Source organism: Sinohyriopsis cumingii, chromosome 19 (assembly GCF_028554795.1).
Source record: "Sinohyriopsis cumingii isolate HCF-2022 chromosome 19, ASM2855479v2, whole genome shotgun sequence".
NCBI classification, from domain to species: Eukaryota; Metazoa; Mollusca; class Bivalvia; order Unionida; family Unionidae; genus Sinohyriopsis; species Sinohyriopsis cumingii.
Genome location: NC_142979.1, coordinates 2,023,652 through 2,167,830, shown reverse-complemented (window position 1 = coordinate 2,167,830; position 144,179 = coordinate 2,023,652). Strand labels below are relative to the sequence as shown.

Below are 144,179 nucleotides of genomic sequence, written 5' to 3'. Positions count from 1 at the left end.
TAGGTATCAGTTCTCAACAAAAAAATGAACGTCCAATGTGTTTACCTCTATATCCAAGTAAAAAGGTCATGATCTCAACCACTCAAACCAGTCAGTTGTGCCTTTAAATTAATTTACCCAGGGAAAGAAAACAGTGCCAACCAATGTCAAATCATGCTTACCATTGTCCCAATTACTGTGTAAGTGTGTTGTGACCAATAATAAGGGTAGCGTGAATTCTAAATTGTTAGTAGTTGGCTTTGGCATCTTGATACAGTGTTATATCAGTATGGTCATGTAATTGCATTTACTCTTGTTACAACTCTGTGGTCTTAAACTAAGTAACGGAAAAGAATAAAAACCAAGAAGTTTTGTCAAAAAAACTTATAGTATTATGAATTAAATCCCTAATAGTTATACAAATTCTATCACAGTTTTGAGATGTATGAAGTTCCAGTTAAATTCCACTGGCATTCTAAATGAATTCTGATACAGGATGTTAACATGCATGTTGTCTTGAATGTGCCAGTGGCCAGGATTGTGGTGATGTGTTAACAGACATTTGATGTATCGCATTAATAAAATCCAAAATATTCTTGTCTAAATTCACTATAATTCCAAATTAATATGTCCATCAAAGAATATTATTGAGCACTTTGTAGTTCCAGTGAATAATGATTTGAATAAATAAATATACCCAGACTAAAGACTGAACACAGCAATATGACTAATTCTACTTAAGATGTTTAGGCAAGGATGAATAATTTTTCAAGTCAGCAACAATGATGTCAAAAGCTATGACACTGTAATAGAGCAAGGATGTAGGTCAGTCTCCTTTCTAAAACATTAAAAGTTGTCAACCAGTTTAAGAATTTCCAAGTCTGGAAAACTGATGTCTAGACTCAGATTCAAATAAATGTGTTTACCTCCATTAATAATGATCCGAATATTCAATCTATGATCTTAGAGAAATATAAGCTATGTATTATGTTGTTTACAAAATAAATGTCACTGGTCAGGTACACCATTAACTTGCTTTTAGAGAATGTTAGGTACAAAATACAGATGTACATAACATATAATCATTAAGAAAAGGCAACATACAATACAAATTAAATATACATAACACTCTAATGAAACTAAATAGTATTGTTCTAAATTTTTGTACTAATATAGTTTATTCAAAGTCTGTTTAGTACTGACTGTTGTAAAGTATATCAACTTAAATGGCATCATTAAATATACAGATGAAAATTATTGAATCCTATGGACTTTTACAGTGGTGCTCAGGTACTAAACTTTGTCAAGAAAAGAGGGGTCTATCATAACAAATTTCATTATGGTATCAATCATTTTCAGCTTGTGAAGCTTTCATTGTGACATCAGAGCATGCAACATTCAATCCAGTTTGTACTGGATCACACCTTTAAGTTGATCTCATCCAAAAATGTCCATTTACTTTAGCATTGATTTTTCCTTACGTATTTCTTGAGGTTTATAAATAACAAATTTCTCAATGTACATGGATGTATGAGGATCCAAATAAAGTTAATAATCGCCATTTAAAGGCATATGTAGTCAAATTCCAAAAATGACACTCATTACTAAAATAGTGCTATCACTTGTTTAAGTTTTCTGGAAAATGCAGTAATGAGTGGCATTGGACTTCTACATTTCTAACCATGGATGTACGGGACTTCTAAAAATGAAAAATAATGAAAACTCCTGGCAAAGCAAGCACATTATTTGCATTGCTATCAAACTTAAAAAGTTTATGGTTCTAGTATTACATAACAGATCAGTGTATTATATAACAGATCAATATTTTATATAACAGATCATAGTATTATTTGTCAGATCCTGGCATTATATAACAGGTCCTGGTATTATATAACAGATACTGGTATTAAATAATAGAACATGTTATTATGTCAGATCCTAGTATTCTATAATAGATCCTGGTATTTTATAACAGATTGTAGTTTTATATGTCAGATCCTGGTATTATATAACAGATCCTGGTATTACATAACAGATCCTGGTATTTTATAACAGATTGCAGTTTCACTTGTCAGATCCTGGTATTATATGTTAGATCCTAGTAATATATGTTAGATCCTAGTATTGTGTAACTGATAATGGTATTATATAACAAATCCTATATTATATGTCAGATCCTGGTATTATATAACATATCCTAGTATCATATGTCAGATCCTAGTATAATATAACAGATCCTGATATTATATAACTGATTGTAGTATTATATGTCAGATCAAAGTATTATATAATAGATCCTGGTATTATGTAACAGATCCTGGTGCTATATAACAGATCCAGGTGTTATATAACAGATTGTGGTATTATATGTCAGATCCTAGTTTTATATAAAAGATTATAGTATTATATAAAAGATCATGGTATTATTTGTGCTTTTAGAGCAAGCTGCAGAGCAGAAAAATATCTGAGCTAGAAAACAGCATTAACCAAGTACATCACAACAGAAACGACAACCGACCAAAAACTGCTGGCTTTAGGGGTCTTATCCCACCGAACAGAGCAGAAGCAATCCTTGGTGTTTCTTTTGACCCAGAAAATCTCCACAAGTACAGTGCTAGTCTTGCCAAAGATGAATACAACAAGTCATGTCAGACAAACGATACAGTTTTTACACCATGTGAATCATGTAGTTATGTTCAAAAATGTTTCCGACAGACTGGGGATACAGTCATCAGTATCTGTCAGTCACAGCAGCTGCCATCTTGCCTACAAAAGTTCCGTCCACTGGTTGCAGACCATGACTGGCTGACAGCAAATGATATTGCTCGATGGTCAACAGAACAACAAAAAGACATGACTCGAATTAGTAAGCATATGGAAAATTTGACTCTTACTGTTAAATCTCTCAAAGAATATGAGGAAAAATGTAAAAAGCTGGAAAAGCGAGTGTCAACTTTTGACAGAGAAATGCAACGAGAAAAAGATGAGAGATCAGAAATGCATCATAATTATGAAAGAAAAATTAGGGACATGGAGTCTAACCATGAAAAGAATTTGGAACTTGAAAGACATGAGAAAGAGATGTTGAAACTGAGTAAAAGTGATCTTGAGAAATTGCTGGAAAAACACAAATTTGAATTAGAAGAGAAGCTTCACATCCTGAAAGAACTTGGTAAGTTTTTCAGGCCTTGATTATCTTTATTTAATTTTCAGTGTAAATTAATATTTTGCTGAACTTTGAAAAAATTAGTCAAAATCTGTTTTAAAGATAAATTCTGTGAAACAATTACTGACCATAAACAGGCTTCTTATTAAAATTCTAAAGCCAGATTATGTAACAAATAAACCTCAACTGAGCATCCACCTGTTTTTTAAGAAGTAATGTTTTTTACTTCCCAGGAGTGGCTGCTCAAGACAAGTTTGATTGTTTCCTTGAGACAAGTTTGACAGTTTCTTTAAGACAGGTTTGACTGTTTCCTTAAGACAGTGCTGATTGTTTCCTTAAGGCAGTGTTAACAGTTTCCATGAGACAATGTTGACTGTTTCTTTAAGAGAGGTTGACTGTTTCTTTAAGACAGGTTTGACTATTTCTTTAACACAGGATTGACTGTTTCTTTAAGACAGGGTTGACTGTTTCTTTAAGACAGGTATGACTGTTTCCTTAAGACAGGATTGACTGTTTCTTTAAGACAATGTTGACTATTTCCTTCAGATAATTTTGACTGTTTTGTTAAGACAGGCTTGACTATTTCCTTAAGACAGGGTTGACTGTTTCTTTAAGAAAGGTTTGACTGTTTCTTATAGACGGGATTGACTGTTTCTTTAAGACAGGTTTGACTGTTTCTTTAAGACAGGATTTTACTGTTTCCTTAAGACAGGATTGACTGTTTCTTTAAGACAAGTTTGTTTCTTTATGGCAGTTTTGACTGTTTCTTTAAGACAGGTATGACGTTTCTTTAAGACAGGGGTGACTGTTTCTTTAAGACAGGATTGACTGTTTCTTTAAGACAGATTTGACAGTTTAATTAAGATAGGGTTGACTTATTGTACTTGTCTTGCTTCTTCACTTTAGTGTAATGTATACTTTGATAAAAACTTACTGTGAGCTACATGCAAAAAAGATATGAATTGTTTTTTCTTTCTTCCTGTACATTTCTTTGAAAATTATGTACACTGTACAGTAAGATTGCAGTCAGAGATATGATTAAATATCAGCATTTACTATTACCACATCCAAACTTAACTTGGTTCTTTAGTCCTTTTCACATACAAATTCCATTTTCATATTTGTTTTTTTTAAAAGACCCTTTCATCATCTGAAAAAAAATCAAAACAAAGTTTCTTACTTCAATCATATTTCCTTTTAAATTGTCTTGAGGACAAATGGTATTTATATCATATAACAAGTCACATTTTTAAATGCCAGAATGTTTATAATAAGTGAAAGCATAGGTCTTGCTAGGATTTTAAAACTAGGAGTCCAGGACTCCTATTTTGGAAAAAACAGGAGTCCCACCAGCACAAGCTGCAGTCCCCTACCAGAAGCATATTAGGCATACCTAAAATGGCTAAATTTCCAGATGATTAGAACCAGTGGTTGCCAATGAGTTTAATTTTGTAACTTCTTTACAACACTGACATATAACTCTTGTTTGTCCATTAAAGTGAGAGTGAATTATGACAGCTAAGGAAATGTCTTACTCCACGCACTAAGCTAAGCATCACACGTAGTGTTCCATGTGAAACGTGAAATATCAGTTCAAGCAACTTCTAGCACTCTGTCTAATCCCATTACAATCTTCGCCAATTTGCTCCAAAATACTTATCCAAATTGCAAACATCATTCTCTCTAACTCTAAACATGTCTTGATTTCGAGGTCACATGCACAGCTTATTTGGCTACACTTGAAAACGAACACAATATAATGAAAGGTAAAGTTGTTCATTTGATGTACTCTTACACAAAAGTGGGTCTTTCTGTCTCTGTATTTAGTCATTGTAAATATCAGTACATTTTCCCACCACTCTGCAGCTTGTCAAGTCTTTGAACTTGCCGCCAAGCTATTGGGTCTTGTTCTCCAGATGTAATCTTACAATGACTACATGTACATCTGGGGGTCTTTCAGCCACTGAATTTTCTCATTGTAATTATCATCACAGCTAAAATGATCATTTGATCAACACATTTTCCCACTCAGCAGATGGTTGAAGCAGGACTGGCAAGCCCTTGACTTTACCATCCGGCAAATGTGTATGGAGGACTCCTGTATAAGTGATTTTCTGCATCCCAGGTTAAAAAAATTGCGTCCAAATGAGCGTGATTAAGCATTTCTGAGACCTTTGTGAAAGAAATTACATATGTTTTGGAAATATGACTTTTTTCTTTTGCATTTGTACTAGATGTAAAAAAGGATAATTTGTGCCATAATTTGAAACATTATGATTAGGTGTTTTATTTCTTAAAGCGTCATTATGTCCTTTATGTGTTAAGAGTGATAATAGAACTAAACATGGAAACTGAACCATTAGTATAATAGCTTGACAACTGAAATGACAACAGAAGCAGCAACAACAACTACAGTTATTACTACCATACAACAACTTAAACAACAACAACGGATAATAGTAGTAACAACAAAAACAACAAAATAATCATCATGTTCCTAACTATCATCATCATCATCATCATTATCATCATCATCATCAGAATTAGAATCAGAATCTTATTTTACTTTATTCTCCTACTTTCAGTGGTATGTGGAATTTGTATCAATTTACCAGTACATTTTATCTTAATGTTTGCTTAACTTTAGATGGAAATTACTTTCATGAAGCTACAGCACTACGGATTTTGATAGTCCCTAATTATACAAATTAAAATAAACCTTTACTTGGGCAGAATATGTAAAATATAAGATTCTTTGCAATATAAAGAAAGACATATTGTCCACTCGGTTCTTAAAGAGCTCACTGTTAGGGATCACTGCCATCTCACCTCTATCTGCTTGGGTTCGAGTCTCAGGTTTGGCCAATGTGGGTGTGTGAGAAAGCTTGCCAGTAACTTCTCATGGGTTGTTGGTTCTTTCCAGGGTTTTCCCAAGTTCTTGCTCCACCATTTATACTGGCCGCCATGTATAGCCTATCTTGTGCTGAATAATGGTGTTAAACCCTTCAACAACAACAAAATATGAAGAATTATTATACTTAAGGTTGAATATATAAAGAAAAGTCATTATACAGTGATCTGTACAATATGAATTTTTACTGCACTCATCCATGCTGTTGTAAAACCTGCATATGTCCAGCACAGGTTTATCAATACAACATACGCTCATACAATAAAAATTCATAATGTGTCAGTCACTCTATAATAACCTTCTGATATTTTATATAAAAAGTTTTATATTGTTCAAGCATTTCTATATAGTTTATTAAAAAAAATATGTCATATAATTGCTAGAGAAAACAAAGTGTAAGCTTGAAGTGGAACTGTCGGAGAACAGGACAAATGCAGAAGAAGTTCAGAGATTAGAACGTGAGATGTCAGATCTACGCATAAAGCTGGATGATATTTCTGCAAAGATGGAGAGCTCAGCGAAAGAACTTTCTCGAGAACAGGCCAAGAACAAAAGTGCATCCAAACATAGCCAGGTAAAAATCACAGCACACTAAATTCATTTTTCCATTTTCTACCATTCATATGCTGCTGGTGATTAATGCCGTTTACACTGTGTAATACACAGATGTTATATCTGTAGTATAGATAATGCTAAACTTTGCTTTGTCAATTACTTTAGGCTAATTGATTTACTACATTCTGAGTTACCACCTGGTCTCTGTTCAGTAAGAATTTGGTTCTTCTGAATGTCTGGGGGTTTTGGTTGCAAATCAAGCAAAATACAATGTTTAGTAAATCCTGTCAAACTTTAGCCCCTGTAAAAATTAGAGCACAGGACAAAATTTGGAAAATAATTGTAATTTCATGTATTAATGTAAATTTAATTTTTTTTGATAGAGGAATTTAAAAAATGTTGAGATTTTTTTTGTATCTGCATTTCACATATTTAGTACTTTTCTGTTTTCTAACATTATGACAAAAAATATGACCCAAAAATTTGTTGTATCCTTTTATTTACCCCTCTAGTGTTGGAATTCCTGGCAAGCTCTTTCCACTTAAATTTAAACTGATCAAGTCACCCTATCAAATCACTTTTGAAATTAACCCATGTACATGTTTGCTTTCCAGACAAAGACCTGCCTTTAACTTCCTCTTTTTACAGTGTCATATATTGTTATCATTAACAATCTTATATACCCCTAATCACACAAAAACACTAGCTTGATGAAAAAAAGTAGCTTTCAAATATTTTTCCTTTGTGTCGTGTGATGTTTGAATCATGCCGACCCATGAATTAGGAATTCCAAATTGATATGAAAAGTTATGTTTTTGGTAGTTATAAACAGTACTATAATTCAGCTTCGGAGAGGGAAAGAGCTTAAAAATGTACTTGTAATTCATTGATATCAATTAATATTTTAGAATCAGCATGTGTATATGTGTGCCTTATGAAATTTCATTTGGGATATGACTGACTGTGATACCATATTTTTTTTGTTGCTGATCCCAATCAGATGTCTGAAAACATCTGTACAGTTGCAGAAATGTTTCCTTCATTCCATTTGATATATGCAATATGTTTCCTCAATTGTAACTTTTGTTTTAGATTTTTCCTTACTGGGAGACATCATGATCATGCTGAAGCTTGTCTTTGTTTTTTAAGTGCATTTTAAGTAAAGTAAGTAATCAGGTCTTCCACGTATTTGCATTGCTAAAGAGCTGACATACAGGTAATGACAGAAATACAATTTGTGGTTTTAATTGCTTGAATTTAATACAAGGCCAAGGTTATCTGCTTAGGTATGTTTGGAAACAGATGTTCTAGCATAAAGTGCTAAATGACGTTTTTTGATGTCGTTTCTTTTAACGAACTAATTTATGCTTTTAATGACAATCTGTTTCATGGTTTTTATTGCGAAGGTAATATAGTTTTAAATATTGTTCAGTTATCTGGTTTGTTGACTCTGGTTGCCTTGATAAATATCCTAAACAAGATTTATATCCTTAGAACAGAACGGAATTTTAATATGATGTGGGGGCCCTGAATGGCTGAGTGGTCGAAAGTGCTCACCATTACGGATCATTGCCATCTCACCTCTATCTGTGTGCGTTTGAGTTTTGGGTTCGGCAAATATGGGGTATGTGAGAAGGCGCGCCAGTAGCTTCTCATGGGTCGGTGGTTATTTCCAGGGTTTTCCCTGGTTCTTCCTCCACCATTTATACTGGCTGCCATGTATAGCCCATCTTGTGCTGAATAATGGCATTAAACCCTACAACAACAACAACAATATACAGTGTAACATGATATGAGACTTGACAAATATACCATAATATTGAAGTACTTTTATTCCAAAACCACCTGTAACTAAGATAAATCTGCTATAATGCAGCCTAACTTTATACTATGTTAATGGGTGAATAAACAAATATATTTTGCTGGCTGCAGATCCTATGTCTTATATTTAGGACTTGTTGTTCATAAAAACCTGTTTCTATACCAGTAAAAAACAAAAAACAATCCAACGAAAGCAACAGCTTTCTCCTCTGTTACAACAAAAGGGAACTTGTTTTCAACACAAGGACAAAATTACATAGATACTTTTGGTTTACACTGTTCACTAACCCTTATAATATTAATTTCTTTTACAAGCTGTACATGGACATATGAAAATTTGCAACAAACATTGCAGGAATTATGAATGATAGAAGGTTGGAAACACCAGAGTCCTTTGTGTTCGTAAAATTCCACAAAGTACTCATTTTGTGAGAAACAAAACTCCTGCTAATATTGGGTTAAGAGGTTCAAAATTGTAATGTTGGAATTATCCTAGACTGTTGATATCTTATTGGTCCTAAATGAAAATACAACCCATCAGACATCAAGTAATGCAGATACTGCCTATCTGACATGCCCTCAGACATCCAGTAATGATAATACTGCCCATCAGACATCCAGTAATGAAAATACTGCCTATCTGACATGCCCTCAGACATCCAATAATGAAAATACTGCCTATCAAACATGCCCTCAGACATCCAGTAATGAAAATACTGCCTATCTGACATGCCATCAGACATCCAATAATGAAAATACTGCTCATCAGGCATGCCTTCAAGACATCCAGTGATGAAAATACTGCCTATCTGACATGCCCTCAGACATCCAATAATGAAAATACTGCCTATCTGACATGCCCTCAGACATCCAATAATGAAAATGTTGCCTATCTGACATGCCCTCAGACATCCAGTGATGAAAATACTGCTCATCAGACATGACCTCATACATCCAATAATGAAAATAATGGCTATCTAACATGCCCTCAGACATCCAATAATGAAAATCTTATCAATAGTTTTCCAGAATGGATGGTCACATCCACATTTGATTTTCACAGAGAGACTTCATATGAAGTCTAGTTGATCCTAAATGAAGATGGTACCAAAATGTTACACCTGATATGGCCACCATGTTATCACTTATTGTCATGGACATCTACATGAAATTTTCTAAAAGTCTTATGATGTCTATATGGTAATGAAAAGGTCAAGTGCTGAGTTAAATAAGGCAGCTGAGTGATATCAGGCATACTTGGACCTCTTGTTTCTCTTGACCTACCCACATCAGTGTGTACCATTTTAACTACTGCAATTGAAGTTTTGACTTTTTTATTCAGCTGAAAGGTCCAAATTAAATATTAGGCCCACTTGTGTCTCTTGTTATCTACTGACCTACCTACATCAGTGTGCCATGTTAGCTACAGCAATTCAAGTTTTGACCATTTTTATTCAACTGAAAATTCTAATTGAAATCTTAAATGAATTATTTTGAAAAGCTATTACTTTCATTTTTGGGGCTAGATTGCAAATAAGCAGGTGCTCCTTGCACCATGGATTTTATTTGTATTGCCCAAACAGGGTTTGCTAGCTACAGCCTCCACAAAATGTACAATATTCAAGACAGCAAACCTACAACCAATCCTTCTAAGATGGTTTATAGTCTGTACCTAACTAATTACAGTTGTACTTACTTATGAATGTGCTGTTCTTTACAAGTTTTATTCCAAGATTTTCTTATACCATTTAAAACGCAGTAAATCTATTTTTAAATTTAATTCTTCAGTTTCATTTAATATTCAGTTATAAAACTACTGTTAAGAGTTTCGTTTTGTTTTTGGCCTGTGTAATTTGGGAAAATGTATTTTTAGTTACGTCTTAAATGTTACAGAACATCAAGTCCAAACAAGAGGCACTGCTACAGAGAGTCGATACCCTTGACCAGGAAAATGTAGAGCTACGAGACCAGGTGGCAGCACTAGAGGAGGAAAAGGAAAGCATACAAGAATCTTTGGAAAAAGCAAAGAATGATGTTGAACATTGGATGAAAACCGTAAAGGAAAAAGAGGTAAAGAATTGCTTTGACTGAAAGGTAGCGTGTTCTGATTATTGGCACTTTGTTCCTAGGACCCTGGAGGTCATAAAACTCTGAGCTTAAATTTCCTTTTTCAGTCTATCAGAATAGACCTTTCAGAAATAACAGTATTTTTGATTGGTTGAAAGAAATTCTTCAGGTCAAACTCAAGCTGATGAGTTTTATAATTTCCAGGTCATTGCTGTGGCCACTTATGCTGTGTCTTTGAGAAACCACTGAACTATGATTGCTTATGGACTCACTTGTCACTGCATTAATATACTCATAAAAGCTGTTGTAATGAATATTTCTGATTTTCGAGGGAATAAAATACATTGAATTATAAAGGCTATTGCCAGTGTCATTTAAGCCTGCAAGAAATTATAATTTAGAAGCAGACAAATCTCGATATTTGTCAAAATGTGTACTACTTGCAGATTTATTCCTGAACAATATTTTTCAATTTTTTAACCATCACATTGCTTTGTCTTCATTTATAAACTGGTTCCATTAATATTGTCATGCTGGGGTTTATATATAAAAAAAAAATTAACTTTGGAATCATGCGCTAGAGTATGCCACAGCACAAGAGTAGAGTATGACACAACAAAATGGTTACAGATAACAGAGGGGAAAAGTAGAGAAGGTGTTCACCCTTAATGCTCACCTCAACATCTTTTGTTCCAAAGCTGCTGAACAAAATTAAACCATATATCACAGGTGAAATCCAGGTTAGAATCTCATTCAAATGAGTACAAAAGATGCCAGTCTGAAAATATGCCCACTGTTTCTTAAAGTATATTTTAAAAACTTGAAGAAGACAAACATTCACAGAAACCCAGTTAGCATAATTTATCCAAACTGGCTGGAAAGAATTATGATAGTAAAGCTATAATTTATAGTTTGTAGACCTGCCTATCAGATAAGGCCACCATTACTAAAAGTAGAAACAAAGTTAAATTACTTCTGAAAAACTACTCAGCGAAATAGCCTTCAGTACTGATATAATAATAATAATAATAATGAGGACGTTGTATAGCACCTAATCTATAGAAGCTTTACAAGATTAGACATCACCTATAACATAGAAAACATATATAATGATACAATTACAAAAAACAAACACCATGAAATTAGAAAACATTAAAAAAAACATGTAAATTTTATTCTTTTACTTAAAACCATTTATTTAACTTTGCAGCTGTAAAATTGAACAGTCTCAAACCCCAATTCTGACAAAACAAGCATGGAATGGCAGGTCCTCATATGAGAGCTGTCAGACTGCCTCAAGCACTGCCATGTGATCCTGTCTGCCATATATACTCATTTATAAGTTGAGTCAAACTGCAAACAACAAAAGTCCTGATCTGCTGCAGCATAATACACCTGCTGATCGGGGTCTATATTGTTCAACTGGTTACATGTGATGGTAGATCTAGATCTAGGTCTGTGCAGTTTGAAGTTGGGCTTGACTTATGAGCAAGTATATATATATATATATATATATATATATATATATATATATATATATGGTAAATTGTTACGAATACTGTCAAGCATCAGACAATATCTTATTTAACATTGTTGGCATAGCTATAACAGTAAATACAATTGAGGTTTTGTTTCAAAGTAATGATGCAGAAAATTACAAAATTCAATCAATCAGTTCATGTTTTCTTAAATGGTTTGTTTAAATAGTAACATACTGTCAAGGATCTAAGGCTGTCTCATTTAAATGTGTAAACAAAAATGTTTCTACAATAAATGAAGCACTGGAAAAATAATAAATTTGTATGGTGGTCTTCTTAAAATATAGTTGAAAATAAGCACAGTAAATATTCCTTAGTTTGAAAGTACTTCACATTTTGTTATGTTAGTGCAAACAGAAAGCTCAATATAATCTGTGCTCAACAAAGGTTTCCTTCACTGAGGGTAGCACTCTTGTCGTGACCAACCACTTGAAAGAATTATACATGTCTCTTAAAAGTGAGTATGTTGTCTCAAGGGCAAGAGTAATCAACAAATAGCCAATTGTGACAGTCACCAGTAATATGTCTAAAGTCAAGTGGAAGCGATGCTTTGAAAACCTAGGTATCATGAATGTGCATGATCTCAGAGAACTCAGTATAGCTCAAGGAGGGGCGATTAAAAAATTTTGCACCAAATTTAAGCGCTTGTACAAATTGCCAGATAAAATTTGCCAACTTCACCTAGTAGCATGACCCTTGCTGTTTCAGTTACACGCAAAATGATGTCAATCTCAGATCAATACTTGTGTATGATACGCATATTTCACATGGCCATCTCACATGGGCAAATATATCTCATATGCTTTGGAATGTCACAATCTCATCTGTCATGTGCCTGTTATTTATTTAAAAAAAGTTGAGTGTCACTGGAGGGCACATTTTATTGCAGATGAAATTGTGAATTTTTGGATCTTCTTTTGCTGGAGAACAATTTAAACAGATAATAATACAATGATCCATACAATCCAGGTACTGTTGTATTTTTTTCTTCTAAAATTCCATCTGCTTCAGTATGATTCTGAGAAAAGGTACATTTATAATATAAATCTTTTTTTCATTTCATCAGGCTCAGGTGGAACAACTTCAGTCAGAGAAAGACAGATTAGAGGAGTCTATCAGCAATCTACAGTCTACTATAAAGACTCTGCAGGAACAGCTGGAAGAGGAAAAAGAGAAAGAGAGACTTTTAGTGGAGTACCCCGATCTCAATGGTCCAGTCAATCGTGATATTGCTGGTCAGTAAAATAATATGCTGTTATGTTTAAGGCTTTCTATAACATGGCCATTAATCTTGTCTCTTATTTCCATGTTTGTGAGAAGTGCAACGTAAAGTCACTTTTATGGTGTCAGCATCATCGACAGTTGATTAAGGTTTTGGATTTATTTGCTGATATTTCCTTGCCCCATGATAAGTTTTTATCATACTTGAGCCATATGAGGCTAAATAAATTCTTTCTATGACATGTTCACTTGGCCCTGCAATCTTGGAGTCAAGGTCACAATCATATCAATTTTTTAAATAAAAGTATAATTGTTTTTGCTTATATTTCCTAAACTCCTTAACTCATTCGGTGATGAGGCTGTACCCTATTTCCAAGCTCTGCAGCATCAAGGTTTTTTAAGCTACACTAAAGTGGGTGGTATTACAAAACAGCCGACAGATATAGCTCTACAATGATACCAATAAATCTGGAAGTTCTAGTTGCACTACAAAATACAGAGGGAAAAACCAAATTTTTTGGACCCATTTTTTTCCATCCAAAATTTGTTCGTGGTCGAGATGCGATTTTGAGTCCAGATTTTAGACCTTTTGGCCTCAGATCTAAGGCAGACTGGTCTGAACTGCATACAGACAGGTGAACCTTTGCAAAAACTAGGATAAGGTGGGCATTTGGAATAAAGAGTGGTCTCCATATGAAAATGATGGGGTCCATTAAGCAACAAAAAAAACTCCAGTTTTTACCCATCTGCTCATGCACAAACAAAATAACCAACAGAAAACTATGTTTCTAATACAACTAGGCATTAGTCTCATGGAAAATCTGTTGAAAGCCGATGTATTACGATGTATTCAGAAATAGCCCCCAAAATGCCTTTCACATTGAGGCGAAAACGACAAAAACCTCTGGGACCACATGAGTTAATGTGTTTTGTTCATATTTAGAATGAATCGTTGTGAAGTTAAGAATGTTCATTTTGCAATATGGTTTCTAGCTACTTTATGCTTGTAGTCAAAAGCAGTCAGAGAAAATTTGCATTAAGGGTTTTTGAAAAACGTTTTTTAATATTATATTTCATAAGCTCTTTGATGGAATTTGCTTATACTTGTGTTGAGTTATTATGAAGGTTAGACAGCTTGTTTTGTGACATTCTTTCTTGTCCCTTTGATCTTGGGATCAAGGTCATGGTCATAGACAATTTGCAGTAAAGTTTTGGTTAAACATTGTTTGCCTTTATGCACATTTGGGTGTCAGAGAAACATGTTGGAGATATCTGATACACACATTTTGTTGCCATGAATATTTTGACACAAAAGATTTGCAAAATGCAATCAGGATTTTTTCAATATCTAATGTATAGGATGAGGGATGGCATCTTGTATACTTTGAACATAGGCATTGTTATGATGGAGTAGCTTCCATTAATCTCGTGAACTGTCATGTGATTTCCATCGAGCTCAGCAACATCTCGTCCAGACAAACTAACCTCAATGCTTGTCAGACTAGAAAATGATCTCCAGATGAAAATGGCAACCACTAATCATTAGCCACATAAGTGTAAGAAGCAGAACACAATAGAATAACTGTGGATTGTAACTTTAATAAAAAATGGAGAAAATAGATCCTTTGACTGGAATATGGCATTGGGATTACCATTGTGACTTGTGATCACATGATTAAGTTTAAGAATTTTCAAAAATCTGCTTGAAGATATCTGAAGAACCCATTATCACTCAAGGCATTCTTTCACTAAAAAGAAATAAGTAAGCTTGCAGAGACAAATGCGTCAGTTGGATTACAAACTGTGGGAGTCATTGTTGCTTTTGTTGGCTTGGAATTTTGCTGCAATAAGAGAAAGGTTTAAAAGTTTAAATGTAGCTTACTAAAAAGAAGATGAATCATTTGCCTCTTTCATTTTTGGATAAATGAATTCTAGGACAAAATACAATAAAGCCAATGATAGTACACATTTTATGACAGGTAGTAAATTAACTACCATGTGATTAAAGAGATTTATTTGGTATTTTGTACTGGCTTATATATATTATATGTAATGTTTGGTTTATAATATTGATACAGAAAGATGAAGGATACTGTTAAAAGTATGACTGTTAAGTAAAAGGAAAATGAACTAATAAAATTACTCTATGAATGGACAATGTATTTGTTAATTGTGTATGTTTGTTTGTATGTATTATTGTGGCTGAGAGAGAGAATATGTAGTGCAAGTTGCAGTTTCCTATTTCAAGCTGAAAAAAGTATACATGTCAGATGAAATTTTTTCAGTTCATTCTTGATACCCATATTTTTCACTTACCGTATCTACTCGCGTATAAGCCCGTTCACGTATAAGCCAACCCAACCCCCCAACTGAATTGGTAAAACTGTTATAAAGTGCATGACCCACGTATAAGCCGACCCATAATTTCTAGACTACCGGTACATCATAAGATGCACAAAGTGAGTTCTGAATACGTTTACTTAGGCAGATCATTTTATTAAATAAAATGAAAGTAAGAAAGCTATTTATATGTTGAAATAAAAACAATTCTAAAGTGTTAAGTCTTAATGGAAATTTAATTAATCCTCATTCTAAAATCATGAATTATAAAAGTTCTATCACTTTTAGAATCCTTCAAAATCTGGCTCTGTATCAGACTCGCCAAACAGTTCATGAAACTCGGCTTCTGTTACGGGCGTGCTTTCATCATATATGTCATCATTGTCATCATGGTCATCCGATAATGTGTCATTCTCCTTCTCGCTCTCCTCGTCATTGTCGGATTGAAATATAGCATCATCCTCTGTTCCATCCATGGCATTGCTGATACTGCACTTCCTGAATGATTTTGCAATCATTTCCGATGGAATTGAGTCCCATGCTTCTTTTACCCACTTGGAGACCAAATCGATGTCCAGCCTCATTAAATTCCCGCCTTTTGTCATTTTCACAGCCTTTGAACAAGCCCATTCTGCCCACATCTTTCGTAACTTGTCTTTAAAAGGTTTGTTAAGGCAGACATCAGGAGGTTGTAACACTGACATTAAACCTCCTGGTATCACAGCCAGTGTTGTTTTCATTTTCTTTGTGGACTTTTTTACTTCATCGGTCTTACTTCAATTGATCAAAATATGATTGGTTTCAGCATGGACATTATTCAAGTATTGTGACAGTTTATAACTTTGAGCAGAAACCATGTCCACTACCATATCTCATTAAACAATACATCTGAGAGTCGGCATGTATTAGTAATGTCATTGGCATTGTGCAAGAAAACAAACCTATTATCCCTGAGGCATTTACCACAGATTAAGCATATGGTAGCTATTGTACAACACTCTACCGCTAACAAACCACTTTGCTTTACAAACAACTAAACAACAGTAGTATATAAACTGTGGCTGCCGATTACTTCTAAAACACCTGTCTAAGAAATCCCACAAATTATATTGTTTTACAATTATTCACACTGACTTGTATATTGCCCTGTTATTTACCCTTCCTAAGCGTGCACGCAACAAACCCCTATGGAGCCTTTCGCTATTGTTCCTTTAAGACTATCGTACATGTATTTCTACTCTCGATCAAAATGTTTGTCATATATACCTTCAGTATCGTAATTCTTTTATTTTTTTTACGTAGATTCTTTTCATATTTACACTGAAATAAGCTAGCGTGCATTTCTACGATACCGAAGAGTTTAATGATTACTGATTAGCTGAGGGTTAAATACTTGACTGGAGATTACTAATATGGCGGTTCTTTTGGAAAATACACGTACCACCGTGGCTCAAATAGCATGTATGGCTGCATTTTCTGGTGGATGGACATCTGTCAAATAGATGTCAAATATGTTAAAACATGTTTTTCATTCATTATCCGACTACTTAAGTTAGAAAAAAAATATTTGTTTCACTTCACGACAGCACAAATCTTATGAACCATGTGGCATCATTAGGCATGTGATCTCATCTTCGGCGAGCGACAGAAACAATAAATACTGGAAATCGAGGGAAAAAAGCATTAAAAATTTCAGACTTGACCCTTGGCCCACAGATAAGCCAACCCCCCTTCTTCCAGGCCTTATTTTTTTCCTAAATTTTTCAGCTTATACGCAAGTATATACGGTAATCCCATGATCTGAAACAGTGCCAAGGGGTTTTTTTTAACCATAAATTTTACACTCATGGAGGATACACTGGTTTAATTTTCTTCATTTACTTATACTTCCTAAATCCATTCATGGATTCTGTTCATACATGGGAAAAGTTATTGCATTGCTAAGACAGTTAATTTTGCAACATGCTTGCTTGCCATTATGACATTATGGGTGATCGTGAAGTCATGGAAAATGTATGCTAGGCTTTAGTCAAGGTTTTCTTCACACTGCCTCAGGGTTATTTAGTAATCCTTATTACCAGCCAGCCTTCCATTCAGTTCACAATGTCATTAGTGCATCCAGTTTCCATGATTTTGATGGATTGTCATGACAATTGGTAAATACTGTTGTCATCACCTGAAGATGCTCATTTTAACAAAACACTGTCCTTCTTCAATTTATTTTTTGTTTTCATGTGTCACAGTCTGCAACTAGTCATGTAGTTTTTGATGGATTGCCATGAAGCCTGGTAATTATTATGGTCATCACCTAATAATATTGTTAATTCGTGGTGTTCCCATGAGAGGTTTTGCCTATTTTGACTTGACATCTGACATCTGCCTATTTTGACTTGATATCTGACATCTGACTATTCTGACTTGACATCTGACATCTGACTATTATGACATGACATCTGAATGTGGAGTGACAGAATCTTGTGAACACAACAAGACTTTCTCATATAAAGCAATACATAGTTAACAAAAATAATAATGGGCCATCTGAAAATTTAAGAGAGTGCCAAGAAGATTTGTTTGACTGATTATCTTTTAAAACTGTTCTTTCAGCTAAACTATTGGTCGTATAGAGGTCCCTTTTCCAAAATGAATGCATTTTAACTGTATCTGTTAAATTCTTCTTCCAATTGATAATGGCTTATACAATGAGATTTCTGCCAGAGAAATTTGTGAATGCAGCTACTTTTGTAGTTTTTAATAGATAAGATTGAAATTTAATACATATTATAGTAATTATGGGAAGATATATACATTGACCAATCATTGTACTCAACACTATTTTCATAAGAGTTCTCTCTTTCTTAAATATAGACTCATCATTATGTATATGGGTAGAATTCAGGAGAGGCAGTTGTGTATACATGTGTGCAGAAATTAACCATGATTCTTCATTCCTCTAGCTTATTTACATTTCCTACACATTTTGATGAGCTTAGTTTGTAACATGCTTGCTTAACAGCTGCAATGCTTTAATTATGGATCAACTTGCAGGTTCTGGCCTTATTATTCATTTTATCAGTTTGTCTTTTGATCCATAAGATTGTTTTTCACCCTTTAATTTTGTTTGTCTTTTGATCTATAAGATTGTTTTTCACCCTTTAATTTTGTTTGTCTTTTGATCCATAAGATTGTTTTTCACCCTTTAATTTTGTTTGTCTTTTCATCCATAAGATTGTTTTTCACCCTTTAATTTTGTTTGTCTTTTGATCTATAAGATTGTTTTTCACCCTTTAATTTTGTTTGTCTTTTGATCTATAAGATTGTTTTTCACCCTTTAATTTTGTTTGTCTTTTGATCCATAAGATTGTTTTTCACCCTTTAATTTTGTTTGTCTGAGGCATAGCTGCTCATCATTGGCATTATTGCAAGCTAATACAAATTGTTACAAGTTTGTATACTCCAGATGCTTTTCCTACATTTATATTTCTTTTCATATAATGATAGAGATAGTATGTATGACGCACCTTATTATTGTGCGACTTATTGTGCTGGTTTGGATGAGTTGTGCAGAAAAATGGTTGCCATTATGATCATGGTCTATGCAGATTATTCAGTGGTATTGATAGGTTTTTCCCCAGAATGTGATACGTGCTCACATTCTCAACAAACCCTATTAAAAGGTGCATATATTTACTTTGGATCAATTTTCCTCTTCCTGAAAAATGAATGATTACAGAGAATATCTTTAAACTGTTGACACTTTTGTTCTGATTTCTTTTGGACAGATTAACTGTAGCTTTGATAAACCTGAACTCATGTAATTTCTTTAGTTCTGGTGTAACCTATGTAGCAGAAGTTTTGCACAGTCCGAAAGACTTGATTGACATGATGTTTATTTAGTGATTGTCAGAAAATTATTGAAATGTGAGGTATACTACTGAACTGTAATTATTGTATATATACATAGTATTCAGAGAGGCTGCTAGGGCAGACACATGATTGCATAAATCATGCAAAATCTGTATGAATTCATGCACTTGAAGACCAGTGATACATGAGAACTCCAGCAAATTATTTTGAAAGTCCCACATATGAAAATGTACCATGTGCAGTATGCCATTTTTATTCAGCCATTCATCCTTAGAGTGTTTGTCACTACATAAGTTATGCCAATGAGTTATCCTAGTGCTTGTCATGACATGTCTTTTCTCGTAAGTGTCCACACATGTGTTCATCGGCTTAACATGAATGGTTGTTAACCCTAATTTTATTGGCACATTTGGTCCCAGAACAAGCATTCAGTCATAATTTGAACCTTACATCAAGTAAGTTTTACAAATGCACATTTATAATACGGGCATCCTAGAAACCCAAAAATGCCAGTTCTCAGTGTGGTTCATTTTTAGGTGATGATCTTGTTTGGCAAATACTGGCTAAGTATTGTGATTAAGGCAAATTATGTTTAAAGTTAGGAAGTATATCAGATTATTGGAGCTAAGAAATCATTAGTGGAGATACCAGTGAGTGATTTTTAACCTGAAAATGGTGCTAGATGCGAATTTGATGTACATGCTAAATGGACAAAAAAAAAGATGGCATGTGGGTCAACCTCTCATTTTAGCAGTATCTCAAAATTAAATGAAGAAAAAGGCAGTCTAACAAGCCAAATTAAAATAAAGACAATTTAAAAGTAGAGAGCAATTTTCATTTAATTTCCCATCACAATTTTGAGAAATTGAAACTTTGGCAGAGCTTATGTTAGTGACAAGTCTTATTTTGGACTAAAACATATACAAAAAGGCAATACCTGTGAGCTGTGGAAAATTGTAGATAACAAACATAAAGAACAGTTTTCAAACTTGTTCTGACTGCATAAGATAGCTATGTATGCATCCCTTCACATACCAGACTGTGAAATGGGGTTCTCAACACAGAACAATATTCATACATGGGTAAGAAATTGTTTAATCTGAAAAACAATCAACAGACTAATGCTTATACAAATAGAAACAACAGCTTTTGAAGATTTTTATTTCAGTAGAGCTCTATCAGTGTGGAGAATTCAAAAAGAGAGATGGATATTAAAGTGTTAGGTAAATAACTATGGCTGTTTACTCCTGCCCTTATACTGTGACAAAGGAGAGCTTCCCCCTTTAGATAAAATCATGGTAGCATAGTTTAGTATATATTCATCCTATGTCCTTCAAGCAGTAGTATAAGCATTTTACTGTCTTGATGTTCCTTTGGATTAAAAATGTGTGGATAAAATGAGATATGCTTGCAGGAGGAGTTCATTTTAATGGGAAAGTTTTCAACACATAATAAGAAGTAAAAATGCTCGCATTTATCTATGCTTTAAGTAGATTATTCATTCAGATGTATTATAACTGTAGGTGAATCAGAAAGCATAGAGAACTGAAAAGAATAAAATAGGCACATTTTTTCATTCAAGCACTTTCAACAGCAGTTTCACTTGAATAAAGAATCAATTTAAATAAGCATTAAATCAGATTATCTCATTTCATTCCCATGTTGTAGTTTTCAACAATACCCATGATAAAAAATACTTTACATTCTTTTTTTCTCTGTCATTACTGATCTTATATTGATTTAAGGCAGTGAGAAGAACTGGCAGTTACCAGACACTGCATACATTTATGGACATGAAAAGTTACCAGACACTGCATACATTTATGGGCATGAAAAGTTACCAGACACTGCATACATTTATGGGCATGAAAAGTTACCAGACACTGCATACATTTATGGGCATGAAAAGAAAACAAAATGCTTTATAATTATTTTTTGGCATGAAGTGTTAAAATAAACCAAATAAAATGTGAAAGACAATGTTGTATTACAGTTATGACATTGAATTATCAAAAAATGGGCATTGTTGATCAGTAAGAATGATTCAGTAAGGAAACAGTGTTTGGGAGGGAGGATTCTGACTCACGTGTGGCTCATTTTTCATTAGGTCTTTAAATTCATGGTTCAGAGCAAACACATAATCCACAAAAATTAGTACCCCAACAAAAAAATCAAAACCTTTGAATGTTGGATTATATTGCTGTCGTTGTGAGTTATAATCCATGAAGACATGTTTGCAAGACATTTATAACATGCATTGAAATGTTGGATTGACATCACCCTTGGCAGGCACTTTATATCTAGTGTTCATTCCCCTCAAACTATTTACCTTGTGTATTTTTCTTCCCAGCACCAACACCCAAATTTATGTTTTATCGTCACTCAGCATGCACAGTATTATCCTCTACAACAATTTTTTACAGGTACGGGTGACATAGTTTTTGATATGGAGAACCAGGTGAAGGCCAACAATTCAAGGATTAATTTACTTGAAGAGCAAAATGAGGGGTTAAGAAACTCCATTAGAAAAATACTGGCCATTCAACGTCAGCAGCCACAGCATCATGTAGACCCAGAACCTCAGCCCAAGCAAGCCAAATATGTTAAGGTCTACCATATCAGTTTTACTCTCATTCTTAAATTCTTATTTCCTTAGAATGAATGTATTGTCATTTGCTTACATATATTAGAAGGAATGTGTTGTTCTTTGATAACATTATTAAAATAAATGTATTTTTATTTGAGTACATCATTAGAATAAATGTATTGTCATTTGACTACATCATTAGAATAAATGTATTGTCATTTGACTACATCATTAGAATAAATGTATTTTCATTTGACTACATCGTTAGAATAAATGTATTGTCATTTGACTACATCATTAGAATAAATGTATTGTCATTTGACTACATCATTAGAATAAATGTATTGTGATTTGAGTACATCATTAGAATGAATGTATTGTCATTTGACTACATCAGTAGAACACTACATATGCACTTGTAAAAATAAAATACTAGAGAAATGGGCAGAATTATGGCTTTTTATTAAAACTTACAAGTTATTTTCAAATATATCAAAGTTGTTTTTGAAGAACAATCCACAAATTAGCTGAAGTGCACAAACTTTGGAATTTTCTGCAGGATCACATATGATATTAAAAAGATATTACTCTGACCCTTCACCTGGATGTTATCATGGTGTCAGCTTGTTTTTATATATTGCAAATCATTGGATAACTTAAATCATAAATTAGCTTGTGTTATCATACAAAATGACCATTAAGTCAGTTATATCATACCAAAGGACCATTAAGTCAGTGTTATCATACAAAATGACCATTAAGTCAATGTTATCATGCAAAAGGACCATTCAGTCAGTGTTATCATACAAAATGACCATTAAGTCAATGTTATCATGCAAAAGGACCATTCAGTCAGTGTTATCATACAAAATGACCATTAAGTCAATGTTATCATACAAAAGGACCATTAAGTCAGTGTTATCGTACAAAATAACCATTAAGTCAATGTTGTCATACAACAGGACCATTAAGTATTGTTATCATACCAGATGGCCATTAAGTCAGTGTTATCTTACCAGATGACCATTGAGTCAGTGTTATCTTACCAGATGGCCATTAAGTCAGTGTTATCTTACCAGATGGCCATTAAGTCAGTGTTATCATACCAGAGGACCATTAAGTCAGTGTTATCATACCAGATGGCCATTAAGTCAGTGTTATCTTACCATATGGCCATTGAGTCAGTGTTATCTTACCAGATGGCCATTAAGTTAGTGTTTTCATACCAGAGGACCATTAAGTCAGTGTTATCTTACCAGATGGCCATTAGGTCAGTGTTATCTTACCAGATGGCCATTAAGTCAGTGTTATCATACCAGAGGACCATTAAGTCAGTGTTATCATACCAGCTGGCCATTAAGTCAGTGTTATCTTACCATATGGCCATTAAGTCAGTGTTATCTTACCAGATGGCCATTAAGTTAGTGTTTTCATACCAGAGGACCATTAAGTCAGTGTTATCTTACCAGATGGCCATTAGGTCAGTGTTATCTTACCAGATGGCCATTAAGTCAGTGTTATCTTACCAGAAGACCATTTAGTCAGTGTTATCATACCAGAGGACCATTAAGTTAGTGTTATCTTACCAGATGGCCATTAAGTCAGTGTTATCTTACTATATGGCCATTAAGTCAGTGTTATCTTACCAGAAGACCATTAAGTCAGTGTTATCTTACCAGATGGCCATTAAATCAGTGTTATCTTACCAGATGGCCATTAAGTTAGTGTTATCTTACCAGAAGACCATTAAGTCAGTGTTATCTTACCAGAAGATCATTAGGTCAGTGTTATGTTACCAGAAAACCATTAAGTCAGTGTTATCTTACCAGAAAACCATTAGGTCAGTGTTATCTTACCAGAGGACCATTAAATCATCAACAGATGTAAAACAAAACCAGCTTAACCTTCTGCGTAAGCAGAGTTGTTACAACTGCTAATTTGATTTTTTAATCCTTTTGATCTTGCAATGTTCTTGATGATCTAGTTAGACATTATAATTCTTGATGATCTAGTTAGATACTATAACAATTAAAATATGTGAATATTGGAAGTTCAGTATGATTGGATTTTTGCAAAACAATGCTGCTGTCATCATTGTATTTATTATTTTTCCTCGAGAATTTTACAGAAAAAAATTTGATTGATATATAATATTGCATTTATGGATTATGTGATCGTAGATTAATTAAAAGGTGGATACATGATCAGCTCATTTGCTCCTATTTTGTTGTCTTATTTGTCTGCAAATATGTAAACAAAAAATGACTGATGGTAAAAGCCTTGCAAAATTTACCTTAATTAAATCTACAAAATAGATTTGTGAGTATTGATTACAAAGTTAGAGTGTAAAAGCTTTATATATCATTCATATTACTGACTCTATATATATATATATATATATATATATATATATATATATATATATATATATATATATATATATATATATATATCGTTCTTATATCTGACTAGTTGAATAGATGATATTTATTTAGAATTAATTAATCAACAGGGGTGGGGACAAAGCCCAAAGTTAAGGCCTTCAGCAATCATCTGTGCTCTCCCAGTAAAATCACATGACTGAATGCAGTTATTTTGCCTAAATCTCCCCTGCCCTTATGGATGACATGGTTACTGCAGTTAATTTCTTTCTTTCAGATTTTAAGCTCAGAGTTTCGCATTAGTAATTGACACCCATTTATACAACACACTTACATAAGCATAAACAGTAATGTCCGCATGCATTCATTATGTTTTATTTTAGTGATGTTTTGTTGTGTGAATGTGTAAGAAATGGAAACAGTATATGCAATTCAAATAAATTCATGCATTTATCTATATATATTTTCAGACAGGTCCTGTACTTCTGTGGAAAAATACAGAAGTAGAAAAACATATTTCTGACAATAGAAACAAAAACGCAAATAATTTGACACTTGAAAATGCAGGAGATCTGCCCAAAGGGAAGTCCAAGACAAAGAGCCCAGATCAACCCCCATCAAATGCAGAGGAATTTCTGGTAGGCCATTCTGTGAGGCCCAGTAGTGCCAAGAAGGATGGGTCTTCAGCTAGAAGTCGACCATCAAGTGGCAAGTCATCTGGCAAGATGGTAATGGCACCTGTCAACACAACCAGTATCAGTGCCTATATGCAAATAAAACGAGCTGGAAAATTTAATCTCAGCTCTGGAAATAGCCCACCAAATTCTACAGGTTTGTCTTATCTATATAATGAAACTGTCTATAAAGTATAATCAAAGGACCACACAAGTTTGTTCATTATTGATATGTTTTTTAGATGCTGGTGAAGTATATGTTTATTTTATTTAAGAGATTTATACAATATTTCTTTTTCATGTCATTGTCCATTAAGGTATGTTTCATAGCCTAAACTTTCTATCAGCATATTAAGTACAACCCTACTTCCAAAAAAATCATTAAAGTATTTATGTGTCTGAAGTTAACATACCTTAAAATTTTGGAAGGAAAATACAACTTTCTTTTTTTTTAGACATATTAGTGGATTTTAATTATACTCTGTACAAAATAATTAGCATTCTTTTGCCATGGCAGTATTATTAGTTGGTTTGGTTTCATTTGTCGGTTCAGTGACATCTATCAGCACATGATAGGCTATACATATACATAGCAGCAAGTACATTTCATGGAGGTTGAACCTGGGAAGACACCAGGAAGCTAAGGCTGAGTGCTCTCTGCTGTGTTAGGGCTCAGGGCTATATGCTACTGTGCTAGGGCTCAGTGCTCTTTACTATTGTGCTAGAGCTCAGTGCTGTATGCTTTTTTGCTAGGGCTCATGCTGTATGTGCTAGGGCTCAGTGCTGTATGCATATGTGCTAGGGTTCAGTGCTGTATGCTTCTGTGCTAGGGCTCAGTGATGTATGCTGCTCTTCTAGAGCTCAGTTCTGTATGCTGCTGTGCTGGGGCTCATTGATGTAATGGTGCTACTATGCTAGGGCTCAGTGTCATATGTTAATGTGCTAGGGCTCAGTGATGTATGCTACTGTGCTAGAGCTCAGTTCTGTATGATTCTGTGCTAGGGTTCATTGCTGATATTGTTTTCAGGCTTAGTGCTGTATGCTACTGTGCTAGGGCTCAGTGTTATGTGTTAATGTGCTAGGGCTCAGTGCTGTATGCTTCTGTGCTAGGGCTCAGTGATGTATGCTACTCTGCTAGAGCTCAGTTCTGCATGCTGTTTTGCTTGGGCTCATTGCTGTAATGCTACTGTGCTAGGCTTCAGTGTCATATGTTAATGTGGTAGGGTTCATTGCTGTAATGCTACTGTGCTAGGGCTCAGTATCATATGTTAATGTGCTAGGGCTCAGTGATATATGCTGCTGTGCTAGAGCTCAGTTCTGTATGATACTGTGCTAGGGCTCAATGCTGTCATGATATTGTGCAAGGGCTCATTGTTGTATGCTTCTGTACTAGAGCTCAATTATGTATGCTGCTGTGCTAGGGCTCCATGCTATAATGACACTGTGATAGGACTCAGTTATGTATAATACTGTACTAGGTATCAGTGCTGTAATTCTACTGTGCTTGGAATCAGAGCTCTATGCTACTATGCTAGAGCTAAGTGCTGTATGCTACTGTGCTAGGGCTTAGTGCTCTATACTGCTACACTAGAGCTCAATTCTGTATTCTATTGTGCTAGGGCTCAGTGCTGTATGCTACTGTGCTAGGGCTTAATCTGCTACTGTGCTAGGGCTCAGTGCTCTACACTTCTGTGCTAGGCTCACTGTTGTAATGCTACTGTGCTTGGGTTCACTAGCATAATGAAACTGTGCTTGGGATCAGTGCTGTAATTATTGTGCTAGGGCTCAATTCTGTATGCTACTATGCTAGGTCTAAGTGCATTAATACTACTATGCTAGGTCTAAGTGCTGTAATGCTACTATGCTAGGGCTCTGTGGTGTATGCTGCTGTGGTAGGGCTCAGTGTTGTATGCTACTGTGCAAGGGCTTAGTGTTGTATGCTACTGTGCTAGGGCTTAGTGTTGTATGCTACTGTGCAAGGGCTCTGTGCTGTATGCTACTGTGCTAGGGCTCATTGTTGTATGCTACTGTGCTAGGTCTAAGTGCACTAATACTACTATGCTAGCGCTCTATGCTGTATGCTACTGTGCTAGGGCTCATTGTTGTATGCTACTGTGCTAGGTCTAAGTGCACTAATACTACTATGCTAGGGCTCAGTGTTGTTTGGTACTGTGTTAGGTCTAAGTGCACTAATGCTACTATGCTAGGGCTCAGTGTTGTATGCTACTGTGCTAGGGCTCTGTGCTGTATGATACTGTGCTAGGGCTTATTGTTGTATACTACTGTGCTAGGTTTATGTGTTGTATGCTACTGTGCTAGAGCTCAGTGTTGTATGCTACTGTGCTAGGGCTACATTCTCTAATACTACTATGCTAGGGCTCAGTGTTGTATGCTACTGTGCTAGGGCTCAGTGTTGTATGCTACTGTGCTAGGTCTAAGTGCACTAATACTACTATGCTAGGGCTCAGTGTTGTATGCTACTGTGCTTGGTCTAAGTGCACTAATACTACTGTGCTAGGTTTCTGTGCTGTATGCTACTGTGCTAGGTTCTGTGCTAGAGCTCAGTGTTGTATGATACTGTGCTAGGTCTACATGCACTAATACTACTATGCTAGGGCTCAGTGTTGTATGCTACTGTACTGTATGCTTCTGTGCTAGGTCTAAGTGCACTAATACTACTATGCTAGGGCTCAGTGTTGTATGCTACTGTGCTAGATAAGTGCACTAATACTACTATGCTAGGTCTAAGTGCTGTAATGCTATTATGCTAGGGCTCTGTGCTGTATGCTACTGTGCTAGGGCTCAGTGTTGTATGCTACTGTGCTAGAGTTCAGTGTTGTCTGCTCCTGTGCTAGGTCTAAGTGCACTATTACTACTATGCTAGGGCTAAGTGCTGTAATGCTACTATGCTAGGGCTCTGTGCTGTATGCTACTGTGCTAGGGCTCAGTGTTGTATGCTGCTGTGCTAGGTCTAAGTGCACTAATACTACTATGCTAGGGCTAAGTGCTGTAATGCTATTATGCTAGGGCTCAGTGCTGTATACTACTGTGCTAGGGCTCAGTGTTGTATAATACTGTGCTAGGGCTCAGTGTTGTATGCTACTGTGCTAGGACTGTGATGTATGCTACTATGGTAGGGCTCAGTGCTGTATGCTACTGTGCTAGGGCTAAGGGGGGTTTTCAGTCACATGTCAGTTCCTAGAAAAGGTACTTCTGGGACCTAGGATTTAAGCGAAATAAGGTTATGAGTATATTGTTTGAGGGCACAACCCAGAAGCCTGTTTTCATTGGGTGTCCTCTCCAAAGTAACAAGCAATATGGAAAATACATGCATTCATAATGCGGCTTCTCAGGCCAAAGATTGGTTCTGTTTGCTTTTTCACCTACTAATTTGAACCCTCATTATCTTTGTTGTTATTAGTATTAGTAGTAGTAGTATTTGTTATTATTATTATTATTATTGTTATTTTATTATTGTTATTATTATTATTTCCTGGCAATCTTTAATTTAAATATTCTCAATTTTACTTTCTATAGCCTCAAAACCTCCAACAGGAAAGAGCCCAGTGAATGTTCCCAAGGCAGATGCAGAATATTCCCCATCTGACATGTTTGTCTGTGATCGTTGTGACAAAATGTACACCAGGGGCAGGGATCTAGAAATCCACAAGTCTTACTGTACCTCATAGTTGTCAGGCTTTGTTAATAGAACTGAATTACAGTGAAAAGAGTGTATGGACTAGTTACCTTCTATACTTTCTTATAGTTGAGGATTTAACTGTTCTGAGCACTGTGCTGTAGGATATTTCTCTGTGCTCTTCAAGAAGATTTTTGAGCTTTCTCCTACTGTGGATTCTTCACGGAGAATGTCCAGCATTCACTGTAACAGCCTTCAGTATTCTGTGTAGAAGTTCTTAGACTGGGTTCAGTGCTAGCATATAAGACTTTTTACATAACTGCTCATCTTATGTGCAGATTTGAACTAGATGGGCAAACCATACTAAGGAAAATGAAATTAAAAATACTTCTTGCATCATCACTCCTATATAAAAATATAGTAATTTATCAAAACTTATGTTAATAAGTGTGAAATATCACATTATTGGTGAAATATTTTAAATATTTTTATCATTTTATTTTCACATATGAAAACTAGATCCTTATAATATAAAATTGCACAATTTCCCATCATGCACTATGACACTATTTTGTGTGTGCTGAAAGACGTTATACTTGCAGCAAGAAAGAATAGCAGTTTATGAGCTGGAGCAGTAAATTAAAACTTCATTACCTTTCAGAAATGAACATTTTGTTTTTACTGAAGAGAATTCCTTTGCTCTTTAGAAAATTGTGTCCAGTGCTCTACCTTGTTTCCACACTATTAAAATGCCTCTTCTTGAGGCACACAATTTTGCCATTTCCTATTCCAACACTATTTGTTCAACAATATTGCTATGGCCATTTTGGATTTTTGGGGTATTTTTTTTAAAAAAAAGTGTATATTTTTATTTTGCAGATCCTAGGTTGAGTATGGTTGAGAAATATTAGGTCATATAAGTATAATTTTGATGTTGGTCTTCTTTTTTAGAAAAACGGGGAAAAATTAGTTGAGTAGTATCGCAGTTCTGAACTCTAAACTTACAGATATATAATCTCCAATGACTGTTTGCCATCTTGACATTTTGGACATTGGCCATAAGGTGTCCATGATGATAATATTTGGTCATTGTGTTTTGCCAATCATTTACACACACTGTATCCACTAAGCACAAGATAATAAATGTGTGAAACCTTGTCTTGACTTACTGTATTATATTATATTATATTATATTATATTATATTATATTATATTATATTATATTATATTATATTATATTATATTATATTATTGAACAATTGCCAAATGATCTTGCTTTAGACATTAAATCAACCCCTCATACCATGTGCTTTTATACAGTTATTTTGTGTTGTCATGTGTCAGCACATATCAGACATTCAGATCAAAACGTGATTAGCCTTCTGCCTAATTATACACAAAAAAGATCCTAGCAACAACCACTACCTCTCATGATTATCCTCCAGAACCTGGTTAAGGACCAGAGCTGATAAAACTATAGCATCGGTTGTAATTCATATCAGTTAAGTTTTAGGTGTTTTTGAGGTATGCATGTTGTTGATCTAAAAAATTAATTTATAAAAGCAGTTGAGTGGCATAAAATATGTCACTGGATGAAATTCTGTGGTATAGGTTTATGAAAGAAAAAATAATTTTTAAATAAATTAATAGTGTGATAGGAAAGTAATGAAGCCTGGAAGAATAATTTCTGAAACTGAAGCAATAGCAAAACTGGAAAAGAAAATGACACATTTTCCAATACATTTAATAACTAAGTTTATTTGTGTTTTATCTGTTTGAACCACTTATACCTTCTTTAAATGGCTTTATATTAGCTTTCTCAAACACTTGCCTACTATGTTAATTGTTGTAAAAGCAATGCACAGCAAGAGTCATCAGAATTGTGGGATCCTTAATCAAAAGATTGAACAGAAAGATGGGCCCAAGTTCCTGCAAAGCCCTTACCTTGGATGCATCTCCAAGGTTGGGGACTTAAAGGACCAACCATGTCAACAAACTGGAAGTGAAACCAGCGGCAGTAGTGTTCAAGAGGGCACAGACCACCTCTTCTCTTGTCTAGCTGCCTCTTGGCCTCAGGACAACATTTGTGTTGGCTCCATCACCATTGCTGAATGAGGGAGCAACAGAAAGTCTGACCTAAACAGTGCCCATGAGTTGTCCTGACAAAAAATGGTGCCTCTCAGGCATCAGTTATCTTGAAAATCGTGTTGTCATTATACCTCCTGAACAGATGGTTATATTGACATTGGCTTTATCAGTCAAGGATTTGTTTTGATGTTGAGTTGGTCCTAAATGAAAACTATGCCAATTGGACATCCAGTATGGCTGACACATTGAACATCTTAAAAGTCCTATTACTTCCGCTCCTCCAGATGACAACGGGTTTTCACTTGCTATGATGTCTAATTGGTCCTAAATGAAAACTATGCCAATCTGACATTCAAAATCTTGAAAATAATGTTATCACTACTCTTCCAGAGCAGATGGTCCTATTATATTCTTCTCAAGAAAAGATTTCTTGAGATGTCTGGTTGTTTCTGAATGAAAATGGTGTCATTGTGGCATCCAATTTGGCAACCATGGAAACTATCTTGAAAATTTTGATATAGCTACTGCTCGTATATAGATGGTCATGTGCTTTTCAACTTAAAGGTTTATTTTGACATGCTGTTGATCCAAAGGAAAATCTTGCTGATCATGCCACCAGCCTTTTGAAAATTTTGTCACTACTCCTCTTCAAGGTATAGTCATATTAACATGGAGTTTTCACTGCAAAATCTTCTCACTGTATGTAGATAGTTATAAATGAAAATGATGCTGATGTGACGTCCCAAAATGTGCAAAGTCTCATTTAAGATATTATAATGAATGGCCATAAAGAGGATGTGGCATAGAGTGGGGGGAGAGAGGAGACAGTTTGATGGGGTTCATTTATGAACTCGGTGACATCAAAATATGCAAATAATTTTGACTATAGTATTCACATATCCTCCCATTTCTTTGTACTCACTGCCAATTTTAAAATGAAAAGCATATATAAAAAATGCACAAAACATAGTCACTGCATTCATTGATTTAAAATTTCTAACATGATTGTCACCAATATCTGGTTGTATCATTTCTAAAACAAATTTAACAAATAAAAATAGGAGGAACTCTTATATACATGTGTTCTAAGAAATACAGATCCAGAGTTTATGGAATTAGTGAGATTTTCAAATATGGTGAACTACATCACATCTGTTGCTTAAAATCACAGACTGGCCCAAGCAAATATGATAACTGTGTTGCTAAAGTAACTCCCATTTGATTTGAAATACCAACAAGTTGACTGTTTGGGACCACCTGGCAACAGCCAGGTTAGAACTGCTAAATCAGTAAATGAAATGACTTAAGTTTTGTGCATTTTTTATATCCTTGATGCCATCTCTTTTTAAAACCAGTAGAGGGGTGCAAATGGGATGGTGAAAATAATCTATTCTTTGCACTGTATCAAATTGTATTCTAATTACCAAATTCATAGTAAGCAATTTGACATTGATTTTAAGGTCAAAGGTCTTCACTAAGTTTTTGGGCTGTACAGGCATGTGAGCAGTGTAATATAAACAAGTGTATATGAATATTTATCAACCCAGTTTGTGAATATATCAGAAGAATACCTTTAAAGATACGAGTTTAATAAGTTGAAATTCTTTCATAAAATTGTTTAGATTTAACTGAACTAAGTTATGGGTTTTTGTCACACTGAGGCAAGCTCACTGATGTTTAATCTGATATTTTGCTTAAGTTCAAATGTGATCATCAAGAATTTTGTGCTGGACTAATAGGTATTTTGTAAACATGTTAACTAAGATGTGTAATAAAATATTTTTGTTGCTAAATTTGGTGTGTTGGAGTTTTCAAGAATAGCATACTAAATTAGATGGATTCAACACTCAGCAGTTAAAGAGAATAGAAGTCTAGAACAGACAAAATGGATTTATCATGGATTCCTGGAATTTCTTTTTGAGAGGTTGAACATCAGTCCCTTTGATGAACTTGTTTTCTTGCCTTCAGATGGATTGAAATATATTAATATATTATATAGTACTTGAAAATTTGTTTGTTTCATTCAAATGATTAATTATCGCGAGGTCATATATGTTGTAGATCTTATTGCTCCTTGCTTATTTATATATCTACCTTACTTATATACCTTACTTATATATCTACCTTATATACCTTATTTATATATCTACCTTACTTATATATCTTATTTATATATCTACCTTACTTAATACCTTATTTATATATCTACCTTGTATACCTTATTTATATATCTACCTTACTTATATACCTTATTTATATATCTACCTTACTTAATACCTTATTTATATATCTACCTTACTTATATACCTTATTTATATATCTACCTTACTTATATACCTTATTTATATATCTACCTTGTATACCTTATTTATATATCTACCTTACTTAATACCTTATTTATATATCTACCTTACTTATATACCTTATTTATATATCTACCTTGTATACCTTATTTATTTATCAACCTTACTTAATACCTTATTTATATATCTACCTTACTTAATACCTTATTTATATATCTACCTTACTTAATACCTTATTTATATATCTACCTTACTTATATACCTTATTTATTTATCAACCTTACTTATATACCTTATTTATATATCTACCTTGTATACCTTATTTATATATCTACCTTACTTAATACCTTATTTATATATCTACCTTACTTATATACCTTATTTATATATCTACCTTGTATACCTTATTTATTTATCAACCTTACTTAATACCTTATTTATATATCTACCTTACTTAATACCTTATTTATATATCTACCTTACTTATATACCTTATTTATATATCTACCTTACTTATATACTTTATTTATATATCTACCTTACTTATATACTTTATTTATATATCTACCTTACTTATATACCTTATTTATATATCTACCTTGTATACCTTATTTATATATCTACCTTACTTATATACCTTATTTATATATCTACCTTGTATACCTTATTTATTTATCAACCTTACTTAATACCTTATTTATATATCTACCTTACTTAATACCTTATTTATATATCTACCTTACTTATATACTTTATTTATATATCTACCTTACTTATATACCTTATTTATATATCTACCTTACTTATATACCTTATTTATATATCTACCTTACTTAATACCTTATTTATATATCTACCTTACTTAATACCTTATTTATATATCTACCTTACTTATATACCTTATTTATATATCTACCTTGTATACCTTATTTATATATCTACCTTACTTATATACCTTATTTATATATCTACCTTGTATACCTTATTTATTTATCAACCTTACTTAATACCTTATTTATATATCTACCTTACTTAATACCTTATTTATATATCTACCTTACTTATATACTTTATTTATATATCTACCTTACTTATATACCTTATTTATATATCTACCTTACTTATATACCTTATTTATATATCTACCTTACTTAATACCTTATTTATATATCTACCTTACTTAATACCTTATTTATATATCTACCTTACTTAATACCTTATTTATATATCTACCTTACTTATATACTTTATTTATATATCTACCTTACTTATATACCTTATTTATATATCTACCTTGTATACCTTATTTATATATCTACCTTACTTATATACCTTATTTATATATATCTACCTTACTTACATACCTTATTTATATATCTACCTTACTTAATACCTTATTTATATATCTACCTTACTTATATACTTTATTTATATATCTACCTTACTTATATACCTTATTTATATATCTACCTTGTATACCTTATTTATATATCTACCTTACTTATATACCTTATTTATATATCCACCTTACTTATATACCTTATTTATATATCTACCTTACTTAATACCTTATTTATATATCTACCTTACTTAATACCTTATTTATATATCTACCTTACTTATATACCTTATTTATATATCCACCTTACTTATATACCTTATTTATATATCTACCTTACTTAATACCTTATTTATATATCTACCTTACTTATATACTTTATTTATATATCTACCTTACTTATATACCTTATTTATATATCTACCTTGTATACCTTATTTATATATCTACCTTACTTATATACCTTATTTATATATCTACCTTGTATACCTTATTTATATATCCACCTTACTTAATACCTTATTTATATATCTACCTTACTTAATACCTTATTTATATATCTACCTTACTTACATACCTTATTTATATATCCACCTTACTTATATACCTTATTTATATATCTACCTTACTTAATACCTTATTTATATATCCACCTTACTTATATACCTTATTTATATATCTACTTTACTTATATACCTTATTTATATATCTACCTTACTTATATACCTTATTTATATATCCACCTTACTTATATACCTTATTTATATATCTACCTTACTTAATACCTTATTTATATATCCACCTTACTTATATACCTTATTTATATATCTACCTTACTTATATACCTTATTTATATATCTACCTTGTATACCTTATTTATATATCTACCTTACTTATATACCTTATTTATATATCTACCTTACTTACATACCTTATTTATATATCTACCTTACTTAATACCTTATTTATATATCTACCTTACTTATATACCTTATTTATATATCTACCTTGTATACCTTATTTATATATCTACCTTACTTATATACCTTATTTATATATCTACCTTGTATACCTTATTTATTTATCAACCTTACTTAATACCTTATTTATATATCTACCTTACTTAATACCTTATTTATATATCTACCTTACTTATATACCTTATTTATATATCTACCTTACTTATATACTTTATTTATATATCTACCTTACTTATATACCTTATTTATATATATCTACCTTACTTATATACCTTACTTATATATCTACCTTACTTAATACCTTATTTATATATCAACCTTACTTATATACCTTATTTATATATCTACCTTACTTAATACCTTATTTATATATCTACCTTGTATACCTTATTTATATATCTACCTTACTTATATACCTTATTTATATATCTACCTTGTATACCTTATTTATATATCTACCTTGTATACCTTATTTATATATCTACCTTGTATACCTTATTTATATATCTACCTTACTTATATACCTTATTTATATATCTACCTTGTATACCTTATTTATTTATCAACCTTACTTAATACCTTATTTATATATCTACCTTACTTAATACCTTATTTATATATCTACCTTACTTATATACCTTATTTATATATCTACCTTACTTATATACTTTATTTATATATCTACCTTACTTAATACCTTATTTATATATCAACCTTACTTATATACCTTATTTATATATCTACCTTACTTAATACCTTATTTATATATCTACCTTGTATACCTTATTTATATATCTACCTTACTTAATACCTTATTTATATATCTACCTTGTATACCTTATTTATATATCTACCTTGTATACCTTATTTATATATCTACCTTATATACCTTATTTATATATCTACCTTACTTAATACCTTATTTATATATCTACCTTATATACTTTATTTATATATCTACCTTACTTATATACCTTATTTATATATCTACCTTGTATACCTTATTTATATATCTACCTTACTTATATACCTTATTTATATATCTACCTTGTATACCTTATTTATTTATCAACCTTACTTAATACCTTATTTATATATCTACCTTACTTAATACCTTATTTATATATCTACCTTACTTATATACCTTATTTATATATATCTACCTTACTTACATACCTTATTTATATATCCACCTTACTTATATACCTTATTTATATATCTACCTTACTTAATACCTTATTTATATATCCACCTTACTTATATACCTTATTTATATATCTACCTTACTTACATACCTTATTTATATATCTACCTTACTTATATACCTTATTTATATATCCACCTTACTTATATATCTTATTTATATATCTACCTTACAATTCATTTTGTCTTGATAGTCAGATCAGTTTCCTTCAAGTTTGTTTTTTATACAGTTTTCAGACATCTTGTAAATTAATTTATATAATGGTGCTTTCATCATGGCTCGAAGACATTCCTTTATTATCGTGCACTAAAGATATTTACCAGGTAGTAGAACATAATATAATATTTGTGTTATTGTTTAAAAATTATTTCTTTTCCACAACTGTACTGATTATTTTACTGTGTTTTACTGTGCTTCTAATTTCTTTGTATAATTGTACCTTTTACATATGTAATTTTAGTTTGGTATTATTGGGTTTCTTTAACCCCATTTTGACTGTAATAGGGTATAAGGTGTTACCCTTGTGAAGCCATCCATGCATACAGTTGTCTATAACACTCTGATTAAGTTTTGGATTTCTGTCAGTTTTCAGGCACTGTGTTGGGGTATATTTGTTCCTTTTGCACATATGATGGGGGTGTGTGTGAGTGGTACTTCATGTTTATGATAGTATTTGTAAGCTTTTCCAAGATAAAACTAACAAAGAAACAAAGAGTGGAAAATGGGTGTTATTATAAACCTTAATGTGATTTGAAGTCAAGAAAAATGGAGAAAACCACAATGAATAATCTGTATGTACGTGTGTTGTAACTTAATTGTATACTAGCACAATAATATCAACTCCAGTTTTGTTTTTGGTTTTATGCAAAATGTCTTAGCAGCAAAACATTTGTAATACTTATGATATCATTTTGTATATGTACTCGTATGTTTGTTATTATCATATGATATTGTAAGTAAAATTGTAATGTACATTTTTGTTTAGTTGTGATTCAACTACACTACAAATAGAATGGTTTACATTGGAATTTTTTTCCTCAGTTGTATGTTTGATGAAGCATTGTTGTATAATACATAGGAGTTGCATTAATTTCTTGCATTAATGTCAAGTTACCCCATCATTTGAAATTTCATTTGCATGACTATTAGAACCAGCAAAATCGAAATATTTTTAATGCATATTTTTAGAGTTAAGATTTGTCCTTGAAATAATTGCTTTTTTCAGATATTATTAAGTGTCTCCATAACACAGAATAAATGGAACAAAAATCTAATCACTGCCAATATTTAAAATCCATTAGAGATTCTGTAATGTCCTGTTATTCCAAGATATTCAGAGAAAGTAACCCTTATATGCTATGTTTCATGAAATCATTGTTTTTTCTTGTAAGACCAGTAAGATTTGTACCCAAATTGGATGCAACTGCAAAATTCAAGACCTACCATTGCATAATGCATGGGCAGATCTGACTTTTTGCAATTCTGTTAGGAGTAACCATTAGAACAAATAACATAAATCCTGATCTGCCAATACATCATTGGACAATAGATAATGGTCTGTGTTTTTTGCAGTTATAAGTGAGTACATATGGTATTTTCATGATTTTCTACCTGCAGTGACATAAACAGTGTTTATTACTTAGTATTCTTGTAATGGTAAGTGTTTTCATGGCAAAGAAAATGAGAGACAAAATGCCTGAAAACCAATTGCCATATATACTGCACAGACCCAGCTCTGCTGCTGCATAAATTACCAACAGATCTGGGTCTATTGGTTAGGACTAATCAGTAGAACAAATAGTATAGATCCTGATCTGCTGGCACATTATGTGACAGCTAATCAGGGTCTGTGTTTTTGTAAACTTGTACCCCAGTCACAAGCAAGTATACATTATAATAAATTCTTTTCATCTCACTGGTACTTCAGTAACTGGCAGCTGTCTGATCTCTGTAGGATTTCTTAAACTACAAAAAAAAATTCTTTCATCACATCTAAAATAAATGAAGTAATATTTTGTATGCTCTTTATTAACTATCATTTTATTCCCTTTTAAATTTAACTTAAATGCTTTTGTACCATTTTTAAATATATCATAATTTCTTTGTGCCATTTTAAATCATTGACAGTTTGTACCATTTTGAAACTTATCTTCTACACTTTGTGCCATTTTGGAACTTCTGCACCTTGTGTCATTTTTAAACTTCTATCCTTTGAGTCATTTTTAAACTTCTACATTTTGTGCCATTTTTAAACTTCTACACTTTGTGCCATTTTCACACTCCTACATTCTGTGCCATTTTCACACTTCTATATTTTGTGCCATTTCACACTTCTACATTGTGTGCCATTTTCACACTTCTACATTTTGTGCCATTTTAAACTTCTACATTTTGTGCCATTTTTCTACGAAATGCAGCAAGTAAACAATCATCATTACTAATATCACACAAGTGTTTGAAGGATACCGACTGGTATTAGTGTAATTCGGCCCATTCAGTTTCTAAACTGTTGTGAAACTCCTAGTGTGCAGTGATTATATAAAATTATTACATAAATTGAAGGTCATGTAACTTTACTAATATTTCAAAAATGTATTATTTCATGGTATTAGTGCAACATATACCCAATGACAAATACATACCCATTGATGAAATAATATTAGTATATTTCTTATAAAGTGTTTGATGATATTGTAAAGTGTAAAATAATCAATCCGCTGGAAACAAATATTCAACCAACGTAAGTGTGGTTTGTCTTACCATTACAAAGTATATCGGACCTGAATGGAAAATCCAGCAGAGAAATAGGTTTACAAAAGGTGTAAATATAAAATACAGCTTGGTAGAAAAGAAATTATTCTTCATTACCTAGAAATCAAGATGCTTTCATGGCAGTATTATTTTGAGTGGACCAGGGTCTATGGACAATTCCACTGGAAGATATACATGTAATATCTTGAAACTTTGGTCAAAAATTGCATTTCCTTCACAAAATGGAAACATTGAACTGCTTCAGACATAGCTGTTTTGATGGAGAATAAAAAAAATCTCAGATCTGAATTACATTTGGGTATTAGTTACTGATAGAGAATCATTCAAAAATTGGTTTGTTTACACTTGGCTGTAAAATATACAAAATGAGATATTGGAATGGCTGCTTTTCCAATTGAAAACCATCCTCATTGTAACTATTTCCAATTGACTGACATGAACAGCATTGCAATATTTCTTTAAATGGGTAAAACTATTTGGTGAATACACTTTGTACTATGACAGTTGCTCTTTGGCAAGCCAATAGAACTGGAAAAAGTTGACATGGATTGCGTGATTACTTTAAAATATCTTCTATTAATGAATTGTAACTAAATTAATGATGGTGGTTTAGAGGGAGAGCACAACAAATATAATACAAGATGAGGTTGCCTTGGTGATAAACAAACTTGACACAAATATACAGACAAGCTAATTGCAACTTAAACTATTGTTAATTATTATTTATAGGTATGATTATTTCTCTCATACCTAAGAAAGAGAAAGGTGCAACAAACTGAAATAATCATTGTCTCAACTGGAAAAAATATCATACCCCAAAATTACCGATGGCATTCCTTTAAGGATCACAAAACTCACTACAAAAAATGATGTATTTCCCTAATCAAGAACACTTATAAATGGTCACAATGGCCATTCTAATTTTCCCCTGGTACTTTTCCTTTATAAAATTCGTGTATATAATGTTCCCATTCTTTTCTGAGGTCAACCATGCAAATGAAACTTTTGTTTCATGTGGCAGGCATTGCTCGGGTAAAGGAATAGCATGTGAATTAATGTGTCAACATTTGTTACCTCATTTATACTCTCATTACTCCAATCACACTCTCAGTGCAAGTCGAAGATGTCAATATGTTTGAAAGCAAGGCTCTTGCTACCATTATCGGGAGAGGAGCGAATCAGTTCCTTGGTTTGATGGTGAGAAAAATAATATAGTCGCAGCAATGAGATTTTGTGACAGTGTGATAGATATTGTCCAAAATCTTATTATTTTTATTTACCTGGTAATTAAAACTATATTTAAAGAAACAAAAATTAATCTATAAGAAAAGATATGAGTCCATCCCATGTTATTAGGAACAGGGGTCATTTAGTATTTACAAAACTTGTCTGTAAAGGCAAGGAAAGTTTCAGTTTATGTGTTAACAGCACCCACATTAAGTTTCTTTTCATTCCCTATTTATTACAGCCACCAACTCACTTGTTGACCTGGGTGAGATGATTAATCCAGATTTTGTTTGGAGTGAAAACAATTGTTCCTTGTCCTACTTACATAAGTTAGCCAAACAAAGAGTCAGACCTTATTTTCCACATTCACTGTCAGTTGGTAGTGAAATTAGTATTTTATTATATTGCTCATAACAAACTATGCTCAGTGAATTTTTTAAAAGTTGTAAGCATTATTGATGATTTCATTTATAAGATGGTAAAAGGTGAGTAAGATACAGTAATTTTGCATGGAACATAACTTTGGTAGAAAACAATGCATGCATGTAGTTATGATCTTTTTTAATACGGCCCTAAATTAAATGTTATTAATAGTAATAATAATAATAATAACAGTCAGAATAAAAAAATTAATAGTAATAACAATACTAATGATTATTGTATTCAGTGCTTGGGATTTGTTCAAAGCCTAAACAGAAAGATGAACCTGTACACACAGATAGCAGCTGTCAGTAAATTCTAACTGTTTTGCCTCATATATCTTCTGAATGGCATTGTCTTATTTGGAGAACTGCATTTTGTTTGTGAATGTGATCTACTTTCGTAAGTTTCTGATTTTCAGCACAAGATGGATTTTTAAACTGTCAAATTTATCCCATCATATTTAGTAATTAGTTGCAAATCACTGTGGTAACCCGTGCCAAAATACAGTAACTCTAAAGAATTGCCTTAATAAATTCCCAAATGCTTTAAGCCTGTCTGGTTGCAATTAATGTTTTATCGTCTCTTTAATCCTTTCATGTTTTATTTAGTTGAGTATTTAAAACTTCATAATCAAACAAGTTTCCCCTCAGTTGGTAAATTACTCAACCATGCAGGTAAGTTTACTCATTCATGCAGGTATAATTACTCATTTGCACTGGTAAATTACTCCATCATGCAGGTAAATTACTGTCATGCTGGTGTACCCCATGATTACTGCCCAACTTGATGTACCAGGTGAAATTGGTACCATTTGTGTGTCAAGTCCAACTGCAGACTGCACTCATCCAGATTTTCTGTCACATAATGCCCAGTACTTTAGGGTACACACAGTTTGCTAAGAGTAGTCAGTATAACAAACAACATAGCCCCAGATCTGCCACTGCATCAGGGTATAAGTTGCTTGCAGTTGTATTCTATTTATATGGGAGTGTACATGGTAGGTGCTGGACATAATTAGTAAAGAATTCTTAAAACAATGCAGTCCATACATTTTAGATTGTTATATCATGGAATATTTTTAATGTTACATATGGTTCCCTATTTATTATATTAATTTACTGATAGGGGTCCAATATTTGATCTGTTTCATAAAAATTTCACTTCTAAATAAGTCATTTAAAATCTCAGGAAATTAGGCATTAAAATAATTACAAGTTTCAAGAGTTGTCTAAAGTTGATGAAATAAAATGGTGTATAAACAGAAGGTGCATATGGATTGTAATTGGTCTTTTGCTAATAAATAAAGTAGTTTTGTCCTGCCTGCTTTGTCATAGACAATAGATAAGTAACACTTGTTCTACCAGTGGCTGACTCTACACTGGAAAAAGGTTTTATTGAAGTTTTCCTCTGAGATGGTAAATTCCATGCCCAGGAAGGGAAAACTGTTATACTTGAACCATATATTCAGGAGGCTTTGTCTGTTTTGATATAAGCACCCCAACCCTCGCTCTGACCTTCAGGAAATGTCGAGTCATCAGAAAATCTTAAGTTAATCTTTTTCTGTTTGGCAATATGGCCCATACCCTTTGAGAAATAGTTATACTTGGACAAAATAATAAGGAAGTTTCTCCCTTTCATATCCATGCATTCCTACCCTCATTCCAACTCCCTAAGAAAATCAAGGTCATGTGAAAATCTTTCTTGGGTTTTCTTTTAAAACTTTTCTGTATTGACTCGAGTTCCAAACTGTGGAAGGAATAGCAATTGTAATTAAGTTGTCTAATCTGTAAGCACTGCTGTTTCAAATTTATAATTGTTTATTGGAAAGTGCCAAGGTCATTTGAAAGTTTAAAAGAAATATGTGTATCTATATCAGACAGACAAGACAACAAGGCACTTTTCTTTATGCTATTAATGTTGGGCTAGACCTCTAGCCTCAGATGCTAAGGTTGACAAATTCTATGATGGTTACCAGATGGTTAGACATCAAGGTGGTTTTCACCTTATAACGTGTAGCAGGTGAAGGAACCTTGCATATCCTTGATCACTACATAATATATACAAATTGAAATGGTTGTAACTTAACACTCTTTCACCTCCCCAGTCTTAGTTGAAAACTTCTCTTGAATTTAATTTTAAAACTTTGAAAATTGATTTTATACCGAAACAAAATGCAATATTTTTGTATTATTGTCCGAGAGCTTGTGATTCATTAGTTGCATGCTACCAGTATTTGAGTCCTTTAGATTTTTCCTATCAAATAATGACTAAGAAGAAATTTAAATTTTGAAACGTATAGATCATGGAATATAATCTGAACTAGAATGGAAATGAGCAAGCCTAGAATAATATAAATTTCAAAAGTAAATAATACATGCAGTATGTATGCTTTATACTCTATATACCAAAACTTGAAAGGGGGCCCCAAGTAGCCGAGTGGTCTAAAACGCTCACCGTTATGGATCACTGTCATCTCACCTCTGTCTGCATGGGTTCAAGTCTTGGATTCAGCCAATGTGAGTATGTGAGAAAGCTTGCCAGTAGCTTCTCATGGGTCGGTGTTTCTTTCTTGGTTTCCCAGGTTCTTCCTCCATCAGTTAAACGTGCCACCATGTGTAGCCTATCTTATGCTGAAAAATGGCATTAAACCCTACAACAACAACAACAACAACAAGACTTAAAAAAGACTCGAAAGATATAGAGAATGAGATTGATGATCACATAAACTTGTGCAACACATAAAAATGTTTAAGAGGAATTATTTAAATGATTTGAAGAGGGAATGAAAAATAAAGCAAGTAAAGTGTCATAGTTTATGATTTTGCTGACATGAAAATTTGTGACAGACTTTAGATTTTTTTAAAGACATAACTAGTACACCGTACTCCTGTCCTACAACTCTAATGTTCCAGTTCATCAATAGATTGAGCAAATGTCAATGAGATGAAAAATTACAACAAAAAATACTGTTTCACATACAAGTTACTAAACAGTTTTATAACTACACTATAAGATTTGACATAGATAATTCAGTTAATAGATACACAGCAGTTTGATATGACATTGTTGCAGAATCAATTAAACTGGGCAATACAGATGGCAACAACTGAATGCAGAATATGATAATAACATGTAACAGATATATATCATAATTAGTGAAATTAGCCTACAGTGTTTACATTAAAATATGAAAAACTTGTCTGATTTGACAGTTATTAATAATACCTTTTAATACTCTTACCTACTGAACAACCATTTAGTTCAAATAATAAAAATAACAGAGATCAAAAACAATCTGCAATTGCTTTAATTTTCCAAGATATTATAATCGGAGATTCACACTGGATAAGAATAAATGGGTATTGATTTACAAAAAGCTACTAGACTGAAATAAAGTCTGATTTGGTTAATGATGAGAGACACCACACTCGCGTATGGGGACTGAGTGGACTTGCACAAAAAGGTGAATGTAGAAATATTTTTTTCATAGAACAAGACTCTGACTCGGAAGAAAACTGGGATGAAGTACCAGCAATATATTTCAGATTCCAAAGGTGGACTACACTGTGGTGATGGTAAAATGTTTTCAGTATGACAGTGGGAAACAGCAGCAGCTTCAAAATGTATTCAGATAGCTTTAAGCAAGGATTGAATACAGCCATTGATACCAACGTGTTAAAAAAGTGATTCCATCAGCTGACAAGCAGTATAAAATAACAGAATAGAAGCCAGAGAACATGTTTAAGAACTGTGGAGAAAAGAAGGGCAAGAAATGGTGACAGTCATGTAATTTCAAATTACTGCATATAATATGAAAGACAAATATCAAAAACCAAAACAAAATCAGTTTTGTTTACAATGATAGTTGGAAAGTTTTGTTTAATTTCTTTTTAAAATTGCCTATTGCATTTATATTTACTTGTTGCCATAAGTAGACCTTAGCTCAAAAGTGCAAACAATAGAGCATCTGGTGATAGAATAAGCAAAATGGCATGATGAGCAACAACAAAAAAATTGCCTAGCTGTTTCAAAAACCCTTTTATTATGTTGCCAATGACATCGAGCAATGTTGCTGCTCCCTTTCTTTTTGATAGCTTGAACAACCAGTTGGCATTAGAGAGCCAGGTTCAAGCATCTTGATAAAATTTCCATGTGAGGCTATTGATTTATTGACATAACATTTTTTTAGCTCATCATCAACTGTGATCTTAGTATATTTATTCTGAGATATCGGAGTGTAAAGATTATCAGTAACATCAGAAAGCGAATCTGTAACCCAAGCAAGCTTACTAAAATAATCTGAATTTTCCTTGCAAACAAGAGACAACTTTATCTTATTTCTGCTTTAGAAATACATGCTGTACTTTTCATTTTCAAGCATAATTGTCGTAAGCTTACCTTGGAAAAGAGTTATTTTCATCTTTAACGTAGTGTCCTCTACAGTAATATCTTGCATTCTTTTTCATATTTCACACAAATTTTACTATCGTTATTTTCAAAATTCACACAATATTTACTGTGTAATGTTTTTCATATTTTACAGCTCTGTTCGGTATGATATCAGCAAGCAAATCATCTTTGACTCTCAGTTCTTGTAACAGGTCTAACATAATGAACTTCTCACATCTGAGATAAGCTCGAATTTGGTTAGGAATTGTATTATAAGTCGTTATCGATATTTTACATGAAGTATATTTGTTCTCACATTTTGGCTTGATTCTTTTGTTCACTGCTGACAACGCAGTACCTGCCCCTGACATTATCAGGAGTAATGGATTTAATGTTCCTCCCGCTGATGCCACTCTAATTGTTGTAAGTAGCATAGGAATGTAACTCAGCACGCCTATTATTCTGCTGTAATATTTCCTGGCATATCTGAAGCAGTAAAGTTTTTTTATGATAGTTTTATAGTATTTTATTAACTCACCCCTGTCGTTGTCTTAGAGACCTGCTGAGATATGATTGAAATCAGTAATTTTATTTTTTGTCATTATGAAACTGTTTAAGTAATTATTTCAATTGACATAGTGAAGGTGTTTACAGCAGCAGCTTTATCAACCAGAGCAGTAAATTTGCTATTAACCGGATCAGCAAGAAAATCTCTGTACTTATCAAACACTTCAGATGAGATATTATATCTGCTAGCTGTTAAGGCTTTATGATCTGAGGATGAAAATGGAGGTTGAAAAGTTGTTGGTATTTCAGTAATAGCATTGACTCTATCACGATAAATATCTTCTGTTTCATTGATATAGCTAACAACATAACATAACTGCCCCAGTTTAGAACTTGTAAGTACTAGATATTGCCTAAGAATATAGTGTTGCAAATCTCAAAAGACCTCTAAAATCTGCTTGTTTTTTATTGTTGTCATTGACGGGTAGGTTTAGGTATCCAGCTATCAACTCTTTGATATTTATATCTTTTAGCTTTATCAGTAACTTTCCAACTTATTTGTTTTTAGTTTTTCAAGGTAATTATTTTAGAGCTAGTATATATTTCATAATCGTTGTCAATACTAGGTTATAAAGTTCTAATCGTCCAGCTCCTGATAAAATATGTCTCGTTCAACAGTAACGTATCATATGCGCTGTATCTTATACTGTGTTTAGTGCAGCATTAATGTGTTATACGTCATACTTTTTTTATCACCGGTGACAGAGTCTGTTAGAACTAGATATGCTGTTGTTTGTAGGTTAGCATCAACACTATTATTTGCCATTTCTAACAACATCCTTTTATCATAATAGCCCATGCCTAGCACACGAAATAATCGACGTTTAGCAAATGTTTCTCTGATATTACAATTTTTTAAAATTGATGTCTTCTTGTTTCAGGTAGTTGGTCGTGAATTTTTTTGATTCGCTCTTGCTCAGGTTTCTTACCATCATGAAATTTCGTTTTTATAAAGTTAGATTTGTCGATCGTCAAAATATTTTCTTTATTTAGCTCAATCAACGTGTTTATCAACAACTTTTCAACCTTTAACCGCTGATCCTCACAGTCACTCACAGGACAGTATTTGCTAATTATTTAAAAGTCTCTGACTGCATATTTCAGTTGAAGAGCTCTCATTCCTGCAGCTCTGACACAGTTATCCTGTTCTCATTTAACCCAGGTGAATTTAAAGTTGAATTTTTTCATTTGAGCAAATATATTTATCGCTTTTGCTTCCTCAACACTATTCTGGGTTCAGCGAATCGACATCAGTTATTTCGATCTCTGTTTTCGGGTTTAGTCTAAAATTAAAAAACTATTTTGCAACTCTAATCGATGGAGGATCAACAGATATTATATATTACAATGACATTAAATTGTCACTTGTATATATCTGAAACGCCATCAAACCTTGGTAAATACCCTTCGCGTTGACAGCATAAATCTGGAAATAAGAGTACTTGTTTGTGGTTACTGCAGGATCAAGTATAAATTGCACCAAAAAAAATAGTAATATGAAAATTTGATGCTGCATACAGCGTAGTCCGTTCTGAATTATGATTCGATCCTTCTAATCTCCAGTTATAAATAATTCCAAGGAGAACATTTCATTTACCTAGCATTTGAAATTACCATATTGCAATGGCTTCTGGATACAGTATTTTAATCCAAAAGTCGCACATTTCTCCGTCAGTGGACCACTCTGGACCTTCAGACGCAGCACTTTAAATGCAAACGCATAAATGGGATCACTTCCCGGATAATAACTTGACGCACTTACATCAAAACCCAATCGATTATATAGCATAAGTGAGATGTGGAATATATCCGACATTATTTTTAACCTGTTTTATACTACCACCAATCGCAAGCTATTGGGTAACGTTATCCACGTACTGTTTATTTACAATATGTGTAAACAGGTACATACGTAGATTCTAGAAGTTATCTTGTTGGCAACCATATCGATCGCACCAGTAAATGTGCCATCGTTTCGCTTAAAGTAAAATGCATCAGCAGCCGCACTTATCAAAAGCATTATTTGTTGCAGTAATTGAGTTCAAGTCAACATAAGATTTATTTGTTATCAGACGCAATCGTTGGATAGTATGTAGTTATTTTATTAACGCCCATATCTAACGCTCCAGTCATCGTATCACAGGATTTTATCACAGAATTATCCTTGACGAACTTTACATCTGTCACAAAAGTTTTGTTCGTCAACCTTTTATTATCGAGTTGAGTGTTAGATATTATTTTCCCGCCCATATCTAAATTTCCAGCCATAGTTCCACCAGTTAGAGACAACTTGTTATTATCGACCGCGTTAAACTGTGAATAAATTACTGCATGTGTGTTATTAAAACGTTATCAGGAAGGTATTCGGTTTCCAGATTTATTATTTTTCTTCCACTCATATTGATATTTCCAGTCATTTTTCCACCTCTCAGCGATAACTTGCAATTATCGATCGTCTTAAGGTGGGCAAAACTTACAGCTTGTCTGTTATCTCCGTTGATAGGTGGATATGTTGTTTCAAGTTCAAGCACTCGCTGATCTGACTTACTTAAATTACCTGTCATGGTATCTCCAGATTTTTTAGACAGTTTGTTAAATCTGCGTCATCTGCGGTGGTTGTAGTTGCTGAAGTTTTTTTCTGTTGAGCTTTCGATTAACGTACCAAATTTTGTGTAATAGCTCATTCTTATTGTTTACTGCGCGAAAATATTTAACTTTGACCGCCTGATAAAATTTAGTTTTATAAAATTCAGTTTAAAATAGAATGAGCATGATCAACTTTGACACGGAGCGATTAATCAAACATCAACACAACCACGACCTACTAGATTGTCATTATCTGACATTAGGACGAACTGGATCAGGCAAAACTAGTCTGCTGATGAATCTGTTGACGACATTTTCAACTACGACTGAGTTTATATTTACACTATGAATCCACAGCAGGATAAATACCTGCTCCTTCGCGAGTACAACGAAACACTAAAAAATGAATTTGCCGCTGATGATGGCGTATTCATCATAAAACAACCTGAAGATCTCGTTCTAATTGCCAAGCTAGATTCGGATGAGCAAAAACTAAATGCGTTTGATGACATCCCGATCAGCAACAGCGAGACGGATAAGATAAATCTTATTTTTCACTGTCGCGCAACATAAAATGTAATGCAGTTTATCTAGCAGAGGATTTTTATAACGTCAATCGATTTATCAGGCGAAATACAGGCTGCTTTGTATAATTCGCTGGAGTCGACAACATTGATGTACAAGATATATCATGAGAACAGTGCAGAGATGTATTAAAAGATAAATTTACTGAATTTCATCATAACGCAACTGGCCATGGAAAACACAATTTCTTTTTATTTGATAACATAGCACGAGATCGAAATGAAATGTTTAGAAGTGGAGCAAACAAATGTTTGGACTTTGAAAATTAATCTAACAGATACTTATAAAAATGGGCGCAATGTGAAGGGAAGTTCTAAAGAAATTTGTTAAAGGAAGAGCTGCATTTACAAAAAGGTTGAGTAAGAACGTCGCAGACAGCAACAAAACGAAGAAGAAACTACTAGACTTTTTAACCCGATCACCGAGTCTGTGCTTGGAAAGCAGCCCAGTATTGATAAAGTATCACCAGAGGATATCGAAAAGTTAAAAGAAAAAAGGTTTAAAAAGTTTTATCGAAGAGGGACACAAGAAAGTTGCTGAAGATCTCATTTCAAAAACTTCCTCTGAACTTGAAGTTATAAAAATCTGAAAACAATTTTCTGACGATAGGTTAAAACAAACTGGCTTTGGCACATCGTCTAAAAAGTAAAAAAAAATAAAGTACTCTTCTAATCAACTTCAGCCAGTTGGAACTGCAGCTTTTGGATAGTACTGTGTATTTTTTATCAAACAAATGTCTGGGACAAATGGTAATTTTCTGAAATTTATATTGCAGCTTACACCTAAACAAAGCTTGGAAAACGACAAAAATGGCAATTTTATCTAAGAAGCAAATGTAAACAATGCTATGTATTGCCTCAAGTGCAGAGGTAAAACAGGAAACAAACAAAACTATAGAAACAACTAAAAATAATAGACTAATGCTGAAAAAGTATTTGAACTACCTGTGGAAGAAAAATAGCAGGTTTCTTAAACAAGCTAATCTGTGATTCTCACTACCTGGAGATCATGGAATGCAAAGCGTTTGTGTAAATGTAAGGCTGACTACGATCTGTGTATAGATCAGGATACAACATTAATGTACTGTTAGTGTTGTAATCAGCGAGTTGTAATCGGATCCGACTTTGATATTCACAAGATGCTAATTGGCAAATTACTGAAACCCAAAGGTGGTTGGACCTTGCCTTGTCATAAGTACCATGATTCTTGGAACGCTCTCGATAAACAATGTCATGAAAATGACAACCCAATTCCAGGTCAAGAACCATATATTCAGGCCGATTCAATTGCAATGCGTCATGAAATATGTTATCCTGACAATGAAAACGATAAACCTAACTGTGGTCGTGTTATGCTTGATGAGCTAAGAGATATGAAACCAAACGGATTACGAGAGCGAATTGATCGTAAGTTAGTGCAAGGTATTATTGGAACAAAATATAAACTTCGACTTGGTAAGCCGTATATGCCTCAGCCCCTGCTCGGAGATGGCAGAGTGCAGAGCACTCATGCACATGAACTGCATAAACCTAAAACAAAAGGTTTAATAAAAGGTTTCCTCGATGAAAGGTCATCGCAAATGCAGTTGATGACAGTTGGGCGACAGATCTAGCTGATATGTCAAGCATTGCAAAATACGACAACAAAAGGCACCTAATAAACGTTGTCAATATTTTTAGTAAAATCGCGTTTAGAATACCTGTTGCAGGTAGAACAGGAAAAACTATAACAAACGCATTAAAAGATATTATTATGAATACAGAATGAAAACCAAATACAATTTGAATTGATCACGAAGCAGAGTTTTTAATAAGAAATTCGAGCAGTTTCTAGAACAAAATATTATCATCAAGTGCATAATTGGAATGGAAAGAAAATGTGTCATTGTCGAGAGATTTAATTGCACGTTACAAGAAAAGATCTGTAAGCAATTCACAGATAGAAACTCTAACAGGTATGGTGATGATCTGCCAAAGATTGTATCAGATTACAATAGCATTAAAAGTAAAACACTTGGAATGTCGGTCATTAAAGCGGTTATTAATCCAATACTGATGAATGAGAATATGTACCGAAGACACAAGTTTAAAGTCAGTGATTGGGTTCGAATTTCATTCGTAAAGAAAACATCCGAAAAAGGATTCACTTCAAATTGGTCAGAGGAACTATTCGCTGTGGATTAAATTGTAATAACAATAACTGTTATGTATTAGCTGAAAGATCTAGCAGGAGAGGATGTTATTGGAAGAAAAGGAGCTGCTGCTGACAGAGCAGGATCTATTTGTCATCGAGTGAGTAGTAGCAAGAAAAGGTAAGCGATGTTTAGTCAAATGGAGAGGTTATAGTGACAGTTTTAGTAGTGGATACCAACTTGAAATAATGCCATGAAATACCTCAAACACGAACCTATGAAATTATATTTAACTTGGCCAATATTACTTCACCTAACACCTACACTCAAATAGCCATTATTCTTTACATAACCAACAAATTTTTTAGTTTTAATACTTTTTATAATTCCTCTGTCGTTGGCCTGGTAAAGATCATAAACAAAATGTGATTCAAACTCATTTTGCAATGACAAGTTGGTGATATTACTCTCAGTTACTTGAGCATACACATGATAAACTCACATTCCTGCTGGAATCTCATCACAGAACAACATATAAATACATTCATGTAAGAACATCTCAGTGTACTCGGTATTGTCGACATCTTTTACTTGTATCTTATAACCCACTGGAGTTTTAATCCCAAACGAAGTTTTAGTTTCAAGATTACTCACTACTCCCAGCATATTTCCAGCATAGCAATTATACTTCTGGTGAATGTAAAATGCTCCTGTTCACTAACTGTTGTTTTAAGTCCACAAAGCATAATTCTGCTCATCTTATAATTAATAAGAAATTTGTTTATTCAATTGACATTTCGTGCCGTACTATTAGCAAATTGTAAAACTATATTTGTGTATATATATATATATATATATATATATATATATATATATATATATATATATATATATATATAAACTTTATGATTATCATGACTTGTATCTGATCACAGAAGTGATGATGTTCACAGATATATTTGAAAATGTCAGAAATGTGAGCGCCGATAACTACGACTCGACCCAGCTTGGTACTATTCTGCACTGGGACTAAGCTGGGATGCATTACATAAACATAGCAAAATAAAACTAGAACTGTTACCAGACCCGGATATGTTCTGTTTCATCAAGCAGGGAATCAGAGATGGAATAAGTGTCATTAAAAATACATGCAAAAAACATGCAAAAGCTAATATTAAATATTTACACGGCTATGATAATACAGCACCAACAGTAAGTACGAATATGAGAACCCCTAGTCTGTCTTATGGTGGTTTCAGATGGATCAGTGAAAACAGTTTTTGGATGAAATAGATAAAATCGTAACAGCGGGATGCAAGCATCCTGACATTAGTTATTTATTTGAAGTTGATCTTTGCTATCCTGTTGAGCTTCATGATAAACATAATGATTATGCATTTTGTCCAGATACTGATCGACTACAGTTTATTTTCAGAAAAAGGACGAAATTATTCCCAGCGTAAATCTGTTGCAAACAACTCTGTTGTTCGAAAAATAGTTCCTAATCTGCTTGATATGTGGAGATACATTTTACACTATAAAAATCTGAAACAGGCACTTGATCATGGTCTGGTACTAAGAAAAGCTCATCGTGTACTAAAATTTAATCAATCACGTTGGATAACTATTATCTCAATGTTAATACTTGCCGGAGAGCAGTTGGAACAACGGAATTTGAAGAAAAAAAAACTTTTCAAGCTGATGAATAACAGCGTCTTTGGCAAGAATATGGAAAATATCAGAAAGCAAGTCAATATTGAGATTGTTAATCACGTGGAACGTCATAATAAACTTGCTGCATCTGACGATTTTGTTAGTAAGAAAACGTTTAATGAAAATTTAGTAGCCGTTTATAAAAGAAAGAAAAACTTGTTGAACAGGCCAGTTTATGTTGGTATGGCAGTACTTGAGATATCTAAGAAGTTAATATACTGGTTTCACTATGATTTTGTTAAGGTCAAGTAGCCTGATACAGAGCGGTTATTTACAGACACTGACTAGCTAATGTATACGATAGAATCTGATGATATTTGCAAAGAGTTTCACGATAGCCGAGACTAATTTGATCTTTCATATTATCAACAACAACAACAACAAAAAACAGCGGATTTCTCTGTGACAATAATAAAAAACTTATAGAAAAGTTTAAGGATGAAACAAATTTTGTTCCTATCGTCGAGTTTATCGGATTACGGAGTAAAATGTACTGTTTAAAACTAGCTGATAAAATTTTTTTTAATTTTTTTTAAAAATAGCCAAAGGAATCAAAAGAAATGTAGTTGGTAAGGTGATAGGATTCAATAATTATATGGCTGCGCTAGACAGATTTTATGGTTACGTTGGGGTGATGACAATAAGATCAAAATTGTCATGAAATTGAGACAGATCTTATAATAAAATCTAGTCTGTGTAATTTTGATGACAAAAGATACTGCTCTGATGGGATCAATATCTTTGCGTTAGGATATAGAATGTCCGATGTTGAGTTTAGCAAGGTAGACTTTTTAGATTGGTTATTACAGCAAATTTTTTGTGTGAATGCCAATAATAGGAATAGTAAACCTTTGTGTGAAATATACAATAAAACCCCAGTAGTCTTACAAAAGGGGATTGTTTGTAAGCCAACCCTATTTAATTTGACGATGTCCTCGAGTTAGGTAATTGATAATGAAATCGATGCTGTTGCCTCAACAAAGTTGTTTTCGTATTTATTTTGCTAGATTGGGGTTAATGGGTAGGACTGTCTGGTTGTCCTCATACAAAATAAAGGTTTGGCTCAGAAACCCCTTTAAAAATCCTAGCAGTGAGTGTGTTATTTCGATTTTTACATAGCTTTAACAATTTTTAATCATAGCACTATGATGTCTGCAGTGTGGCAGATTATAGTGATGTTTAGCAATGTGGCATTATGCCGCAGATATGTAGTATAGTCCCACCATGACACATTATCCCGACACCATGCTGACTAGCCTTAACCTCTGATTGTTGAGCCCCAGGCTCGTGGCCCATATACACAAAGTGTTACTATCTACCATCTTTGTTCATAATTAATGGTCTTGGCATATCGCATCCTTCACACCTTTAATTTAACATTCATTATCAACAAAGTACCTTTAGCGTTTCTAAGTATCATGCTAATTTCTCACCTAATCTCCGATTCTATAATCTGCAACATATCTTAGTCTGTAAGTAATTCTAATTCTACTTCACTTATCTTCTGACTCACGTCATGGTTTTAGTCCCGATTCACCGTAATAAAGTGATATACATAATTCTCAATTATTCATATATACAGTTGAAACTCTTCATCAATTTCACACATTAAAGTATTTTTCATCCAGTAGTAGTCATGCAGATTAAATAGTTGCTATTTTGAACTCTTCAAGACACCTTCAACATAATGGCAATCTTCATCTCCTATCCCTGCTCCTTGGACGCTGAAATACAATTTCTTAATGTATGGTAACTTGGGTGCCTGTAACCTTTAAAATCATCTTTACACTCGTACAGGTCAATATTATGTCTCAAAATATTTGTTTTCCCTTTTCAAACCCGTTTCATTTGTTTAATATGTTTCAGAAAATGTGTTATCCTTGAGATTCTTTGCAAGTTTGTGAAACCAATGCCCCATGAGCCTAGTATTGTCCAGGAATTTGTGTTCTCTTTAAGACAACCTATTTGCCGTCCTTTTCAGACAGATTAACTACAAACTCCAAGCCAAATGATGTACTTTTTCATTATCATTTGGTATAACTAGGTTCATGATCAAGGTTGTTTTATGCCAACATATTGATTAACAGATGATTATCATAGGCAGACAAGTTTTGTATAAAGAGTGATATAGATGCTATAGATCCATGATAAATAACATGTGTGGAAAATCTGAATTATGAGGCAAATGACAGTTTTCAATACCCAATTCACAAATGAGTGTGGAAATTAAAGTTTCTTATCTTCTTTCGTACATACTCAACCCTTTGTAAACTGTAATGGTCTGCAAAGGACCAACAAACCCATTAAAGCTAAATGTTCCGCTGTATATTGTCAGCTAATAATCTATGCAATCGAATGTGATTGAACAAAAATATTTAGACGGAATACATTTGATCTATTATAATCTATTAAGCAACGATTTCAAACGATACTGGTTTCATTCTACTTTCAAAATCACAACATCGGACACACGGAACGTTACCATGATGGTGAGTTTTTTAAAATAATTTCACAATAGAATCCACTTTTATCGAGTTATCTATTTGACTGTTCATGCAATTTTAATTTGGTGTTGCAATGATTTCTGGGAAAATGATTATCTTTATTACCGATACAGAACTTGATAGATCCTTTATTTCACAATATCTGTCTCAATCACCAAACTTAACATATACATGCGTTTGTTTCTAACTCTTTCTGTCATTCTAACTGGTTTAATTCAGTCTGCCCACACTTTCTGCTTTCTTTTCCCATGCTTACTTGGAGAAAAATATATCACAGTAATATATCTATTATTATCCCTCTCATATACTTGCAAGACACCATGCTTGTCTTTACATCAACCCTATTTTACTAAATCTTTCTATTGCTTATTTCTGTAACGTGTAAATAGATTTGTCAGCAATTATATCAATTCACTTTGATCTTCATAGCATTTGATTTGCTCACACATAACTGTCAAGATCATAATACACAAGGTACTGCTCTGTTGTAATTTGAAATTTTCTTTCATTTTCAAATCAGCTCAGCTGTAATAAATTTATCAGATTTGTAAAGTGAAAAAATATTCTATGATGAATAGCAGCAAGGTGCCAACAGTTGTGAATCTTTGAAAATACTGTTTATTTCTGACTTTCTACTATCAAAACAGTCTAGCATAGTACTTTTTATTTTTTTTAAAAACAACAAGAAAAAAGATACATCAATTTATTTATATCTAACAACAAAGTGGCTATTTTTAGCATCTTAAGAGACTAGATAATTACAATCAACTTTCAATTATCATACTATTGAAATCAGTAGCCCTTTTATTCTTCTCAATTTGTCAAATAAAAATCATAAAACTGTAAAGTATGAAATAGGTACTAATTTCACACATGAAATAAATAATCTTCAATAGCTGAAAGCGAGTGTCTAGCAATTCTCATTTATTAATTTAACCAAAGAGTTGGTTACAATCTACTCCAAATTAAATCTCCACAACTACTATTATGCAAAACAGAATTACTCTTCTTTTGGGGTAAACAATACTGTAATTATGTAAGATCATTAATTTTCATGCCTAAGAATACATTTGTGTGGTTCTATTACAAATTTTGATATGTATTTAAATATATCGACAGAAGAAAGAGTTCTATTGCTTCCACATAAAGATCATAGTTCATCTCATCTTTAATTTTCTTAGTTTGCAGCAACCAAAAACTGCAAGAAAACCTGGATTATAAACAAACACTTTTTTCTCAGGCCTCTCCATCATAAAATCTAAACAAGACTCAAAAATTGTGCTATAAAATATCTGACCAATAAAAATGCTGCAATATTATCTTTGATTTTGAATGTAACTTATTACTGGGAATGTTGAATAATGTTCTATGACAGCAGAGCCAAAAGTTGACAATATTTAGACTAATCATGGTTCACGTTTAAATGCTTTACATTTTGGCATAACTTAATTGTTATTGTAGTACACAGAAGCCATGAATTATCAATTGTATTTTTGCATAATACAAGTGGATCTACTCAACAAATTTGACAGAAGTGTAGAAAACAAATGATTCAACATAATTATATTTAAACACAAAAATATCGCTTGAGTTAAGGTATACAAAGTATTTTGTAATCTAAATATAATCATCCACATATAGAAAAAAACGTTTTCAGTATTAAAAAAATTCTTTGGAAAATTATGTACATTGTATTATCTGCGAAAAAAGAGCTCAAGAACTAAATTTAGAAAAAGTAGATGTTATATCTATATAATTTCCTGTCACATACTAAAATAGCAAAACAGTACGAGTTATAAATCACCATCATTTGAAAATTTTGATTAAAAAATCACAACATAATGAAAAAATTTTTATTTGTGATTTGTATAAATGTACTGAAAAGATAGCTGGCTTTGCACTTCCTTTCTTTGATACAGAATAAAAGAATATGCGATATGATTATGTAAGAAATACTATACAAAGCTTTCTTTTGGATGTATGTATGTATGTATATATATATATATATATATATATATATATATATATGAATAAACTACATACATGTAAATCATGACATTTGATTTGTATACGTGATGGCGATTCTGTGATATACTTCATGATACAAAAGTTCATACTGACGTGCAAAAACATGCAGATATTATTGAATCATCTATGAATTTGAAAGTGCTTATTGACAGATATGCACTACATTATTAAAATTTACCTAATTTAACGATAGGGTTAGAGTATAAAAGGGGAATTAACTCTGCTTTGTTGTCTTCTCCCTGACTATGGAGGTGGACAGACCTTGGAACATGCACCTGATTGGTCAGTTGTGTGTCTCATGGTATTGATAGCATGGTTTGCCCTCTAACCTGTACATGTGCATATTATCTGTATTGATAGCAAGGTCTGCCCTCTAACCTGTCCAAGTGAATATTATCCATATTGATGGCAAGGTCTGCCCTCTAACCTGTACAAGTGCATATTATCCATATTGATAGCATGGTTTGCCCTCTAACCTGTACAAGTGCATATTATCTGTATTGATAGCAAGGTCTGCCCTCTAACCTGTACAAGTGTATATTATCCATATTGACAGCCACATCTGCCCTCTAACCTGTACAAGTGCATATTATCCATATTGATAGCCAGGTCTACCCTCTAACCTGTACAAGTGCATATTATCCATATTGATAGCAAAGTCTGCCCTCGACCTGTATGAGTGCATATTTGTATTGACAGCTAGGTCTGCCCTCTAACCTGTACAAGTGCATATTATCCATATTGATAGCAAGGTCTGCCCTCTAACCTGTACAAGTGCATATTTGTATTCATAGCAAGGTCTGCACTGTAAGCTGTACAGGTACATATTTTTTTTTATTCATAGCAAAAAGGTCTGCCCTCTAACCTGTACAAGTGCATTTTTGTATTCATAGCAAGGTCTGCACTGTAAGCTGTACAGGATCATATTTTTTTTATTCATAGCAAAAAGATCTGCCCTCTAACCTGAACAAGTGCATATTATCTGACATAGTTTTCAACAAAGTCATCGGACAACATAAGCATGAAACATCTTTTGTTTATTACTTACGTCTATTACTTACCATGATCATGTGTGTAAATATTAGTCCCTTAAAATAAAGACAATAGTTATGAGTTGTAATTAAATGTTTCTCAAATTTTTTTTAAAAAAGTGAAAAACACAATGGTCTCTGCCATTCTAACAGTTAAGCAGAAAAGAAAAGTGGACCCATAACCTGAAAACTTGTCAAATGAAAGACTTCACTGAAAATTTTGAAAAGTAATTGAAATGATGTGTGAACTCCAAAGTACAAACTCAGCCTGAATGAGTTAGTATATATAATCTACTAACCATATCAGAATAACATATCTGAATTATTTTCATATTACACTTACAAATATACTAACTATTTTTTAAACTCTATTTTCTGCAACAATTGAGAAATAATTTCATAAAAATAAAATTACTTTTGACAAGTGGTTCCCGTAGTTTATGTGAACCCCAGTAGCACATTTTAGGTCTGTTTAAGTTTGAATTCAAAGTGGACAGTGGATTTCACTTGTTAGGCTCAATATGTCATTTCCTATTCCTTAACTGCTACATTTTCATACATGGGGTTGCTTTTCTTTTTTTCTATCTTTTTCTGATTTTGTTCCATGTCAGTTTCACAGGCAAAGACCTTGGTTTTGCTGTCATCTGGTGTTGATGATTCTTCCTGAATTAAAGCAGATGGTGTATCAAGTACAATGATATTTTTATTCTTTGTATTATCAAAAGGGGCACACCCTTCAATGCACTCCTGAGACATGTTATTGATTTTGTCTGCTGTTGTTTTCTGATCATTTTGTTTATCAGTACTATTGATATCTGTTTCAGTGTCAACCACATCCTTGCTGAAGATTTCTTTATTTTGTTCACTGATGCAGAGGCCATGCATTTCTTCAAGCCCTACTTCTTTCCTGTCCATTATGTGTGAGTCAACAGATGTGTCCTTCGTTGCATTGTCCCTGCCCTTGGCTAGAGTGTCTTCGATCATATTTAAACGTTCTTTCATCTTTATCTCAAACTCCGTTTCAGTGAAAGCACCTAATCCTCGGTGAGTTACAAAGGGGTTAGTTGCTGGTTGAATCTGCCTTGCTAGGCCAACAGGTGTCTTCCACAATTTAACTTTTTGCTCCATTTTTGTTCTTTCATTTTCAGCAGACTTTATTTTTTCAGTCGCATCCTGAAATGAGGTCAAGATAAATGTTGAAACAAAGTACTTCATACATATAACAGAGGTTGTTGCTTTGGGAGACTTTTGTGACATTACAATAGATTCTGTATTTTAAAAAAAACCACATGCATTAAAGCAGGAATTGTTAGAAGAGATAACAAATGGGCATGATTTAAATTCTGTAGATCAAGAACCGACTTCACTGACCAGTATGTAAATCTGATGGTACAGTATGGTATAATTTATAACTGTACCATTCAAAGAAGGTCAAACTTTATTATATTAAATTAGAAAAAGCTAAAAAAAATTGTAACAATATTGATATAAGCATATGAAAATGCCATGTATTAACATTTTGCACAATTTTTTTGTGTGGCCATTTTTAGCTTTAGAATTTGAATATAAATTCAATACATCTGCATGTCTGAAGGTGTACAGAGATGCTATAATTTGAAGAGGATATTCTATTTCTATAAGGACAATCAAGAAATAATTCAACCATATTACTATACAAACATCCAACTGTAACTTGCATTAAGATTTTCGAACTACAGAGTGAGAAAAAAAAATAGGCATTTCACTCTATATTTACTATTTGATGGTTGGAGAACTTGGCCACGCTTTCTGTTTTCTCAGTAAATCATCACTATCATATTGTCAACATAGTCCAACATACTATATATCTTGACCAAACTCTTAGAAATGTAAATATTGTAAAAATCACACAGCATGCAATTGTTATGACTGTCAGTGTTGTGTTATAGATGATTGTCAGTGTTAACACAATTGTCAGTGTTATGTTACAGAATACATTTTCAGTTTGAAAGGGTGTTGATTGCATAAAAGTGCATGACAATGCATAATTTTAGTGTTTTCATAATATACTACGCACAAAGTATATTGACCATTTTCCATCCATGTATTTTGTTGTATCAACTATAGCATATCCCACTACACATTGAAATTTGGGGGAAATCAGGCCTGAGCTACACTGTGCTGTTGTGTAATTATAAGGTTTAACTGATTTACAACTTGTGATGTTAATTAAAGTACCACATGCAGTAACAAGAGTCCCTTGAAGGGATTAATGCTCTACTGGGAGAAAAGAATTTCCAGGAATTCAAGTGGAGATCATTTCTTCCTTGTAACTGTCCCGAATCCATATCTGATATTCTTCAGCAATAACAAGACTGACAAATCTGCTACTGTTGTGTGTATAGGGAATGTCGGATTGGCATCATTTTCACTTCAGACAAAGATGACACCATTAATTGATCCTCCATTCATGGGAATAGTGAAAACATTTTTCAGATGTTCATAGTGAAAACCATACTGGATGTTCAGCTGACACCATTTTTATTTAGGATCAACTATGTAGCACAAGAAGCCTATTGGTGAAAAGCCATCAATTTGAGAGAGTAGAGACAACTTTTTTTTCAAGAATAACTTTCTGTTCAGGAAGAGTAACAGCAACATAGTTTCAAGTTGGCTGCCATGGCAAAAATACTACAAGTCATATTGGCAACAGTCTGATTTAAAACCAACTAGACATCATAAGCAGTCTTTAGTGAAAACCTCATGCTGACAGGATTATCCATGCAGGATGAGTAGCAATAACAAAATTTCTAAGAAGACTACAATGGTGGCCATATTGGATTTCTGATCAACACCATTTTTGTTTAGGACCAGCTAGACATCAGATGAAGTCTTTAAGTGACAACCATATGTTGACATGACCATTCATGTAGAGGGAATAGCAACAGCAATATTTTTAAGATGGCTACTGTGGCAATCATACTGAAAGTTAGTTTAGTACCAGTTTAATTTATAATCAACTAGCACATGTGATTTGGACTTTTAACATAGCTTTAACCATTTTTCAGTCATACTGCTACGATGTCTGCAGTGTGACAGTTTATAGTGATGTCTAGCACTGGGGCATCATGCTGCAGACATGTAGCACGAATGTCCCACCCAGTCACATTATCCTGACACCAGGCCGACCAGTCCTAACACTAACGTCTTAATGCTGAACGCCAAGCGAGGCAGCTGTTAGTACCATTTTTGTACGTCTTTGGTATGACTCGACCAGGGATCAAACCCACAACCTCCCGCATCCGAGGCAGATGCTCTAACCACTAGGCCACCAGAGCTGTCTATGATCAACTGGACATTCTAGGCAGTTTTTTGGTGCAAATGCCATGTTAAATCCATGATTCAGGATGAGTAGTGATAACAAGATTTTCAAGATGGTCATTGTGGTGGCAACATTGGATGTGCAAGCATCACCATTTTCTTTTAGGACCATGGATCCCCATGGGATGAATGTGCAGGTAAAGTATCATGGGAATCATAAAATATAGTTTAAGCAGAGTAGCAATAACAATCTTGTCCTAATGGATGGATGGACAACAGACCACAGACCATTGACCAGATAAGCTAAACACTGGACAGTCTACTTGTGAAATGGAGTTCAGTAAATGTTGCTGGTTCAAAAAGAACATGTAGAGTATGGCAATAGCTAGAGTTTTGATATTTCAAAGGCACAGTTCACTGAATTACTCTCAACAGCACTGACCTACACTAAGAGTGAAATATGGTCATTACACTTTACATTGTAGTTATTTACTTGTTTATGGAATCAGTCCTTATGGTCATGTCTGGCTACAGTGATATACAATAAATAAGGTTTATGCATTACTTATATAAAAAATGAGTACATGTATTTTTAGGCAGGTCTGTAATGACATGTATCTATGTAAAGCTCAGACATTGATACACTTCTGAACAAATTTAATTATTTTGTATAGATAAGTTGCAGAAATAAAAACAAAATCACATTCATGCAAGCATACTTCACAAATAAAACAATCTCTGTAGAAGGTCACAGGAAGCAAGACAATGCATACATACAAGGTTGCTAAAGAATTACAAATGTAATATCTTGTGTACGACTTAAGGGAACAAAGTAATAAATGCAGTTTAGTTAACAAAATGTATATATTTTTGTCATGAATAGATCCCCAACAAAATCTGATAAACCGTTCTTTAGGTTATTTAAGTGCAAACATGAACATGAACTAGGTATTTCCATTAAGTTTGAAAAATTATATCTTAAGTTTCCCTTTAAAATCAATTTTGCAATATTACTTTGGATGCTTTTGTAATCCCTTCACATTTAATTCCATTCAGCATAGTTTAAATCTGTATATATCGCATTCTATAAAAATTAAAAGAAAATGTATATTTTTGTCTTGGTGGCTTCATGCATCCTTTTGTCAGAGCATTAAATCAGCGACTATATTTGGTAATATTCCATATTCTCTGACAAAATTCACACCAGATATGGGGCAGAGCACAATGTACTCAAATTACTTTGTATTCTGGAGACCCACAAATTCAAGTACTCATACCCATGCTCATGCCCTTATTATATGAAGTTAAGTACTCGTACTCATAGACTTACCTTGATTGAAATGGTAAAGTACCATATAATACATTTTGGAGTATATCAGAAATTGGAGTACATTAAGAAATGTTATATACATAAAGTTATGTATTGTGTAAGGCTTCCAATTTCTATCCATTTGATGCATCAACTTTTTTTTTAATGCACAACACTCATGCTCCTAATTTCAAAAGCCAGAAGTACATGTGTTGATATTGGAGTACTTAAACAGTACTCTGCTCCAAGTCTAGTTCATACATATTTGAGAGATGAAACATGCAGATTTCTATCATTATAGTAGTTTAGTTTATTAAAATATTAGAGTTCTGAGAAAATGTGTATCTGATGCATTAAACCATTTTTCTCCCTCTAAATTTGTGCAGTAGAGGAATTACATCAGTGTAAAAACTCTAAACAGTAAAATGTTCACGAATTTAATTAGCAAACTATCTGGTAAATTTGAAATTTTTTCAGATTAAAATGAATGTGATGTTATATTGTACATATAAACTGATCTCACCCATATGCTGCAATTATTTAATGATCTGAAAAGGTATTTTTTATGGTAAATATTCTCGAGGTTTTGTAAAATCTGTGCCTCAGGTTCTAGGAAAAAACCATTAGTTCTGAATAAACTATAAAAACACTAGTCAGAGTACATGCATGTCACACATGCTGCATGTATACTGCATATATATATATATATATACAAGACTTACTGTAATCGATCATTAAAAATAATAGACAGTACAATTTCCCAACATGCCACATGTACTATAATCTACCACTTTATCAAACTTATAAGAATTAGAATTGGGACAGACATTTCTAAATATAGTTGTATTGGTTGTGCTCCCTCCTTTCATCAGATTATCACAATATTATCCACAATGGATACTACATGTATCTATTAAATGAAAAGAATAATGTTAAGAAGTAAACATAAAAGAGATAAAGCATACGTGTATATTGCAACTCGAATATGACTATGCCCTATTCATTTCAAGATACAAATATCATTCTCTCCCCTAAAGTTTCACACCTTTTTCCAATTACATTTTTATTTTTGATTACGTATTATTCACAAAAAATAACCAAAGTGGTTAAAACATGTCTATCTAATAGAACAAAAACTAGAGCTACCAAAGAAGTTCAGTGTTAGAGCTTGTGTAGCTGGTAAATTGTATATTAAGAGGTCAAAATGTGCAAAATCCAAAACAGTGATCATGAATTATTCTTTTCAGTTTGAAATGCAACATCAGCTGTTCAAGAATCTTTACCATCTGGAGAAAAGAAATAAGGAATCCTAATATGTGCATCTGATGTCATGTTCTGATAAAAGGGTGCAGGAAACGGCTGAGAATAAAATGATAAATTGATACTAACCTGAGCACAATAGAAACCCCACTACTGTTCAGAACTAAATGCAAATGTACTCCTTGTTAGTAAAGCAGAATAACTGGGTGCATAATGTGTCATACTAAATACAGAAGATTATTAAAAAATTATTAAAAGTGTTTAAACAATAAACTTAAAAGGGCTATGGCTGGTAAATATAACTACCGCTGCGAAGCTTTGTTTATACAACATTGCGCATATTTTGTCATGCTAGCAAATATTTAAAAAATCATACCTTCTCAATCATTATGATCATGACAATGGTCAGAGAATAAAATTTATTCTAAAACCAAATTCGTTCGAAATTTTCACACGTATCTCTGACAAAGACTTTGAAAAAACAAATGTAGAACTTTTGTGCAGAAAACCATTTTGTTAAAGGACTTCTGTAGAGTTTCAAAAATGTTCCAAATTTTAATATCTCTTTATTTAATTATTTTTTTGACGTACATCACTTTTTCTAGAATCCGCTGGATATGGGAAAAAGCATCTGTAGAACCTAGAAAAAAAAAGGATTTGAACATTCGACAAAACATTCATTTTTAATTTATTTAGAAAAATGATTTTCTATGTGCTATTTTCCATTTTTTCAATAAGTAAAATTGGTCAAAAGTGAAAAAACAGTTTTTGGAGGAGTAAAACTAGTTTTAATGATGTTGTTGCTATTGTATAGCTAGTACTTTTACTGGCAGAAAATATCTGACATAATGACAGAAATTCTCTCCTTCCATTAGGGTGAACCAGAATCTTCCAGAACACTGAATCAGCCCTGCATGAGAGCCCCATATGTTGGGCATGTGTGAAATACCCTCATATTTCATGGAGCAGCCTAAAGTGGGACATCAATGTGGCGAGGGAGGAGGGAATTCAGCAATAGCAACAGATAAGTATTAGATTATTGAAATTAGTTTTACCCACCAAAAAAACCCAAAAAAACTGCATTTAATATCAATAAAATCTAACCTGTTGCTATTGGATATTCCTGAATTTGTCAGCTTGGTGGGAGGTCTGATGATCACAAAACTGACAAATAAAAAACAAACACAAGGCATACTCAGTCTAACAGGAGAACAGGAGACTGCTGCATTATACTGAGTTTGTATGGCCACTTTTGGAGCCACAGTGGTTAGGCCCATTGAGAAAATGCTTTCACTTTGATGGGCTAGCATGTGATGGTAAAAGGAGGAGTAAGTAGTGTGAGAGTGCCAAATGGCACCTCTCATCACATCCTCAAAAAGATGAACAAGTTAGATCAGACTCATGAGGCAGCAATGGCACAAAACTCATGGGCATTAAGTTTCCTAATGGAATGGTAATTCATAATAGGTATTTTGATGACCATATTACTACAAGTGTGGTTTAATAGGTCTGGTTTACAGCCTTCTAGTTGTAATTTCTGAAAAGATAAATCATAGTAATGGACTGGTAAGCTATCTTGCAATCCAGCTAGAAATGGAGGAAGCTGAAATATCAGCTGAACCTATAATGAGCAGGAAAAGATGTTTCCTGCCCTTTCTTCTCCTCTTAGAGGCTGCCAAGTAAAGACAGAGAGCCTAAATGAACCTAAAAGTCAATCTGTAGGAGTGGAGCAACTGAAGGAAGCTTATTTAGCTAAAAAGAACCGGTTAGCAAAAGAGAAAGTGACTTGCAATTCCCCACTGAACCTGATAAGAGTTCTGAAAGGGCTTGGAACGTGCTTCTTTGTCTCAAGGATGCTAAAGCAAGCAAGAAAACCATCTTCAGAGAAAGATCCTCAGAGAAAGCATCACCAAAGGTTCTTGGGTGGGAGGTATTTAGTGACCCCATGACACAAGAAAGATTAAATATAAACATTAGAGAGCAATACACTAGTATATGCAATTTGCAAAACATGATCAGGTCTGGCAAGAGAAAATCCATCATGATGCCATCAGGCCTTTTGAAAATTTGAGCATGTTGGAAAGGGTCACTTTGAGCAGGACTATGAGCAGGAAAAGATGTTTCCTGCCCTTTCTTCTCTTGTTAGAGTCTGCAAAGTAAAGACAGAGAGCCTAAATGAACCTAAAAGTCGATCTGTAGATCTCAGTTGGGAGTGAAGCAACTGAAGGAAGTTTATTTAGTTAAAAAGAACTGGTTAGCAAAAGAGAAAGTGACTTGCAATTCCCCACTGAACCTGATAAGAGTTCTGAAAGGTCTTGGAACTTAGTCCTTAATAGCACAAACTTGTTGTTGTTGTATGGTTTAACGCCATTTTGCAGCACAAGATAGGCTATACATGGCAGTCAGTATAATTGGTGGTGGAGGAAGAACCCTGGAAAACCCCAGAAAGAACCACCGACCCACGAGAAGCTACTGGCAGGCTTTCACATGTACCCACATTAGCCGAGCCCGAGACTCGAACTCACGCAGACAGAGGTGAGATGGCAGTGATCCGTAATGGTAAGCACTTTAGACCACTCGGCCATTAATAGCAGAAACTGTGCATTGTTGGACTTCAAGAAGGATGAGGCAAAAATCAGCCACTGCACCCACATTGGGACCACTAGGATTGACAAGTATTCTACTCTACTACACCAATCACAAAAGATTCTCCATTAAGGCCTTGTATATCGTAAAGGATAATTTTCTCCTGAACTGAATAATGTATTTAGCAATGTGGCTAAAACACTTTTCCTTGCAGAGAGATCGCTTGCGGTGAGCCAAGCATAATGATGGAGAATCTGTGGGCTTTGTGTACAAGAAAGCCCATCTGCTGCACCAGAATGTCCCTCCTGTGAAGTAAGGTCCTGGGATGGCCATCCAGAATGTCCCTCCTGTGAAGTAAGGTCCTGGGATGGCCAACTAGAATGTCCCTCCTGTGAGGTTAGGTCCTGGGATGGCCAACCAGAATGTCCCTCCTGTGATATATGATCCTGGGTTGGCCAACCAGCAGATCAATAAGATCACTGAACCATGATCGCTGAGGCCACAGAAGGGCAATCAAAATGAGTTGAGCCACAAAGTGAATAGCTTTGTGAAGGTCCTGTGGGATCATCTGAAGGGTGGGAAGGTGTAAGTGAACAGACAATCACACCTCAGACTTAAGACATCCACTATCCAGGCCATTTGGTTGGGGACTGGATAATAAAATGGGGAGTTTATTGTTCAGCTTGGTGGCAGACAAGTTCACCAAGGGTGCTCCCAAAAGATGTAACACTGATGGAGACCATTCCATAAGAACTATCTTCCCATTCCATGACAGTTTTGTCCATCAAAATATTTTTCCTGCTGGGAATGTAGCATACTCCAAGGAATATTCAGTGTCCAGTGAAGGAGGTTTCTAACAGAAAAGGTGCATATGTGCCTCCTTACCTCCTGAGGTTCATTACCATTGATGCAGAGCTCAAAATTGTAAGACCTCCCCCTGCAAATAAAATCTGAGGTGCTTCCTGTGTAGAGGAAAGACAGGAATTTGAATGCACACATCCTGAAGATTGATGGAGATTGCCCAATCAGCAGGTCTTATGACTGAAATTGTAGCCTCCATCTTGAATGATTCCTCTAGCAGAGATTTGTTTAGAACAGAAAGGGTGATTAACTGGGAACCTGGAAAATCTGGGAATAAAGGGTCATATAATTGTCTTTAAAAACCCTCTCTACTATACAATTCCAAAGAATGAAATGGACTTCCTTGAACTGGACCAGATTATCCTGGCAGAAGCATATGGGGGACCTAAGTAAAGATGGGGATACCAGTGCCAAAGCTGTTAACTATCTCTTATGATAGAATGGACCCAAACTGACCAAAGCTGCAAACTGAGATTTAGTCTGGTGACAACAGGAACCAATCGTAGAAGTATGGTCTGCAGAAGAAGAAGCAAGCCCATAGGGCTGTCCAGCATTTTCTTGGATGAAGGCCCTATGAACTTCTTCCCTGCACCTTTGCAGCACAACTTTCCTTAGCCTGCCTGCCAAGTGGGAGCTCTGAAATGGAGTTACTGCTTTGACTAGGGCAGCATGGCTTTAAAGAATGAGTGCAGTCAGAATGATTCTGCTTCTTGGTTGGTTTCAAAGAGCCAGAAGTAGATGTAAGGAACAGGTGTTGATGGCCTCTCAAATCCTGAGTATCTGCAGATGGGATAAGCCCTCCAAAGCCTCAGATTTCATGAGGGTGCTGCTCCCCCTAGTAAGGAATGTATGCAACTCCCTCTCTGCCCTTTTAAATGATAGGGTTCTGTTCCTCTCCAATGGGAGGGCATAACTTGGTCCTAGTAGTAAAGAGACATTGCTGCTCCACCCTCTCAGGATGGCATGAATCCCTCTCCACCCATTTATACCTTCCCTTGGGAGGGGGCTCACTAATCCTATTAGTCTCCAAGGAGACCTTAGCAATCTTTATGTGAGAAAGAGAACCAAAAAAACTCTGGCACGTTCATCGACTCTCCACAAGATCCCATATCTTGTCAGACCAAAGTCAACAAAATGGACAGCCATCCATCCTCTTACAGTGTGTACAGGATAAACAAGTGGAGGGTGGTGTTCCAAGATTTCTTGTGGCCACACTTATCCACACCATGCTTAGACATTATTCCTGAAATAAAGATACCGAAAGAAATACGATATATAAAATGAATAAAATAAAGTAATATCTACAGTAATCTAGTTTACTGAGCAAAAAGACACTTTATGCAATTGTTTCACTAAGAATAAATGGTAAAAAGGAACGCTAAGCTTTCAGAATATAAAAGAAATAATTAAGTTATCAGGTATGTTTTTTAAAGGCAAAGAATTATGGAGAAATTTGCAAAAAAGCAGTAGGTTATGACTACTAGCATAAGAAATAAATTAATGAAGGCTATCTGAATTAAAACTAAAAAGAACCAGAGTTCTTGAAAAATGAGTTTTATGACCAGTGAAATTCAGAAGTGATGACTGCAACCTACTTACCACATATAAAAAAGTCATAATTCATGATACAGGTCAAGTGAATAAAATTCATAGACTGCAAAAATGTAAAAAATGGGAAATACAAACAAAACACCCTTGCAGCTTTGAAAACAAAAATACAAAAAGGACAAATAAAAAAATCTGAATTACTAACACCCCTTAGAGGGGAAAAATAAAATGCTAAGAAACAAAAGAGCTTAATTAAACAGTGACTAAAAATTCAGTCCTGAAGTTTACAAAGAATATACACACGGCAACCAAAAAATGGGGCTCTCATATGGGGCTCTCATGCAGGGCCAATTCAGTGTTTTGGAAGATTCTGGTTCACCCTAATGGGAGGATGATTTTCATCGTTTGGTTGGGTACTTTCCTCTTGGAAAAGTATGACCTAAGGATTAACAACAGGTAAGATATTACTGATATTAAAAATCTGGTTTAAACACTTTTAATTTGCACAACCAAAACATCAGTGATTGCTATGGAGTCTTACAAAGATATACAGGTACCTCATACAGTTAATGGAGGCAATAAATAGGTAACTTTGTCACCTTTTAAGGCATCTATCTTATATACTGTCTTCTTGGAAGTTGTAAAATGACATCAAAATCTACAACAGCAGGAAGAAAACTAGAGACTCTGAATCTGAAAGCTTGGCAAGTCACCAATCAATTCACTTCAACACCTCTTCCTTTTTTACCATTTTATATACATGCATATAAATAATAGCTCTTCAAGATGTTCATGTCCAAACTGATCGCTGAGGTTACTTTTTCAATATTCTTGACTATCACTAAGGATATTTGGTCAACACCCTAAATTTACTCATAGACACATGATCTCTAATACTTGTTCAGATATGTCTAAAATCATTCACACCTTACCTAAATCAAACATAATTATAACCTCTACTTTACTGTACCACCTACACATAACTAGAATATTGTGGTACAGTTGTTCTTACTGTAAAGTTAATGTCTCTAACAGTTTTTAATACTTCTTTTGAGAGATGATTCCTATGAATTACTTGTATGTAGTGCCTCAGATGTGGGAGGTCATGGAATCAAACCCCAGCCAAATCATACCAAAGACTTATAAAAATAGTACTATCAGCTGCCTCGCTTGGCACCCAGCATTAAGAGGTTAGTGTTAGGACTGGTCAGCCTGATGTCAAGATAATGTGACTGGGTGGAATATAATGCTATAGATGGCTGTGGCATGATGTCTCAGTGCTACATGTCACTGTAAACTGCCAGTGTAGACATAGCAATATGACTGAAACATTGTTTGAACTATGTTTTTAAAAATCACACACTTATATGCAGGATAAGACACTTTCTGAAAGAAGTCAGAGGTCCAAGAGAATACAAAAGAAATCTGCCCCTCCATTGTCCTTGTATCCATTTTACGTGATGGGGTGAGGGGCATTATTTTCACGAATCATTGCAAAGCCTTCCTACACTCATACACTAACACTATGGCTAACATATGGTTAACAAACTAATCTAAAGACCTGATTACAAGTATTTCATACATTTTAAAGGAAACTGAGTTGCCCTGTTAAGGTATGGTCTTCTGGTGATCATTTCTCTCTTACTGCATTCTTAAGTTTGTTTTAACAAAAGTCTGAAGTATGCAGAAGTAAGGAGGTCTTTCATGCATTTTGATACATACTAAGATTCAAATAGCAAAGTCATTAGCACAAAACTACTATTTCTCAGAGTAATTGGTACAATTATCAAAACTTTCATCCTATGTTATTAAGATACAAGTGCTTGCCTACAAGAGCAGATATATACGCATATATAGAGGAATGAAATATATACGATGCTACATCATTATCTTCAAACGTTTATTTAGACGTATTTGGAGGATTGTACAGAAAGTGACAGACCATGAAGATTACTATTCAACAGCTAATACATTTTAAAACGAATTTTGAAATTTAATATCTAAATGATGTACTGGTATTGTTTCTCAAAATGGTAATCTTCAAAAACAGCCCATTTATGATATCAGCATTGTCTTTTGTAAGTCTCCATGAAACAGACAAAAAAAACAAAGACAGAAATGGACAGAGCTTAGGATAATTTAAATGCAGTCCAACATGTGGAAAAGGCAGGTGTATAGAAATTGATATTATACAATCCTAGACAACTATGATAATCATTTGTATTACCTAATGTAGAACATTATCCAGGGTCAAAATTGTATATTTTGATGCAAGGAAACCCTGGAAGATTCTTTAAATTTTCATTGTTTGTGACCATCAGTTAATATGATTTCAACAGTCACTTGCTTGGTTGTTTGTTGGTTTGCTTGGTCTCTGAAAGCTTGCTTAATAAGCATTTTTTGGCATTATTTTTATTGTTACTTTTGTAACAAAATAAACCTTTGCTACTGGAAAAAAATATTTTATTTTATATACCTGTAAACGCCTATCTGCTTCTGCACGTTCCAGCTCCAGCTGCCTCAGTCTCTCCTGAGCTTCTGTATACTTTTTCTCATGTTCAATTCGTTCCGACTCCAGACCAAATCTTTGCTCTCGCTCAGCCTGAAGAAGCCGCTCCTGCTCCTGTTTAATCTTTTCGAGCTCCTCTCGTTTTTGGAACTCCTCTTCCAAGATTCTGTCAGAAAATAATCCATATTGCAAACAATGGATAGATGCTAATTGTTTTCATTAAAATAATGACATTTTAGAGATGATGGTGGATGCTTTGAAATGATTTATTGTCTGAAATATCTTACAAGATAATTTGGTTTAAAAATTTGTAGCATCTATGATAACAGAAGCATCTTAATTCTATAATAAAGATATTTCAAACATTCATGGTATGTGGTGGTTGTTGTTGTTGTTGTAGGGTTTAACGCCATTTTTCAGCACACGATAGGCTATACATGGCGGCCAGTATTAAAGATGGAGGAAGAACCCGGGAAAACCCCGGAAAGAACCTCTGACCCACGAGAAGCTACTGGCAAGCTTTCTCACATAACCACATTAGCCAAATCCAAGACTTGAACCCACGCTGCATAGTATGTGGAACAAACATTTTAAAATTACATTAACATAATGGCATCTTATGCATCTTTTTTAAATTGGTGCCAATTTTCTTCTCATGAAGGAAATGTATCAACTTGTAGAATGAATCTTATTAAAAAAAACAATTATTTGTAAAGTTTACTGCCAGTTCTGATAAGAAAATACACAAATATATTTCTCTAATTCTTCATATATGCTATTGTGTTTTCACTTACGAAACAAGGATCCATCACCAATGGTACATTATAAAGGTACGTTTTGTTAAAAATATGATTACATATGACAATTGTAATCAGCAAATATCATTTTGTAAGCAAATGGAATCAGCAAATATACTCATTTGTAAGCTATAGGAATCTGCAAATGTCCTCATTTTGTATACAATTGGAATCAGCAAATGTCCTCATTTCATAAGAAATGATGCTGGAAGGAAAAGATTATTGATATGCACCTGGTTTGATATCTATCCCTTAAAGAAGGTGTCAACATTAGCTCAAAACTATCAAGATTTAGGTCAGGCAGTTAAGCATTAGTTGATATCAATAATGCTACAAACAATACCACAAAAGCAGTGCTCCCAATTTTCTTACCACCCCTGCTTAATGTCAATGAAGCATTTCATTCAAATTTCATTTTAATTCTCCCATTCATCTGCCAGCCTCTTTTTGCACCACCTTCCTAACACAGACAGTGCATAAAAAGGTAAAATAGTAATAGTTTTGTCTCAGTAATCTACAAAGTCTGTAACAAAAGATAACAAATGTATTCCCTTATTGCATGCCATCTGGATGCACTTATTCCCCTATTGCATGCCATCTGGATGCACTTATTCCCCTATTGCATGCCATCTGGATGCACTTATTCCCCTATTGCATGCCATCTGGATGCACTTATTCCCCATCTGCATGCACTTATTCCCTTACTGCATGCCATCTGGATGCACTTATTCCCCTACTGCATGCCATCTGGATGCACTTATTCCCCTATTGCATGCCATCTGGATGCACTTATTCCCCATCTGCATGCACTTATTCCCTTACTGCATGCCATCTGGATGCACTTATTCCCCTATTGCATGCCATCTGGATGCACTTATTCCCCTATTGCATGCCATCTGGATGCACTTATTCCCCATCTGCATGCACTTATTCCCTTACTGCATGCCATCTGGATGCACTTATTCCCCTACTGCATGCCATCTGGATGCACTTATTCCCCTACTGCATGCCATCTGGATGCACTTATTCCCCATCTGCATGCACTTATTCCCTTATTGCATGCCATCTGGATGCACTTATTCCCCTATTGCATGCCATCTGGATGCACTTATTCCCCTACTGCATGCCATCTGGATGCACTTATTCCCCTATTGCATGCCATCTGGATGCACTTATTCCCCTATTGCATGCCATCTGGATGCACTTATTCCCCATCTGCATGCACTTATTCCCTTACTGCATGCCATCTGGATGCACTTATTCCCCTACTGCATGCCATCTGGATGCACTTATTCCCCTATTGCATGCCATCTGGATGCACTTATTCCCCATCTGCATGCACTTATTCCCTTACTGCATGCCATCTGGATGCACTTATTCCCCAATTGCATGCCATCTGGCTGCACTTATTCCCCATCTGCATGCCATCTGGATGTACTTATTCCCCTACAGCATATCAGCCTGATGCACTTATTCCCCTTTTGCCTGCCAGGCCAACACACCTATTCCCATTTTGCCTGCCATACTCTTGTACTTATTCGGCTATTGCATGATAGCCTGACACACTTATTCCCCTATTGCTTGCTAGTCTGATGCACCAATTCCCCATTTGCAAGCCAGCCTAATGCACCTCATTAGCAACATTATAAACAGGCATTAAAAAATCAGCTGTCAGACTTCAATGTTTAGTGTTCTTAATGAATGATGCCAGAAACACTGAGCCAAGGAAATAACGTTTACTACAGATGATCAAATACAAACTTATTGAGCAGATTTCTATTATATTAAATGGTCAAATGAATTTATGGTAATATTTAAAGTTGTGACATTGATGATTCAATGATATTTGTTTGAAAGTTGCATTACTGATATACATTTATTCTTTCCTCTTCTGCAAACCAAACCAAGGCTACATGTGCATTTAGTAATCCTTCTTGCTAAACTTGTTTACACATACTTGCTTATACATAAACCATGGCTTCATTTTATCAGTTAATCCATTTATTTTTGTATCTTTTATTTTAATTTTATGGTATCTACAAAAAGAGGATGATAAAAAGGCTTTAACTGTTAAGCATACATAAAATAAAACCCACAACTAAACATTATTGGCAAACTTCAATTTTCTACCAGAAGTGAGTTTCTTATTTTTATGAAAGTGGGTGAGTATTTGAGTGTGATGAATAAGTTTAATTCATATATACTAAACCTTGATTGAAGAGCTCTAACAATTTCTTCATCCTTCTTTGCTTGTCTTTCCTCTTCCAGAAGTCTTTCTAGATCCCTCTTTATTTCTTCAAGTTCTCTTAGTTTTTGCTGTTCTGCCTCTCTCAGCATATGTTCTTCTGCTAATCTAGCTTCTGCATCAGCACGGGCCTTTTCAGGAACAAACAAAAACGTTCAGACATTATTATCCTTATTTTGCTTATACAAGCACGCTATGGAACCTCAAAAAATGGATCAATTATGAACCCATTGTATTCTAAATAGATTTCACACTACTACTGCCATTTTCATCCAAAGGTTAGAATTTCTAGAACACAAGGATGGTTTTCTGATTAATCTTTCTCAAATTTCCTGCTGCATGCAAATTTCATTTTCTGTCATTTTGGTCTTTTATAAGTATTATGACTTGATATTATAATATGTTTCATGTCCTGACATTATGTTAGCCCAAACTTTATGTGAACGTAGAACACAATAACTGAGACAACCAGAGACAAGCAGACTGAGACAACCAGAGACAACCAGACTGATACAACCAGACTGAGACAACCAGACTGAGACAACCAGACTGAGATAACCAGACTGAGACAACCAGAGACAACCAGACTGAGATAACAAAAGCACGGCTAGCAAATCAGCTAGATTTATCCATCACATAAGTCAACCATGTCATTTTGTGAACTATTTTGAAAAAGTTTGATCGTTTCATTTTTCAAACAAACTTTTATCTGGTTGATCCTTTTGTAACCTGACAGGCAATTAAAACTATGACATGCTTTTTTAGTATTTACTTAGGGAAGATCATAACTGATTGAATCCGGAGGCATTCCCTCCTATCTGCTGGGGTGGTCTAGTCACCCCCTGTCCATGCACTAGAGGTGGCAAACAATAGGTGAGACTAAAAGGTAATTCCAAGTGAGAATAAAAGAACATTTGAGGGATATCTGTAATCATAAAGATTCCCCAGTGTCAAAGCATTTTAATCTTTTGACAACAACATAAATTGTGTTAAATATCAGATAACAGAAATCATTAAATCTTATCCAGACAACTCAAGTTGCACTTTGTATAGAGAATATAGAGACATTTTTTTGGATATACCAATTACATACTCTATATCAAGTATGGATTAATGTTTGTGATTAAATGGGAGTCCAGGCATTTTTAACTTGATTTTGTATTATTTAGTTCATGTGTGGGAAACCTTGACTGCAAGTCAAATATTTATATGCCTTGAAGTATGTTTCAAGTAGAAGAAAATTTTGATGTACAGTGGAATACAAAACATATCCATTCTCTGAATCAGTTTGCAAAATAGGAAAAAAAGCTAAATTCTTTGAATCGGTTTAAAAAATACTCCAGGACCATCAATATGGAGTTTCATGTCAGAAGGTATGTGCATACATAGAGTATGTCATTTTGAAAAAATTTCAAAGTAGTAAATAAATGTTGACCATCATTTTGCTCAAATTCTCAAAACAATCTAATATGTAATTAATCAATCTGCACCTAATTATATCTAAATGTATTTGTTAAGCGAAGATGATTATATTATACAAGTAGGCTGGCATTATCCACTTACCTTTAGACATTTAGACAGACTTCTGAATGTCTTTAAATTCTGTACACTTTCATTGGCAGCATGAAGAGTGAATTTGAAGCTAAGATTTTAAAACTGTGATGCATGTTTTTGTAGGTCATTAGACAAAGCGGTGCATAGTACCAACCTTTCTCTCATCCTCTAGCTAAGATTTTAAAACTGTGATGCATGTTTTAGTAGGTTATTAGACAATGCTGTGCACAGTACCAACCTTTCTCATTCTCTAGCTAAGATTTTAAAACTGTGATGCACGTTTTTGTAGGTCATTAGACAAAGCAGTGCATAGTACCAACCTTTCTCTCATCCTCTAGCTAAGATTTTAAAACTCTGATGCATGTTTTTGTAGGTCATTAGACAAAGCAGTGCATAGTACCAACCTTTCTCTCATCCTCTAGCTAAGATTTTAAAACTGTGATGCATGTTTATGTAGGTCATTAGACAAAGCAGTGCATAGTACCAACCTTTCTCTCATCCTCTAGCTAAGATTTTAAAACTCTGATGCATGTTTTTGTAGGTCATTAGACAAAGCAGTGCATAGTACCAACCTTTCTCTCATCCTCTAGCTAAGATTTTAAAACTGTGATGCATGTTTTTGTAGGTCATTAGACAAACCGGTGCATAGTACCAACCTTTCTCTCATCCTCTAGCTAAGATTTTAAAACTGTGATGCATGTTTTTGTAGGTCATTAGTCAAGGCGGTGCATGGTACCAACCTTTCTCTCATCCTCTAGCTAAGATTTTAAAACTGTGATGCATGTTTTTGTAGGTCATTAGTCAAGGCGGTGCATGGTACCAACCTTTCTCTTATCCTCTAGCTAAGATTTTAAAACTGTGATGCATGTTTTTGTAGGTCATTAGACAAGGCGGTGCATAGTACCAACCTTTCTCTCATCCTCTAGCTAAGATTTTAAAACTGTGATGCATGTTTTTGTAGGTCATTAGACAAAGCGGTGCATGGTACCAACCTTTCTCTCATCCTCTAGCTAAGATTTTAAAACTGTGATGCATGTTTTTGTAGGTCATTAGACAAGGCGGTGCATAGTACCAACCTTTCTCTCATCCTCTAGCTAAGATTTTAAAACTGTGATGCATGTTTTTGTAGGTCATTAGACAAAGCGGTGCATGGTACCAACCTTTCTCTCATCCTCTAGCTAAGATTTTAAAACTGTGATGCATGTTTTTGTAGGTCATTAGACAAAGCGGTGCATAGTACCAACCTTTCTCTCATCCTCTAGCTAAGATTTTAAAACTGTGATGCATGTTTTCGTAGGTCATTAGACCAAGCGGTGCATAGTACCAACCTTTCTCTCATCCTCTAGCTCTTTTAACCTGGCTCGTAATAACTCCTCATCTTCCATCCTTTTCTGCAACAACAAAAAAATCTTGCATAATGCTTAAAAGAAAGTTTATTAAACTCATTAGCAGAAACAAGAATGCCACCTTATCAAAACTATTGATTTTTGCATTGACAATAGATAATAAAGACATATATGGACTATTATTATATTCCTATATGGAGAGGCAGCAATAGGGACGCAAATTCCTGAAACAGTCATATGCTAATTAGCCTATCATTATGTCTGAAATACATATTTCTGGGAAAGATTATTGTATCCTCTTTAAAAACAAATATTGTACAACACTGTGCCAGTATCGCCACAGCAATAAAATATGTGCATAAATTAAATGAAAATGCACATTTAAAAAAAAAAATTACTTTCTTTTCCAATTCCAGTTCCATCTGACGTTTCTGTGAGAGCTCAGCCTCCTCTTTCTTTCTCTGTTCTTGCTCTTCTATCTGCTTCTTCCTCAACATCCTCTCCGCACATCTCTTCTTTGCCTCCTGCTTTTGCAGATGGACCTTTCTTCCAGCATGGTCTATTGCCACTTGGAAAGCTAGATATTAATTATGAACAAAATTAGCAATGTCTTACAGTGCAAAAGAGCATGTTATAGTAAATAAGATCTAAAAAATTTATATCTGGAAAACAGCTGATGAACCAATAAGTGATTACATTGCTTCATGAAGCATACACTGTTTACTTGTCCATAGGACCACATGACTGACAGACAATTATTGTTTGATTATTCAGCATGTGGCAAAATTAGGTTTTAAGTTTTTGATGTTTTTCAAAGACTAATGCATTTTATTTGACAAAACATTATTTGAATATAACATGGTACATCTGTACATGTTCTGATCAATTTACCATACACTATATATACTTGCTTAAAAGTTGAGTCCACCTACAAACTGCACAGACCCAGATCTGCCATGACATACTGTGCCAGTAGATCATGGCCTATGGTGTTTGCAGTTAGACTTTACTTGTAAGTGCATATATATGGATATATGGTAGTTTTATTTTCTATGCATGACATTAGCAATATCACATGTGATTTGGATTTTTATCATAGCTTTAACAATTGTTCAGTCATATCGCTACGATGTCTGCAGTGTGGCAGTTTATATCGATGTCTAGCACTGGGGCATCATGCGGCAGACATGTAGCATGTTGTCCCACCCAGTCATATTATCCTGACACCAGGCCGACCAGTCCTAACACTAACCTCTTAATGCTGAACACAAAGAGAGGCAGCTGTTAGTACCATTTTTGTAAGTCTTTGGTATGATTCGGCTGGGGATTGAACCCACGACCTACCGCATCCGAGGCAGATGCTCTAACCACTAGGCTACCAGAGCAGTTGCAATTCCTCTTGAAAAACATACATAAATTTGAACATCCTTGATGGTTAATGTTAAAATATTTATCCATTTGTAGAGATTATTAAAAATTAGGCAATGTTATTACCTTGTATCCATCTGAAAAGATTATTAACAATTACCGTATTTACTGTATATGTCGGGGCACTGTAACTGTTGTGATACCATAAATTAATTTTAAAACTATGTTCTGGAACACATCATTTTTTCGAGTCATAAGTTGTGGGACACCTTTCAAATCATTCAAAAATTGCATGTTGGAAAATGCACCCCAACTGAAATTTTATTTTAAAAAATATAAAACTGTGTAATTAAGATAAAACTCTTTAATCCACAGTAGCAGAATCTCAATGCAACCCTTCTTGTGCACATGTATGATCCATTCTTTCAGTGCATGAATATTTTTTGTTTAGCTTTCTTATACTGTGAAAAATTGTTACAGGCAACACATCACCTGATGTGGAAACTACAAGGACTAAAGTCAGATTTTTTTTAATCGCTAATTCTAACCCTTTTGACCCGGATTTTATCATCAGTCTGTCCAGGAATGTGATCAAAGTACACTAGAATTTCATCCACTTTAACAATCACATTGTCGGCAAAATCATCTGCTTCTCTTCTGGCCTTCATGAATTCATGATTTTATTTTCTCCAAATATTCTGGCCAATGCCTGGGTCATCGATGTCCATGCATGAAGCAATATATTGTGTCACTTTAAAAAATGTTCCATTGCTTCAAATTATTTTCAAAATTCCCATGAATACTGGTGAAAAGGAACCAAAGTTAACTTCCATATCTTGGCTGTCTTTGTATATTCCAATCAAAAACAAAAAAATTGGCACATTTAAAGAATCCATAGTCGGCTTACGATGTCAGCTTGCTTTGCAATAAAATAAATTTTGTATTGATAACCTTTAAACATAAAGAAAATCCAGCTTCATAGTATATAAAGTCAGCTTCTGAGGTCAGCTTGCTTTGTACTAAAAATAACCTTTGTCTTTGATGTCCTGTCAGCAAGTTCAAAGAAGGAGTTTACTGCTCGCTGTCAGTTATGTTTATTCACCACTTGGGCTTCTATGTGCTTTGCATCTGTAGTTATAATTAATACAAATGGGCAATGATATCTGTAGGTACATAGTATATAACTTGCTTTAATGATATTTTTGTAACTGGTGCTAGCAAAAAGATTGTCATTTGCACTCAAGTGAATGTATTTTCAAACACATGTAATGATTTTTATTTGTGACATACTGTCGTATAGTTGACCTAGATATAATTCAATCTTGGTTATTCTGCACCTATCACCATGTCATGCATGAATGGCAGTTGTCTTCAATATATTGGTTGATTATTTCCATCTCGTTGGCAAAATCATCTGCTTCTCTTCTGGCCTTCACGAATTCATCACATGATTTTATTTTTTTCGAATATTCTGGGCGATGCTAGGTCATCGATGTCTGTGCACAAAGCACTATATTGTGTCACCTTTAAATTTGTTCCATTATTTCAGTTTATTTTCAAAATTCCCATGAATACCAGGGAAAGGAACCCAAAGTTGGCTTCCATATCTCAGTAGTCTTTGTATATTAAAAGAAAATTTAAAAAATCACCACACTTAAAAGAATCCAAAGTCGGCTTCTGATGTTGGCTTGCTTTACAATAAAATGATCTTTGTAGTGATATCCTTAAAAAATTTTTTTAAAAAGTCTTCAAAGTATCCAAAGTCGGCTTCTAAGGTCAGCTTACTTTGTAATAAAAATAACCTTTGCCTCTGATGTCCTGTCGTTATGATTATAGAAGGAGTTTACTGCTCACTGCCATTTGTGTTTATTCACCACCTGGACTTCTCTGTGCTTGTTATCTGTAGTTATAATTAATACAAATGGGCATTGATGTTTGCAGGTAAATAGTATACACAGCAATAACTTGCTTTAATAATACTTTTGTAACCCGTGCTAGTGAAAACATTGTCACTTGCACTCAAGTGAATGTGTTTTCAGATAATGATTTTTATTTGCAAGATACTGTCATACAGTTGACATGGATATAATTCAGTCTTGGTTATTTTGCACCTGACACCTTGTCACTCATGAATGACAGTTGTCTTCAAGATATTGATTATTTCCCTCTCGTTTGTGATTTTTTTTTGGATCCAGTTTTCAGCTGAACATATACAAACTTTTGAGCACAACCAAACACAAATTGTTTCTCAATGTTCATGTCAATGAACAACATGTCGTGTGTTATCAGACATCAGCAATACATGCTACAGCAGGCAAGCCTATGCTACATACACGGATTTCGTGGATATATTTCATTCTTTAATGCTCAGGTTGAAAAAAAGGAATAAATGATAACAAGGTTAGTTTCTTTCTTTTTGTTATCAAATATGCATTTTGTTTTTCTATTTTATTGCAGTGTGCAGTGGGAAGGGGGAGCACAAATGCAACAGAAATTTATTTTGTTTCTCAAGTCTTGGGACATATGACCTAAGTGAAAAATGTTTCACCATAATTTCTGGGACAGGAAAAAAAATAATTAATTTTAGGGTGTCCCAATATATATGGTGAATATGGTGGGCAATGTTATTACTGGTGAAACCGGTTATAATGAGATTTCCCTTATAACACGATGGCAGTATGACAACATTTTTTTAATTTAAGGTGATCTCTCTTTTTAACATCCTAAATACATGCTCTTGGAAAAACAAAACAAATATGGTCAAGAGGTTAGTTAAACCTGATGATATTGAAATTTCAATGCACATTTTCCATGGGAAAGTTTTTAGAAAAATTTATTATTGCAATCCTGCTTATATTGTGATGTTATTCTTTGGACCACAAAGCATCATGTTATAACGGATTTTACCTTATCTTCTATCCATCAGTAGAGATTATTAACATATAGCCAATGTAATCATCATGTATCCATCTGTAGAGATAATTAACAAATTAACAGCCAGCCAATGTAATTATCATGTAAACATCTGTAGAGATTATTAACAGCTAGCCAATGTAATTATCATGTATCCATCTATAGAGATTATTAACAGCCAGCCAATGTAATTATCATGTATCCCTCTGTAGAGATAATTAACAGCTAGCCAATGTAATTATCATGTATCCCTCTGTAGAGATAACAGCCAGCCAATGTAATTATCATGTAAACATCTGTAGAGATTATTAACAGCTAGCCAACGTAATTATCATGTATCCAGCTGTAGATATTATTAACAGCCAGCCAATGTAATTATCATGTAAACATCTGTAGAGATTATAAACAGGCAGCCAATATAATTATCATGTATCCATCAGTAAAGGTTAACAGCCAGGAAATGTATTATCATGTACCCTTCTGTAGAGATTACTAACAGATCCAAGGTTAGTTTGTAGAAGCTGAATGTAAAGGGTAAAATAATCTTTAAGTAGTTGTTAATGTTCCCTGTGATAAAGAAGATAATTCAGCTCTGTACAACTGATTACAACTACTCGAAGATTGTAATTTTCAAACAAAACTTGTTACATCCCTGCACAGATGGGAAGCAGCCACCATGAATTTCATCACTTCATGCAAGTTTTATGTTTTCCAATAAATTAAACTTCTATTAAGATGCTTTTTAAAACAAAATGGCAGAAACATTAACATGAAAGATAAGAAAAGTCGTGCTTACCCGATACCCATTCATTCTTCGTTTTCAGGTCATGCGCACTCATTTCATATGGCTTGTGAGAAGTAACAAGCACAAATCTATTGGGTTTGTGGTTGCCATGCCGCTCAGGTAAAATCTATAAAACAGTTGGAAGTGCCTTATAAAACCCTCACATCTGATTGGTTGTTTTAAACAACATGTTTCACCATAAATTATAAAATAATATTGAAAACTGATATCCAGGCTTCCATAAATTACCGTAAGGCAAATTTTTCACATGAGCTTTTTCATGGTTTTAATAAATTTTAATTACATGTTCCCATCATTAAACTGATCTTATTTCAGCCTAAAATAATTCATACTTTTGGAACTATATTAGATATGGGATTATTTTTAAACATAGCTTTAACAATTTTAGTCCTATTGCTATGATGTCTGCAGTGTGGCAGTTTATAGTGATGTCTACCATTTGGACATCATGTTGCAAACATGCAGCATCACGTCCCAACCAGTCACATTATTCTGACACCAGGTCAACCATTCCTAACACCAGCCTCCATAAGTAATCTGCATTTACAGGTGTAATGCAACTATTTAAAAAGACTGTAGGTATCTTTTTTTAAAAATGATGAGCTTGAAAATTCCCAGTGAAGCAAAGAATGATCAAGAAAATGGGACAAAGAAACACACTGTAATTAATATAAACAGTTCTGGTCCAAGAAAGAAAAAAAACAGTAATACTGAAATTACTTTCCAACTCAAAATGGTAACATTTAAAATATATAGAAAATCAGTTACAGTGTAGATTTATTTATGGTTAAGAAGGTGACAATGACGACGACAATTAAATCAACAACTGGCCTACAGCATTAACTATTTCATATCCAAGCACAAGTGAGCCAAAAATAGAAATTAAAGAACAACAATTGTAGTTATATGTTGGTGTATGTTTAAGAGAAAGGAAATATCAGAGTTTTGGTTTGTACTTTAACTAAAGGCAAAAAAGTCAATTTGCAGGATAATACATTCTTCAAATTAAAACCTCTATACATAACTGTTTCCCAGGATTCATCAAATTATAGTCTCCATATATAATGATTCCCCAGCATTTGTCAAACAATAGTCTCTATATATAAATGTTCCCCAGGATTCATCCAATTATAGTCTCCACATTTAATTATTCCCCAGGTTTCATCTAATTATAGTCTCCACATGTAAATATTCCCCAGGATTCATCCAATTATAGTCTCCACATTTAATTATTCCCCAGGTTTCATCTAATTATAATCTCCATATGTAAATATTCCCCAGGATTCATCCAATTATAGTCTCCACATTTAAATATTCCCCAGGATTCATCCAATTATAGTCTCCATATGTAAATATTCCACACAATTCATCCAATTATAGTTTCCATATCTAATTATTCCCCAGCTTTCATCAAACAATATTCTCCATATGTAATTATTTCATAGGATTCATCAAATTATAGTCTCCATATCTAATTATTCCCCAGGATTCATCCAATTATAGTCTCCATATGTAAATATTCCCCAGGATTCATCATACAATAGTCTCCATATCTAACTATTTCCTAGGATTCATCAAATTATAGTCTCTATACATAATTATTTCCCAGGAAAATAAATTCATCAAATTCTAGTCTCTATACATCACTTTTTCCCAGCATGATTAATAGGAATATAATTCTAAAGATATTTGATAAATTAGCATATATTTTCAACGATGATTAGAATCAACACTAATAACACTCTAGACTAGTTCTAAAATGATGTATAGGGCTTTCTTCATTTATATATAATGTTTCTTCCTGATTTCCTGATCCATAGTCTCTTACAATTTGCAAAAAGCATGAGTAATACTGGGAATCTTAAAATGATCAAGCTTTGGTAAGCACAATATAGTACAAAGTCAGGAATGTGAATAGGATTTGTACATGTTTGTTCTGATTTGCTTTTTATTTTTCATTCTTAAATTTTATTTTTATATGCGACTATTAAAATAAAAAAGACCTTATACCTGCAAATCGCATAATGAACTGATCAACACTAATCTACTTAAATTCTTAAGAAACGCAAATTTTAAAGGTGACGTGTTAATGAACAACTTGTAGCTCCAATCCTTCAATTATATATAAAATATAAAGTAAAGCAAAAATTAAATGTACAAATCCTATACACCTTCCTTACTGTGTATGATGTTCACATGTACAAGTTGTGTCAACAAGATATACCTCAATTTTACACTTGTCATCAAAATCTACATGTCCTTTCAATTCCTTTTCATTGGATGAAGTAAAATATCGAAGTTGCTGTGGAGTCAGCACCAGCCATCTTTCCTTCCAGTTTTTTACCTGATGTCCTCTTTTCCACATTTTTCCCTGGAAAATATCAGGTTATTCCCCATTTCATACCATGTGCATAAATGATCTTTATGAAATACATCACATGCATGTAAATACCAGACTTTTGTATCAAGAGGTATAGAATTCCAAGTTAGTCATTTAAAAAACTTGTTGTTGTTGAATGGTTTAACACCATTTTTCAATGCAAGATAGGCTATACATGGCAGCCAGTATAAATGGTGGAGGAAGAACCAGGAAAACCCCCAGAAAGAACCAACTAACCATGAGAAACTACTGGTAAGCTTTCTCACATACCCACATTGGCCAAACCAGAGACTTGAACCCACACAGACAGACAAGATGGCAGTGATCCATAATGGTGGGCACTTTAGACGACTCAGCCACTCAGGGCCCTCATTTAAAAAAGTAAGGATTGTTTTTGTTCTTCTACAATTAACTCCATTTTTCAGCACATTACAGGCTATACATGGCAGCCAGTATATCTGGTGGAGGAAGAACCTGGTAAAACTATGGCAAGAACTACTGTCCAAAGGGCTGCTACTGGTAAGTACTATTAACTTAAAGGCAATCTGTAACAGTGAGTATCTTGCTATGCCCCATACACTGTAAGAATTATATTTTATTATATGTGTAACAATAGTCCACTGAAACGAATGATAAGTCTTTGCCCATAATGACACTGGCCAAACCTGGGACTCAAACCTGCGTGGGCAGAGGTGAGATCTGTAAGTGATCTGTAAAGGCAAGTGCCTTTGACCAATCGGCTAGTTGGGGCCCCTTTAAAAAGAAAGGTAGTAACACTGCATTGAACCATGCCCCAAGCATTTTTAAGTACTATATTTGTAATAAGAGTACCCTGAAGGGAATGTATAATCTATGGCTGAAAAGAAATTCCCAGGATATCAACACAAGACTATTTCTTCCTTTTAATGGTGGAGTGCTGAAATCATCAACGGTATTCTTTAGTGATAACAAGATTTTCAAATTACAGGTTGTGGTGAATATATTGAGTGGATATACCGGATGTCAGATTGGCTCAGTTTTCATTTAGGACCAACAAGGCGCAAGAAGTCTTCTGGGAAAATCCCCATGTTGATCCAACTTACCATTTTGGAAGAGCAATGACAACAAGATGTTCAGGATGGGTACCATGGATGCCATATTTGATATCAGATCGGGACCATTGTTATTTAGTATCAACAAGACAAGTAGTTAAGTGGGATACCCTAGCCTCAATGGGAATTAGCATTACAGAGACCCCTGGGACACTCTAGCCTCAATGGAAATTTAACATGGAGAAAAATCGTGGGACACTCTAGCCTCAAGGGGAATTTAACATGGGAAAAAGTCTTGGGTCACTCTAGCCTCAAGGGGAATTGAACATGGGATTTTTTTTTTTTTTTAAATTTTTTTAAAAAAGGGGTAGGCAATTGAAAGGCTATCTCTTTTCGAGAAATATGGCTGGCCCTGAAAAGAGCCTTTGGGTTTATGTTAATATTAATATTAACATAGATGGCATCTGTCACATCTTCTTCTTCTTCTTCTTAAACTCCTTCTAACTGCCGGTCCATACACAAGTACCCTCTTGAGACATCCTTGTCTTTCTATGTAAACTCTCCTCATCCATTGACTAGTATCTGTCCTATCAACAACAGTCCACTTGGACCTGACATACATGAGCATGTCCGTCCTAAACATCATGGAAGACACAAGGGTGGATGACTCAACTGTGGTCCACATCTTGAAGCGACGAGAATAGGTGAATCAATGCAGTGAACTGCGCTTATTTATAGGTACAGGAAGGATTGAAATGGATTGAATTCATTCACCAATCCGAACACGTGTTACAAAATTCAGTCAGCTCGCATCCAATCCGAAGAGAGCAGTCTGTGACGTCACGTGGTCTATATAGATTCATTAGCGCTTGTGTGCAGTCAATGTTTGCGACAGTGATTCAACATGACGGAAACTCAGAAAACGATCCATTGGGGTGCACCAGCAGGGGAGACTGCCCAAGGGAACCCGGACTTACTTTCAGAAGAGGTACATTGGGATTTTGTGGATTTTCTTACCTCGCCAAGAATTTGTTCCGGAACCTTCGTTACCTTCTTCATTACCGCAAGTGGAGAATTTTAGACAGAGACAGAAAGAAGAATTGGAGAAATTTATGCAACGACAAAAGGAAGCGGAACAAGCTTTTCTCCTACAGCAACAGCAACAGCAACAAGAAGAGGTAAGAAAAAAACAAGAAGAAGAAGAAGTAGCAGCAAAGAAACAAGAGGGTGAAAATCAAACGGCTACGGTACTGTTGGACATTTTAGCGGAGTTAAGAAGTCTGAAACAAATGTATCAGACTTCTTTATCACGACCGAAGAGAATATGACCTTCCCGAGCTAAACACGCCAACCCTGTGACTAAGCCTATCGTACCACCCTTAGTGATTTCAACCCAATCATCAGAAGTAGGCCTTGGCCGTGGCAAAGGCTTAAGGCAGTTAAAGTTGATTGGTTAAACTCACCCCTACACCAAAATAAAAAGGCCCTTTTCAGGGCCACCCACATTTCTCGAAAAGAGATAGCCTTTCAATTTGCCAATAACTCAAAAATCAACAAAAAAAACCAAACCATTTTACCCTTATAGTACGTGTCTTTTTTGTATGAGTGCGTGAGTGTAGCTTCTTATTTTAAAATCAAAACTCAAAGACACTTACCTTATATCATTCATGTATTCTTTTATCCATTTTTTACAATCCAATTCACAATTCACCACAGAACACTTTAATTAAAAGTTCATTGACTTCTTCTTTCTCCTTGTTTAGTCTCTCTGTTTTTTGAATTTCTTCACCGTTTTTTCCTCATTTTCTTCCCTTCTTTTCTTCTCCTGTTTCTTTGCTTCTTTTAAATAGAATTGTCTTCTTTCTTCCTCTTCTTCCTCTGAAGAATCCCTCTCTTCTTTCGAAGAATCCCTCTCTTCTTCCGAAGAATCCCTCTCTTCTTCTGAAGAATCCTTCTTTTCTTCTGACTCCTCTTGTTTCTTTTTTGGGCAATCTGGAAACCAATGTCCTTTTTCTTTACATTAATAACAGGTATCTTGACTTTTGTCTTTTTTAGCCCCTGTTTTTTTTCTTTTTTGACGGTCTGGACACTCTGAAGACCAATGCCCTTTCTTCTGACAGATATAGCAAGTATCTTGACTTTTATCTCGAAAGGAAGGAGAGTAGTCCGTAGGCTGGTCTGAAGAGAATTTTCTAATGACCCCTCGCAAAGCTCTGACGAAACGTTCCATCTGGGTAGTCTCTTCCATTGTTGTGCTCGGCTTGAGAGTGAAATGAATAGTGAAAGAACAAGACACACACCCTTTTATATACGCTGGTCTGCCATGACTATAAATTAGTCTATGGTGTTTACACTTGAGTCATTTGACGTTTTGCACTCAAGATGAAACGATCCCATTCATTCGAGAAGAAAGAAGAAGAAAGTAAGAGGCAGAAACGTGATCTATCGCCTCGTACCAGAGCTGAAATCTTGGCACAAATTCATGCCAGTGATTTTGAAGAGGACATGAGTGAACCAGAATTTGAAACCTCTAAACCAAGTTCGTCACCCTTAGTCAACCCTGAAAAATACTATTCCATTCGAGAGACGGAAAAGCGCTCCTCTAGAAAATTTAGAACCACGGCTTACACCTACACGGTGAAGTTTAAAGATTTCAAGGCCGACGTACCATTGGAGAAAGCAGAAGGGTTCATCACTGGGGTGTGGGATTCTTTGCTCACCGTACTCAAGCGACAATGTCAACCCAAAGAAGACGATCGCTTGACACTATCCATAGATCACGACGGTTTGAAATCCCCTGTTTGGATCGAGTTTAGCAGACCCGCAGAACTAACCCCTTCCAAAGTCATGGACAAGATTCAACACGTACAACAATCTAATGACCAGTTTGACATCACCGATGGTAAAGCCACACTGAAAATGGCTCACGTCTCTCTTCCTCAAGGGACTGGACGCAAAAAGATGTTATTGGTGGACGACCTTCGCAACACCAAAACAAGTCTTGTCCGAATTAACAACCCTCATGACCAGATGTGTTTAGCCCGAGCCATCGTGGTGGGACGAACCTATGCCAACAAGAACGACACGACAGAATGGAAAAGAACCTGGAAAACTATTCGACAATCGGACCGAGCCAAACAACGAAACGAAGCAGAACTCCTGTTGCAACAAGCTGGTCTGTCCAAAGACACACCCTGTGGCATTCCTGAGATGCAGAAATTGCAAGATGCCCTAGCTCCACGCTACACCTTGAAAGTGCACCCTCAAGAAATGCGTGGGTCTCTGTTGTTTCGAGGCCAAGATTTTAAGGACGGAAAATACATTCACCTTTATCATCACGATGACCATTTCGATACCATTACCAGTATCACTGCATTCCTGCGATACGGTTATTATTGTGAGAAATGTGATTATGGTTATAACAATCGAGAGCAACACAAGCATTGTGGATGGAAATGCCCAGGATGTTTGGCCTCTCAACCCTGTCTGAGCGAAGAACCAGTGCCTTGTTCAACTTGTTTGCGCACGTTTGTCAGCCCTACCTGTTACCAACAACATTTGAAGACGCAAGGTTCACAGAAGAAATGTGCTTGTCAACTCCTGAGATTGTGCCCTACGTGTGGACAAGGCATACTTACCAATAATGCCAAGGCACACGTATGTCGAGGAAAGAAAAAATGTCACATTTGTCACTGCATCGTGGACTTGGAACACCAATGCTACGTGCAAAAATACCAACCCCAACCAGAGAAAGAGGACGGTCACAAGAATAAAGGCAATTTCATCTTTTTCGATTTCGAATGCATGCAAGAGACCGGCATTCACATTCCTAATTTCTGCATGGCTCATCAAGCGTGCGAGAAGTGCATTCAAGAACCTATCTTCAGTCATTGCCCTCACTACAGCAAGATTCCCGGAGGGCGTGAAAAAATCTTTCGGGGACCAAACACGTTAGCCGATTTTGCCCAATGGGTCTTAGACCCCATCGACAAGATGTGGAGCCAAGAGGACATCGAACGTTACGGAGATTGTCATCGTCATGCCACGGTGATGGCTCACAATTTCTCCGGATACGATGGACAGTTTCTTTTGAGGTACTATACGGAACATGGCACCGAATGTCCTAAAGTGATTTTGAACAGAGCCAAAATCATTTTCATGCAAGTGGGACAAGTGCAGTTTAAAGATTCGATGAGTTACTTGGCCATGCCTTTGAGTCGAATGCCTAAAACGTTTGGAATGACAGAAATGGCTAAAGGGTACTTTCCTCACTTTTTCAATACAGAAGCTAATCAACACGCCGTTCTACCCCATTTGCCTGAGGCTCACTATTACGACCCCGACAACATGCGTACCGAACAACGAGAAGCTTTCTATGCTTGGTACCAGGCTCATGCCTCTGACCCCTTCGACTTTCAGGAAGAAATGTTAAAGTATTGTCGTTCCGATGTGGACATTTTACGACGTTGCTGTGGAAAATTTCGAGAACTGTTCATGGAACACGGAGGGGTCGATCCTTTGAAAGAAGCTTGCACCATTGCCAAAGCGTGTTCCTTAGTGTACCGCCAACGATTTATGCCTGAAAACACCGTGGCTGTCATCAGTCCTCAAACGACCAACTATGTCAAGCGTCAATACTCGGTCAAAGCCCTACGTTGGTTACATTACTTGTGCGACAAGGAAGACAAGTGGATTCAGCATGCCCGCAACGGAGGAGGCGAAAAGACCATCGGAACGTATTCGGTCGATGGCTGGGACTTAGAAAACCCCAAGATTGTGTACGAGTTTAACGGTTGCTTATTTCACGGATGTCCCGTCTGCTACCCTGACCGTAACACTAAAAATCAGTTTTTACAACGGACCATGGAAGACTTGTACCAGGACACTTGTCAGCGGCGCCTAAAGTTAGAACAGCAAGGATACCAAGTGGTGGAAATGTGGGAACACGAATACGATCACCGTATGAAAACCGATCCCGAGTTTAAACGCCTCGTGGAAAGTTACCAGTTCATGGACCCGCTGAACCCGAGGGATAGTTTGTACGGAGGAAGGACCAATGCCACCTGTTTGCTGTACCAAGCCGACGAAGAGAAAGGAGAAGAAATCAAATACTTGGACGTGTGTTCGCTGTATCCCTACGTGTGCAAATATTGTCGCTTTCCTGTAGGGCACCCGCAATTGCTGACGGAACACATCGACCTGAAAAACATTCGACAATACGAAGGCTTGATCAAGTGCAAAGTTTTGCCTCCCACGAACCTATACCATCCTGTCTTACCTCACCATTGTCAAGGCAAACTGATGTTTCCCTTGTGCCGTACTTGTGCCGAAACGTGCAACCAAGATCAGCCTTGTCATCACAGCCAGGAAGAATGGGCCTTGACGGGAACCTGGGTCAGCGTAGAATTGTTCAAAGCTCTGGACATGGGATACCAACTGTTAGAAGTGTACGAAATTTGCCACTTTCCCAAGACACAACAGTACCACAAGGGTGACCCTACTCAGAAAGGCATTTTCGTTGACTACGTGGATGCCTTTTTGAAACTGAAGCAAGAAGCCAGCGGCTATCCTTCCTGGTGTCACACTCCCGAAGACCAAATACAATTCAAAGAGAAATACTATGCACAAGAAGGCATCTCTTTAGACCACATCGAGAAAAACGAAGGCAGGCGATCGTTTGCCAAAGTGATGTTAAATTGCTTGTGGGGTAAAATGGCACAACGACCGTGTTTACCCAAGACGGAATATTTGACAGAACCTTCCCGCTACTTCCAGATGATTCAAGACAAAACCAAATACATGAAACACGTGGACATCGTTCGAGAGGATTTGATCTTGGTCAATTACGAAGAAGATCTGGACTTTGTACAAGACGACCCTTTTGGAAATGTCATCATTGCGGCTTACGTGACAGCCCATGCTCGCTTAAAATTGTACGAAGCTTTAGAACTGTTAGGGGAACGCGTCCTGTACTTTGACACGGACAGTTGCATTTACATCCATCACCCGATTCAACATCACCCTGATATCGAAGGAGACCTTTTAGGAGCCTGGACAGACGAGCATCCCGACGACAAGATTCTAAGTTTCGTCAGTGGCGGCCCCAAAAATTACGGCTACGAATACCGGGACAAACAAGGAGAAGTGCACACGACATGCAAAGTGAAAGGACTGACTCTGAATCATCGTACCAGTCGTGTGGTCAACTTTGGGGTATTGAAAGAAGCCTTGCAATCGGGAGAGGATGGAAACTTTAAAGTGACCACCTATCAACCGAACAAGATTGTACGTTTACCCACTCACCACATCGTCAGTCGACCCTTGGAAAAAGTCTATCAAATTGTATACCAGAAGCGAGTGCGACTTCCCAATCACTTTACGTTGCCGTACGGTCACGTCGGTATTGGTCTGTATATAAAAAGGAACCCTAGGCAAGATCGATAGTTCATTGTTCATTGAAGTAACTTGCCATGTCGTTGACGAAGAAGAAACCAGATTGGTTTGGCTTGGACCCAAGAGGTGGCCCAGTATGCACGAGAGTTATTCAAGGAAAAAAGTTACTTTTCAACCCGTGTTAGTGACGGTGCCAGAAGAACCCGTCACCCAGGACGGGACTGTCATGGACAGGCCTGAAAGACCCTTTCGGGAGGACACTTGTGTGACCTTACCCCCTACTATAGAACTGGTTAGAACTTTACCCAAAACATGTTGTACAGACACTTGTGTTTATTCCACGTTCATGGTTATCATGTGCCTTTTATTCTTGTACTTAAGCCTTTGGCTTTTATGTATTTTTGTCTTTCGTATTCATGTTTGAAAAAAAACATTCAATAAACGTGTTCTGAAAAAGTATATAAACTCTTGTCTTGTTTGTTTTTCGTGTCACAAGTGACATTTCTCACACAATGGCTACCTCTGCTGTCTCTGCTCCCTCTTCCTCTACTGTCAAAGTCATCGACGAACACTTAGATCGTGCCAGTTGGGAGGCTTTGTATCTTCGCCATCCCTTTAACATGCTCATTGCTGGACCTAGCGGTTCAGGCAAAACCGAATTCGTCAAACGTTTGATCGAACATAAACATCATTTGATCGATCGGCCACCTCAACGGATCGTGTGATGTTACAAAGAGTGGCAATCGGCGTACAGCCTCTTGCGAGAAAGTCAAGGCGATTCCATCGTGTTTGTGGAAGGCATTCCTAAAGAAGACGACGGCATCGTCTCTGACTCCCATCAAACCCATTTGGTCATTTTCGACGACATGTTAGGAGAAGACGAAGAAGAAATTAAACTGTGGTTCACGCGCAAAGGGCATCACCGTAATGCCAGTGTCGTTTACATCACCCAAGATTTGTTTCAACAAAGTAAAGCCCATCGCACCATCAGTCTCAATGCGCATTACGTGGTCTTGTTTAAAAGCCCTCGAGATAAATCGCAAGTGCAAGTCTTAGCCAAACAGTTAGGTAAACCTTGGCTGACTCAGGCGTACGACGATGCCACTCAAACGCCACACGCCTATTTACTCATCGATTTGAAACCTACGACCCCCGAGGATTTGCGATTTCGTACCCACTTGTTTCACCACTGGTGCCAAGACGGAGGGCCTGTCCTGTACATGTCTCCGTCCTCGACTTCATTTCATTCCCCATAAAAAAATCTATAAAAACCTCAGACCCTTTTTCGTCTGTCTCACACAGTGTGAACATGACGTCCCTTCAGTCGCATCTTCCCGTCAAATTGATTCGTGCCTTGTATGGCATCAGTCGAGAAAAAATCCACAAACACAAGCTCGTGTCTTAGAAGCTAGTCTCAAAGAAGTCTTACGATGGTTCACGGTGACGGCACGTCAATTACTCCAAGGAATCATTCAGATTCCTCATCAAACCAAACGCTTTTTCGATCGAAACAAAGTCGCTTTGGTCCAACTGGCCGATCCTCGCATCGACACTCAAACCAAAAAACAAATCATTTTGAAACCTGGAGGGAGCAGTACTCTAGGAGGGGTCATCATTCGCTCACTTTTAAGATGGGATCCTAATGCCCCCAAAGTTATCCCCAAGACAAAAGTCCAACAAAGTCCCAAGAAGAAGAAAAAGACCAGGTCCCCAAAGAGAAGAACTTCTCCAGTGGCAGGACCCTCCTCTGACCAGACACCACCACCCCGGAAAAAGAAAAGAAGCCCCCAGAAAAAGAAACAGAGAAAAAGTCCCCAGAAAAAGAAAAGTCCACAGAAGAAAACTAGTCGCAAGAGAGGCACTTCGGCCAGGACGCAACCTTACACTCGCAAACCACGATCTGCCATGGCAGTGACTGCGTCTCCGGCATCCTCACGTTCATCCACTTCTCCGTTAATGACACCCAGAACTGAAGAGTACTTGGAGACGTTGATTACACCAAGAACATCTCCGTTGATGACCCCCAAAAGAACTTCCCCAGTGGCAGGACCCTCCAATTTAGTGGCAGTGGCTGCTGCTCACAAAGTACCTTCTCCCAAAATCAAAGTCCAAGAAAGATCGGGCATGTTACAAAGTTTACTGGATTTGTCCAAGCAAGAACTGGCTCGATTTAGTCCGTTGCGTACCCCTGCACGACGTGTCATGCCTGTCATGAAGTTGATACGACGTAAAGACAATCAGTGGCGACGCGTTCCAGTATAAAAAAGGCCTGTGACCAAGTCGGGGTATCAGTGTTTTGGTGCTCCTGAAGATGTCACCCTCCAGAAAACCCTAAGGAAAGAAAAGGAAAGGACTGCCTCCTCGTTTAGTCAAACATGGGGACATGTTATCTGTCCTGTCCAAAGCTTCTCCACCCCTATGAAAAAAACTCATTCAAACGGCCTCCAAAGAGGTCATCGATACCGTGTGCGAATGTTGTTTGAACGTTTTGAAAGGCACGATCCCTTTGTCCAAACACCAGAAACAATGCTTAGGCAAACATCGTCACGTTCTTCGCCAAATGGTTCAAAAGAAAATTCCCATTCGTCAAAAGAAGAAGATGTTGGTCCAACGTGGAGGCATTTTGCCTCTCTTGTTAGGCCCCTTACTGAAAGGAGTCTTGGGAACCATGTTGGGAGGACTGGTGGGAGCAAGATAAAAAGGCCTTCGGAAGTCCCAAGATCTCAGAATCGACCCCTGACAACCCCATGGAAGGACGAAAACTAGCTTTAGTGCCTTACAAACGATGGATGGAATACCATCGGTGGCAAGAACAACGCACCCCGCATTTACCTCCCAATCCCCATTTGAGCGAGATGTCCCAGTTACAACACGAATTGCAGTCCTTAATGGATCGCCAAGATTTGTCCGAAACAGAAAAATCGCAAAAGTACGGTCAACTCTTGCAACGACTGCAACTCTTTCACCAGAAAGCTTTAGACGAAACAGCTCTACCCACTCTGAAAGATTTTAAGAGCTTGATGAAAAGTCCAGCACCATCACCAGTACCAGTACCACCAGTACCAGTGACCAAGACAGAAAAAGAAGAAGAAGGGTTTCAAACTCCACCCGAAAAAGTACGCAAGTTAACAACACCACCTACCTCCAGAATTGGATGGATTAAAAAGATGATGGCCACCCCTTCTTCCTCACAAGAGAAAAAGAAAGTGAAGACAGAAGTGAAGACAGAAGTGAAACAAGAACCGATATCCCCCGCTCAGACATCCTCCTCTTCAACACCTATTGCCGGTCGCACATGCAAAGCATTGCAATCCCAAAAAATACCCCAAGAGAAAAAGAGTAGCCTCTTCCAAGAGTGGGTGCCTTATTAACACACCAATCAACACAAAAAAAAAATGGAAAAAGTCTTAGCCAGCATTTACTACGATCCCTCCCATCCTGCAGGTTACGCAGGAGTTCAAAAATTGTATCGTGCTGCCAAAACGCGACTGAAAAGTCTCCGTTTACCTCAAGTGCAACGATGGTTACAAGAACAACCTACCTACACTTTACACAAACCCATTCGACTCAAGTTTGCCAGAAGTCGCACCCGAGTGGAAGGCATCGATCATCAATGGCAAGCCGATTTAGCCGATGTCTCTCATTTGGCCAGCTACAATCGTGGCTACAAATATTTGTTTTGTGTCATCGACGTCTTTTCCAAATTTGCCTGGGTCATGCCCTTGACTTCCAAATCCAGCAGCGAGTTAGTGCGAGCCCTGCAACGAGTGTTGAAACAAAGCGGTCGTCACCCTCTTCGATGGCAAACGGACAAAGGCACCGAATTTCTGAACCAAGCTTTCCAAAAAGAATTAAAGAAACGTGACATTCATTTTTTTACCACCGAGAATCCCGAAACCAAAGCCAGCATCGTGGAATGTTTTCAACGCACTTTGAAAGAACGCATGTGGAAATATTTTACGCATCACCACACTTTGAAGTACATCGACATCTTACCGCACCTGGTGCAAGCGTACAACCAATCTTACCATCGAAGCATCGGACGTGCCCCGCACGAAGTGACTCCCGAGAACGAAGTGCTGGTGTTCGAGCGTCTGTTTGGTACGTCCCCGACGAGGGCTGTCCCCAAGAAAAGTGGAGAGTTGGCCGTAGGAGATTGGGTGCGCATTGGCAAAACCAAACGCACTTTTGACAAAGGTTACTTACCTAACTGGACGACTGAACTGTTTCGCGTCACTGGACGAGTGCATGGCCATCATCCTGCCGTCTATAAATTGGAAGACATGAACGGAGAAGTGCTCAAAGGAACGTTTTATTTGCCCGAGTTACAACGTGTCACCAAAAAAGAAGACGACGTGTACGACATCGAAAGCATTCTCGAACGCAGAACCCGTAAAGTGGGCAAACGATGTGTCAAAGAAGTCAAAGTACGTTGGAAAGGATATCCGCCCAGTTTCGATTCTTGGATCGACGCTTCGCAAGTCATCGACTATAAAAAGAAGTGACCATCATGCCCTTTCACACATCAGACGCAGCTACGTCGACCACTCATCCTTCACCTAGTTCTTCTGTGCAAGATTTACAAAAACAACCCTTGTGGGTGTGGTGTGGAGAACGTGTGCCTAAAACGCAAATCGTCTTTTTCTGCCAAATCTTCGTGGTGTATTGTGTCATCGGGGCAGCCATCGCCAATTTGAGTTTGCAACAAGGAGACAAACAATTGTGGACCATTTTATTGAGCAGTTGCATCGGTTACCTGCTTCCTAATCCCTCCCTGAAATTCTCCTCGAACGGGAACCCCGGGAACCTTGTGTCCAGTGCCAGTGCCAGTCACCACTTCAACCACAATCAGAACCCCATTTCAGACGGAGACACGCCTCTGACGTCCAGTAATATCCCCTCGGACAGCCACAGAACTCTGGAATTATGAGTCACCAAAACCAATTTTACTTAACTTGACCCAGTGACAGTTCCATGGAGGTGTTTCCCAAGAACACGTTGTGCTGTTACACGGCCAAATTACCTCAAGCCATCCAGTTAGATAACGAAGCCCATTGGGAAGTGGCTTTAGTAGAAATGATTCACCCGACCCAAGTCCTCAATGTCCTTCCCAATCAAAATTTTTTTGATGTGGAAGTTCATGACGAGCAAATGCAACAGTGGATGGATAGCAATGTCAAATATAACAAGAAAACCCGTACACAAAAGTACACCACCTATCACTTGTTCATTCCCCCAGGCTATTATTTTAGTGGTCAACATTTGGTCAGCACCATAGCCTCCAGGTTTAATGTCGTGTTTCTGAAAGCTTTGGAGCATGTCAACAAAAGTGTCACCATGGAGTACCACAAAGCAGCTCGTCGCTTCTTGATGAAATTTGAACAAAGTAAAATCGTGTCCATTTTATTTTGTCCTGAATTGTTTGACATGTTGGGCAGAGACATGGACATGAGAAAGGCCATGCTCAAGAAAAACGAATTACCCATCGTTTATGACAACGAGTCTTTTAGCTATTTCGTGCCCCGGTAGAACTGAACCAAGGACTGAATTTGATGTTCGTGTATTCCGATGTGGTGGAGTACAACGTGGTGGGACACACCTCCGTACCGTTACTGCGTGTCATTCCTTTCAAAGTAGATTCTGCCACGGACGCTGACGAGGAAGGTGGAAACACTTACCACGTCCACCACGAATTTGTACATCCTCACTATTTGCCTGTCAGTAAGTCGTATTTGGACACGGTCAACATTGCTATAAAAGGAGATCTGGGACAAAATATTCCATTCACCAAAGGAAAAGTCACGGTGAAACTCCATTTTCGAAAACGGTTCTCTCACGACTCGTAAGTAAGTCATGTATCCAGTGTACCGAGGGGTTGCTCGACAGCGAGGACACGGCTTAGGAGATATGTTAAAATCGGCCTTTCGTTCGGTGGCCCCGGTGTTGAAACCGATGGTGACACGCGGATTGCACGCCTTGAAAGATGCGGCACTGACGCAAGGCAAAGAATTTCTCCAAAATGTCATCATCGACAAACAAAACCCTAAAGAAGCCTTCATGAGGGCAGGCAAAAATGTCTTGCTGCAAACGGGCAAAGACATTTTAGGCCAACGAGAAACACCTATAAATGCCCTGCACACTACCAAGTCAGGCATTCAGCAAGGACAAGGCAGAAAGAGACGACGAAGAAAACACCCTTTCATCAGACTTCAAGCGAGAAAGGCCAAGAAAAGAAGAACCGTTCGAGACTTAGACGTTTTCGATTATTGAGAAAAGAGACAAAAAAAATGATGCACCGAGAATCTTGCGCTTGTTCCAAGACGGAACTGGATCTGTTTGCCATGCCCCCCACGATGATGACGATGCAAGAATCCCAGTTGGTGGAATTTCACCCCGTCTCCTCACTGACCGATTCCGCTCCCATCGAGTTTGAAATCAAAGGACAGCCCGAAGATTACATCGATCTGAATAGCAGTTACTTGTACCTGAAAGTCAAAATTCTAGATAAGACTGGAGGTGCTATAGACGATGAAGCAGTAGCTCCCGTCAACAATTTCATGCATTCCTTGTTCAGCTCAGTGGACTTGTACTTGAACAACAAACTGGTTAGCAGCAGCATGGATACTTACCCTTACCGTGCCTACCTGGAAAATCTCTTGACGTATGGAATAGATGCCAAGAACACTCATCTCAATGCCTGTGTGGTATGGGAAGCTGACGAACCTACCAAGTTTGAAATATTGGAAACTGATGAAAAGAAAGACAACAATGATGGATTTGTAGAACGAAGAAAGAGAATCACGGGAGCCGACACAAGTTTAGAACTGATGGATCGTTTGCATTTGGACATGTGGTTGCAAGAAAAGTATTTGCTGAACGGGGTGGATGTCCACCTGAGACTGAATCGTAGCAGTGCCGCTTTCCATTTGATGGCTGATAGTGATGGTTACAAAACCAAAATCCTAGAAGCCAGACTCTACGTATGCCGTGTGGAAGTGTTACCTAAAGTGGGAAACGACATCAGTCAGACGTTGAGCAGAACGACCGCCAAGTATCCCATACGACGCGTGGAAGTGAAAACCTTCACCATTCCCAAGGGACAGCGATCCATGATCGAAGATCATCTGTTCCAAGGACAGTTACCCAAACGTTTGATCGTTAGTATCGTCGAGAATACAGCCTTCAACGGAGCTGCCGAAAAAAATCCTTTCTACTTTCAACACTTTGGCGTGTCCAAAATCGAAGTCAGTCGCGAGCTTGTGTACCCGACCTTTCGAACCTGACTTTACCAAGAAGAATTACTTGAGATCGTACTTGTCCCTGTACGAAGCCACCGGACAGTTAGGAACCAATACCAGTCACGGTATTACGTACGAGGATTATGCAGGAGGCTACGCTTTGTGGGCTTTTGATTTCACTCCAGACCAAGGCAGCGACGAGGGACATTTTCACCCTATAAAATCTGGCCAGATTCATGTGGAAATTCAGTTTAAAGACCGAGACCCTGATGAAACGGTGAACGTCATCCTGTATGCAGAATTCGATAATACCATAGAAATCAACAGTTTGAGAGAAGTCATCCTAGATTACTAGAAACCATGGAAGACTGTTATCCCTCTTTACCTAGTGGAGAAACTTTAAAGATGGAATGTGAGGAGACTGTGGAAAAAGAAGAAGAAGTGATCGTGATGAAATCAAGATGGCCAGAACAAGAAGCCCATTTAGTCTCCTGTTTTGCCAAACACTTGGTCGACAAAATGACGGAATTGATCAAGAAAAATTGTTATGGATGTCAAAACGCTCATCCCAGTCAAATTCAACACGATAAATGCCTGATGTTAAGACAAGAAGAAAAATTAGACGAATATCTGGACGAGGCTTGGAGTCTCATCTCGGACAAAGACGTGTTGCATCAGTGGTATAAAGACTTGCGTAAACATTCTTGTCCACCATTAACCACTCAAGAGATCCATCGTATCGAAGCTCTCCTGAATCAGAGTGAGGAAACAGAACGAATAACCGTTTATTCGTCAGACATTTTCAAGCAAAAAGTCAGGATCGAATCGACGACTTATTATTACCTGTGAAGAAGAAAAAAAACACGGATACCTGGGAACTTTATTACCTTTTGAACCACAGTTCGTATACGGCTTCTTGGAATCCTGTCGTCTGTGCTAAAGATGAACTTCCTCATCGCAAACCTCAAGACCATCAAGCTTACGTGATCAACACGGACGACAGTCATCTCCCAGGAACCCACTGGGTAGCCGTCTACTTTCCTCAAGAAGGATGTGTGGAATATTTCGATTCGTACGGATTGCCCCCTTTGGAAGACGATATCATCGACTTTATGAGAAGAAATGCTCAAACCACCCGATTCAATAACGTGAAATTACAAGGCACAGATTCCTTGGTGTGTGGACAATATTGTGTGTATTTTCTGCATCATCGCAGCCTGGGCTATTCCTTAGAACATTTAGTGACTCATTTTGATCCTCGTTCTTCTTCTAGAAATGATGTGAAAGTAGATCGATGGTTTTGTGACCATTATGCTTATCTTTTGTCTCAAGCTAGGAAATGTAGTGTCCATCAATGGCCTAATGATTTCCAAAAGTGGAAATCACAATTTCATTCACAACGTTGTCAGCCCTGTTTAAAGTAGATTGTCAATTGAGAAAAAAATGTTTGTGATTTGAAAAGATTGTTTGATGTTATAGTGTTGGATTATTGTTAAAAATGTTAGAGTTGTTGTTTAGTGTTAAGTGATTTTTGAATAAAAAATGTTGTGTTTTGAAAAAAATGTCTTTGTGGTTTGTTTAGCTATAAGAATGTTGGATTGATGCTCTTTCATTTCTAACTATCCCTCTCATGACACTCACTGAACATTGCGGCTCGAAAACCGTGTGGAGGATGTTTTCCTTCACGTCCGCGCTTTGACTTTAAGAACCGGGGTTGTTTCCAGTCTAACCATCCATTGTGGACTCATCCTCCTACGAAGATGTGCTCCAAACTAGCTAAGCTCAACGAAGCTTACGTGAATTTGCATAGGGTCAGACACAGTCTGATACCGAAGCCAGAAGAAATAGAGAATGTGAGAATGTTAAAAATCACTGAAGACCTGATAGAAGAGCTCTTCAGAGAAGAAATGAACAGGGAAAAAGAAGAATGGACAGAGAAGTACAGACTTCAGAGACAGCAGCAACAGCAGCAACAACAACAACAGCAGCAACCTGAAGCTGACAGAGGCTTTGTCGATTGTCGTATCGACACCAAAGAGTTCTTCTTCTCTTTCCGAAGAAGCAGACCTATCGCCAGAAAGTCTATCCTCAGAGGACATCGCATTCTTAGAAACTAAAAAAGAATGCCATAGCAAACAAAAAAAACAGCCCTTTTCAGGGCTACCCCAATACTCTAGAAAAGAAATAACGATCGATTTGCCGATGTGTGTAGGTAGAGTAGTGTGAAAATAAACACTAACTCTTTTTTTAAAAAATGTGAGGGTATATGTTTGTGTGTTTGTGTTTGTAAGTGCTTAAGTAAGTTGGTATGGATAGTAGATTAAAATGATGTCTTTTTTTTGGTGTTTGAGGTGTATATTTGGAGTTAGATTGGATTGCTTTGCGTATGTGGATAGTCTATTGAAGTGATTTATGAAAAAATTTTAAAATAGTGATGGGTAGCATAAAAAGTGAGTGAGTGTTTCTTTTAGGTCCGCGCGTTGTTGTTTTTTTGGTCATGATCTAGGTAAGATCAATTTTATGTTTTTAGGGGGATGTTTTCCTTCACGTCCGCGCTTTCACTATAAATTGAAACTCGCTGGGCAGTCTAGCTACCCTTGTTGATTGATCAACACCAGAATGAATACCAGAATAAGCAAACTTCTTGAACTCCAGATACATCTGGAATATGTCAGGCGCCTGGTAAATGAACTGGCTGAGGAGGCTATAGTAGAAGAGGAAAGAATAAAGAAGGAAGAGGAGGAGAGAAGACAGAGGGAAGAGGAGGAAAAGAAAATAGGAGAGAGGATGGCTTACAAGATACCAGAGACAGAGGATTGGGGTGATGAAGCTAATCATCCTCCCTCTGCGCTCCCAGCCAAACGAGTCAACTGGAAAGACTGGAGTAGAAGATGCATGTGTGGCGCCAGGCCAGGAAGGTGCCATCATTAGATAGGTGCATCTGGAGTTCAAAAAAAACCAACAGCCCTTTTCAGGGCTACCCAATACTCTAGAAAAGAAATAACTATTAATTTGCCAATGTGTGTAGGTAGAGTAGTGTGAATATAAACACTAACTCTTTATTAATAGTGTGAGTGTATGTGTTTGTGTGTTTGTGTTTGTAAGGGCTTGCGTAAGTTTGTGTGAATAGTAGATTATGGGTTTTTTATTGTTTCTTTGCGTATGTGGAGAGTATAGTTTGGGGTTTTATTATATGAAATGAGAAAAGTGGGGGATGTTTTCCTTCACGTCCGCGCGTTGTTCGGTCATGATCTAGGTAAGATCAATTTTATGTTTTAGGGGGATGTTTTCCATCACGTCCGCGCTTTCACTATAAGAACCCACAGTGTTCGTCGTTCGCACGATTCTACGGAAAGAAAATGGCAGCTGTATCTGACCTGTTCAACAACTTGAGACACTGTTATTTTTGGATAGTAGATGGAGTATATGTTGTAGAAAGAGTAGAAAAGGAATGGAAATATCCAGTTACAAGGGATTTTGTGACCAGACAAGTGAGGAATCTGAAACTAGCTATGGATCTCCTTGACGGTATGTTAGAAGAAGAAGTGAAGAAAATAAGAGGATTCATTAACCCTCCCTATGTAAGAGTAGGTAGCTTGAAGGAAGCTCTGGATAATACAACATTAGTAAGATGCTTCCTACAAGATATCTTAGTTTGGAGTGAGTGGTCTTTTGTGAAATGGGGTGTTGACCAACTTATAAAAGCCGAGGTACTTACGAAACGAGTGCTGACCCAAGAAGTAGAGAACATAAAGGAAAGGTGGACTAAAGAAAGAAAGGAAGAACAGAATAAGAAGAAGAAATTAGAATTCGACCAACTGAATAACAACTGGATGAAAATACAGGCCAAGTTCCGAGCCATGGGTCACCCGGACTGGATACCAGAAACAGAAAAGAAAAAGAAGAAAGGAATGATGGACAAAATAAGGGGATGGTGGAAAAAGTTAAGAAGTTAAAAGAAGAAGAAAAAACCCAAAGGCCCTTTTCAGGGCCCCCATATTTCTCAAAAAGAGAGCCTTTCAATTGCCTACCCCTTTTTTTAAATTTAAATTTAAATTTAAATTTAAAAAACTTTTTTAAAAAAAAAAAATCCCATGTTCAATTCCCCTTGAGGCTAGAGTGACCCAAGACTTTTTCCCATGTTAAATTCCCCTTGAGGCTAGAGTGTCCCACAATTTTTCTCCATGTTAAATTTCCATTGAGGCTAGAGTGTCCCAGGGGTCTCTGTAATGCTAATTCCCATTGAGGCTAGGGTATCCCACTTAACTACTAAGACGTCATAAAAAGTCTTTTGGTAAATGCAAAATGCTGTTATAAGCAGTCATACAGGATAAGAAGTGTTAACAAGATAGTCATAGTGGCAGTTATATTAGAAGTCAGACTAACACCATTTTCAGCAACATTTTAACCAACCAGACAAAATAAATCTTTCACTGAAAACCTACTGCTGATGTGACCATTCATTCAGGACAATTAGTGATAAGATTTCAATATGGCAGTCACATTAAATGTCTAAATGGCAGTCGCATTAAATGTCTAAATGGCAGTCGCATTAAATGTCTAAATGGCAGTCACATTAAATGTCTAAATGGCAGTCACATTAAATGTCTTAATGGCAGTCACATTAAATCTCTAAATGGCACCATTAGGATCAACTTGACATCATAAGAAGTTGTTTAGTAATAGCTGCATGTTGATACAACCATCTATTCAGGAGGAACAGTGACAATATTTTCAAGATGGCCATTTCTGTTGTCATATTGGACATCTGATAAATACCATTTTCATTCTGGACAAACAATATATCATAACAAAAAGTCTTCTGGTGAAAACCTGATGGCAATGTTATTTTTCATTCAGGAGTAATAGCAATAACAAAATTTTCAACCTGCCCCATGATGGTGGCCATATTGGACATCAAACCAGCGCCATTTTCCTTTAGGTACAACTAGACATAATAAGTTTTCTGGTGAAAATCCTATGACAATATTACATTTCATCCAAAAGATATAGCATTCACATGATTTTCAAGATGGCCACTGTGGCAGCTATAGTCGTTGCCATGTTAATTACGACCAACCTGACATCATGAAATCCCCATGTTGATATAACCAATCTACTAGAGCTGTGATAATAAGATTTTCAAGATAGCTGGTTTGGTGGCCATAACAGCTGTCAGATCAACCCCATTTCATTCAGAACCGACCAATCATCCTAAGTAGTTTCCGGTGAAAACGCCATGTTAAAGGAGTAGTGATAACAAAATGATCTACCATTTCATTCAGGTGAATTAGGTACAAGATTTTCAAGATGGCCACTGCAGCAGTCATGCTGGGCAGCAAAGTGGCACAATTTTAATTTAGGACCAAGTATACATCACAAGAAGTCTCCTAGTGAAAACTACATAGCAATCTGACTTTCCATTTAGGAGGAGTAGCCATAACTAAATTTTCAAGAAGACTGCTGTGATGGCCATAATGGACACCAGCTCAGCCCCATTTTCATTTAGGACCAACTAGACATAATAAAAAGTCTTTTAGTTAAATGTTGATATGACCATCCATTTTAGAGCTGTAGTGATATTTTCAAGATGGCTACTGTGACAGCCATATTGGATGATTGAGTGGGACCATATTCATTTAGGACCAACTAGGTCATGGGACGAAAGTGTGTTTCAAGTTTCATGGCATCCTTCAAGTAGTTAAGGAGACGAGTGGCGATAACAAACTTGCACCAATGGACGGTCAAAGGGCAACAGAACAATGGTGTTAAATCTCTAACAACAACAACAACAACAACTATACCATAAGCTCGTCTGATCTATGACAAGTAGCGCTAATAAAAAGGCAAAATATTTCTCCATGAATATAAAATTAAATGAATCCAAGTCTTTGTCACTATGCTTAAGGTGGGGGTGGCAACTTGAAAGGTAACATTTATATGCTGCAGTAGTGATGTGGGTCAGTTGATATATAACAAAATAAGCTTATTAAATAAATTTATAAAAGTAAAACAACATACCTTTTTAAGAATATCCAGAACTATCCCATCATAAATGTGCTGCATTCCATGACTCAAATCTGTTTCAGATAATGGCCCAATGAATTCTTTTTCAAACAGCTGCAGAAATTCTTCAAACGAATACAAAGTCTTGTCGTTTTCGGAAAGTCCTTTGACATCCTTTACTTTAGTCACCTGCCCTGTAATCTCTATGAACCATTTCAACACATACTGCACTTCCTCCCTGTCCAGACGCAGTGGATATATCGGTTCTTCATATTCATCCTCCTCTACAAGGAAGTTGAAGACCTTCCAAAGTTTAAACATACTGTCCTCACTTAGGTTTTTAGGTGTATCGGTCGTCGTGAATGTGCAAAAGGAGAAACAGACTCGGTGAAATTCATCCACACTTGTTTTGGTTCTTCCTGATGCATTGGCATCACCCGAAAGCTTGTCAAACATTTCGCTTTTCAAAATGCTGAAGAATGTACTGAAGTCCATTTCTTTGGCATCGAAAGAGTTGAATATTTCCTCCGCTTTCTCGAATCCTAGGGGACCTCCAACATTGAATGTAATGACCTGTAAAACGGAGATCAACTGCTGGACATTGCACTCAATACATAAAGTAAGTAAATGTTCAGTAAAAACTGTCAATTATGTTAATAAAAAAATCAGAATATATAGAACAAAAAATTTCTGTAACAAAATGTCCTGACAATGTACCCGCAATCCTATTCTATTAAGCGCATCTCTGCACGCACGTAGACAAGAAGACACCTGATAGATCTGAAAGAAAGAAAGAAAGAAAGAAAGAAAGAAAGAAAGAAAGAAAGAAAGAAAGGCAAGCAGATGACAAACAGTCCACGGATAAAGAAGAAACAATGAAACTGAAGAATTGATGCGGGGCAGAACGACAGCGTTATAAGCGTACAAGTACGCTATATGTTCCTAATTTGTTCTACTTGAAGCGGACTATTTTGAATAGGAATGTTTCTTTCTTTCAATTTTTACACATACAGAAATTCAAATAATAATATTATATTGTTACATTTAATACCGAACAAAATAAAAACAAAGCCTTCTATAATAGAAATGCCGTTCTCTTCTCTTGCTTGACGTTGAATTCATGATCGATGGACTTCGATTTTCCGGAAAATGATTTAAGATAAATAATAATCTTCTGTTAAACTATGTCTGTACGAAAAAATCTAATCTACTTTCATTTCACAGCAAGCGTGACACATCGCAGTATTTAAATGCGCTGTGTCACGATTACTGAGTTGATACACGCCCAAGATGTCCATGAAACCGCTTTCTACTATTGTAAATCCATAGATGACAACATTTAGTTATATCCTGGAGCTAAGACATATAAACAGTTACAGAAGAATCCATTAAATAAGCAATCCATTAAATAAGGCAAGACTATCATATACTGTAACCTGCTTTAAGCAAAAGAGGGTAACAACTCTTGTTAAAATCATATGAGCACAAAAATTTAATATGTGCATCCCTTAAAAGCTGACTATATAACATACCAAGCTTCATGGCAAAAAAAAAATTAAAAAAACGAAAAAGAAACAATTATGTTCACAAAATTCACTCTTAAGCAACAATCAGTTGTTGAACAAAAAGGGCAATAACAAAAGACTAATGTGAAGGACAAATTCAGCTTTCGTCCCATATTTAATACACCAATGTTATGTTAGTCTATGGACTCTGGAGATTACTGACTAATAAGTTTTAATGACTCGGACCCAAGGTAAACGGTCTTGTACAAAAGTTAATGTCACCTACAAAAAAGAGACACAAGTAGGCTTGATATCGTTCACTAGGCTAACATAACAGCTGACCATTTCACTAAATAGTCTTATGTAGTACTTAAAAACAAAATTTTTGCAAACTATGTCAAAGTTGATTTTACCTATTTTACTATATGTTATTGTTGTTGTCGGGTTTACCGCCATTTTTCAGCACACCATGGCGGCCAGTATTAATGGTGGAGGAAGAACAAGGGAAAACACCGGGAAAAAACAACGACCCACGAGAAGCTACTGGTAAGCTTTCTCATACCAACAATGGCCGAATCCAAGACTCGAACCTACGCAGACGGAGGTGAGACAGCAGTGATCCGTAACGGAGAGCGCTTTAGACCACTCGTCCACTCTGGGCCCCTACTATATATCGTTCAAAAGATAATGATACAACTGATATGTTGTTCATTATCGACGATATCAAAGATCGTTTATGTTGTGGGGCTTAACGCCATTTTTCAGCACACGATGATCTGTGCATGGCGGCCAAATATTAATGGTGGAGGAAGAACCCGTGAAAACCCCGGCAAGAACCACCGACTCACGAGAAGTCAAAGATCGTAATGATATCCACAAGTTCACCGAGTTTTATAGAATATGAATGAGAAATTTAGTTTCAATATCTAGAGAGACTACATGCTCAGGTAATCAGTTACAATGTATCTCATATATATATATATGGGTATCTAACTTATTACAGGACATGTCTATGACGATGATACAAGTATAAGGTGAAGAAACTTCAACTGGAATTTGGATTTTTCATTGGTAAGAAGTCCTGCCAGACTGACGCAATATTACCTCATTAATACACGCAGATCTTGTTCCTAATCAAACTCATCCATCGTCTTGAGATAAAAGACTATATAACAAAATGTATCAAAATCTTATCAGAAATGTACTTTTTAAATTGTTGACAAGCTCAACCAATCAAATGAAGTGTCGCATCAAATAATATGCGTGAATTTCACTCACAATCATATTCAACCAAGAGCATGATGTCAAAGACCTGTTTACCATGTTTAGAAATATATTTAAAAAATAGTCTCCAGCGTGGCAGAAAAAGGTCCCCATATTGGACGCAAGAACATCTCAAATATATACACAGGTATCAGGCATAACAAAAATCATTTTTCTTCTTTACGATGTTATGCTACTAAACATGTCTGACTAACCAATGGTTATAAACACAATCTCACAAGTGGTACGAATCTCATGAAATCATATGCAAGATGACCTCATTAATGTGCGTACATCTTGCTCATATTAAAAGCAATATATATATATATATATATATATATATATATATATATATATATATATATATATATATATATATATATATATATATATATATATATATATATATAAATGATGATATAAGCCAAAACCGGATAAGGCTTGAAATTGATAATACGCTCAGGTCGTCATATGCATCACTGCATCAAAACTATACATGAATTTTACCCATTATCGAAATTTTTCATAATCCTGACGATAACAGCATATTTTTCAAGCAGGTCGAAATTATATTACATATTACACACATGGCTTCCCCAGTTGCAAGAAGCTCAGCCAATCGAATGCAAGACCACATCATTAACACGCGTGGATCTCACTTATTACAGAACCACCCAGGACCTGGATGACACAAACCCCTATATCAAGTTTGATCAAAACCGGAGCAAAAATAAAATGGCAAAAAGCTGAAGCAATCAAATGCAAATTACTGTTAGTACTTAAGACCCACCCTGGATGCACAATGAAATTAGAAAACTCATTAGACAGAGAGAGCGGATTTACTATGGAACAAAACGCACGCAAAACGCACAGTACTGGTTGTTATAGCGTCAAAATGGAAATAAAATTATTAGTGAAATACACTAATTTAAATATTTCCACAGTCAGAGGCTGTCTGTCAAAACTAAAAATTGTTCAGGCAATTCCAAGGAGTGGTGGAAACTTGTTAAAGATGTAATGGGAATGTCCTATAAAAGTAGTACGATTCATTCATTATTAACGGGCATATTTGACATAATTGAGAGAAGCTAAAATATTTAACGGTTTCTTTTGCAAACAGTCTAGAATGCAAATTGACGGTAAGACATTATCAACTTACGAAACTAGACGTACGTCAATTGCCGTACCCTGCAATCTACTGCATCAGCAATAGTGAAGACGAAGTATACAGCGTTATTATTGGTTTTAATCAATGTAAGGGGGCGTGGTCCATACTTTTTCATCCCAAGCTTGCATGTTCAATTAAGTATCCACAGTGTCAGATCTTTAACATTTCTCTTACTACCTCAAGATTTTCAGATTCTTGGAAATAAGAAAATGTAATCCCAGTATATAAAAAAAATATGTCGATCAAAAGTTTTAAACTATCGCCCAGTATCACTCCTTTGTGGGGTTTTTTTCCGATGTGTCTGAAAAATGTGTCAACAAATATTTGCATAATTTTATTGTTCAACATAACTTGATTGCACCTAATCAATCTGGCTTTACACCCGGTGACTCTACAACAAATCAGGTACTTTTGTTGTTGTTGTTGTTGTTGTTGTTGTAGGGTTTTAACGCCATTTTGCAGCACACGATAGGCTATACATGGCGGTCAGTATTAATGGTGGAGGAAGAACCCAGGAAAACACCGGAAAGAACCACCGACCCACGAGAAGCCACTGGCAAGCTTTCTCACATACCCATATTTGCCGAATCCGAGACTCGACCCGACGCAGACAGAGGTGAGATTGCAATGATCCGTAACGGAGAGCGCTTTAGACGACTCCGCCACTCGGGGCCCCTAAATCAGTTACTATATTCATAATACCATTTGTTTAGCTGTAGACAACGGAGAGGAAGTTGGAACTGTTTTATTTGACATAAGTAAAGAGTTGGATCGTTTTTGACATTCCGGATTTAACCGCTCTGGGTGCCTAGTGGTTAGAGCGTCCGCCTCGGATGCGGGAGGTCGTTGGTTCGATCCCCAGCCGAGCCATACCAAAGACTTACAAAAATGGTACTGACAGCTACGTCTGCGGCATGATGCCCCAGTGCTAGACATCAATGTAAGCTGCCACACCGCAGACATCGTAGCGATATGACTGAAACATAGTTAAAGCTACGTTACAAATCAAAATCACACATAAAACACGCACTCCGGATTACCTATTAAACCTTAGAACACTGGCATTTAAGATAGTTTACAGTTGTGATTAGAACATTACATGTCATTAAGAAAGCAAAGAGATGTCTTGAATTCCGGACTCGCGGATTTTCAATCTATGCATGCAGTATTCACTCAATGATCGAGCCTTAGACGATTATTTTTTTTTAATAGTATATATCAATAATATACAAATCATCACTAAGACTATATATATAATCGTTGAAAAAACCCAAATGAGGCCAGTAGAGTTCTAAATTTGGACATTAAAAAATTACAGAACTGATCCCGTCTTTTGGCTAGTAACCTTCAATTTAGACTAAAGAGAGTCAATGCTCATAAAACGAAAGCGAAACTCAAATAACCATCTTAAACTGAAGATGTCCAGTTAAAATATTCAAGAAGTATTCCGACATAAGCACTTAGGTATTATATTGTCTTGTGATGTCACATGGCAAGCTCGTGTGAAGCATTTTTCCGAAAAGGCGTGGGAGAAAGTTAATATTTAGAAGAAACTGAAATATAAATTGGATCGCTTGTCCTTGGAAAGAATGTATAAATATTTTATACTTCCCATTTTTTGACTATGATGATTCTATTTGGGATAAATCTATTATGCAAGAAAAAGACTCATTCGAGAAAAAAAAATGGAGGATATGAGAATGGTAACGTGTGCTAGGTAACGTGTGCTACCAAGAGTGCGGCTCGGGGATTATTATATGAGGAATAGCATAAAATTAAAAAATTAACAAGGATTTGTTCAACATTACTTACAAGATATAATTCAACCTCTTGTTATTAACAGTGGTACTTACAGCGCTCAATCATCGAATACTATTCGACCTCCTTCGTGCCGAAAGACAATTCATCAAAAATCATTTCTGCCGTCCACAATGAAACTGTGGAACACGTTACCGATTGAAATAATCAGTAACCGATCCATTAAAAATTTTAAAACTTCCCTGAGTCGGGAAGAACATACAATTCTTTCGAATTATTTTGCTGGCGCTCGGCTGGATCAAGTTCAGCATACACTAGTGAGAACTAAATGCAGTTGATTAAATATGATTTATTCCAAAATCATGTTTCTAACAGTAGGTAATGCACATGCGGACAAGTAAAAATAGCTTAACACTTCCTGTAAAAATTATAAGGCTTAGTCTATTTATATTCTATTATATTCACATTACCGTCCCGAGTTACAATTGAGACATTATCCGGCAATCCGACAACTTCTTACGAAATCAATAAGCAAATAAAGTGCGGACCTTCATAAAATTATCAAGTTAACACAAAAGTCACAACCACATAAGTGTATTCCATTTTTTAAAACTATTAAACGATCTTTGAAACAATTATATATTCTAGAACTGACAAAGTGTACTTTAATATTTGTATGTGATTTATCTACTTTAAATCGGTTGACAAATGTTGATTATTTTAACTATTTTGTAATAGGGGAGACCGTTTTAAACAAGCTTCAATCTTTGCACTGAATCCCCATATACATTACATTGTTATAAACCATACATGAAAATGTTTTCTTGAATAAATAATAAGTTTGGTCAGTCTGAGGCAAGTACATCTCGTCAGTGTGAGTAGGTCTCACTCATTATCGAAGTCGTCGGAGATTTCAATGCTATAAGCAAGAATTCTTTGTTTTAATGAAATCAGATCAGAAATATGGTCTCTAGAGAGGTGATAATCAATTACTGACGGATAGTCGATACAGGACACACGAAGCACGATCGACGCTGGGTCATGACATAAGCGTACTTGACCTTACGACTTGAGGTAAGCTATCAAAAAAACATCCTTGCACTTCCCGTGCAATATGTATTGTCCTTTACTTGACAGAAAGAAGACGTGTGGGTGGGGGTGGGGTAGTGGTTGTCGTGGGGGCGGGTGAAGATCAGTTATGGTGGTTTTAATCAAATAAACACATTTTCAGAAACATTAAAAGAAATCAAAGACCCACCGCATACGGCAGGTAATGTACTACACGGTTCTTAGTTCAATGGATCCACATATTAACAATTATTCTTAACAAGTCACATAACATTTTTAAAGCTAGGAAACCATGACAATCAAAACAGCCGTGAACGTTTACATGTTTTCGACTGCTCTGGCAGCCTAAATGGTTAGAGCATCCGCCTTGGTTGCGGGAAGTTGCGGGTTTGAACCCCGGCCTAGTCATACCAAAGACTTATAAAACTACTACTAGCAGCTGCCTCGCCTGGCGCTCAGCATTAACAAGTTAATGTTAGGACTGGTCGCTCTGTGTCAGGATAATGTGACTGGGTGCGATACGATGCTACATGTTTTTGGCATGATGCCCCAGTGCTATACAGCATTATAAACTGCCACACTGCAAACATCGTTACGATATGACTGAAAAATGTTTAAAGCTACGTTAAAAATCTAATTCATACATACACAAACATACATACATACATACATACATACATACATACATACATACATACACGTGCTCTAATTTTTCGTAGCTAAAGCATATTTTCTGACTGTACTGCAAATAAAAAACACTAATCCTTGACTGAAAATGTACAAGGAATACACATGACAGGATAAAGGTATCAGGTAAGAGAAACTGTCAATAAGAATCGGATACGTCTTGAGTGTCATATTCATTAGGCGGAACGTGTCCAAATGAACACTCAATCGCGAGGCCAGATATATCTTAATCAAGAATTTTCTCACTCTATTGAAATTTAGATATAAATACTATAGCTAACATGAAAAAGGCCTATAAAAAACAAAGACATTTATCTTCAAAAAGTCAACGGATCATCGTCAACAGAAACGTTAACGACTATGCCTCGCGCACCTGCTTTTTGCCTCCTTCATGACAAACTTTAATCTATAGCGAAAGAAAGTTTCGAGTTTTCGGCTGTTCTTTAAAGGCCTATTGCAATCATTACAAAAAAGAATCTCACCTCTGTTTGCGGCGGTTCGAGTCTCGGATTCAGCCAACGTGGGTATGTGAGAAAGCTTGCCAATAGCTTCTCGTGGGTAGGTGGTTCTTTTCGGGGTTTTCCCGGGTTCTTCCTCCACCATTAATACTGGCCGCCATGTATAGCCTATCGTGTGCTGAAAAAATGGCATTAAACCCGCAACAACAACAAAAGAAATTTCCGTGACGTTTTATTCCCAGTCTTCTGTGGTGAAGTCACTAAAAGTATGCAAAGATGAACTGTTACTGCGATGCTTGTGACAGACGGTATAGTCATCAGGCAAACACGAACAATAACAGGACTTCGTAACAAAGGGCTCTTATGTTACGTGTTTAGGCTCTAATAAACAGTAACAAAAGAAAGAGTGAAAAAACAAGCTTTGAAAAATTTAAGAAATAATTTATTTCCCTGGAAAAAACACTGTAAAAATTAAAAAATAATAACTTACGGTTTTAAGAATCAAATCCGAAAATAATCCAAGAATTAAAGTTTAGAACCTAATGTTCTAATGAATGCAAGTTCGAGTCCCGACGAAAAATCCAAAATGGAAGGCGATGACGTTTACTGTACTCAGTATGATTTTGAAGTGTCCACAGTTTTTTGCTGATTCACAAATAATATTCCGGTGTTTGAATTTCCAAATAAAATTTAAAGAAATAGTCTTTGTCCAAGAATTCTGAATGGGAACTCGAATATTTCCAGGACAATGAATTAATCTTTTAGAAACCCAAATAATTTAAATTAAAATTAAAATATAACTCCAATCTGGTCACAAACAAACACTTTCCAGTGTAAAAGCCGACTCATTAATTTCTCTTTAGACATCGGTATAAAACCTCAATACTGCTGAATTTCGGAAAACCCAGAATTGCGAAATAGAGGTTGTTTACATATAAAATTACGTACACCCAGCATCACCTTAATAAAATCCAATCATTTTACTCCGAGAATAAATAAAAATAAAAAGTTGTTTACTTGTCTCAGTGATTTCTGAAGCATGATAGGAAGCTAAGTCAAAAAAAGAAAAGGTGTTTCTATTATTAGGTATTTATGAAAAGATTCAGATCAAACTGAATTTTCTGGAAAATAGCAAATTCCTAGTAAACAAAATTACATTACATTGACATTTAAAACATAAACAGACAATTAAATTAAATCAAATATACGTAATAGGGCCAAACAGTAAAAGTAAACAAGGGAAAAAACTGATCAGTGGCAATTATCTTAAAGAAAAAAATACTAGCTTTGATACATGCTACATCAGACTGAGAAACAAGTGTACCAAGGATCATCCCAAACCCAAGGCCGGTGTTAAGGGATACAGCAGAAACAAAACTAACCATCAAGATGAAACGAAAGGAACCACAAAGATGTGCCTCTGATCTTAACCTTGGTCTGAAGACTGGTCACAATCCATAATACGGACAACAGTACATCTTCCAGTGACCATGTACATGAATATATCATAAAAAGTTCACAAGTTCTAGAGCGGAAGGTAAACTGCTGCTTAAACCGAAACTGTTGGTTTCTCAACTCGACCTTGAAGATAACGACCACACTGTGGTACACTACAAATATAGCAAGTTCTGTCTCTAATATCAAACATCTCTAATGTTATACGTTGTGTGTGTGATTTCGATTTTTAACGTAGCTTTAACATATCGCTACGATATCTGCAGTGTGGCAGTTTATAGCGATGTCTACCACTGAGGCCGCAGACACGTAGCATGATGCCCACCCAGTCATATTATCCTGACACCAGGCCGACCAGTCCTAACACTAACCTCTTAATGCTGAGCTCCTATCGAGGCAGCTGTTAATACCATTTTTAAAGTCTTTTGTATGACTCGGCCGGGTTTCGAACCCACGACCTCCCACATCCGAGGCGGACGTCTAACAGGCCACCGGAACGGTCTAATGTTATAAAATTGAGAGGAAAGTGAAGGACAATTTAGATACTGATTCATGTTCTTAAAGAAAGTAGTTATAATATACTTACACTGGCAAATAATGACGAAAAAGCATGTCAGGTGTCATTTCGTCATATCCTACTCTCAGAAGGCTCGTAAACAATAGATTGCAATATAAACTGATATGACAAACTCAGGATACATATCTATGCCCGTCATCTTGGCAACAGAAACTCAAAAGACACTTCTAATGATTAAGTATAGGTTATATCAGAGTTAATTCTTAAAGATGAGTGGCTCAAAAATTATAAATCGGTAAGTAAGTGTGATGAAAACTTTATATAGTATCACATCAGACCTTACTAATACCTGTTTAATACACAGCACACCTTCTAATGATGATATATAAACATGCTATTATTTTTAATCCTATAATCATGACTAGCTCTAACGTTATAGACCTGAATGGAAATTCCGATGTAAAGCGTTAAATATTTATCCGTAACCTTGACCTTTAAAATGTACCGTTTGATTTGATATGCAACACACCCACTAATGACGATGTATACATCTACCAATTATCATTCTACAATCTCAAATGGCTTGAAAGTTATAGAGCGCAAATCAAAGAGTGCGGAAACACGTAAACTGTCGTAACGTAATATTAACTTTAACAGCAGAACCCTAAACTGGCTGGTAACACTTTAAAGTGATGATGTTTAAATATATCAAATTTCATACCTTAATATTAAATGACTTGAAGGTTATACAGCGGAAAGTAAAGTACGAGGTAAAACTTAAAATACGTAGCTGTGTCCTTGATTTTGAATACTGGATCCAAAATAGGGTACTCAACATACTTTCTAATGATGACGCACAAGTATGCCGTACTCCAAATGACTTGAAAGTTATAGGCTCGAAAAGAAAATTACGGAAAACTTCAAATATTGAACGTTGACCTTGTTTGTGAAGATAGAACCCCCAAATGTGACTAGCAAAACATCTAATAATGATAATGTAAAAGTACACAAAGTTTAATTTCTTAATATAAAAAATCAACTTATATACAAACACCCACGTTTGTTTGCGTGTCCCGGCTGCTAAACAACAGGTCGCAAGTTCGAAACTCGCGGCGGCATCCCAAATTTTATATTTCTGTTTTGTATATTTATGTTCGAATTTTCTTTTAAAATTTCTCATTCCGGTTCTTTCTGATACTTTTTTATTTTCATCTTGATAATGTATCACAAACCTCCTAAGACGGGCATTAGCGAGTTAAAGTAACAGAATGGAAACGGAAGTGTGACGGACTAACATAAGGAAGAGATAATGTGACATTTCTTATCGCCAAAAAGGCAAACAGCAACGAACAAGGTAATGTTGTTGACATAACAAATGAACAAGATACGAATCTCTGAAACATTAAGTTTTCTGCTTCCGTTTAAGTTATCGTGAAGAATGCGGACCGATTCAATAACAGTTAGATATTTCTGCAACTGAATCAAATTGCAACCGGACTGCCGACGTGAGTTGTGTTTATGTTTGTCTTATTAATGTCTACATGTATTTATAAAGACAGTCAATGATGATATGTCAATATATATCATGTACAGCGTCTGAGGAAAATATTAGTCTTTGTTTCTTACCAGTATCTCTGCCCCCAGTCATAATCACCAAAATCCGTATAATGAAGGCATCATTATTTATGTCGACTCCACGACATGCTTAACAAAATGAGTGAACAAAACCACAGCAACAAAATAGCAAACATTGAAAACTGCCAAACATATTTTGGGGTTGTTTTATTAAAACTGTTCTTTTTTCTGATTGATGTGCATGCAATTCGTCGTGATTAATAGAAGTAAACTTTTTGGAACATGCAATGCAAAAACATCTCTGAAAAGATCCAGAAAAAAATAAACACATAATCCTGCAAAGAGTAAGTACTCTTGTTACTTATTCATCTTCCGGGACGCGTGATAACTTAATAAATGTTAGTACGAAATAGCGATTAGCATTCTTTTTACACATGACCATGTTTACTCAATAATAAAAAGCTAGGTAAGAAGCAAGTCCCTGCAAAGTCATAAACCATTGCCGAATAACCCGCGTAACCAGAACAAAAAGTTAGTATGACAGGCACGGTTTGCTTTTACGTAGCATATTCCGCCCCTACACCGATGATGCATGACAGAGTATATGCATCATGTATACAGCTAAACTTGTTTTTTAAATACGATGGTAAACAACGTCAATAATCATTCCCTTCTTGCATTTGATAGATAGACAAACATACACATAAGAACATATTTAGCACGCAGGTTACAAGGAAAACCACGTGAAGATGTATGGCACCTAAACTGTATCAAAATCATTCAAAATCTCGTATTGGAAATAACGAGACCTTTATGTAAAAATGTGAACAAAATTAAATATATAACGATCTACATTACCTTCAACTGCGATGTTTGGGCGAGAGAAGATGTTGGAGATGTCAACATGTTGTATGCATGCCACAAACTCTTTTGGGCGTCGGCACAAAAGTTATCCATGTCTACAACTTGCAGTGTCGTGTGTTGGCTATCACCTGACTCCGTCTTTTGTAGCACGGACCGCTTCGGTCGGAAACTTGCCTTAAATGCATTCATTTTGGTCACGTGGTTATTCGTAATCGTATCCGTTTTTCATAAACTTCCTCGTTCAATATCGTCTGCTCCACATTTTTGCAATCGAAAAATAAGGTAGACTATAAGTGAGAGACATGTACTTCCATGTACGTTTTCTTTCTCATAAACGTGGTGTTTAATATCGTCTGCTCAAAGTTTCTACAAAAGAAAAGATAAGGCTACATGTGACAGTAAAGTACTTCAATGTACGTTTTCCCTTGTCTCTAAGGTACGAAATGAAGTAGACAACCAATTCATACGCAAAAGGATAAAAATATATTCATAAACCTGAAATACTGACAATTTCATACGTTGACCATACTACTTAAAACATTATGACGACTCTTTGAACAATGCTACGAGTAAATTTGGTGTGTTTAATTTATTCTTGGCAGCATAGCCGGTTTTCTGTCGGTAGCGTTGTCACAATTTTAGATTTGGTCACAGTTGTTCTGTACTTCTGTAACCTTCGTAAATCATTTGATCGATTCTCATCAAACTTGACTGGACTCGTTATGAACATGCTCGCTAGCCCCTTTGATATTGGGATCAAGGTCAAACGGCAGCGCTCTGATCTTTGTGCGACATGCCTTCAAATTGCACTTCGATATACAGTAAGGAAAATCCGCTCGTGTATGATTAACACTCATTACCCCGAACGATACATATATATATATATATATATATATATATAACTATAACTAAACATACATGGTCCAAACAAAACGTTTAGTACAGAGAAATGCAATTTATATCATCACATGTAAGATCTGCCTTCAGTATGTTTGAGAAACTGAAAAGCTACACAAAAGGATCAACCTTCATAGATCTGATTGGATGACAAAGACGCTGTACAAAAGCCAGGTCGCGGAACACTTCTCCTCCCCTGGCCACACTTTCAGTGATATAACACTCATCGCAATTGCTCACAACCCCAACTGGAGTTCCCCAAAAAGGAAATAAAAGGAATCCTACTGGATACGCCGCCTTAGAACATTAAACCAAGCGGTTTAAACCAAGAAGACTAGAAAAAGACAACCATGCACAAATAAAATTATCCTTTGCAGCCGACACATTTTCATTTAAATAGTTATCTAAATTTGCTTAACAGTCAATGACTATTATAACAATGAAATATCCAGGATATAATTTGCGCTTACATAAATTTACATACAATAACAGATGTCGTTATGGCTCATCAATTTCAAGGTCAATTCAAATAATTTCCAGTATCAGCAACAAGCTGAAATAAACTAGTTGAAACATAATAAAGTTAAAAGGTTTAATTTCTGTAGAAACATCGATGTAAAGTTTCGCAAACATTACCATTTTTCTGTTTTATTTGTTTGTCTTGTCTATGTTTTGTATCTGCCTTTGAAAAAAGACTCATTAAAAGAGTCGAAAGCGCTCAGGCTAGTTAGATACTAGTTTCGCACTGTTCATCGTCAGTTTATTGCTTATATTAAGGCGATATAATGTATGCTGGCTCAAAAACATAATACAGAAGTCAAGGAGACAATATCCATATTATGCCCAATTTACCAGTATGTAATCACGAGGTAGCAATGGTCAAACCTAGCGATACAAAACGAACAATATTGTTGTTGTAACTTTGGGTTTAATGCCATTTCTCAACGCAGGATAGGATGGGTATACATGACGGTCAGTATAGCTGGTGGAGGAAGAACCCGGGAAAAGCACGGTAAGAACAACTGACCCACGGGAAGCTACTAGCGAGCTTTCCCACATGCGCACACTGGCCGAAATACGAACGATATCATCGTTTGGTTAATTTAGAGATGATTTAGCCGCAAGTATCCAATAAAGGCACGGTGTGTTAGGGCATTTGATTTGTTTCTAATTTTCTTAATAATCAAGGGACCGCTGAGTGTATTACTATTTTAACTTTAGGATGTACTAAAACTAAATCTCCCGCAGCATACAGATCTAGGATGTGAAGGGATCTTTCATTTTATCCGAAGAAACTAATTTAACATGTGATGGTGTGTAATCTGCCTATACAGCGAGAAGCACCAAGAAACATATAATACGCTGATGTCATTGTATGAAAATAATGCAACTTTCATTTGATTGTGAGAATAGAGACTCTTGAGGACACAAGTTAAAACAAGAGTCCATGGATGGTACTGGTGATCGCCTGGGCTGTTCTGCATCCCAGCGCCCAGAAGTGTAGGCCAGATTGAGCCAACGGGATTGCAAATATAGAACGTGCATTTTGATTTTTGTTTCATTTATAACAGCATCATCATTAGTGAAGACGCAATATACAGCGTTATTATTGGTTTAAATCAATGTAAGGGGGCGTGGTCTAGACTATTTCATCCCAAGTTACTTAAAAGAACTGCATGTTCAATTAAGTAGCCACAGTGTCAGATCTTTAACATTTCTCTTAATACCTCAAGATTTCCAGATTCTTGGAAATTAGAAAATGTTGTCCCAGTATATAAAAAGGATGTCGAACAAAAGTTTTAAACTATCGCCCAATATCACTCCTTTGTGTTTTTTATTTTTATTTTCCCGAGGTGTCTGAAAAATGTGTCAACAAATATTTGCATAATTGTATTGTTCAACATAACTTGATTGCACCTAATCAATCAGGCTTTACACCCAGTGACTCTACAACAAATCAGTTACTACATTCATAACACCATTTGTTTAGCTGTAGACAACGAAGAGGAAGTTGGAACTGTTTTCTTTGACATAAATAAAGAGTTGGACCGTTTTTGGCACTCCGGATTTAACCGCTCCGGTGGCCTAGTGGTTAGAGCGTCCGCCTCGGATGCGGGACGTCGTGTGTTCGATCCCCAGCCGAGTCATACCAAAGACATACAAAATGGTACTACCAGCTATATGTATGTGGCATGATGCCCCAGTGCTAGACATCACTATAAGCTGCCACACTGCAGACATCGTAGCGATATGACTGAAACATTGTTAAAGCGACGTTAAAAATAACACACACACACACACACACACACACACCTTTAAGGCAATTAAGGGGCCGTCCATTTAGTACGTACGCATGGGGGAGGGTAACCCAAATGCATACGCTTGCGTATGGGGGAAAGGGGTCTACTGATAATGTACGTACGCATAGGAAACGGGGGGTTGTGAAACCTCGATAATAATTTTTCTAATACGTAACCTGTTCGACTGGGTTCAGTCGGCGTTTGAATTTTAGTGGACACTAGACAAACTGTTTAAAGTTACACAGCTTATTTCTTTGATGCAGCCAGACATTCAACGTCGATGGACTATCTGCTTTATTAAACACGTTCATATCATAAATCCTTTATGGTTTCTGCGTGGACTAAATATAGGCCGTTCTATAGAATTGGGGAGAGGGGTGCGTCAAGCGTACGTATGCAGGTGGGGTGTGTGAAAAAGTACACATGTGTACAGGGAGAGGGGAGGGATCAAGCTTTGCCAGACTTTTGCGTACGTACCAAATGGATGGTCCCTAACAAAAGAAGTGCTGATATGTAAGATAAAACTGAGCTAGAAATATATAGAACAAAGCTGGAGTATAAGTTCCTGTACAACAAAACTCCTCAAAATCGCCCCGAACGTTAAATATTTGAGGATTCTGAAAGAGCGTCCTTCGTTACAAGAGCAGAAGTATTAAGTAATATATGGGTGCCACTGCCTCTAAGAGGAGATCACTCTTGACTGACTTACAATTATGTGAGCAGACGACTTTGAAGATTTTTTTTATTCCTACACATTAACTCAAGTGGGCTGGATTTGCAAAGTTTTGCCCGTCCTTTAAGGGACTGTGATCAGGTACCGTAATGAAGAAGTAAAATGTACATAATCTATAACATATACGATGACAGTATGTGTAAAGTTTTAGACACGATGCACACGATCTTTATTGTTAACATGTTTTACCACATGGAACCTAAAATATAATACTTACATAAAATCACAGATTCGTCTCAAAGGAATTATTCGAAATGCAAAGTTTCATTCAAGAAGGAAGTGTTAAATCAACGAACATAACTAAATCGGAATGCAAAATGGGGCTAAAATATATAATTTATGACTAGAAGTGAAATAAAGTTACAATGACATACTTTTCTTATGACACCATTGCTAAACCGTATCGACCCACATACTCACAATGAAAATTACCAATAATATTACTACTAAAACGACTACTTCTACTGCTACTACTACTACCCTCACAATCACCACATGCACTGTTATATGAACATTTTATCCTCATGGTATTTGTTTAAGGTTTGCTAAAAACTTGAACCTTTCATGTTTAAAATGATTATGCGCATTTAGCGGGAAGAGCTAGGGTTAATTACATCTTAACTGACGAATAGTAAGATATTCATATGAACAAACCTGCCTTCCCTATCTTCGTTGATATGAACTCACCTGTTTATATATATGTGTGTGTCTGTGTGTGTGTGTGTGTGTGTGTGTGAATTTATTGATGCATATACAAATATATAATTACATAAGGCTCAAAATTCACACATCTGGAAGCATACAATGGATACAACTGTTTTAAATTAGCAGTACAGGATCTGCAAATAAGTATTATTTATTAATCAATTAACTTCTTCCGAGCAAGGGAAATTTTATGTTGGGCACAATACAAAAATCAAGTGCTTGATATTAACGCCACAATTGATAAAGTTATATATTGTTTATTTTTTCACGCATTACAAGGAAAATCTTTTAGTCGCCTTTACTAAGCAGCGATGTCGATCTACAGTCATCTATATTTTACGTCTGTATTTTTGCTAATATGCAACTATTCTGCACTAAGTTTGCTATTCAAATCTTGCTTTTACCACAATGCCCCAATAGTTTTGTTTTCTTTTGGTTTTGGTTTGCCCCAATAGTTTTGTTTTCTTTTGGTTTTGGTTTTGCTTGGTTTGGTTTTTGGCGGCTTACAGGTCAGCATCACAAGATTACTTAGTGCATATGCAATTTGAGCACATTAAATGGACAAAAATTATAAAGGTGTGAAAGGTTTATAAGCAATTCAACTTTACTGAAAAGCAACAAGTTAAACAAGATCAAGAGTGCCCTTTCTTTTGTATTATTTAAAAACAAACTCGATAGTAGGCATGATGGATTGTCATATATTATGCTTTGAGTATGATATTAACACAAGTGCAGTCATTAATTGGAGTGTTGTAATTCATTATGCAAGCGCTCCATAATTACTCATTAAACACAATTTCTGTTCTTTGTTTTTACTATAATTTATCACCTACATTTTGCATGTTGAATAAAAATCATGCCATTGTTTAAAAGAAAACTTCTTTCCCAGTTAACAAAATCAAAATACTTTTTAATAATACTGCAGTTTAATTACAGTAATAAAAGACAACTTCATTTTATATTATATCACTTTTATTAAATATAAATTAGCATGTTTCTATACTGCTTAACCAGTACACCGCTCCGGTGGCATAGTGGTTATAGCGTCCGCCTCGGATGCGAGTGGTCGCGGGTTCGAATCCCGGCTGACCCATAACAAAGACTTATAAAAATGGTACTAACAACTGACTCGTTTTGCGTTAAGCATTAAAAGGTTAGTGTTAGGACTGGTCGGCCTGGTGTCAGGATAATGTGACTGTGTGGGGACACCATGCTACATGATGCCCCAGTGCTAGACAACACTATAAACAGCAACACTGCAGATATCGTAGCGATATGACTGAAACATTGTCAAAGCTACGTTACAAATCAAAATTACACACACACTACTTAATACGTTGGACTGTCTCACACACCTTTTAGCTATCATACATTTACTACGTTTTATAACTTAAATTCATATGGCTCTAACATTATAGTGTGTGTGTGTGTGTGTAACCCCTCCCCTCTCGTCCCTATGCGAAGAGGGGAGGGGTTACACACACACACATACACACACACACACACATACACACACTATATTCTATATTTGCGAATGACGAAAAATGGTCTAACTATCCTCCTAATGATGCATATTTATAACAGGTTTCGTCCTTTGATCTCAAATGGTTTTACGTTAAAGAGCAGAAGGGAAAGTGTGATGGAAAACTAATATTGACCGTGAACTTGACCTTGATCACACGACACACCTAGTGATGGTGCATACGTATAGCAAGTTTGATCTCTTAATCCGAAACGGCTAAAAGTTGTAATGGGGAGGACACACGGTACTAATGATTTGGAAAAATGGGAACCGGCCTGGAAATGGGTGGACATAAAATAGAGTATATATGCGTTTGGCTGACCAGGATTGGTTAATAATATAAGTTATGTTTTAGGAAAAAGAATCTTTTGAGAGCTTATCCTAGTTGTAAGGGAAAAAATAGAGACACTGTTTTATTGATGGAATTTCAGTCCTTTAACAGTCTTGAATTTGGAACACTCATTACTAAAATTAGCATCCGACTCTTTGGTGCGGAATTTAAATCACACGTTTCAAACGCATGCAGGTCCAGAAAATGCCGCGGCTCATATACTTTCCTCTATACAGAAGCTGACATATAGGTTTTATCAATACTGATAAATATAGGTTTGATCATGAGCACTCAAATATTTTAAGTTATTGAATTTTTAATATCATGGTGTTTGCATGGGTTTACTATGGGAACTGAATTAGTACCGTGAGTCCGGAAAGTGTGTGTGCTTGTGATTTGGATTTTTAACGTAGCTTTAACAATTTTTCAGACATATCGCTACGATGTCTGCAATGTGGCAGTTTAAAGTGATGTCTCGCACTGGGGCATCATGCCGCAGACATGTAGCATGATGTCCCACCCATTCACATTATCCTGACACCAGGCCGACCAGTCCTAACACTAACCTCTTAATGCTGAGCGCCTAGCGAGGCAGCTGTTAGTACCATTTTTGTAAGTCTTTGGTATGACTCGGCCGGGGATCGAACCCACGACCTCCCGCATCCGGGGCTGACGCTCTAATCACTAGGCCAGAGTCCGGAAAGAACAGACTGAATTGCGAGGGATCAAAATTGTACCAAGATCGGTTACAATTCTAAGCAAATATGCCAGTAACGTAACATGTACAGTACTGTACATGGTAACGAGCTTCAATTAATATATAGGTAACCTAAATTAAACAGCCATTCGGTTATTACTACAGCCATTCCGCTGATATTGCATGTTACTGGAATCTCTAAATTAATCACATTAATATTTGTTTACGTGAATATTACTATAGATATTGCTAACCGGTGAAGAAAGTACTCGCATTCAATATATTGACGCAATAAAGGCCACCGTATATACTCCGGTATAAAATGAGTCCAACAGCAAACTGAACAGACCCAGATCTGTCATCACAGATTGCGCCGGCAAGCCTGGGTCTGTGCAGTTTGTTTAAATAATCAAAAGAACAAACAACATGGACCCTGATCTGCTGTTATATAACTGCAGGAAATTTGTTGTTTGCAGCTTGACTCGACTTATAAGCTAGTATATAAAGCAAATATACACGGTATTTCGGATGACAACCCAAACAGGCGCGCTTCGGCCGTGTCGGTGCGCAACTTGCAAGCGAAAACTTTATAATATTGCAGATTTTGTGATCTGTTGAGTCAAAGTCAGTGTCTAACAGAAATAAAACAGTCCTGTTGCATCTGGGCCTCACTAATGCGCTGGCTTTCAGCAAAAATATAGAAACATGAACCCATTTTATAAGGAACACAATTAATGTAAATGAAATGATTCAAGCTTACGCTTGCCGTTAATAAATGATATGCAGAACACTTACCACAAGTAAAGTGCGGACTTCCTTTAGACAGATACGGTGAAGACTCCAGAAAGCTATGAATGCTCGTGAAGGTTGATAATGACAAAATCAACACATTAGAAACGATCATTTCCCAACAAGTTCTGTACAAATGTAATGCCCTGCACTCAAATGTAATGCGTTAGAAATTAGTATATTTTTTTTTACCAGAAGTAACATGTAACAAGAATAACGCGCTAGTTTCGCCAAAGTCTCGTGTCAAGTTTTTAGTTTATTTGATATGCAACTATTTTGATTGTGGCCGTGTCAGTCCTGTATTTAATAATCTTAAATATTGTTGAGAGCTGAAACAAATACGCGAACATTAGAATTACAATATAAATCTCTTTGCTAAAAATATTCCATTAAAATATTCATATTTTAGTATTATTTTGTTTTCCTAGCGAGTTTGGCACTATTTTGTAAAATAAACAAACATGGAGAAAATGAAAAATATGCAACGCTGAATTAGTGAACAAGTGAAGAACTACACACCTGCTAAATCACCTCTCCTACTCACTAGTTAACTATGACAAACTACTGAACAGTCACATTACTCACAGCATAGTCTGGTTCGCTGCTTCGTATGCTCCCTCAAACTTCACAAGTTCCGGTATTTTTTCAAACCGGTCACTGCTATCATGACCCAGAACACCATTAGTTTTACAATATATTCTCTACATTTGTTTCTCAGTACTGAACTTTCCACTTTTCGTAGCGATATGACTGAAAAATAGTTCAAACTACGTTAAAAATCACACACACACACACAGTGCCAGACTCCACGAAGAGATCTTTCTTTTTATATGTGTCTATTTTGGTAGTAGCTAACCTCTCTCTCTCTCTCTCTCTCTCTCTCCACCAAACAACATTGAAAACACTGTGAAGTCACTATCTAAATCTAATTTTGTTCAATTTTAGGAACAGTGGGGACATTTGTGTCGGGGGTGGGGGGGGGGTTAAGACAAAAAGAAAATGAATATAGGTGTTCGTTTCCCAGTTTGTCTTCACACACAATGTTCCGTTTGTGCTGAAGACGGAAATACTGATAAACAAGGGCGGAAACTCCCAACTACCTTATCAGTTAATGCGGGACTATTTCAAATCATTATATAAGAACCAATTTGTTCACAATTCAAATCGCATGGACGTGTCAATTGAATTTAATTATATTTGGATACCGTTATTGAGTCGTACAGGACTTGCTGACTTCGAGATGACTCATATTAGGACTCACGGTACTAATTCAGTTCCCATAGTAGACATATGCAAACACCATGATATTAAAAATTCAATAACTTAAATTTTCTGAGTGCTCGTGATCAAACCTATATTTATCAGTTTAAATAAAACCTGGATGTTCAGCTTCTGTCTGGAGGAAAGTATATGAACCGCGGCAATTTCTGGACCTGCATGTGTTTGAAACATGTGCCTTCAATTCCGCACCAAAGAGTCAGGTGCTAATTTTAGTAATGAGCGTTCCAAACTCAAGACTGTTAAAGGACTGAAAGTCCATCAATAAAACAATGTCTCTATTTTTTTTTTCACTTACAACTTGATAAGCTCTCAAAAGATTCTTTTTTTTTTCTAAACCATAACTTACATTATTAACCAATCCTGGTCTGCCAAACCCATATATCTCATTTCCAGGCTGGGTACAATTTTTCCAAATCATTAGTACCGTGTGTCCTATCAAATCATATTCTTCGTCAACTTGCCGCATTGCACGTTTTCAAAAAGCGCCCGAATGACTGTGAATAATACCACTGCTATTAATAGTCTAGGACTCTCGGTACTAATTCAACTCCAATTGTAAACATATGGAAACACTATCATATTCAAAATTCAATAACTTAAAATTTCTGGGTGCTGATGATAAGACCTATAATTCTCCATGCACATCTAATCTTGGCGCAAGCTTATGTTTGGAGAACACCATATGAGCCGCGGCATTTTGTTTATTCACATGTGCATGAAACACGTGTTATTGATTCTGCACCAAATGAATCAGGTACTACTTTCATTATTGAGTACTCCTGAGTCAAGCCTGTAATAATACTAAAATTGCATCAGTAGAAATTTGTCTATATTTTTTTTTAGATTACATATAGGATAAGCTCTCAAAAGCTATTTTTACTAAAATTTTAATTTTCATTATTAATCAATTATGAACCACCAAACCCGTAAATACTATAGTATTTGTTCAACCATTTCTAGACTAGCAGAGTGGCACAGATGCAGATGTCAAGGCAAGGATCGGAAAGGTGAGAGCAGCTTTCATACAGCTCAAGAACATCTGGAGCTCCAATGAAATTTCCTTAACTACCAAGATCAGGCTGTTCAACTCCAATGTAAAGTCAGTCCTCTGTATGGAGCAGAGACCTGGAGAACCACCAAGTCGACCGTAATGAGAGTTCAGACCATCATCACCAGCTGCCTAAGAAGAATTCTTCAGATCCGCAGGCCAGACACCATCAACAACACCAACCTGTGGCAGAGAACCTCCCAGCTTCCAGTAGAGGACGAGATGAAGAAGAGAAGGTGGGGTTGAATAGGACACACCCTACGTAAGCCGCCAACCAACATTACCATACAGGCATTGAAATGGAGCCCTCAAGGCAAGCGTAGAAGGGGACGACCAAGAAACACCTGGCGACGCGACCTTGAAGCGGACATCACTAAGATGGGTCACACCTGGAGTCAGCTTCATGGGATGGCACAGGACAGAAGCCTCTGGCGATCTTTTGTGGGCGGCCTATACCCCGGCAGGGGTGACGGGCTAAACTAACCATTTCTAGACTGGTTCACAGTTCTTCCGTATAATTAGTACCATGTGTCCTCTAGTTCCCTGCTTCGTATGCTCCCTGTGTTGCACTCGGCTATACGAATTCAGGTGAACACCGACGACTAGTCCGAGTTTCCTCTTACCTTTGCCACCCCTTTTTTGATATTTAGACATTTATGTTGGGGTGTAGGGTCAAAGTCCATTGCCTATCGAAAAGTTGGAATTCGCCGACACCATTTGGTGTCGGCATAGGATAGCCGCTTACTAACCGGCCTAGCAAACTATAACGACCGTTCATCGAGATATTCCTGCATTAAATCTATATGAATATGATTTATTGGCTCAAAAATAGAGAATATAACATTCGTTGTATCTGTAATCCGCTGATAGACGAGATGTAACTACAGCGTTGATGAAATTTGACCTGGAATTCGCCATTTGCATTCCTAGTCACATGACTACACAAATCTCGCAACCTACATGTCAAAGACATCAGAGTTCAAATAGTCACATGATATAAAAAATAAATGATTTCTAATGTTGCTGCAGGAAAACAAATCGAATACATAAATGAAAGTCACGTACTATTTACAGAAAAATGAAAGAACACAACCTTCTACAAATATTTATTCTGAAAACAACGACCAGAAATCTGTAAATGTTGCTGCAACTTAGAAAAAGACCATATTCAACAAGCAGAAAGCACATGTCAGTGCGATAGTTACGTGATACCAACAAAACACATTTCCGACATGGGCTTAGTACTTGATGAATCTGGTTTTCTCCACCTTGCTGCGATACCGACATGTTTCTAGTCGTTGTTCTCAGAATAAACATGTTGGGAATTAAGTGTACATTATATTTATGTTCAAGTTCTACGTGATTTTTAATTAATATTTTCGAATTCTATGTACAACAGCTTTCGAAATGGTATATTGTTGATATCACGTGATTGAAATATCAGCGTTTACATGTATTCTTAATTAGGTCGCGCGAGAAAGGAGAGAAGTGTTCTCCCTTGTAGTTTTTATTTAGTACATGTATGAAAGGTAAATTGTAAGCAACGATACGACCCCCTGTGATATCGGGCAATTGTACAACGCAGGAAAAATAACTAGGGAAAATCAATATCCAGGCGATGAGAATAATAACAGGTACAACCAAAAAGTGTATTCCCTGCAAAACTTTAAAGAACTTGAAAAAATTAGGCTGCTGACGTTACAAACTAAATTGATTAAGTTATTTAGAAGTTATCATATATTAGCTCCTGTACACCTTCAACGTGTGATTCGACCTTTAACTGACACGCATTCGACCTCCTACAGAACATTACTCAGGAATTCGCTTATATCCTCTACAATTACAATACATATCTTGTTCCCTGTAGATGTAAGAAATAGTCGTTGCGTAATTTCAAGGCCTACCTGAATCGAGAAAAGGAAATCACTCTTTGCAGTCATTATGTTGCGGATCAAATGACACGGGCCATGCATGCTAAGCTAAGAACAAAGTGCAGCAGTTTTAATCGATTTATATTCGAACCACGTGTCTAACAACAAAAACAATGTTCCCGTGGTTTAATAGAGACGGCAACAGGCCTTTTTCTAGACTGTCCAAAATATTCTGATGTTATACAAAGCCCCTTCATATTCTAATGTTATACAAAGCCCCTTCATATTCTGATGTTATACAAAGCCCCTTCATATTCTGATGTTATACAAAGCCCCTTTTGCTCTGAAAATGGAAACTTTATTACTTGGATATATGCGTGTTACTGCGCCATGGGTGGATCACAATTTGATATACCAATAACATTGGTATTTCATATTGCATTATACCAACACTTTAAAAGCCATGTTATATATATATATATATATATATATATATATATATATATATATATATATATATATATATATATATATATACTTTCTAACCACTAGTACCAGCATCCACTTTAATGATATTTTTTGTTAGTGTCAAGGACACTGTACTCTCATTAGCTCATGCGTTCTGCCATGTAAAAGCCTATACTGTACTTGCAATTTACAGTTTCTTTAAAGAAATAGGTTTAAAACTAACACGTAGCTGTCAAGCCTTGGCTGCTCACCCATAACGTTAGTAGACTCTACCTGACACGATCGTAATCCATTTCCACAATGCCGTGAAGGCATTTGTTTTCTTGCTGATTGTACAGGGAAGTGGGGGTCACAGTACATTTGAAACAATTTGGACGTTTTCAAGTTTTGAAGTTTTTAAACCAACCAAACAATAACGCTTTTATCTAAGCGGAAGTTATGAAATATTGTTTTTCATATCTATAATCAATCGTCTGTTGTAATCTAGATACTACCAGCAGTAAATATTTATTATACTGTAGAGTTTCTGCTTGGTTCCTTTTAAGTCATATGATCAAAATACATGTTGAGCATCAACCAGAGGATAAAAAGGCGCAGCTGCAAATAAAATCCTCAAAGACGTATTCTAAAAGCAAAAAAGACAACGGACCACAACCAATTATAACATATTTTCCTTACATGCATATTTCTTCAAAATATGTTACTTTATTACATTTTTGGGATGCTTCTCTTCGTGCCTTTCCTTGCATTCAACACTCTTGCCAACAGTAAACTGTATTAGGCGACCTAATCTTTGTCATATTTGGTACTGACAAGAAATATAATCTGTTGTACACATCACAAGTAAACCGCAGTGAAGAGACTTGTTTAACAACCAATGCATATGTACACAAGATGCACGACCCGTGACTTACACTATGTTGTCAACCAAATGTAGCTAAACAACTAACATTGCCAAAGATGTTCAAGAAAGGCTTCCAAATGGCCATTGCCTTCATTTTGTGTTGTTGGTTAACTCATTGTTATAGTGCTTTTCTCTCTATCTCTCAGTTTCTCTCTCAGGGCTCCGGTGGCCTAGTGGCTAGCGTGTCCGCCTCAGATGCGGGAGGTCGTAGGTTCGATCCCACGGCCGAGTCATACCAAAGACTTACAAAAATGGTACTAACAGCTGCCTCGCTTGGCGCTCAGCATTAACAGGTTAGTGTTAGGACTGGTCGGCCTGGTATCAGGATAATGTGACTGGGTGGGACATCGTGCTACATGTATGCGGCATGATGCTAAACATCACTATAAACTGTCACATTGCAGACATCGTAGCGATATGACTGTAAAATTGTTAAAGCTACGTTAAAAATCCAAATCACACACACACACCAAATATAGCTAGTATTTACAGCAAATCCACCCAGATAGCCAAGAGATTTACACGAGTGACATTAGTTGAAAACCTTAGCTATATTTCAATGCAGGGCCGAATTAAGGCTCTGGGGGCCCCAGGGCACTTAATGAAGCCTTTATAGATTTGCAACGGTCCTTCAATTGTCATTTACATGTGAATATTTACTATAGCTATATTAGGCTAAGTATTTAAACGGTTTAGACCTGTAAATGATTTAAACATGTGTGATTTTTCCTGTAAAACCAGGAGGCCCCAATGACTGGGATGGGGACGGGTCTGGACATGTGCCCCTCCCCCCATGCCCCTTAATCCGGTCCTGACCATATGGGGCAAATGTCATTATTGTCCCCAAACTCTATCCGAAAGGTCCACAATCGTTACCTGCAGGGTTTTTGGGCTGGACTACAAGCTAAGAAACCCACATTTTGGCAATAAACAAAAAAATAATACCAGGAAAAACAAAAGCAATATAATTCAACATTCTTTAACAAATATTCTTTTTTTTGTTGGGGGGGGGGTACCTAATACACCAATAACAGGTAAGAGCAATGCTGACTATTTGAATTTAGGACGCTTGCGCCCAAGAGCAAGATTCACAGATATAAATACTACTGATTTTACACAATATCATTGGTCACCCCTCAAGCTCTAATCAACAATAAAATGTTGAGATGGGACTGAAGGATGCCCACAAATAAATGGCTACAAAATGAAGGCGTAGACGAATAAATTTAATGATGTTTAAATTACTGCATTTGGGTACTGCATTTTTTATGTACACTTGGGCACAATAAATCATTCGATTTGGGGCTTGTAGACGAATAAATATGCAACATTTTAATAAGTCAGATGCCTAATTGTACAAATAAATAGTTAATTTAATGCATTGATGGGGATTACTTCATCAGTAGTAGGACAGCTGCAGAACCTAGGGAAATAAATGGGTTTATATGAACTGGCTTGGTTGTCTTTCTGCCCAGTAGCACAATAAAATTAAATCGTGCCGTGGCATTTTATGTAAATAGCCAGCGCGAACCTATCTGTCGCGAGTCAGGCATTTATAGCCACTGAACTATCTTCGCTAGCCAAGGTTCCGAGATGTTAACCTTATCTACACCTTGGCGGATGGACCAGATATTTCTGTGCTTCAGGTCTGTGAATTTCACTGGATGCGGTGGAAAAGACACATAAATAAGTATTTTTTCACTTTCGGTCCGTGTTTGTACAAACAGATCTTTCCCTTTAAATACACTTGTAATGGCTTCTCTCTGGTACGTAGTCATTCGTTCGATGTTAAACTTACAAAGTATCCTTTTGAAGTCAATTGCCGCCACCATTTTCGGCCGATGTACACAGGACCACTGTTACATGCTAATGGTTAGTTGGTATTAAGTACTAAGGGAAGTAAATAAGAATCCACCATATGTCGCTAGGACAAAGCACTGAAATATTTTATCCACCTGCCAATATCTAGATAGGGTTAAAATATCGGAACCTTAGCTAACGAAGATGCCACTGAACTAGCGCGGCTCAATTTAAATGGAAGGATGAAGAATGTAAGGTTGCTATACGTCATTTTCCCCCACGACATGTCCTCCTTTTCCGGTCCTTAAATCTTTATACAGATACTGATAGAGATACACCAACTCTTCGGAGTGTCCTCTTTTTGTGGGAGTTCAAATATGATAACCTTAGCAGAGTGGCAAATACAGAGATCACAGATATGTTCCAGGGAGAGATACTTTACGAACAAAAAACTCACAGAAAGCTTTTCTACTTTGACATAAACCCTGGCAGTAGGTGAATGTAAAACAAATGTGGTTACCTGTAATGTACATAATGTATCTTCAACACTTCAATGACACATCAAGGAATGAACAAGAGTGCTTGAATTGCCTGTAGCTATTGTGATAATATACATGTGTAGGTTTAAAACTTGTAAACATCGGTAAGATACGACCGTGTATATGAAACATCTTAAGCTTAATCTTAAAGTCCCAAAAACTTTGTCGACCGATCCGGTGGTCCAAGTGGTTAGAGCGTCCGCCTCGGATGCGAGAGATCGCAGGTTCGGACCTTGGCCGAGTCATACCAAAGACCTAAAAATGGTAGGAGCAGTTGCCTCGCTAGGCGCTCAGCATTAAGAAGTTGGCGTTACGACTGGTTGGCCTCACGTCAGGATAATGTGACTGGGTGGGACATCATGCTACATGTCTGCGTCATTATGTTCCAGTCACTATAAACTACCATACTGCAGATATCGTAGCGATGTGACTGAAAAATTGTTAAAGCTACGTTAATAATCCAAATCACACCCCCCAAAAACCTTTGACACTCTACACGGTATAACTTTAATAGGAATAAAAGTAAGATTACAGGGCAAGTCTGGCTCTTCTACACGCTTTAAGTGTCACATCTATTGGACGGTATTTCAGGTTTATATACCCGTTTTGGAAACTGATCAATTAACGTTCCTTCTTAGGTAAACACAGTGAAGTTCCATTCCATCACGTCAGAAGTCATTCAGTGTGTTAGGTGTTAAATCAAATTCGTCATAACAATTACCTATGCACAAAATGCAAGAATTTTATCTCATTATGATTAATATAATATGTCATACCCAAATTGGCGCTATTTCTGTGTCGATTGTCGACATTTCTTCTAAATGGCGACCAATTTACTGCGAATGATCTCTAACTTCCGGAGCTATTCAGTGCGTAAATAGTAACATTATTTGCAATGGCGGGCGCACTCTGCGCCGTCGCTGATAAGTAAGTGTTTCTGCTATCTTGCGATTTAATATCCAGTTTTGGATATTATCCCTACGCCGACCAACTCCAAGGTCAAGTCTGTATGTTAAGATTAACAACATAACTGCAAGTACTCGAGTCCATTCCTTCCTTTGTTCTTATGACTTGCTAAAGTCATTCGAATATATCTTTTGGTATTATTTTAAAACTAAGCTCCGATCTTCGTAAACAAAATGTGTTAACGCGTTTTTGTATAATGTAAAGTAGTCAAAGCTTACTGGAGCACATCCGTTGTCAAATCTTCTATTTTCCAAGGTGCGTAGTTTTGCACTTTTTTTTCAGCTCTTCAGTTTAGGAGGTAAGTAAATCCTGCATATATTCCTCAATCCCATAATGCGCAAAGAGAAGTGATACGTTTAGAAAAATACCAGAACTGGTGAAGTTTGTAGTGGGCTAAGTGTGTCAGTTCATATATTACACCATGTATTTTGGCCATACGACTTCACAATGAGCACGAAAGGAACTATCGATTGTAATTAAACGATAAGAATACACAGATTTCTGTATGATAATCGATAATTTTTATTTTTTTAAAATACTCAGAAAAAGAAAACGAAGGAAAAAAAAACTGCCACTAGAACAAGAACATTTTGTGTTAGTTTATAAAATTTCATAAAACGTAAAGAAGTCGAAAACATTTTAAAGCTTTCTTTGAAACAACCCATGTAACGGAGAACACATGCACGTATGGTTATTCATTTTTAAGAGACGTTCGTGATAATTAGGTATCAGTCCGCTTGAAATTGATGGTTCAGGGTGGACATACTTTACCAATTTCGCAATCCAGTATGTGTGCTATTGTCATGTTATAAATGCTGCATAAAATGCAAAGTTTACGCATGGCATGTGGTGTGCTAACAAATTATACTGAACATAATTCAACATTAAGCTGGATCAATTTAGCCAACCTGCGCCCTTATTCTGGTTGACTTTAACTTGTCTGTCGACCATTAGTTCTTCAGCATTACAGGAAATTACAACACAGTCTTCCTCTCTACTAGTACCCCAATACTTCTCTGAAGAGCATAATATCACTGCCCCCATGCGTCAGTCCATGAAACAGCTTGTAATCGCTGCTCCTTCCATACCGTTTGGCGGATTTTTGACTGTGTCGGCTAGATATGTGATTGTTGTTGACGCGCAACTGGGATTCATGTACTTTCTTCAACTGATCCATCTGGGGGAGAACTTCTTGAAAATGTTTCAAAAAGAGATTTCGAGAATTCAGCTTTTCATCGTTTCCCCATCTAAATCGGTTGAAAGATTTCATTTAAATTTTGTATGCTATATATTTCGTAAGTGCACATACTCATTTTGTTTTATTTGTTTCCTCTGACCAATTATTGTCGAAGAAAATGTGAATTTTGAGAAAAGAGTTCGACGTCGCTTTAAACTGCAATAAGGATTTTATTAAAACTATTTAGGCACGATATGTGGTTGGTGTATATGCGCAATACGATTGAGCTTTCATCTTTGGTCCATTTTCTCTGATAATTTCTTGTAACCTTTTTAAAATGAGTTTCTTTTTTTTTACTATATAGAATTTCGATCGTTATCACTTCTTCCAAGATCTTAAACGTTGCAGTATAGATACGTGGTTGGTAGAAATGTGCAATAATGTGTTTATTTCTTTTACATCTAGACCAATTTTCGAAGAAATCCATTTTGTTAAGAAACAATGTAAAACCAAACAAAGGTATTTTGATAATTCAACCCGTCTCTGCTTCTCCTTTAACACCGCTTTATTTTTTGTAACTCAAACTATGTATATATGTATATAGTGTAGATGCGCAAGAACGCTTTACTTTTTTCTGTCACACATTTATGGGGAATGTCTTGAAAAATGTTGGGAAAGAATGGAATTTTGATAATTCATCTTGTTTATGCAGTATTTATATAACCGTGTGCAATACTGTTAAACATCAGCAAGTTTGCAAGAAACATTCTGAGCTATAGATTTCACCAAAAGTCTAGATGGAAGTGAAATGTGTGTTGTTTGCAATGTAAGAAAACACGTTCAAATGAACATGCCTGACGTGCAGAAGGATGCACGTCTATGTCTGTGTGCACATCTAATTTGACATCAGAAGCTGACGCAAGAAAACAGGAAACGAAATTGAAGAAAGAGATGGCGCCGGCTACGTATGTTGAAAATTGAGGAAATCAGTAAGAGACCAAATTTCGATATGCATTACGGAGCAATGCTGTGTTAATAAATAAAATGTCTACCTCAGTATAAATCTGAACAGCGCTCTACATCGTTAGAACTTAAAATGTACAAGTTATGTGGACCAATCCAATGATATACATAGCGATCCTTTTACTCCAATGTCGTAATCTCTTAACTGACGATGGTATGTGTTTCTCTTCTTGAACAAAAAGGGAACGGAAAGAAAGTACGTTTACCATTAATCTTGAATCGTGCCTGCCGAAGCAAACATTTGGATTTCTTTGGAGAAAAGTTTGGCATACAAGGTAAGAGAAAAAAAAATTTGATTATGTATAATGTACACACGGATCATTCAGTGTTTTTTGTCGGTAAACATAGGTTAGCTTGCATTTCGGCATAGGTATATAAGCCCTTCTTCCGAATGTTGGGTTTTATAGATAACATTCAAACTAATCTTAGACATCGACAAGTAGGGTTTTACATAAGTATAATTTCTTCCAAATTAATTATCCAGGTATTACATCACATCCAGGACAAAACCATATATTTATGTTATGTATGTATCTTTTGACTTTTCTGACGCTGATACAGTAGCTCTCCCACAAAACATAGCGGTATTCATCATGCATAGTGACACGCATTTAGGTTTTTAAATCGAATTGGATTTTCACCGATCTGCTGAATGCGTTATTCACATTGCCGTATTTCTTCTTGTATATTTACAATGTGGAGTCTTTTCCTCTCACTTTCGTGTAATATTTGATCGCGAATTTGGTACATGCCCCATACCCACCCAACTCAGAGTCTGCAGGATGAATCCAGACTCAAATCTATATTGAGGATAGCTTCAATTACTGCACGAAACTATCCTACCTCACCCAGGCGCCGGTTGCTAAGTGCTCTAATGCGTTCGTCTTGACAGATCACTCAGACATCTCACCTCAGTCCGGGCGAATTCTAATCTGGGCTCGACCAAGGTGAATAGGTGAGAAAGTTTACCAGTAACTCTCATTCAGTCGGTGGTTCTTCAGGGGTCTTTCGGGGTTCTATTTCACAAAATACACCTGCCGCCATGTATAACCCTATCACGTGCTGAAAAATGATTAGTTTGGTTCCCTGCTAAGTATGCTCCATGCGTTGCACTCCACTATACAAGTCAGGCGAACGCCGGCGCCATCTTGTCGCGTGATCAAAACAAGTAGCCTCACATGAAGAGATCTAGTTAATCTACCGTGGCACATTTATTCTTTGAATATTATCATTCTCAATGATACAATATGAACTTTACTAATACTTTTGATTTGAATTATAGCAGTCGTTATTTTGTGTTCATGCTTAACCACCAATTCATCATATAATTATTTTTACAAATATTTTTACTAGTAGCCGAAGAATGAGAATATTAAAGCAATAAATGGGCCACGGTTAGATGATTAACTAGATCTCTCCATGTGAGGCCATTCGTTTTTGATCACGTGACAAAATGGCGTCGGCTTTTGCCTGACTTACTATAGCGAAGTGCAATACAGGGAGCATACTAAGCAGTGAGCCAGTCGAAACAAAGTGATGTTAAACCCTAAAACCCAAACCAAACCTAGCGCGTCTAAACTTTCCCGGATGGTAAGCAAGTCCATCGGAGATGGAACCAATTCAAGTTTAAATGGTATAAAATTAAATGCCTTTTATGTTGAGGACAAAAACATTTGTGGACCCATAGGGTTAACCTAGTCTATAGCAACATACATCTTGGGGGGGGGGGGTCTACTTGCACTGTATGAATGTGGATGCAATTCAGCCCCAATACTGCAGGTACCTACAAAAAGCCGTATATACCAAATCATCTAAATAATACTGAATCTTGAATCACATTATGAGCCATGTAATTACTCCTCGAACCGAGAAACCCATTCATTTTTCACATGTACGAATTAATCCGAGTGTCAACTAGTTTCAGTCGAAAGCTGGAACACAAGATTTGATGACGTCACTGTTTTGAGCATAAGAAGTCAATACCATGCAATGTTGGATTGTCTTCAGCACAAGTTCGTGCTTCGAAATATTCCAGCGCCCACATTGTTCATCAATATTCGCCAGAGTCTTATTTTTATCGAATGCACGCATTTTCTTCTCGGATTCGCTTGAAACACAAGCGGGCTTGCCTCTCTTCATTCCCTCTCGAATGAATTTGTGCGCCACGTGCGAACTTTTTTGTTATTAGATTTGTGTGTGTGTGTGTGTGTGTGTGTGTGCGCGCGCGCGCTTTGGATTTTTAACGTAGCTTTAACAATTTTTCAGTCATATCGCTACGATGCTTGCTAGTACCATTTTTGAAAGTCTTTGGTATGACTCGGCCAGGGATCGAGCCCACGACCTCCCGCATCCGAGGCGGACACTCTAGCCACTAGGCCACCGGTATTAGATTAGTCACTAATGGAATTTGTCGAATGTATCAAATCACTACTTTTGGAACACTCCCGAAAAAGAACGGGATTACGAGCGACTTCGTTGACTGAATTAAGGGTTGTCACGTTAGGTGCTCTCCAATATGTCCTTATGTGTTCTCAGACATATTCTAAAAGGCGAAAAATGGACACAGGATCCGCGATGACACAGTGGTTAGCGAGCCGGACACGCGACCAAATTGACGCAGGATCGAATTCTGCTATCAGATTAGCCCAGGTTAGCTCATGCTGCTTGTCTTTGGGCAAGGCAATCTAATCAAACTGCTTCGGAAGTAAACAAACTACATGTTTTGCGTGCAGTAAAACACGAAACCAAACCAAACCAAGTCAACAATATTTCAAGATAAATCTTTAAAGTAATGTTATACCATAAAACAGTTTTCTCAACAAAAAAAGCATTATCTGCACTTGACATTTGATAATCCTCTGATTCATACGTGACAAAAACATGACTGGAAAAAGGACATTTCAAATACTCTTTTGAATACTGGACTGAGTGATAAAAATAATTTGTTTTACTAGTATGTCTTACCACCGTCTGTCAGTATAAACAAGAAACAGTTGCCTGTCGTTACACATGTCTGCTGCGAAAAAGGTAATGAGCAGTAAAAGGAATACACCACGAATTCAACGGCAGGTACCATATTTTTTTCTACTGCTTCTATGGGATAATCTCCCTGCATATTCTGGCAAAAACATGTGTCAAAATGAAGTTCTTGGAGAAAAAATGTACCAAATCAAAATCTACTGTAGAAAATAAAACATTGTGCCTCCACTTCGTCCAGATGAGGGAGCGGCGGTATCTCCGTGGCTGAGCGTCGGACTCATAACCTATGCATGTGTCGCGGGTTCGATACGAGCCCAGGCTGACCCCGTTCGGCTGCCATGTTATGTTTTTGGAAAAGGCATTTATGATATAACTAATAATGTGTTTACGGTATCTTCAAGCCATCAATACGAAAATATACCAAATGGCATCATAACTGCCATCACGCTTTCACTCGTGTAATTGTATATGCATACCATTTCAACCACGTGTACCGCTCCGGTGGCCTACTGTTTGAACGCCCGCCTCTGATGTGAAAGGTCGCAGGTTTAAAGACAAAAAATGGTATTAGGCGCTCAGCATTAAGAGGTTAGTGTTATGATTGGTCGGCCTGGTGTCAAGATAATGTGACTGGGTGCGACATCATGCTACATGTCAGCGACATGATGCCCCAGTCCTAGATATCATATAAACTGTCCAACTACAGACATCATAGCGATATGACAGAAACAGTGTTTAAGCGACGTTAAAAATCCAAATCACACACACATACACTCCACCACGTGTACATTTAGTAGGGAAAACAATTTACAGATGCAGTTTAGGAAAAAAAATCGTTTTACAGCAATATTCAGGTTGAGTTTACAAAGTTTTTTGTTTTTTGTTCGTATAACCTGCTCAACCACTGATACATGCTGAGTTGTTTATTCAACACTTCCCATCATTGACGTTCAGTTAAAATTTGCTTTCAGACGTAAGCTTCAATGAATTATTATTATTATTATTATTATTATTATATGATAGATGCATTCTAAACTTATTCCGAGATTTAAACTCTGAATAACTTGATAAAACTATGGGCTAAGATATGTTTAATATATATAGTGAAGATTAAATGATTCACATTCTTCAACGTCTTGTTAAACTGTTAAAGCTACGTTAAAAAAAAATCCAGGTCCAAACCATCTTCTCTTCTTTCTTTTCATCTACTTTTTCGAACTAACAAAGTTTCCACATACATAATCATCGAGTAGCTTTTTTCTCATTCGATCAGTTTAAAAATATTCTGTATAAATCACTTTTGTAATAGGCAATCGTGGCTTTAAAACTATTTACCGTGGATGTTCTTTGCAAAAACAATATCCCGAAAGTTCACGTGCATCCTACGCAACGCTAAAATTAAGACGAACAGTTTTGTTACCATGTGGCATTAATATTAATTCAAAAGATCCAACTCTAAAGATTTTGAGCAGATGCCCATCCAGTCTATCTGGAAATGCGGTGGCTAGCTGTGCCAATACAGTCACGGTGGCTCAATGGTTTGCGTGCTAATCTTCCAATCTGAAGTGTGAAGAATCGAATCCTGCCATTGAATCAGTCCAGTTCGAACGTCTTTATCTAGTGAGGTACAATAAACCATAAAAGAAACAAGAGAGGAACAGTAAGCAATATGCATTCCGCGTGAAGAGCTTGGACGTTTTTCTAGGAGAAAATTTAATTTGGTCAAAGTATACGTGTGACGTTACTCTATTGTTAGTCATATTTCACAATATGCGTGTCGGAAGCGTTGCAATTCCTGATATCAATCACTAAAATTCAGAACCAGGCTATCACTGCTGTGTCTAGGTTTTGTACTTTGACCCGGAAGTGGAGAGCGGCCTTTTAAGTAGTTGCTGAAGGTTAAAAGAAAAAGTCATAATGACCATTTAAATGAATTGTTCCATCATTACATTTACCCAAACAAATCACTTTTAGGCACAAGTAGGACACTTAGCTGATAAGCACCCTTAACCATTGCGTTTAATATCAAATAATTTTTCATCCACACTTGCTGCAAATCCAGTCTTGATTTGGTAAATTAATATATCATTTCTCTCCACTAAAATTGGTGCACCATTTCCAGTTTTCTTCTCTGTACATGCGTTAGGTCTTCAAGATGCAATAGAGTTTGTTTTACAAAATGGAGTGAAATCAAATATCGGCATGCGAAATGAAATGAACACAATGTTCTTTTTTATTACATACTTTTGAAATTAATAATATAAATATGAATACTGTATTTGATATAATTATAGATGAGACCGTATTAATTTACATTTTCTGATTATATTGTCTCACAAGGGAACAATGGTTTTTTTTTTTTAGCGAAAAGGACATTTAATGTACGAAAACGACCATCGTAGACTATACAATGTTTCTTAATATTTACAACTATTTAACGCTATTTTGCTTCAAACTTCATGCAGATATTAGTTGATTTATTTGTTAAAGGTAAAAAACAGCCATAACTTACAATGCTACTGCATCTTAATTTGCATTGCAAACTGGAAAAGTGACAAGCGAAATAAAGCACTGACAATTAATAGTTTCTGATTCTTAAGTTACTCTCAATCGGACCATGGTTGGCCTATTCCGTCAAGTCGAGAACGAAACATCAGATGTAATTCGTCGCCATTACGAACTATATTCTTTACCACTTTTGCTTAAGTGGTACAATGTGGAAACGGAAGAAAGAACAGTCACAGACGGAATACTCTTGGAATTTCTGTCGTAATATACGTGGTGTACTCAGCAGGATGCGAAAAACCAACCACACCAGACTTATTCCTACAACTACTTCCGAGATTATTTCACGACTTTGACGGAAAAATCCTAGTGATGTTGCGATCTCAAGTTACTTCGTCAGTAAAATCATAAGCTTTAAAACTATTATCGTTTTCAAGTTCAAGTTATAAATATTTTATTTCAAGTTTTTCCTAATTACTATAAATGTAAATTCTTAGTGCGAAATAGGATTTCGGCGTAAGAAATGGAATTATGTCTTTAAACGTGAGATCAGTTTGCAGAATAAAATCAGATAACAAATAACGCTTTTAATTATTATTTGAAACTAAGTCTATTATCTTACTAAAAAGTTTATCCACTGTAAGCAGAATAATAAAACTATTGACAGACATAATTCCATTTAATGTACTGAAATTATATTACGCTAATGTAATATGTATAACGGTTAAAATTTTACTTTATAACGGAAGTAATCTATTATTAATCAAAACATTCGGTAAAGGTATAATAAAACACCTCGCGAAACATAAACTGACTTATGCGTACATGATTCATGTTTGTGTACGTGTTCTTGACGCTACTTGCCACCAACTTAAAACTGTTCCAAAATGCCAAATTCATGTCAGTTGTTTACAACACAGTATTACTGATTTACATGGCCACTTCGAAGATGGCAAATAGTATCATTCCATCTCGCAAAAAAAACTGTTCCATTTCGTAAAAAAACTCCATTGCGCATTTTTGACCTGCACGTCTATATGCTCGTATTGCTTTAGCTCACTGTGATAACCATCTATAAATGCTTCAGAATTAAAGGTTGAACATGAAACGCTTTTTACAACACTCTCTGGGCTTGTGCGCTTAATTACCTTCCCAAAATTTGAAGCTGTTATGTTTGTTATTTAGCTGCATATTTGAAATAAAAATCAACATGTTTTATGCATACATGTAGTAGATATGTTTTGTACATGTACAGATAAGGGA

At 36.0% G+C, this 144,179-nt stretch overlaps 2 protein-coding genes across 5 annotated transcripts in view; one reads left to right on the top strand and one right to left on the bottom strand.

Annotated features, from left to right (window-relative positions):
• LOC149775054 (coiled-coil domain-containing protein 157-like) overlaps window positions 1-30,046 on the top strand; it is a 45,878-nt gene extending 15,832 nt beyond the window's left edge. The window contains exons 4-10 of the mRNA XM_089943334.1: window positions 2,419-3,151; window positions 6,440-6,630; window positions 10,326-10,502; window positions 13,104-13,272; window positions 21,889-22,073; window positions 24,904-25,264; window positions 28,645-30,046. Of these exons, the coding sequence (XP_089799460.1) occupies window positions 2,419-3,151; window positions 6,440-6,630; window positions 10,326-10,502; window positions 13,104-13,272; window positions 21,889-22,073; window positions 24,904-25,264; window positions 28,645-28,796 (1,968 nt within the window). The 3' untranslated portion in view covers window positions 28,797-30,046. The remainder of the gene's footprint in view (window positions 1-2,418; window positions 3,152-6,439; window positions 6,631-10,325; window positions 10,503-13,103; window positions 13,273-21,888; window positions 22,074-24,903; window positions 25,265-28,644) is intronic.
• Window positions 30,047-56,204: 26,158 nt separating this feature from the next.
• Window positions 56,205-130,667, bottom strand: LOC149775053 (switch-associated protein 70-like). Of its 4 annotated transcripts, XM_089943064.1 has the most exons (12): window positions 130,589-130,667; window positions 118,376-118,747; window positions 106,079-106,636; window positions 85,240-85,386; window positions 83,007-83,121; window positions 78,328-78,506; window positions 77,912-77,974; window positions 74,994-75,160; window positions 71,955-72,153; window positions 65,075-65,123; window positions 64,613-64,646; window positions 59,695-59,787 (listed from the first exon to the last, which is right to left on the bottom strand). In XM_089943064.1, exons 2-10 carry the CDS (start codon window positions 118,568-118,570, stop codon window positions 65,085-65,087), a joined length of 1,662 nt encoding a protein of 553 aa, XP_089799190.1. In that variant the 5' UTR covers window positions 118,571-118,747; window positions 130,589-130,667; the 3' UTR covers window positions 59,695-59,787; window positions 64,613-64,646; window positions 65,075-65,084. The 4 variants fall into 4 exon arrangements, with proteins under 4 accessions (XP_089799188.1, XP_089799190.1, XP_089799189.1 ...); XM_089943063.1 differs by lacking the exon at window positions 64,613-64,646; XM_089943065.1 differs by lacking the exon at window positions 65,075-65,123.
• Window positions 130,668-144,179: the final 13,512 nt, after the last annotated feature.

What these genes read in the sequence shown, in the direction of transcription:
- LOC149775053 (XM_089943062.1), bottom strand. Translation starts at nt 118,570, where the DNA reads ATGAATGCATTTAAGGCAAGTTTCCGACCGAAGCGGTCCGTGCTACAA. An exon ending in TTCTGGATATTCTTAAAAAG is followed by an intron (nt 85,387 to 106,078) that starts GTATGTTGTTTT and finishes GATATTTTCCAG; the next exon opens with GGAAAAATGTGGAAAAGAGG. An exon ending in GAAGAATGAATGGGTATCGG is followed by an intron (nt 78,507 to 83,006) that starts GTAAGCACGACT and finishes ATTAATATCTAG; the next exon opens with CTTTCCAAGTGGCAATAGAC.